Source organism: Vigna umbellata, chromosome 9 (assembly GCF_029865625.1).
Source record: "Vigna umbellata cultivar VRB3 chromosome 9, Vumbellata_1.0, whole genome shotgun sequence".
In the NCBI taxonomy this organism is placed as follows: domain Eukaryota; kingdom Viridiplantae; phylum Streptophyta; class Magnoliopsida; order Fabales; family Fabaceae; genus Vigna; species Vigna umbellata.
Genome location: NC_142173.1, coordinates 5459872 through 5604050, shown reverse-complemented (window position 1 = coordinate 5604050; position 144179 = coordinate 5459872). Strand labels below are relative to the sequence as shown.

The 144179-nt window shown below is 35.8% G+C and overlaps 4 protein-coding genes and 1 pseudogene across 7 annotated transcripts; 2 read left to right on the top strand and 3 right to left on the bottom strand.

The window, feature by feature from the left end:
* The first annotated feature begins 38138 nt into the window (after nt 1-38138).
* LOC148192397 (uncharacterized) lies at nt 38139-41705 on the top strand. Of its 4 annotated transcripts, XR_015781853.1 has the most exons (6): nt 38139-38429; nt 38495-38798; nt 38934-39024; nt 39262-39348; nt 39947-40028; nt 41472-41705. XR_015781853.1 is itself a non-coding variant. In XM_088098053.1 (4 exons), exons 2-4 carry the CDS (start codon nt 38601-38603, stop codon nt 39288-39290), a joined length of 318 nt encoding a protein of 105 aa, XP_087954179.1. In that variant the 5' UTR covers nt 38140-38429; nt 38495-38600; the 3' UTR covers nt 39291-39648. The 4 variants fall into 4 exon arrangements, 1 of the variants encoding a protein (XP_087954179.1); XR_015781854.1 differs by lacking the exon at nt 39947-40028; XR_015781852.1 differs by lacking the exon at nt 41472-41705 and having other exon boundaries at nt 39947-40257.
* A 13657-nt stretch (nt 41706-55362) lies between these two features.
* Nucleotides 55363-67141, bottom strand: NOL (NYC1-like protein). Its single transcript, XM_047322208.2, has 13 exons — nt 66792-67141; nt 65891-65959; nt 65105-65166; nt 64923-65009; nt 64085-64152; nt 63963-64011; nt 63791-63876; nt 63193-63250; nt 62212-62262; nt 56711-56761; nt 56598-56639; nt 55750-55860; nt 55363-55605 (listed from the first exon to the last, which is right to left on the bottom strand). The coding sequence occupies exons 1-13, from the start codon at nt 67051-67053 to the stop codon at nt 55558-55560; spliced, it is 1044 nt and encodes a 347-aa protein (XP_047178164.1). The 5' UTR covers nt 67054-67141; the 3' UTR covers nt 55363-55557.
* On the bottom strand, nt 60506-61185 carry LOC148192396 (uncharacterized; annotated as a pseudogene).
* A 956-nt stretch (nt 67142-68097) lies between the features above and the next one.
* On the bottom strand, nt 68098-98332 carry ABO6 (DEA(D/H)-box RNA helicase family protein). Its single transcript, XM_088098458.1, has 19 exons — nt 97909-98332; nt 97306-97460; nt 97071-97158; nt 96737-96973; nt 95605-95700; nt 94614-94802; nt 94267-94426; nt 94035-94165; nt 93293-93463; nt 91967-92239; nt 90065-90259; nt 80719-80922; nt 72263-72332; nt 72012-72160; nt 70269-70577; nt 70093-70152; nt 69479-69631; nt 69265-69375; nt 68098-69085 (listed from the first exon to the last, which is right to left on the bottom strand). Exons 1-19 carry the CDS (start codon nt 98146-98148, stop codon nt 68615-68617), a joined length of 3462 nt encoding a protein of 1153 aa, XP_087954584.1. The 5' UTR covers nt 98149-98332; the 3' UTR covers nt 68098-68614.
* Nucleotides 98333-125911: 27579 nt separating this feature from the next.
* On the top strand, nt 125912-126478 carry LOC148192395 (uncharacterized). The gene has a single exon (XM_088099187.1). It carries the CDS (start codon nt 125912-125914, stop codon nt 126476-126478), a length of 567 nt encoding a protein of 188 aa, XP_087955313.1.
* The last annotated feature ends 17701 nt before the right edge of the window (nt 126479-144179 follow it).

The window sequence follows — 144179 nt, the reverse complement described above, 5'->3', positions numbered from 1 at the left end:
AAGATATTTTGAATTAATACTCTTTAACTATTTAAATTGACAATGTGCCTATCATTAGGAAAAAAAAAAGAATGCTCTACTATCTCTCATATAATGTTCTTGTTTCACAATTTACAGTTCTAAGAATATTTTTTGTGCCTGCAAAAGAAATGAACCATATATATATATATATATATATATATATATATATATATATATATATATATATATATATATATATCAAAAATACATATATGTCAATTTTAATCAATTAGATTATTTTCTTAATCAATTAAAACAGAGAACAATCTTCCTGCATCAAACCATTTTAATTAATTAGATTATTTTCTTAATCAATTAAAATTTACATGTAGATTTAATCGATTGACTTATTTTCTTAATCCATTAAAACAAAGAATAAGGTTTCAACTTTTGACAATTTTAGCATTTAGTACAAATCATTATATAATCAATCATAGATTTATAAAACATGGAATCTAACATAGTTTCACAATCTATTTATTCAAGCAAGGAACATTAATCAACATAATAAAAAACACTTATACATTTACTATTAAACCATTTTGAGTTACATGGTTTGAAGTGCTTCTCCTTTCAACAATTACTTTCGTTCTAGGAACATAAAACTTTCATCCATCATGTGCAATAAGCATTCATTATCCCAGTACCATGAAAAATTTATTCTTTCTCATATTAAGCACATATGCCACAAGAATTGTGTCTTTCTTATTAGTTATGAAATGCTTAGATGAATTTTGTGAAATGCTTAGAAGCATTATGTGAGTTGCACTTGCAAATTGCAAGTGGCTTAGATTTTTTTCCCTCAAATCCTAATCCTTTTTTGTTTGAGGTTTTATAGAAAATCCTTTCACTAGGTTCAATCTTTTATTGTCCTCCTAACTTATGACTTCCTTCATTGTCTCATTCATCAAGGGTAGGTCATCTATGCTCTAAGATTGGTCATCTTCAAACAATCTCTTTTCTAAAACGTTTATCTTGGATTAAAGATAGATATTTTTCATTTTGTTTTAAAATCAAGTATTGACTAAGAATTTTAATATTTCTATCTCAAGCTATGAAACTTTTAGTTTAATTTTTCATTTTCATTAGTAAGGTTAGATTTCAAAGAAAAGTCTTTTAAAACACGTAGGCTTAATTTTCAAGATATCAACATGCTTTGTCAATTTTTTTATTTCTCTCTTTGATTTGTATTAAGCATGAGTTAAGAGAAATGAAGAAGAAACAAACTCATCAAGTGATTCTATTACTAAGTGGAGATCAGAAGAAAAAAAATATATCTTATTCATCATCTAGTGAGATGTCATACAAGGTTTTTAGTAGCTTCCTCTACATAATGTTTATTGTTTTCTGATTTGTCGAAGTCTTCCCCTTGTTGACATTAGAACCTTCTTCACATCTCTTTTTTTATTACACTTCATTGTTCCTTTCAACTTTTACTAGCGTATAGACATTTTTATGTGAGGATCTTAGGATTCTTGCGCTCATAGTAGACAACTTGGGTTTTCTTATCTCTAGATCCATATTTGTTGCAATTAAACAATTTTCCCTTTAAAGTCTTCCTTCTTCCACATTTGGAATCTTTCAAGAGATGAAGGAGATTCTATCATCTACTTTAGAGTTTGTTCCACTTGAAGATTCTTCTCAAGATCTTCCACCTTGAGCATCTTGACAGGTATGAACTTGGAGTGGCAAACTTTCTGAGTGATGTTGATTTCTTTCTTAATCATTTTATCTTAATCCAATTTCAATTCATGTACCTCCAATATTCTAATAAGTTTTTTTTATAGACATTATATCCAAACTCTTTGATGTCTTTGAGAGTTGTTACATAGAGTCTTTACAATGTTAACACAAGATCGTGTAGAGAATAGATCGTCTAAGCAACCCAAGTTTTGAGGTTTAACAAAATGCATTAAATGAAATATTGATGTGTATGAAAAGATTTTTAAAGTAATAAGTGTCTAAAGAAGAAATACTTTATAACGTTTATAACCAACATAATATATAACATTTTCTAAACTAGGCTATCTAAATAAATTAGAAAATCATAAACAACGTCTGAAAGAAAGTATCTCTCATTGAATTCATAATAGAAGTCTATCTCTTGTTTAACACTAATGTCAAAAGAAATATTTACTCAATATAGTGTTATATCAAGCAAAACATTCTAAACAAAACATCATCTGATGAATTACCGCTAAACGCTTTAACATTTGAAAAAACATCGTATGTTTATACCATCTAATGATTATACATGTTGTATATCTAACCAAACAATGAATTTATTAATGAAATGACTAATGATAAAATTTCTTAAACATGCTACATTGTCTAATGTTTATCAACATTAAAAACATTTAATGCATGTACGAAAAATTACTTTAGTGCTTGTATACTTTGCTTCTTGATATTTGTGCACATCAATAAAGCATAAGGATATTATCAAAATCACTACACTCAAGAAAAGGACGTTGTGAGAGAAGAAAAACATTATGGAAATGTTTCCCTTGAAGCCATCTACTTTGTCTTATCGTACAAGCTAAAGTTTCGCTTAAGGTTATAAGAAAACGTTTTGAACCCTACAAAGTAAACTAAAGTCTGACTTCACATTTAAAGCCTATAAGTTGTCCAAAAGTCAACTTTTTGTTCAATAGTCATCTTTCAAGAAAAGCTATATACAAAAGAAAGCTTAACGAGAAGAATTTATTGATGACACAAGAAAGATAACATAAGAAGAATAACAATGTGAAAAGAGAATAGCAAGAAAAACTTGTTATGCTCATATATTGTCTGATGCTCAATATCTTTTGGGAGAAAAATGTTAGCAAACACAGAACACTTCATATTGTGTATATCATCTCCTTGAGAGTTATCATTTGTACTTTTGTCCTTAATATTGTTTGTGTTGTAATTTCTGAATAGAATTAAAACACTTGTCTAAATGTGTTGTCTAGCGTTAGATCCAATAGTGACTAAACTCGGTCTTGTCATGTTGAATAGGGAAACCATGAGTGATTATAATACTTGTTGTAAATTAAGAGTGGTGAAAATACTTGTGAAATCTTGGAGAGGAAAAACTTGTGTAATTTTGGAAAAGATTAGTGAAATCTCTTAAGAGTTCTTAACCAAGAACTGAACCTAACTCAAGTTGAGTGAACCAGTATAAATATCTGTGGTTTATTGCTTTACTATTCAAAACATTTTCTATTTACTCATCTTATAAAAATAGTGTCTAACCATCTTATAATATTTATATATTCTCTTTAGAAGTCATTAGATGCTTCTTTGCAAAAGAATTTCAAAAACATTTTTCACCGCCACCCTATTATTTTTCTCGTGTTTCTAATTGGCATTAGAGCTTACCTTAGGGGTGAGTTCCTAACAAAACTTGAGAAAACGATCCTAACGGGCAATGGAAAACAAAGGATATGTTGTCAACATGTCTCCTTTATTCAAAGGGGAAAAGTTTGACTAATGAAAACAAAGAATGATTGTATTATTTGAATCCTACCACATCAACACGTGGGATGTGGTTGAGAATAGTATTTATATACCTCTTGATAATAAGGGAGAGCCCTTGCAAAAAAGATTGTGGTTTTATGAGCAAAAACACAGGTATCTCCTTAACTCTAAAACTCAAAATTCACTAATGTGTGTTTTGTTTAAAGAGGAATAAAGGAAAGTACATGCGTTCGAGGGAACAAAGGAAATGTACCTTAGTTGTCATATATGAAGGCTGAAATGAAGTCAAAGGAAACAAGTTATCTGCTAACATGTGAGTATGAGTTATTCACCATACTAGAAAATGATAACATATAAGCCATATTCAATCGGTTTCAAATGATCTTAATGAGTTAAGATCACTGGGTAAGACCTATGAAAATTTTGATAATATTAACAAAATTCTTTGTAGTCTTTCAAGGAAATGGAGAACACAAGTCATCGCTCTAAGAACCTTAAAGAATCTTGATTGGATAAGCTAAGAAGTGCTTGATGGAATCCTAAAAGTACATGAGCAAGAGCTTCAACAAGATGGAATCATAAAAAGGAAAAGAACATAGCATTGAAAGCTCAGAAGCCTGTCGGAAGGACTCTCAAAAAAGCCGTAAAAGTAGAAGAACCTTCAATAGAGTCAACTAGTGAAGAAGACTCCATGGATGAAGAAGAAGAAGAAGAAGAATTACCATTCATCTCCAGGAAGATCTGATCAATGTGGAAAAGAAAGAAAGACAAACACCCTAGATCAACTTCTAGAAATGATCAGCAAAAAGAAAATCCCTTCATATGTTATTAATGTAAGAAACTAGATCACTTCAAATCTGAGTGTCCTAACCTTAAGAAGACAAAGAGAAAACATAGCTTGTCCGCACAAGGAAAGAGAAAAGCATTGATGAGTACTTGGGAGGATCTAGACTTCTCAGAATCTAATGAAGATGAGGAAGACAATCTTTGTCTCATGGAAGATAATGACAAATACTCGTCAGATGACTCTAACGATGTGGTAGATTTTACTAACCTACACTCTGTTCTTGAAGGTTATCACATGTTATCGTCAAATTCTTCCAAATTGTCATAAGCTTTTAAACTTAGAAGAAAACAAAATAAAACAATTTCAAAAGAAAATGAAGTTTCAAAAGGTAAACTAACATCGTCTGATGATGTTAAGAATTTACAAAAGGAAATTAGCAACCTAAAAGGGCAGCTAAATGTTTTGAAAAGATTAAATGAAAACCTTATTTTGAAAAATGAAAAGCTAGTGGAGAATGCAACCATTGCTAGAGATGCTAGACATATCGAGCTCCTTAAACATGAAAATGATACACATCATAAGGTGTTAAATAAAATGATTGAAGGAAATGAACGTCTAAGGCTTATAGTCAAAGGATGTAGACATCCATTTGAGAAACACGACTTAGGGTTTAATCGTAACAACACCCATAGTGCCTTTAAGGTTAATGTTAGGACAAGACAAGCTCGTATATAACACTCTTGGTTTTGATGTTTAAACAAACAACATGAAACAAAGCAGTCTCAAATATGCTCCCAAAAGGCAAGTAATCAAAACATCAAATGGTGAAACGAAGCAGTCTCATATATGCTCGCAGAAGACAAGCGATCACAACATCAAATGCTATGTTAAAAACCCTAAGTATAAAAGAACATGTATCCATACACAACAAGTTTGTAGAAGACTTCCCAAGATAAAAGTCTAAACCAGATATATATCCAACTAGGATACAACACTAGTAAAATAGAACAGGTAGAAACATAAACACTAGAAACAATACTCCAAAATCATCCATCAACATAGAAAAGACTTAAGAAAACACATAGAAAAATAAGTAGGATAAAATCTTCCAGACGCAATGTTAAACGACCCTTAAGTCAAAGCATTGAAAGAGAGTTAGGCTAAACGTGTAAGCTATCTGTACCCAAGGTATTCAGTTAAACTCTCAAGAAGCAAAAAGGTGTCAAGACAATGTCTCTGACCAAACCCCTTATCAGCGTTAAAAAGATTAAGAAAGAAAACACAAATGTTAAACGCTCAAGCCCTTAAAAGCAACATTCCAAAAAATGTTTACATCAGTCTAGACGATATCGTAAGTTAAAATCTTTACTTCATCAAATGATGAAGTTCCAACTCAATGCTTGGTATCTTAGAAAAAAAACTCTATTAATAAACGATACCTCAATGGTAGAAATTTGAAAAAGCACTTTGTTGTTCTAAATAAGCATTAAATGTCATTGAATGCTCAACGTTCAGAAACAACAAAAGTAATAAGAGATAAGACATATTTGTTGCATGCATAATCTACTCTATTCTATGTAGATAGCCTACAACAGGCATCCACAACTCCATCAGAAATATATCAGAAGTAGATGATAGATACAAAGTGACAGTCATATATTGTTCTTGTCTCTAGAAAACATGACTAAAAAATAGTACAACACACCTCTAGCAAAGACTGGAAATACCAAATAAAATACTAACTAAAAACCCTCTACAAGTTAAACGATAACAAACACTCTTATAGTTAAACAACTGAAAACATAAAATGTTAAGTCTTCTAAACAAATATTGAATAGCATTGAAATGCAACTATTGAAAATGTCAAGGTAAATAGAAAATAGGACACACTTACTATATAAACATCTGCTCTACCTTGTGCAGGACAACTACTACAAGCATTCATCTATCCTACCTTATAAAGATCAAAAGTGAATCTTAGAAACAAGAAGATATAAGAAGGATGATCCTTTCATCAACAACTATGTCAAATGAAAAGTCAAATTTGTTTTTGATAAAACTCTGAAAAAGTGTGTCTACTCTTACAAAAAGACTCCACCCTATGAAAAACACCTACACTGATAGCCATAAGATATAAAATTCTAAGACAAGCTTTGTCAAACGATCATATTATCAAATATCAAAACTAGCATCGACTAAAAGGCTACTTTCATCAAAGGTTTTTAAATAAAAGATCAACCGAAAAAGATGATGATGAAAAAAGAAGAATATAAAGATATAACATCATCAGCGTTGAGCAAGGAAAATTCTTTGAACTATAAATGTCAAAACTCCTTGATTAAGGATGTAGAGAAAGAGAAGAGCTCAAGAAAAAGAATACTCTCAAGCTTCAACAAAATATACTTTTACCTTTGTAAGAAGAGAGAAGAGATAAAAAAGAGTGATCAGGGATACCAAGAGTGGTGTGAATACTCAACTGATCTAGGGTAACTTGGAGGTTATTCATTGATCAGGGATACCAGGAGTGGTGCGAATACTCAACTAGTCTAGGGTAATGGAAGGTATTCCCTGACCATGGAAACTAGGAGTGATGAATAATACTGCATAACCAGAAGTAGATGAAACTCAGTCGAAGTCATAGTAACAAGTGACTACTATTGGACAAGGACAACTAGGAGTCAGTTAAACTCAACTAGACGGTGTATTAGAGGGATACCAGAAGCATTTAGGGATACCAAGAGGATGAATAATATTGTAGTAATCAACTAAGGTCATCATACAACTTATGATTTTGAACTGTGGCAAAACAACTAGTTTGAATCGATTACATTAGTTGTTGAATCGATTAAAACTCGTGTGTTTGCATATATAATTTTCAAATATGTTGTGATGAGTCTTTGGAAAGAAAAGTTTTCAAAATTCTGTTAAGTGTTAAAGCTTAATCGATTAAATGGTTTGCGTATTCAATTAAGTATGTTATGTTTGAAAACTGATTTCTTCCTAGTCATAACTACTATAATGGTGATATTTTTAAATGTGTTTGACCAACATTTAATGAGAATCGATTACATTAATTGTGTATTCAATTAAGAGCTAAGTTTATTGTAATTATGTTACATCTATTTAATGTAACCGATTACATAAGTTTAGTAATCGATTGCTTTGCGTCAGGACTGATATAAACTATATATTGACGCATTGTTTGAAAATCTGTAACGATTGATCATACTTACATTTTTGTATCTGATTGATTTCATTTGAGAGGTTTTACAGATTACTCAAAAGCTTCAAGAATCAAGAATGAGAAGAATTGAATTATCTTGAAGTATTCTTGAGAAGCAATTGACTAGACTACATTGACTGATCACTTTAGCACATCTGAAGGTGCATCTTGATTGATTAGGAGAGAAGACTTGTTTAACTCATTTATGACATGATCATTGGTTTTCGTGATATGGACACATACGGAAAACCTAGATTTGGAGAATTGCTCCCAAAAGCAGTATTACCTAAACATAGGGATATGAGTTTTGGTTATCTTAAGCTTCTAATCGTAATGCATAATTAATTACTAGGGATACAAGACATTGTGATCTAGTAATTAAGGATATGCTTTCTTCGCTGAGACATCGAGTTTTAAGTAATTTAGAAAGTAATATTAACATTAATGAAGAAGATGAATTCATATATGGATGAGAGTAAACTAGGTGAAATCTAAACCCCAACAACATATTCATCTCATATTTTCAATATCATCCATTCATCTTTGTGTTTTTCTTCAATTGATCAAAAGTGCATTCATATTTACTTTCTTGTTTTTGCATTCAAAACCCTAAAATTGTTCTTAAAAGTCTTAATTAGTTAAGTAATTACATGACTGTTTAGTGCTGTGAGTCTCTTGGGAAACGATACTTGGTCTTACCAATTATTATTACTTGATACTATTGGGTACACTTGCCAACATCTTAACAGTGCTCAAGGATGAAATGCAAAAGGAATATATCAAAAATTCTTGAGTAAAATTGTGTGATACTATCTTATATTGTTTCATGCATTCATGCATCACTATATTTGTTTATGAATGTATGTTGTATATATGAATGATGTGTGCTTTTCTATGTGATGAATTTGATTGAAAAACTGGTTTCATGAATTTTAACCGATTACTTTATTAGTGACATCGATTAGACTTTGTGTGTTTCTCTGTTTTCTGTGAAACTATGTTAAAAATGGAATCAATTTCAAGAGGAATAAAATCGATTAAAATTTTTTATCTGGGTCTTCTAGTTTTGAAAACTCAATTGGGCCTGATGCTAAATTGATTTGTCATGCGATGTTATAAATACTAGATTTGGAAATCTATATTGCGCTGATTTTTTTTAGTAACTAAAAAGTTAAAACCCTAGATTGAGTAAGATTCTCTATTGAATACTTCACAAAACAGGCTTCATCCTCATCTTCCAAACGTTGTCAGATTCTCTATTGAATACTTCACAAAAGAAACGCAAGTCCAACTGGATGGATAAGCGACGATGCTACTCGAAATAGGTTTATGTGCTGGAGAAAAATCAAGGAAGTTGTTCCGCATAAGTCACTTGATTTGTCCCTTTTCAGGGGTGAATGGTTCTTATTTCCTGAATGGATTACTCATCAGGGACTTGCAGAATTTGTTAAGATGAAAGGAGACTGCTATCTTGAGTTAGTCAAAGTGTTCTATAATAATCTCAAGGTCATCAATGGTGATATTCATTTGCGGGTAAAGGGTGTAGACATCATAGTTAATGATGATGTCTGGCTACTTGTTGCTGGAATTAAAGCTGAAAGTTACATGTCGCATATGAAAGATTCATTGCATAACAAGTTGATTACAAAGAAGCAGATATACAGGGATTGCCTTAGATATCCTGGTAGGTACATGGGAGGAAAGATGTATATGCACAAAGGATTGGATAAGAAAGAAAAGATGTGTCCATATATCCTTGCATGGCTACTGCTACCCGGGAGATATTTGCGTGATAGGTTGACAACGGAAGACTTGTTCCTACTGAATGCAATGCAATCAAGAATACCAACTAACTGGGTTGTTGTTTTCAAGAAACATATGATTGACACTAGAATCAATGATGAGCATAATTTACTATATGGGGTGTTCATCAGCTAAATCTTAACACTTCATTAAGTCGTTCTTATTGGGAAAGCCAAAGTCGTCTGCAACAGAACAAATGAAATTGGAAAAGCTATACTGACATGTGTTAGCATGAAGAAAACTACTGATGCATGAATGTTCAGAGATGTTCAGAATCAACCTAGAAATGAAGCTGAATCATCTGACTTAGATGATAACTTTTTTTCATTTACACCCATATCTGAATTTGAAAGATTTGTCATGAACAAATTCAAAAGATCTTCTGAAAAGACTAGAAACATAAAGAAATATGTATTCAGAATAGAGAAGAAAATGGGTGAGCTCATTAAGAATTATGTGGACAATTCATCTTCAATAGAAGAGTCAGATGAAGATGATGAGTCAAGTGAAGAGGATTAAATGGTTAAATCTGAATCAGAATAAGAATTTTTTAAGTATCTTGGAGTCCTTTTTTTTAATGTGTTCTTGTTTTTTTATTATTAGTTTTTTTATATCTTATTGCTCTAGTTGTAATCATCCCCTAATATCAAATGAAATGAAATTATGCTTTTGGTAATCAATCAGTGAATTGTGAATGGTGATTGTTTTGGTTGTATATAATTTTATCACTTGTATGATAGCAATTGAACTGTTCATGGTTACATCATTACAATTGCATATTCATACTTAATTTGTGTTAATGATTATTTCTCAGTTATACTGCATAATGATCTAACGCTTTATCTAGATGAGATGAAAGGATTATGCAGATGATATTAGTCGATTGATTTTACACTGAGTTGAAAAGAAAATGCAACAATACTCTACTCCATTAAATCAGTTACAGGAGGGATAAAATCGATTGTGTTTCACAATGTTTGGTTTGAAGTTTCTAACCATTAAATTACTTACTGTGAATCATTGTTTTATGATCATATTGGTGAGAATTAATCATAAATGTCATTGGTTTTTATCCTTTGTGTATCAAATTGAGATTATGAATGGTTAACATTGTCTATGATAGCTTCAAGTTGTATCTGCATTACTCTGATATCTATCATATTCCATGATACATTGCTTGAAACTGTATTTGATAATACATACTCTGAAATATCTCTATCATACAACTCTGATATTGAAATAGGATATGCATAATGATAGGGGGAGTTTTGTATTCTGTTATATAATCTGTTCACATGTTAAAGTAGAAAGAATTTTCAATCATGTGAAGTGAATATTGCTGGTAGGGGGAACATCGTTTTTTCTATTTATATATATTGATGCATCTCTATAATGTCTCAATATCTTTGAGTTTTAAATTATTTTGTGCAATGAATCCTTTTTTGCTAATGCCCAAAGGGGGAGAAATAATTGAACTTGTATGAGATAGTTGAATGTAATGACATATATATGTCTATATGTTTCTTTTTGGAACTGTGTGAAACAATTTTCTATTTGTGTATTGTGTTCATCATGGTTGGTTTATTAATCATGGTTGTGCATCATCAAAAAGGGGGAGAATGTTGATAGGGGGAGCACATGTGATAGCTAAACCCAATCCGTGTTATGTTGGTTTTTGATGATGACAACACACTGGTAATAATATCACACGAATGTTGTCAAGTCACAACAGAAAGGAGTTTCTGTGTGTTATATCAATGCATATGTTGATTTGAAATTGCATAAAATGTGTAATAAATGCATATGTTGAACATACTAATGTGACTGCATATTATCGTGTTTATGATGTGATTATATCTGTGTATGCACAATGTATGATTCTGTGTTATGAATACCACATGCACAAAAAGCATATCTGAATGACAAAATCGATTATAGTGTTCTAGTAATTGTTGACAATATTTTTGATCTCTAGAAATGAAATAAAAAACTTGTTGATGGATCGACAGCACTAGTGCATAATTGGCCTTTAACGTCACCAATGTAAATAATTAACCGGTGGCATATCCGTAAATAAGTGGGACTGTAGACGTCCGTTGTGGGGGGGGGGGGGGGGGGGGGGGGGGGGCGGACGTCTATAATATTTTACACGTCGGGGCCCCTCCAACGACGTTTAAGAGGCTGAAGCAATTTACTCTTCAACTACCCTGTCAGCAACTTAAACGTCCGTTGTGCGGGGGGGATATCTATAATATTATACACGTTGGGCCCCCTCCAACGGACGTTTAAGAGGCTGAAAAAGTTAACTCTTCAACATGTGGTTTATCCCGTTTTGTACATAAAGGAGTTTGCTTCGCTAAAGTATTGTCCAACATGTGGTTTACCCCGTTTTAAAAAGAAATATGACAGAAACACTGCTGATGAAGGTAATGATGGTGCACCTGCTAAGGTGATGTGGTATTTGCCTATAATACCTAGGTTCAAACGTATGTTTTCTGTTAAAGAAGATGCAAAGAACCTTAAATGACACTTTGACGAAAGAAAGTGCGATAATCTTCTTCGACACCCTGTTGATTCACCCCAATGGAAAAAGATTGATGAAAAATTTCCAGAGTTTGGTGCAGATCCTCGAGGTTTGTATGAATTGGAAAATGAAGGAATAAGACTACTATGTCAATTGGAGATGTATTTTCCACCTTCTTTTTTTGATATCGTGGTACATTTGATTGTTCATCTAGTCAGAGAAATTCGAATATGTGGGCCAGTCTTCTTAAGGTGGATGTACCCAGTTGAGAGATACATGAAGATCTTAAAGGAATATGTCAAGAATCAGTATAGACCAGAAGCTTTAATCATAGAGCGATACATTGCAAAGGAAGCCATTGAATTTTGTTCAAGTTATATGCCATCTTGTGAACCAGTGGGTCTTCCCAAGAGCAGACTTGAAGGAAAATGTGAAGGTAAGGGTGTTCGAGGTGTGAGAATTCAAAGTGTTAGCAGAAAAGAAGTTGACCAAGCTCATTTGTACATCTTAAACAACATTGTTGATGTGATTCCTTACATTTCTGATCACGTTAATGAAATAAAGGCAGCAAACCCAAGAATGAGTGAAAAATGGCATCTTAGTGAACATGTGAAAACCTTCTTACAATGGTTTAAGAAAAAGATTTATGCGACTCCACATGTTTCTGAAAGTTTATTGAGGTTATCTCGTGGACCGAACGCAGATGTCATTACATATGGTAGGTACTATATAAACAACCCGTTCAGGTATATAGACGTTCGGGGTGTGATAACAGTTGAAAAATTGTTATTTTCATGCTTAAATTGATACTAAAAGCAACCTTTAACACTTAGAAACTAGCTTGAAATCATGCTTTTATTCATATCTTCAGAAATAAGAGAGCTGGACAGGTTTATGCTTGATTTCAGTGTTTTTGTGCAGGTTTTAAGGTGAATTTGGTGAAAGAAGTTAAGAAGGAGAGAGATGGAATCAGAAAAGACATCAAAAAGTGCAAAAGGAGAAGCCGCAACTGCCGCTCAGCGGCAGTTTACCGCTGAGCGGCACTCAGGAGTTCACGTTGGAACCGCTGAGGGGCAAAATGGCCGCTGAGGGGAAGAAACTACTCACGCACTTACCGCTGAGCGGCACTTTACCGCTGAGCGGCACACTTATGGGCTTGGGCCTAGATTTTCTGTAATTTTAGAATAGTATATAAGCTTTAGGACGTCCTAGGGTTTGTATCTTTGGCAGAAAAGAAGCAAACACTCTCTCTTCCACCCCTTTGAAAGAGGATCTTGGATGCTCAGGCTACCTCTTCACCTTTCTAGGGTTTTATCCTTCATTCTTTCATTATTGTTCATCTAGGTTCACCATGAATATGGTGAACTAAACCTTGTATGTTTGTTGGGGAATCAATGTAATCTTTTGAAGCTCTCATATATGGAATTTGTGCTTGCATCTTAATCTAAGACTTATGCTTTCTTTCATCATTAGTTAGGGTTTTTCCTCTTTGCTCAATGCTTGCTTTGTTTAACTCATTCAATGCATGATTATTGATTTTGTCGATACGGGAACGTACGGGGAAGTCTAGATCCGGGGAATTTCTCCCAATAGTATATTGGTTGCCTTAAGCTCCTGTGCTAAAAAAACTAATTATTAGGAATGCTAGGAATTGTATGAACTCGTAATTAGGGAGAAGCCTTCTTGAAAGGTAATTTAGAGAGTGGCATTAACAATGATGAATTGAATGTTGAATTCCTAAAATATAAGAGAGTGGATAAGATGAAATTGACCCCCAACAACATATTCATCAATATATTTCATTGAAAGTGCTTGTCTTTTGTTTTAGCCATTGATCAACCTCATGCATACATGTTTATTTTCGTCTTTTGCATATTAAACTCCACTTATTTTGTTCTTAAGTCTTAGCTAATCAACAAATCACATAACTAAACTAGGCCGTGAGTCCTTTGGGAGAATGATACTTGGTCTTACCGAGTTTATTACTTGAAACGATTCGGTCATACTTGCCGATTGTTAAACAAGTTTGTGACATCATATTTTGGTGATCATAAATTTGTGCATCAAGTTTTTGGCGTCATTGCCGGGGACTCGTGGTTTAACTGGTTAATTTGTGTGATTATTGATTATCTTTGACTTTAATTTTGAATTTTTGTTTTTATTTTTCTATTTTTTTATTTTTTCTGTTTTTATTTTTTCTCTTTATATTTTATTTTATTTTATTTTCTGTTTTTATTTTTACTTTTCTGTTTTCTGTTTTTATCTTCTCATCTCAAATCTTATATCTTCTCCTATATCTTTTTGTGCTAACCAAATATTCTAGGGTTTTGTGTTCTTGTGTATGCAGGAGGCAATTCGAACTAGGAGCAAGATAATTGCAGAACCTCTTCTTGAAGGTTTAGACGAGAGTAGACGGAGGAGAAGAATCCGAACATCTAGAGAACTTTTCCCTCCTCCGGAAACTCTGTTGCAACCATCACCACAAGGTTCTGACTATAGCACAGAAAATATGGAGAACAACAATGTCAGAAGAACTCTTGCTGATTACACCAATATAGCTGGACCTCAGCACTTTAACAGTATAGCTAGACCTAGAGTCAATGCAGCTAATATGGAGGTCAAATCAGCACTGATCCAACTGGTTAAAAGCAACCAATTCAATGGGTTATCTCATGAAAGCCCATATGAGCACCTCACTACGTTCAATGAGATTTGCAATACAGTGAAGATTAATGGGGTGCCAAATGAAGCGATCAAACTTAGCTTGTTTCCTTTCTCATTGGGAGGCAATGCTAAACTTTGGTTAAATTCTTTCCCAGAAGGAAGTTTCACAGAGTGGGAAGAAGTGGTAACAAAGTTTTTAAACAAGTACTTCCCACAATCAAAGGTGACAAAAGGCAAACAAGAGATTTCTACATTTAGGTAAGGCATGGAAGAATCACTGGGCATGCATGGGATAGATACAAAAGTTTGCTAAGAAAAACACCCACGCATGGCTTTGAAGAACAGGAAGTAGTCTTAACTTTCCTTGGAGGGCTTGGTTCACAAACCAAGATGATGCTTGATGCCTCAGCAGGAGGCAATATTAAATGGAAAACTCCAGAGGAAGCCCCAGAAATTATAGAAAACATGGCTACTAGTGATAATGAGCTGCACAGTGAGAGAGGAGCTTCTATGCAACAAAAAGGAGTTCTCTAATTATAGACACATGATGCCTTGCTAGCTCAAAACAAAATTCTAACTCAACAGCTGGAGACTCTTACTAAAACTCTTGCACAATTACCCAAAGAGTTGAAGACTGCTGCACAGGTACAATCCCAGTTGTGCGAATTGTGTGGAGGCGACCATATTAATGGTCAATGTGCCTTTCCAGTAGAAGCCGTAGAGGATGTAAACTACATGACCAATCAATACCGTCAAGGGAACTATAATCAAGGGTGGAAACCACACCCAAGCATTGGTCAAGGGAAAACTGGGCAAGCTGGTCAATTTAATAAGCAGTAGCAGCAACCCACCTTATGGTAGCAGATATCTATGCTTAATGAAAGGTCCATGAGGATGGAGGAAACTCTTAACAATTTCATACAGAAAATTGAGTCTACCCAAAAGAGCACTGAAGCTGCTATCAAAAATTTGGAAACTCAGATGGGGCAGATCACCAAGCAGGTGGAAGTAAGGCCAAATAGAAATTTTGGGGCTAATACTGAAGTTAACCCCAGAGAAGAGTGCAAGGTGGTAGAGAGTGTTGATGATGAGAAAGTTGAGTTAGATACAGAAGAGTGAAGAGAAATAGAGAGCAAAAGCACTTTTCCTTTTCCAATACATCAAGGGAAATAACTGGATTTCACTGAATTATTCAAAATGGTGGATAATGATGCACCTTGGGAACAGATTCTACAACAAATCACAGTTTACATGAAATCTGATGAAAACATCTCTACAAAGAAAAGACGTAGAGATGATGAGGTAAAGGAGTGTATAACTGTCAAAAAAGAGCCATTCCCTCCTAAAGCAACAGATCCAGGAAGTTTTTCTATCCCTTGTATCATAGGGAAGAAAAGGGTTAAGAAAGCTCTTCTTGATTTAGGTTCAAGTTTTAACTTGATACCTTACTCTTTACTGGAGCAAATTGGCAATGTTAATGTGAAACCTGTAAAGGTTAATCTAGTAATGGCAAATGGATCTTCAAAGGAGCCATGTGGGATTGCAGAGGACATTATAGTTTGTGTTGGCAAAGTTCAGTTATTGGCAGACTTTGTGGTGATGAAGATGGAGACAGAGAAGATACCTATCATACTTGGAAGACCGTTTATGAAAACGGCCAGAGCTATCATTGATGTAAATGAAGGTATAGTGGTGCTCCAGGACCGAGAGGAGAGAGTGGTTGTAGACGTCTTTAAAGATGAGACGCAAACACAGGAGGAAGAAGCTAGTTATAAAGCTGCATTTCAAGATGCACACATGACTAGCCATAAACATGAAAATCCCAAGGTTGCAGGTAACCATTGTTTGTTGTTTCAGGTGAAAAAGGAAGAAAAGATTGGAAGAGGAGGAGAAATTCCTGATGACTGGGAGAAAAGAAGACCCCAACTTGGTGCACCTGTGAGAATCAAAAACAAGTTGTGGGTTGTGAAAGGCTTTAAAGAGAAGGAGATGATAGAGATAGAATCTCCACATCTTAGAAGAATCAAAACAGTTCACAGGAAACAGCTGAGGAGTTGGTGGGATAACAACATCAACTATGAAGAAGGAACTTGAGCTTTACTGGGTCAAGCTAATGACGTTAAAAGAGCACTTGCTGGGAGGCAACCCAGTTGAATTTAGAACTTTTAAATTTTATTTTGGTTTGTAATTTTTAAATCTGTTGAACATTATTGTGTAAACATTTTGCTGGATATAGCATCTACTGAAGGATGCTAAGTTGTAACACCTACTGATGGGTGTTAATGAGAAAATTTTGCAAGAACCTGAATTGTAAGGAACCTCCCGACACTCATGCAATTCATAAATCATGGTACTAAATGAGTTAAATAGAGCAAGCAATGAAACAGATGAATTCCCTAACAATTAATGAAAAAACATATAAATTAAGAATTTATTCAAATACATGAGAGTTCACAAGCTTACATCATTCCCCAACAACAAATAGAGTTTAGTTCCCCATAGACATGGAGAAACTATATGAATAATGGAAAAGCATGAGATAGTGAAACCCTAAAAGTAGAAGAGGAAGCTCCCACCTCCAAATCCGCCTTCAGAGAGTAGAAGAGTGTGTTATTGTGTTGCTCCAGCCAGAGATACAAAACCTAGAGCGCCTAGGTCCTTTAAATAAAGTTGGAAAAGAGTAGAAACAGGATCCGGTCCAAAAGAGTAGAAACAGGATCCGGTCCAAAAGAGTAGAAACAAAGCAAAAACTGGGCTAGATAAAGTTTCTTCATTGCGCACATATTTGCGTACTGCACAAGAAAGATTTCAAGAACCTTATAGTTTGCGAAAAACATTTAAAAAGTGCAAGTTTTATAAAAAACCAATTCACCCTCCTCTTGGTGTTTTGAAACAAAGTCCATCAATTCTAACAATGAGTTTGAAGTTGGTCTTATAAAAAATATCAACAGAATAACGTTTATAAATGAAGCATATCTAGCTTACAAGGTCGTCATACATCACGGTTAGTCTTATAGTCGCAAAAAGGAGTTATGAAAACACTATTTAACCCCCCTTCTACTATTTTCCCGCAATTTCAGTTAAGATTGATTATGTTAGTAAAACTAAAGAGGAAACCTATAAAAATGCTCTAACCTTTGAGAAAAGGAAAATGATTAAGACTAAACAAGTAGGACCCAAAGAAATTATGGTACTTGGATAATGGGTGCTTGCGACATATGACGTGTCAAAGGTTTATGTTCCAAGATCTTAAGAGCAAGAAGGGAGGAACAATCACATTCGGCGGATATCAACAAGGAAAAATAATAGGCATTAGAAAGATAGGTATAAACACATCCCTTTTTATTGATAATGTTTTATTAATTTTAGCTTAAAATATAATCTATTAAGCATAAGTCAATTGTGTGATAGCAGATACAATGTTACCTTTGAAAAATGTCAATGTAAAGGCCTAAACAACCAAGGTTTATAAGTATTTACTACAAATAGACAAGGAAACTTGTACAAGATAGATCTAAATGAACTACATGCTTAAACCATCTCATGCCTGATGGCAATAAAAGATAATGCAATCTTTTGGCTTCGCAAATATGGATATGCATGTATGTGATTAATCTCAAAATTGCAATGTCATGACCTCGTGAGAGGATTATCCAAACTATCATTTAGAGATATAACCTTTTGTAGCACTTGTATGAGAGGTAAATAGGTCAAATAGCCTTTTAAAAGTAAAAATATTATTTCTACAGAAAGACCTCTTGAACTGTTGCATATAGATCTATTTGGACCTACAAGGACATCTTCTATGAGTGGTAAATGCTATGGACTAGTAGTAATAGATGACTTTTCTAGGTGGACATGGGTTTTATTCTTAGTCCATAAGGATGAAGCATTTAAGGCTTTTTATAAACTTTGTAAAAGGATTGAAAATGAAAAGTATTGTCAGATTATATCAATCAGAAGTGACATGAAGGATAATTTGAAATTGAGCTATTTCAAAACACTTGTGAAAACTCTGACATTATACATAACTTTTCAACCTCAAAGACACTGCAACAAAACGAAGTTGTTGAGAAAAAGAATAAATCTTTACAGGAAGTGGCCATATCTTTGTTAAATAGTTTTAACTCTCCTAAGTATTTATGGTCTGAAGAAATCAATACAGGCTGTTACATTCAAAATAGAGCTTATATTATACTCATCTTATGCAAGACGCCATATGAATTATGGAAAAATAAAAAACCCAACATATCTTCTTTCCATCCTTTTGGCTGTCAATCTTGGAGCCAAAGATAATTTAGCGAAATTTGATTCCAAAAGTGATGAAGGGATTATGCTTGGATATTATGAAACTTCTAAAGTTTTTAGAGCCTATAACGCTAGATCATCTAAAGTGGAAGAAGTCATCCATATAAAATTCAATGACCTTGACCTTGACTATAAAACGTTAGAGCTAGATGCTGAATTTTCAAAATTGCATATAGATGAAATAACATCCAAAGATGTCAACACATCGTTTGAACCTAAAGTGTCTAAGGATCAAAGTGAGACCAAAGCATTTGAACATAAAGACGAGGAAACTGAAGAGAAAATAGAGCCTAGAGGAGTACATCGTTTGATGGAGAAGAATCATCTAAAGGATAATGTGATTAGTGACATCAAAGAAAATGCCAAGAACGGGTCTTTTTACAAACAAAGCCAAATTGCTTTCATCTCCCAAGTGGAACCGTCTACTATGATTGAAGCTCTAGAAGATGACTTTTGGGTAGAATCCATGCAAGAAGAGTTTGATCAGTTTCATAAGAATGAAGTGTGGACACTCATGGAGCCACCACAAGGAAGAATATGGTTGGAGCAAAATGGGTGTTTCGAAACAAGCTAGACGAAGATAGAAAAGTAATAAGAAACAAGGCAAGGCTTGTAGCAAAAGGCGACTCTTAATAGGAAGATATTGATTACACTGAAACTTATGCACCTGTTTCAAGGTTAGAAGCAATTAGAATTTTATTATCCTTTGTAGTATTTACTAAAATCTAACTTTATCAAATGGATGTAAAGAGTGTGTTTTTAAATGGTGAAATCAAAGAAGAAGTGCATGTGAAACAACCTCCTGATTTTAAATGTCCAATCAATCCCAAACATGTTTTCAAACTCAACAAAGCTTTGTATGGATTGAAACAAGCTCATAGAGCTCGGTATGAACACTTGTGTTTCATTCTCATATAAAACAATTTTACAAGAGGAAAGGTAGGCACCATGTTGCTCCATAAACATTTCAACTATGATTTCATTATGGTTCAAATTTATGTTGATGATATCATTTTTGGTGCTACTAAAAAAGATCTTTGCAAGAAATCTTCTAAGAGGTTGTAGGATGAGTTTTAAATGAGCATGATGAGTGAACTAAAGTTTTTCCTAGGATTGCAAATCAAGCAAGAAGCATATGCTATCTACATTTACCACATGAAGTATGTTAAAAAAGATGCTTAAAAGGTTCAGGTTGAAGAAGCAAAGGACATAAAGACTCCAATGTGTTAGAAAAGTAATGCCAAATATCTAATGCTTAAAAGGTTCAAGTTGAAGAAGCAAAGGACATAAAGACTCCAATGTGTTAGAAAAGTAATGCCAAATATCTAAAGCCAAAAGGGGGTGAATTGGATTTTGCTTTAAAGATTTGTTCTTTTAATAAGTTTTGCAAAATCTTTGAGTTTTCTTGAAATCAATAAAACAAGTATATGAATCAACAATAAAAGAGACACTAGTACAGTCAAGGGATACGACAGCGATTATTTTCGCCTATAGGCAATGGTTTTGGAACCGAAGCATATACAGGCGAAGCAAAAAGTCTACCCTTTTTATCTCAGTTGTAGACCGAGGAAAAAGGAGTAGGATTTTACCTCGGTTCAAAAGTAATCGAGGCCGTAAGATTTTGCCCCCTTTTTTCTTTTAAGGACTTTTCGCCTCGGTTCTCTTTTGAACCGAAGCAGTATCTTGAAAAATTCAATAAAAAAAACTAGCCAATAAAACAAAATTTAATACTCAAACTCATTTTCAAATTTACTACCTTTATACTGTATTGCCTTCGTATTGCTTGCAAGAAAAGATTCCTAAAACAAAGAATATTATATAATCAAATACACTACTTACAGTAAGTTTCATTTACCTATATTATCTAATTCTCTAACTTTCAATCCTGGAATCCCACATTTAACTGTTGATAACAGTTGAAAAACTGTTACTTTCATACTTAAAATTGATACTAAAAGCAACCTTTATACTTAGAAACTAGCTTGAAATCATGCTTTTATTGATATTTTCATAAATAAGAGAGCTGGACAGGTTTATGCTTGATTTCAGTGTTTTTGTGCAGGTTTTAAGGTGAATTTGGTGAAAGAAGTGAAGAAGGAGAGAGATGAAATTAGAAAAGACATCAAAAAGTGCAAAAGGAGAAGCTGAAGTCACCGCTCAGCGGCAGTTTACCGCTGAGCGGCACTCAGGAAGTCACGGGAGGTCCGCTGAGGGGAAAAAACGAGACACGCACTTACCGCTGAGCGGCACTTTTATGGGCTTGGACCTAATTTTCTGTAATTTACGAAAAATATATAAGCTTTAGGGTTTCCTAGGGTTAGGTATCCTTGGTAGAAACGAAGCAAACAGTCTCTCTTCCACCCCTTTGAAGGAGGATCTTGGATGCTCAGGCTTCCTCTTCACCTTTCTAGGGTTTTATCTTTCATTCTTTCATTGTTATTCATCTAGGTTCACCATGAATATGGTGAACTAAACTCTGTATGTTTGTTGGGAATCAATGTAATCTTTTGAAGCTCTCATGTATGGAATTTGTTTTTACATCTTTTAATTAAGACTTATGCTTTCTTTCATCATTAGTTAGGGTTTTTCCTCTTTGCTTAATGCTTGCGTTGTTTAACTCATTCTATGCATGATTATTGGTTTTGTCGATACGGGCACGTATGGGGAAGTCTAGATTCGGGAAATCTCTCCCAATATTATATTGGTTGTCGTTAAGCTCCTGCACTTATGAACTAATTATTAGGAAGGCTAGGAATTGTATGAACTCGTAATTAGGGAGAAGCCTTCTTGAAAGGTACTTTAGAGAGTGTCATTAACAATGATGATTTGAATGTTGAATTCCTAAAATATATGAGAGTGGATAAGATGAAATTGACCCCAACAACATATTCATACATATTTCATTGAAAGTGTTTATCTTTTGTCTTTGCCATTGATCAAAACTTCATGCATACATATTTAATTTTCATCTTTTGCATATAAAAATCCAAATATTTCGTCTTTAAGTCTTAGCTAATCAATAAACCACACAACTAAACTAGGCCGTGAGTCCTTTGGGAAGAACGATACTTGGTCTTACCAAGTTTACTACTTGAACGATTCGGTCATACTTGCCGATTGAAAAACAAGTTTGTGACATCATATTTTGCCGATTGAAAAACAAGTTTGTGACATCATATTTTGGTGATCATAAATTTTCCCATCTGTTTAGGACTCTAAGTTACACGTGCAAGTAACTTCCAAACTTAAAGAATAAACTATATATTATGCAAAATCGAACTCAACAATGGTGATGATTGTGTACAAGTCAGGTTCTGCCGTTAAGGAGTAGTTGAATTGAACATATCTACTCCCATGGCCTTGTAATATGCATCTTCTGCATTTGCCAACCGACTCTGGAACATTGTCCATTCCTTTTTACACTTCTCCCTCACCTGCCACCAACACCATGGACATGATTCATCAACATGCATATTACTATTTAGTAATCGAAGTATTTGAATAATATAACAAGTATAATGTTCAACAACTATGCAAGCAAAACATTATATAGATGTGAGAAAGAGAGATAAAATTGTATGAAACGGGTATAATATAACATACCCCTTGCCATGGTGCCTTCCCAGATTCTGATTCTCCCTAAAAAAACACAGAAAAACATGCATATCATACACCGGCAATAAGAGTGCAACTAATGAGAATAACATCAATAACCATAGAAACATACATATGTTAAATCTTGCCTGATTAAGATGCAACCTAGAGCTCAAAAGCTCATCTGGAAGAGAACAGTCAATTTATACATCAAGAAAATGTTTACACAGAAACCAGTTTTCTATTGTCACTTCAAAAGTAGCTATAGCATGCGCCTGAATGAAAAATAACAGATAATTCAGGATCTCTGTTACAGAAGTTCAGTCAAAAAACTTAAAATAACAGACCTCTTGTTAACGAACATAAGCTGTTAAATTTGCGTCTTGCTTGTGAAGACTACTTTGAAGATCATTTAGTAATGAATCAGCTTCTAAGGAAATTCCTTTATAAAGATGAACCACATAAATTAATTTAAAAAGGGCCAGAAATCTTAATTAATCAACTTTAAGGTCAAAGACAACTTACATCCTCCAAGGCAGATGAATGCTTGGCTACTTCATATTTCAAGTCATCCTAAGTTAGTAGGTTATTTACTTTAAGCTCCTCAACTAAATCATCCAGATCTCTGATACCAGAACCATACATGTTTTTCAAATTTCCTACTCGTTCTCTAAGATCTTTAGTAGCCTTCAAAATTATACCAAAATGAAATTCATAAATCTAAGAACTGAATTTTAGCAAATGAATAGAATTTTGCATCCTTTCTTAATCTCACCTTTGCTTTCATTGACACAAAAGACTGCATATCTTCATCCATGTCCTTCAGTTGTTGTTCTTGATGCATTACTGAAGCTGAAACTGTCTTGTGCAAAACTTCAAGTTGTTGAGCTAACTAAGACTGGAATTTCTGGATAAGTATTCTATTTCCCTCTTCAATTTTATCCTACCGCTCTGAAGATTGGAAAAGGAAATTTCATCTCTGAGTCAGAACTACGTGCTTCTCCAATTTTAGAAAACCACCAGAGAATCGTACTGACCAATTTTAGAAAACAGGTTTGACACATCTGATGCAACATTCTCAAGCTCTGCTTAGTTCAATAGCATGCTCCACAAGTTCTTTCTCTGGAAAAAGCATGAAAAGTTGTAAAAATAAAAAAGATTGGAAGTATGCTCTACACGTGTTGCAATATTCAACCAATGCTCTACACGTGTATTAAAAGATTGGAACTATGACCTAAGGCATGAAACAAGTAGCATTGGAACCGACCCATAAAACGTATTTAATAAAGAGCACACAAACAACACAATTACTAACCAGATTTTAGGAGATTTGATGTCAAAAATTCCTTTTCCTTAATTGTTGCATTTGCTTGTTTGTGCCTCTCCTCAAGATCAAACAGCGACTACTCAGTTTCTTCTAGACTTTTATGAAAATAAAGATGTCAGAAGTAAGTTGAAGTCTTTAATAAATAAAAAGTCCAGAACTAAAGAAAAATAATTCCATGGATTACAACATCTTTCTTCTCCAGATGCTTCTTTACACCACGTGATGGAGTGAGGCAGATCTTTGTGGAGCATGGGGAAGTAGAAGTGCGTGCAGAGAGTGGTTACAGAGAACCCAAAAATCCCCAAACGAAAACCACCACCGTGACGGAGACGGGAGGCAAGCGAAGAGCAGGCACTCGAGGGCAAGGCGATGGAAGGGTTTTCGAGCAGGAGCCACTTGAACTAGAGAGAGGACCAGATGCCGAGGAGAAAGTTGGTGTGGGCGTAGAGGAAAGAGGCGATGGCAGCCACGACGATGGAGGAGTTGAAGGCGGCGAGGAGGGAGAAGGAGGCGGAGAGGAAGAAGGCGAGTTGGGCAAAGGTAAAGGAGAACCACATGGCAAAGAAGGCAGCGGACTTGAGCCTGAGGGCATCAAGGATGTAGGAGATCATTAAGCCAATGACGAGGGTGGCGACGACGGGGGGTGCCACCGAGGTCGAGGAGGAATAAGACGGATGAAATTAGGGCGATGGCGATCCGATAATTCTGGGCGAATGATGAGTCGGGTTTGAGGGATCTGAAGGAGGCAGAGGAAGCAGAGGTGGAGGAGACGCCATTGCCATGGACGTGATGCGACGACGAAAGGTGGGAGTCGTTAGGGTTTGGGAAGGAGGAGAAAGGGGGGCGATGTTGGATGAGGACAGGGTTATGTGAGGGTGAAATGCGCGGGTTATGGAAAGATAGGGTATATTGCCTCGGGTCCCAGTGGACTGAGGCATTCTTAGTGTGTTAGGAATTGGGTGGGGTTTGAATTGGGGTCATATTATCTATATGCCTCGGTTTCCCTTAAACCGGGTCAAAAAAGTTAACCTAAACTACGAAAATGCCACCGCTTTCTTATAGATTTCGGTTCCGCCTCAACCGAAGCCTATTGTGCGATTTCAAATCCACTTTTTTTACTAGTGAGAAAGGAGAGAAAGATCAACACAATGATATATACTGGTTCGGCCAAGCCTACATCCAGTCTTCCTTCAACAACCTTAGTTTAAGGGATTCCACTATAATCATTAAGTTACACGAATACAGAGATATACCCTCTCAATGTACTTCTCCCCTACTCAAAATCACTTATAGTACAAGATGTGAACAACCTCACAATCTTACCAAAACAGAGAGCAATCCCAACTCTATAAACACCTTGAGAGAAATCTCAACTCTCATTATAGAACACCACGATTCTATCCTCCTGGCTAACTTGCACAAGAACACAATTCTCTGGTTGCAAATGATGAATATGATCTTCACAATAGTACACCAGTAGTGAAGAATTGATCAGAACTCTTTCAGCTTAGTTTTCTTGCAAGAATCTTAATGGTTAACCCAAATGTGATATCTGATTCTCCAAGATTTGTTATTAGATGCTCCTACAATCAATAATAAATCAAAAAGTTAGTTATGAAATTGATAGTTCATTAGATCGTTTTGAAATAGTGTGCAAGACAGTTATTTCTAGGATTTTTGAATCCTGACGCAATTTAATCGATTACCCAATTAACGTAATCTGTTAAGTTTTTCCTTCTGATTTAATAGTTTGACATATGTTTCAGATTTAACAAATTATGTAATTCATACAAGCCAACAACCAATTCATATGACCGCTATAAATAGTTAAGGCTTTAAATGAAATTGATTTGCATAAGATAAACATTTTAACCAATTAGGAAACTTATGTAATCGGTTATGTTCAACATTTAAGCAAATATTTAAATCAATTTTCTTTCCAAAAATATCAATGCACTTATCAAACACATGTTGGAATAACAACATGTTTTAATCGATTACACAACTAATGTGATCGATTACTATACAACTATTTGCCCCTGTTAAGCATATATTGATATCTAGAGAAATCTAACGGATTGTATACAATGTCTAATCAATTATTTCTACTAGAAATGTAATGTGCAATATGTTTAAACTCATGATTCATTTAAAAATAATAAATATATATATATATATATATATATATATATATATATATATATATATATATATATATATATATATAAAGCATGTCAAGCACAAACCTAGTAATGATAAAAGAATTAGTATGCAATTTGTTGTGCAAGAAACCATAAAACATTTCTTTTGTTCATCATAAAAAAGATATATATTAGATGGGTATAGCTAGATATAGCTCTCCCTATCAACAATCTCCCCCTTTTTTGATGATGCACAATAAGAAACATCTTTTCTAGTTACTCTCCCCCTTTGGGCATTAGCAAAAAAAATGGCAGAACAAGTAACATGGAATAAGTGCTAAAAGTGTAAGACCTAAAATAAATACGATAAGATGTTTCAAATTTTATGTTGCTTCGCAAGTAATGTAAATTTCAATTAGTAAAATATCCTTGTTGTAATTGTAGTGCTTCAATTCATAGAAAGGAGCGTGGTATAATAATATATTTTTTTTCAGATAAACAAAATTCTGGTGTTGATTACTACTTATTGAAGATAAAATGTTTGAATGGAGTAGTATAGTAAGGTGAAATTGTGAGAGGAAAAATTAGTGTGTAGGAGTTTAATTACCGATTCTTTGGTGGTTGTTTTTGTTGAACAAATCCATAATCATTTCTATTGATAAAGGGAGCACTATGATAGCTGAACCCAATCCCTGTGATAGTGGTTTTTGATGATGACAACACATTGATAATAAAAACACATGAATATGTACTGCGATATATCTCATATGTTGTATGTGTTTATGATCATTGTGAAATATGCACATATTGTGATTGTTACATGTGTTGAACATATAATATGTTGATTGTTGCATACTGTGTTAATAAAGTGATCATATCTGTGTATGCATACTGTATGTTTTGGTGATACGGGCATAATGTGCACAAAAGCATATCTGAATGACTAAATCGATTACAGAGGTGTGATAATCAATTAAGGTCATCAGACAACTTGTGGTTTTAAACTAAGGCAAAAAACTTGTTTTGAATCGATTACATTAATTGGTGAATCGATTAAAACACGTCTGTTTGCACATATCTATTTCAAATCTGCTAAGTGTTGAAGCTTAATCGATTACACAGATTATGTATTCAATTAAGTCTGTTATTGATTTGAATATTTTTTTCATGCTTGTCAGAATTGTTTCAACGGTCATATTTTTAAATGTGTTGACTAAGCATTAATTGCGTAATCAGTTAAGGACATTAATTAGTTATAAATTTGTTATAAGTATTTAATGTAACCGATTAGATTAAGAGAGTAATTGATTAAATTGTGTTTGAATTGACTAAAACTATATGTAGACACTTTGATTGGATATATGTAAGACGATTGAGATTTACATTTTCATATCTGATTTAGATTGGGCTAAAAAGTTTTTTAGAGGTGATCAAACGCTCCAAGAAACAAGAAATTGAAGTGGTGGACTATTCTTGAAGATTTTTTGAGAGACAAGTGCGACTGATTTGAAGAATCTGATCTTTCTACACAATTGAGGTGCTTGCTGTGTGAACAGGAGAAGTTTCACAATCTGTGTGATGTTGTTTCCCTGTACGTGTTGCCAGGAAGAAGAACGAGGAGTTCTTGTACTTTGAGAGGGATCTCAAAGGGGTGATTGTAGGAGAGAATTATTATTGTTGTATAGTTTTTGTATTTGGCAATATAAGATCAGTGAGTTAGAGAGGTGATTTACATTTTGACAGTGTGGTCGCTGTAAAGCCCTTGTTGTAAAAACTCATATCTCTATAGTGCAAATTGGCTTCAATCTTAGATTGATTGAAAGGACACTGGATGAAGACATTGAGGCCGAACCAGTATAAAACTCAGAGTTTGATTTTTCTTCTCCCTAACATTAATCAATTACATACTGTCATCATTTGAATACGTATACTGTTATATTGCATACACATTGCTTGTTGTTCAAGAAAGGTTTAAAGATTAATCTTATTTGCAAAAAAAATTTGAAAAGCGAGTATTTTTATAAAACACCCTCACCCCCCTCTCTTGGTGTTGAGAAACAAAGCCCATCATTTCTAACAATTTCATTGAATGTTGACACCTTAATAAGTTTTACGAATAATGAAGTCCAAGAGAGTTCATATTTACAAACTAAAAATAAATAAATAAACGTTCTAGGGAAATAAGAAGTTGAATCTGGAAAAGCCGGTTAGACATCTTCTTATCCTTCCAAAAAGATGCAAAAGAAAAAGGATATACAAAATAGTTAAGCCTTTAAATGATTATCGCATATGTAATCAGCACATAGACATACATAATAATTCAAGACATGAATAGTAATACAATAGTATTAGATAATTAACGTAAAAGCTTAGGAAAGTTAGCTACCCTTACCTCTTTTCTATACTTAGTTTCTTGCATAGAAGTAATTTCCCCGAAAATCTTCCAAAATCTCTATCCTATTTGAAACCAAAACTTCCTAATTTTCTCTCTCCTTATTTCTCCTTCTTGGTGCAGAATTTCCCTTCCCCCTCTCCTTGGCTATTTATAGCCAAAAAAATTTTACTATTCATTTTTTTTTACTATTCAAAACGCCCCTTATTTAAGAGTTACGGAAAATTGTTCATAATAATTATTCACATTTAAAACCACAACATTTATAATTATTACACAATAATAATGTCACACTTTTCATTAGTAATACTTAAAATTAAAGACCAAATCTTAAAGAGTTGTTTAGAATTGCAAAACAAAATATTTCACAACTTAAAATACATTTTTTTTATAATCCTATAGAGTTTTCCCACACTAGTACAAAAACATCATATAACATTGGTGTTTTTCGGCCTTTCACTACGAATTCGAGGTCGACGTCATATCGAGAAATGTTAAATTGACGTCGAACATAGAACAATTCGACGTAAAGCAAATTAACGTCGAATTTTGTCAATATTCGACGTTAATCAATTTTTGTTTTTGTGTTTTTTTTTTAATTAATTGTGATCCTTTTTTATAACTCTACAAGATATGAAAAGTAGAAAAAGAACAAATATCAGTGTTTTGTATTTTATAAAGCATGAACTATGAACGTGTAGTGTAGTATCAACAACAAAAACAAATAACAAACAACAAACACGTTCAATCAAACAACAACAACAAATAGGTTCAACCAAACAACAACAACAAAAGAGTTCAACAAAAAAAACAACAAACAAGTTCAACAAATAAGTTCTTCAAAACGAAAACGAAAACTAACCTTCAAAAGGTGGGTTCGTCTGAATAAAGTGTTGCCACCAGTGAAAAAAGAAGCAGAATGCGCTTATGAAGGACAATAACACGAAAATAGTCGGTCAAAACAAATGAAATCATACCTAAAAAGTAGTTAATTAACATGCATTTGTAATAAATGAAAGAAAGATTACATGTGATGGTTGTCAAACTTCGTTCCAGAAAAGCTTGAGTAGAGAAGACGGTATCACGCGCTAAGATAAAGTGAATGAATTTTCAATCTCCCGCTCAATTTTTTATTGAATTCACTAAAATTTTAGCGTCTAACACTGGAGCATTCAACATTTTATATCCTTTTGACATCTAATTTTAGGGAATTCGACGTCATATGAAAATACATTTTCACCTTCACGCCAAGCATTTTCGCAAAATTTACACAATATAAAAGATTGACTTTGAATTACAATTCTAAACGACATTTAATAATTGCATTTATTTACAAAAATGCCACTGATAACGGTTGAAAAACCGTTATTTTTATGCTTAAAATTGATACCAAAAGCAACCTTTAAGACTTAGAAATTAGCTTGAACTCATATTTTTGCTTTAGTTTTGTGAATAAGAGAGTTGAAGGTGAATTTAATGGTTTTGTGCAAGATTCCCTTGATTTTGTAGGCTAATTGAATGATTTGAAAGAAGAATTGAAGTACCGAATGATTGGAATGCTGAAAAAGTCAACCAGTCAACCAAAATACAGAAAAGTCAACCAGAATGTAGAAAAGTCAACCAGTCAACCAGAATACGAAAAAAGTCAACTAGACGAGTTTTGGGCCAGTTTTCTGCGATTTTATGATCTGTTTGGGACTGGACCCGTTTTCTATTATTTTTACGTCCTATTTAAAGACCTAGATGTCTTAGGGTTTGTATCTTTGGCTAGGAGGAAGCAGAAACACATTTTTCATCCCTTGGGGGTAGATTGGGAAATGGTGACGGCTCTCCTCTTCTCTTTCTAGGGTTTTTCTATCTTTCATTCTTTCATTATTGTTCATCTAGTTTCACCATGAATATGGTGAACTAAACTTTGTATTGTTGTTGGGGAATCAATGTAGTCTTGTGAACCAAGTGCACAATTAAACATTATAATAGCTTAGTCTCCACTTCTTAGTGTGAAAGTGTGTCAAGGGGCTCAAAGTGTCACTTGCACTTTCACTTAAGACCGCTTAGCATTTTCCATATGCATTCCTTTACTTTACTTTGCTTGCTTGACTTTTATGTTTTAAGTCTTCATGATACATAGGAGCGCGTTTCATTTAGCAAAACCTTCATTTGGTTTCTAGGTGCATTTCATCTTGCATTCAAAAGCTTTTGAAATATTTCTATCTAGAAACTAAGGTAAGAAACAACCAAAGACACTCTGGCTGGGAAGGACAAGGTTCTTAAGCTTGTCCATTTGTGACTCACCTTTCCTTCTTGGGAGCTATTTGGTTCATTTTACCTCTAGAATCTTTCTAGAAATCCTTCACCAAAAATCTAAAAAGTTTGTGAAAAGCTTTTAGAAATAAAATGTCTTGTTATTCATATATGTCGTATAGTTCATATAGGTCATCTAGGATTGATAATGCATACTATAATTCATATATTAAGGATGATTTGTATACTCAAGCTAGTAAACTTCCATTCTTTGGTAAAGACATATATGCCTTAACATACCTAGTTTGGGAAAAAGAAATTGATAAAATGCACTCATTCCTTGTTAGACAAAGTGAAATTGAATCTTATAGTCCCATTGTTCTTTCTAGAGAGTGTGAATCTCATGTTCTTATTTTATATCTCTCTAGGATAGAAAAGCATGCACGTGAGTGGTGGGAAGAAAGGCAATGTTGGGTTCATAAAGGTAGGAAATCCACCATTGATAATTGGTATGAATTACGATCGTGCATGAGAAGAAATTTTGTGCCTCCTTCGATTAAAAGAAACCTAGAACTCATGAGAGATAGTATTCAAGAGGGAAAAACATTTGTTGAAATTTAAAAGACCATGGTTTCATTATTCAAGAGTTAGAATTTAGAAACAGACTTAAGAAGCTGCAGGTTAAGCAAATAGAAAGAGAGATTGAGAGAAAAGAAACAAGAGAGGTAGAAAGAAAAGAAGAAGAAAGGAAAAGAGAAGAAGAGAAGAGAGAACAAGAAAAGAGAGAGAGAGAAGTGAAAGAAAGAAGAGAAGAAGTAGTAAGAAAAGAAGATGAAAGAAGAGAGAAAGAAAAGAGAGGGGGAGAAGAAGAAGAGAGAAAGGAAAAAGATAGACGAGAAAGAGAGAGAAGAGAAGAGGAAAAGCGAAGAGAAGAAGAAGAAAGAAGAGGAAAATAAAGAGATGGAGCAATTGCTACTGAAGGCAACTCCTACTCTTACCATTACCACGGAACCTAAAAGGGAAGGTTTATCATTCTTTACTCCTTTTCCAATTATTGTGCACTCTTCAACTATTAATTTTTCTTTTAAATCAATTTTCATTCCATATTTTGTGCAATCCTTTTCAAAATATGGCAATTCGAATCTTGAGTTAATGTTACCCTTGTCGAAACAGGTAACTCAAGATAAAGTAAAAAAACTTGTGAATTTGGACTTCTCAATTTTTCCAAAACTACTTCTGAGAAAATTCTTGTCAACAAAAGGCCTTCATTTTGTTTCCTTGTGATAGGCTGTCGTTGAAGCTATCAAATTAATACTACTTTTCAAGGCAACTTCAGTATTGCCAAGTAGTATTCAAGAAAGTAGATAGGGTTGAAGTAACCCTGAGTCGTCTCCCAACGAACACGGAATTGCTTTTGAATATCTGTGACTCTTACGAATGCTATGCAATGCTTATGAATTAAAGTAATGGTTGAAGAGTGTTTAAAGAATAAATAAGAAATTTAAAAATAGTTACGATGAAATAGGCTAATTCCACTGCTTTTCCAAGATAGATTCATCATCGGTTATTCACGGATAATTGTTCAATTGATTATTGTTTAAGTTTCAAATTAATTAAAGTACATTCTTAATTAATTTGAGGGCGATCATGCATTTAACCAAAGTAAATTCTCAATCAAATGCAAAACCTTTCTAGATTATTCACAATAAATTCAACCAAAGTACATTCTCAATCAAATTCTACTATGTTTAATCATGTCTATTCTTAAATCTCCTAACCAAATTAAAAGCTAACCAATCAAAGTAAATTCTCAATTGATTATAGTTGAAATTATTACTAATCAATCAAACTACATTCTCAATTGATAGTAAAAACCATTTAATCATATGAAAGTTCCTAAATTAAATCAAAGTAAATTCTCAATTAAACCCAGAAACCCTAGAACTCATATAATCAATATGCATGTAGATTCAAACACATTATGATGCAAAAATCTTTGCTTTTAACAAGATAGAGAGATGAAAGACATAGAGAGAACAACTTAAATCAATAACCAAAGTAAACAATTGCATTAACTGAACGTAACCTCAGAATCCGTCATGGAATTACAGCAGAATAGCCCTAGATGCTTAGCTCTCCATGAATGGAGTTGAATACAAGATGAAAGAAAAGTGAGAGGAGTATGAGAGAATGAATCCCTGAAGTGAAGTCCTCTGGGTCTCTTTAAATAGGACTTGATTGGGCTTGGACTCTGAGTATTCAGTTGATAGAATCTTTTATCTTATATCTTCCAAATAACTAAAAGATTTAGATAATTATAACATTATTTGGAAGATATTTTCTAGTGATATTCCCAAATTAAATTAATTCAACAACTGAATTTTATTTTTTTATCTTTTTTTTTACTTCCCAAAATTGCACAAATGCCCTGAAACTTTCTCTATCTGCGCTTTAGCCCCAACTGAATTCTCCAAAATTGCACCAGAACCCCTGTTGACCAGCTTTGACCAGACTTAAGCAGTATTGACCAGCTTTGACTGAGGAAGGGCGCGACCAATGAGAGCTTGCCACGTGTCATTCCCCTTTCTCCCAAATTAGGGTTCAGATTTGGGCAAAGGCTTGCCGCTGCCGCTTGCTGTTGGAGAAGAATGGTGTTTCTCTTCTCCGTTTCGAATTTGTTCGAGCTTGCCCTGTGCGTGGTGATGGAGGAAAGGTTCACAGCGTGGTGGTGGCACGATAGTGACGACAACTGTTGATGGTTGCGTCAATGGTGGGCGAGAAGCGTGGCGTTGCGGCGGCCATGGATGTCGCGCTTTGGTGCTGGCGACGCGACGAGGAAGATGGTGGTTTAAAGATTGTCCGGTCATGGCAGCGGCGTGATGGTGAGAATTTCAGAGGAGGAGAGGCGCTGTGATGGCAGGAGTGGTGGTCGCGGCAACGGCGCGGCGGCTTCGAACCCTTGCGCGAAGGAGAAGGAAGGTGGCGGCGGTCTTGCGGCGTGGTGGCGGCGCGGATGGAGAGGCACCGTGGTGGTCTGTTGATGCGCCGGCGAGAAAGGAAGGAGATGATGTTCTGGCCGTGGCGGCGACTTGCGGCATTGGCGGGAGCGGCGGAAGCGGAACGGCGGCTGACGGCACTGGCGGCTAGGGTTTCTGTGGAGAAGGTGGAAGATGATGCTCATGGGTTAGGGCTGACGTGGCATGATCTGGTGGACTCTAGCTTAGGAGGGGTATGGGTAGGGAAATTTAGGAGGTGTATTTAGAATAGAGTTACTGTTTGGCTTAGTATTGGGCCTGTTTAAGAGAAGAGGGGTGTATGTAAGGAAATTGGGAGGTGCAAGGGTAAAAGTTGCCTGTTTGGCCCATCTGTACATTATTTTCCAAATAAAATCTGATTTTGGGCCTTGAATTGCCATTTGGACCAATAAAACTTATATTCTCAGCTGCACAAATAAACATTAGAACATCCAAGAATAATTTATGCGCTAAAACTTTACTTTTTACCTCTCTTTATTTCCCAAACCCAATAATTTCAATCATCACAAATTCACTTAAAATCAACCATTTAAACACAATTATCCCATCAAAATTTTAATTTTCAAACATAAATGTGGGCATAAATATGCACTCATCACCTTGTTTTTTATTACATCCTTTTAATCATATTAATTTTTGCTATCTTTTGTAGATATATTTTTTATCCAGGAGGAAAATAACAACCAAATTTGTGCTTCTTTATTTCTTCTCGATTTAAGGACAAATCATTTTTAAAGAGGGAGGGAATGATGGCAACTCCTTTAGGGATTTCTCATCCAAAGAAGTATCAACTTATACTAAGACTAAGAAAGGGAAGTGAATAAAGACTTTCAACAAAAGCCCTTTCCTTATCTAAGTCTTAGATGGATTATCTTTGCTAAATAACATTTGCATTATTTTGTAGGTCTTAAATAAAGGTTGAAGACATGGACAATCACCTAAAGAAGCTTGGTGAGCCAAAGGAAGCAAGGGAAGCAAAAGAAGTGAAGAAAAGGGTGTTTTTCGGATTGGAGCAAGTACCGTTCGGATTAGGATTACAAAGAGAATTGGCTTCTAGATTTGCTAAGCCACCTGCTGCTTACGCTCAGCCAATTTGCACCAGATTTTTCAGCATTTAAAACACGTTTTTAATGTGTTTCATGTGAGACTTGAGAGCCGAGCTTGGATTGCATCTTCAACACACTTCTTTTGTCATTCTTTATAGCTTGATAGATCAGCTTTAGAGCTCTCTCTTCACCTATAAAAGAGAGGTGCATCTCCATGCAAAAAGCAACTTTAATGAGATAATGAAATGTTGTTGAGATTGGGTCAGTCATATCCTCATAGTTCAAACCCTCTAGTGCTAATTGCACCTCTTCCTCTAGCTTCCTTCCCCTTTGGAAGGCCTTCTGAGCTTGAGAAACCTCACATACTCACCAAACCTCCACTGAACCATTCATCAAACACTTGGCGTGCACCAGAAACATCATTTACTCCTCCATTTCGTTGCATCCATTCTGAGTTTGGGAGAGTTCTCACTTGAAGTGTGGAGTTGCTTCCATTAAGTCTTCTTAAAATGAACCATATATGTTGTTTTATCTCTTGCCAATTAACACAAGTTCATTTGAAGAAGCATGCCAAAGTAAACAGTGATTTGGTTCAAAAGTAACTTTTAATCTCTTATCACATAGTTGGCTAATGCTAAGCAAGTTATGGTTCAGCCCACAACAAGTATGACATTTTTAATGATATATGAGGATGGTGTTTGTATTTTACCGATGCCACCAATTTTACCCTTATTGTCGCCTCCATATGTGACATGACCACTTGTTTTGTAGGATAGGTTGTTGAACCTTGTAGGATCTCCACTCATGTGTCTAGAACATCCTTTTTCAAGATACCACATAATCTCTTTTTCACTTTTTTCTTCACTGTTTCCAGCCTGTGCAAATGTGGCCATCATGCTTAATTTTGTTTGTTGTTCAGGGTGTTGCTTACATCTTTCATGCCTTCACTTTCTTGTTGCAGATCTTGCTCTGTAGAATGTTTTTTATCTTCTTCAAGATTGAAGTCAGTTTTCCTTTTGCATGTCAAAACCTTTGAGAACCTTTCTCTCATCATATATGTTTCTTCATTCTCAGGACTTTTTGCAGGTTTCAGGATGTTGATGAATCATTTCTCCATTTGATTTGATCTCCTTAATATTCTTGTCTTGATAGGCTCATGAGAACTCTTAATCACAAAATCCCATATATCTTGGCCTATTGAATTCAAGAAAAAATTATTCTCATCATCAATTACACTTAGTCATACTTCGAGATATACTGGCCATCAACAATTTTTAATCGATTATACGAAAAACCTAACCGATTAAAATTTGAGAAATTTTCGAATTCCTAGCTCTAGTGCCAATTGTTAGAAAAATGATGCCTTATATCTCAAGCCAAGAGGGGGGAGGGGGTGAATTGGATTTTTCTTTAAAGACTTGTTTTTTTAAAAAGCTTTGCAAAATCTTTCAGTTTTCTTAAAATCAATAAAATAAGTATATGAATCAACAATAAAAGAGAAAAGAGAGAAAGATCAACACAATAATATATACTAGTTCGACCAAACCTACATCCAGTCTTCCTTCAACAACCTTAGTTGAAGGGATTCCACTATAATGATTGAGTTACAAGAATATAGAGATATACCTTTCAATGTACTTCTCCCCCACTCAAAAACACTTTTTAATAAAAGATGTAAACAACCTCACAATCTTACCAAATCAGAGAGCAATCCCAACTCTCTAAACACCTTGAGAGAAATCTCAACTCTCATTATAGAACACCACGGTTCTCTCCTCCTGGCTAACCTGCACAGGAAAACACAATCCTTTGGTTGCAAATGATGAATCTGATCTTCACAATAGTACACCAGCAGTGCAAAATTTATCAGAACTCTTTCAACTCAATTTTCTTGCTAGAATCTTGATGATTAACCCAAATGTGATCTTTGGGTTTCCAAGACTTGTTCTTAGACACTCTTGCAATTAATACTCAATTAAAAAGTTAGTTATGAAATTTATAGTTCATTATATTGTTTTGAAACAGCGCGCAAGACAATTATTTATAGGATTTTTGAATCTTGACGTAATTTAATCGATTACCCAATTAATGTAATTTGTTAAGTTTTTCCTTCTACTATAACAGTTTTACATCTGGTTCAGATTTAACAGATTATACAGCGCATGCAATCGCTTATGTAATTCATAAAAGCCAAAATCCAATTCCTATGACCATTATAAACAGTTAAGGCTTTAAATGAAATTGATTTTCACAAGATAAACATTTTAACCGATTAGGAAACTTATGTAATCGGTTATGTTCAACACTTAAGCAAATATTCAAATCAATTTCCTCTCCAAACATATCAATACACTTATCAAACACATGTTGGCATAACAACATGTTTTAATCGATTATACAACTAATGTAATCAATTATTACACAACTATTTACCCCTGTTAAGCATATATTGATATTTAAAGAAATCTAACAGATTATATACAATGTCTAATCGATTATTTCTACCATAAATGTAATGTGTAATATGTTAAAACTCATGATTCATTTACAAACAAAAAACATATATATATATATATATATATATATATATATATACATATATATATATACATGTATATATATATATATAAGAAACCATAAAACATTTTTTTTGTTCATCATGAAAAACATATATATGAGATGGGTATAGCTAGATATAGCTCCCCCTATCAACACAATGCATCCAATAACTAGTTTGGGACTAGAAGAAAGCTCTGCAAAAGTAGACAACACCATTTATCGACAGATGATAAGTTCACTTCTATATATTACAACTTCTAGGCCCGAAATTATGTTTAGCGTGTGTTTGTGTGCTAGATTTCAATCAAATCTTAGAAAAAAAATCACTTAATTGTTGTTAAACACATCTTTCACTATCTCATTGGAACATTTAATCGTGGTCTATGCTTTGAAAGAAGATAATTTTATAGATTGTAGGGATATTGCAATGTAGATTACACAAAAGAAAAAATTGAAAGAAAAAGTACAATTGGAGGATGTTACTTCATAGGAGGAAATCTCGTCTCCTAGAGAAGTAAGAAACAAGGAAAATTGATCTTTCCACAGTTGAAGTAGAATACATATTAGTAGCTAGCTTTTGCTCTCAACTTCTTTTGATTAGAAATCAACTTGAAGACTATGGCATACACTAGAGTAAAATTCCTATCTTTTTTTATAATAATTTCGCTATCTACCTGTCTAAAAATCCTGTTCTGCATTCAAGAGTTAAACATATTGAAATAAAACATCCACTAGTGCAAAATGTTTTTTATACCCATTTTTTAAATCTGTTAGAAATTTACTAGGTATAAAAATTAATACGATGACAGTATTGTAAATAAAAGAAATTTTTTTTATACCTATTTTACTAAGAACAGGAATAAAAAATAATAAATAAGTATTTTGTACCGGTTATCCTCGAGATAGGTGTAAAAAATTACTTTTTCCATACCTATTAATCTTATATTAGGTATAAACGTTGTTAATTTCTACACCGGTCAGATAATATAATCGGTATAAAAATTTTGACATTCTATCCTAAATCATTTTTCTCGATTCACTTTTCTCTTCTCCATCTTTCTCTCTACGATTCCTTTCTCTCTCTTCTATAGCAATTGTGGCTATGCTCATGGATGCATCAGGTTATGTTCGCGTTTGTTGCTTCGGTGGGTTGTGGTTGCTCTCGTAGTGGAGATGGAAGCAGTTCTAAGAAGGTGTAACTGACGTCGTGGAGAGGTTTACGGAGTCGATCTCCTTCGACAAACAACTCTACAAGCAAGGCATAAAATGGAAGAAGAGCGCATGCGTCGATTGCTCACGGTCAGTCACAATCTTTCACTCTTCTAATTCAAGGCTCAGCTAAACACTCACTGTTCTTTGTTTAGGGTTTGATAAAGTGCGAGCGACAAAAACTCCATTCTCGAAGGTTTGGAGGAAATAGAGAGGCGCATTGAGAATGGAGAGTTCAATTGGAGAGCTAACAAAAAGGACATGCACATGAACATCGGTGAGCCTACGAAGAAGCTTCACACCGCTCGAAGTAGGAACAATCAGTTTTTGTCTGACTTTCGCCTCTGGTGCCGCGACGCTATCGATGGGATCCTCGTGAGCATGAAGCAGCTTCAGGATGATGTTACTCTCCTCCGATCGCTGCCCGCTAAATTCATCTGTCACGCTGACGCTGAACCTGTATTGATCAACCCTTCATCTCTCTCGCCCCTTGATTTGCCATTCATTATTTAACTTCGAATTTTGATAAGTTTTCTCTGCCTACTTTGATGCAATTTTGTTATGTTTGGTTGATTTATTTTGGATAAATCTCAGGTATATGAAGGAGTGTGCCAAAGGGGTTTTAGGACATTGAGTTTGGGACGTTGTAATTTATCCAGAGTTATTGGGAACTTATTTCCAAAAGGTATGTGTTGAAGATAATAATACAATTTTCAATTTTTGCTTTAAATTTTTAATTTTGTTGTGTGCGATTATACAAAGGAATAAGACTCTGATTGAGTCAATTATTTTTGGATTAGTTTGACAATTGTTGGTCCTAATATTGTTTTCATTATGTTGTATTGAACATCTTATTAAAAAAGTGAACTCTATGATATTCTGTGTTCTTTTGCTTATCCTTTTCTTACCTGTCTAATTGCAGTTGGAAATGGTTTTACTTTGAAGAACTGATTGTTGTATGGAGCAGCTAATACATATTGGGGTACATCCAGGTCCATTCATGTGTCGGGTATAAGATGTTGGATTAGCTTTGTGTGCTTGCCTTAGTTTTCATTCTTGCTGATGTCACACCGAAATGCATTGGGAAATCTTGTTTGGTTATTCATGGCTTGTATTTTGTCTTTTTCTTTGGTGATGATGTCTAAATGGCCTAAAGTTAATGCTACTTTTGTTTAATTAGCTCTGTAATTTTTGTTTTGGTCATTCCCTTGGATGGATATATTTGTTTATTGTCCCTTGAATTTGAATGATTGATTTTTTTTCTCCTCAATTTCTTTTCAGCATATATTTGATGTAATTACTTGACTTAGTTTTTTGTGTGTGCTATTTTCATGTGCTTATGAAGACTTTCGGTAGAAATTGGAGATTTTATAATGAATTTGTGTAATTCTGTGACTCTCCGTGCAATATCAAGTAGCCAATGGTTGTGGAAGATGTAGACTTTATTTTGATATCTACTTAGCTATAAGCTACGAAATGACTAGAATTTTTTTTACTGTAATCCCTGAGTGAATGGTTTTAGGTCAGTGATTGTGTTGTGAGGGATTCAGTTGGTATATGAAGCAATGATCTTAATAACATTTTTTGTGAAATATGGTTTCGTAAAGCTTGAAGAGCAGGTAATATGTTGCTAGCAGAAGGAATTAAAGCCGCTGGTTTTTGCCGTGAAATGTTGGTTGGAATGTTAAGGTGAATGAAATTCATTGTGATGCTATGGTGATAGTAACATTACTGATTTTTGTTGCCTAGATGTTATTATTTTCCTTTTAATTTGAAAATTGTGGCTATTAAAATTCTTTGATGTTTAGTGATAGTGGAAAAAATTATGTAAAACAACAGCTGAAGCAGGGGCCTTTTTCCTCTGCTTTCCATAGTTTTTCCTCTGATTAATTTGGTATAGAATTGTTATTTAGTTACATTGTATTATTATTGTCTGTATCTTTTTACAAATCATGCTTGTGTATGATTCATAGTTCATTCTTTGCTTGAATATGTGAAGGATATTGAGTACTTGAAATCTTTACTTCAATTGTTGAATCTTACTAAAAAGCAATTAGTTTAAGCTTGAATATTCTGATTTCAGCAGTCTTGTTACTTGTATTTTCACTTTTGAAGATGTTATTTCTCTTTAAAAATAAATGCTGGTTGAACCTAGATGTAATAAGTAATGTATGGTTTTCATCTAGTTTATTTGCCTATAGAAGATGTATTGACTACGTTTTTATTTCAGAATTTTTGATAGTTGCAGAAGAGTGAATATGGTTTCTTAATTACTTTTAGAAAAGGCAAAGAAAGAGATAAAGTTCAGTGGTATAGAATTAGAGTAAAATAGTGGGGATGTAGTTAGATGCTACTGAAAAATTTCAATAGGTACAGAAATAAGAAGTTAGTGGTAGACCACCTTATATTTTTGTTTATAGAATCAATATAAATTGGTGGTTTTAAAGAATTGGATAAGTTATAAAAAGGAGGGCATGGGAGGGCCGTCGGGGTATTTGTTTTTAATAATAATTTGTTAAATATCTAATTTAGTTACTTTAATATGTTAGTCTTCTTTGTTGGTAATTGTTTATGTAAACTTAAATCATAAAAGTTTAATTAACGTATTTTATTTAAGCCATGATGGTTTAAGAAAATATGTTTTTGGTACAATAATTGGTGGAGTATTATTCCTTCTATTCCAAACATACAACTTTAGTCATTTTGTTGTTAGAAGTTTTGTTTGATAAGTGTATATGTTGTTTATCTAGGCTAGCAAAAGATGTCTTTTCATTCCATCTTATGATGCATTTGAATGGTTTCTGCCATGTGGTATATGCTGAAGAGTTTTTTTTTTTAACAAGGCTAGCTATCGTTCATGGTCCAGATAAAATGAGTGTTCTTCTGAAACTTTTAAATAATTTAAAGATGCTATTACGGTCTTGGCATGTAGGTGCTAATTTGTATAAAAAAAATATAATTAAGTTGGTAGCATGGGTTTTCCTTTCATTGTCCACCGTATGGGCTAAAGTTGGCCTTCCTCTTTTCTATTCTTGTTTTAATCTTTAAATAAAACATAATAGATATTTCACATGAAATTGGACAATTAATTAGTCTCATTTTTATAATTTTATTTCTACCTCCAATTTAAAGGTCTAATGGAAGTGGAAAAGTGGGTAATAAGAGCCTGGTTCGAGCTATTGACATGACTGCATTTGAGTTTGATCTACTAGAAGAATATGATTCACACTTTAAGAAGCTGAGTCTAGGTGATAAATTGCTTATCGAATTCTTCAAGTGATTAATTGTTAGAAAGACAAGTTATTGAATTATAGACAATGTAATTGTTAATTTTTTAAGTTGGATTACAAATAATGTAATTTTCCATTTCTATGTGTAACCGTTTCAAGTTATTAATTATTTAGAATTATGAAATTGAATTTTATACGATAGTAGCACATACAAATCAAATATTCAAAAACAAAATGTTATTTTTATACCTGTTATAATAGCTACAGATATAAAAGTAAGATTCTTTTATACCTGTTGTGCAATCAGCAGGTGTAAAAATGGTTTTTTTCATTATGACTTTTTATACCTGCTCCCAGAATGACAGGTATGAATATCAACTTTTATACCGAAGCAAGAACCGGTGCAAAAAGGTGAAAACTTTCTATACCCCTATTTCTATACCTACTCGAAAATAGATATAAAAAACCTTTTTTAATAGGTATGAAAAGCTTTTTTTTGTACTAGTGATCACTTCATTCGTGATTATGTTCAAAAAAACAATTATTGATTTACAATATATATAAACTGAAAAGTAGCTTGCTGATAGTTTTGCAAAACCCTTAATTGAAGAAATATTTGAATATTTGAAAAATCTTAGGCATGAACCATATTGTGTGAATGTTATACTTCAATACGTCTAGTACTCATACATTGAATTTAGTGAAAAACATCAAAGGACATATCATCTACAGATGAAACAGATGCATAACTAGTTTACTTCTGAGAACAACTAGATGATCCTTTTGAGGACCGTTAAGGTTGAAGAAAGATCTTGAATCTTTGTCACCTTATCTAAATTTAGCAAATTCATTAATTGCGATTTGATGGCATTTATAACCCTCGAGCATTGTTTCCAAAAAACCATTACTACACTCAATTACAACCGCCTCAAATCTTTCATGTTTTTTTCCCTAAAAACTCTTATATTTCCCATAATCTCTCAAGTCTTATTATTTTCCTCTCCCTCTTTCTCCTTGAAAGCACTTCCTTTTAGAAATCCTAAATTTCTAAACAGTCTCAAAAAACCTTTCTATCTTTCCCTCGCCAAACCCTCCAGCCTTCCATCAAAATATTCCCTTCTTTCATCCTCCTCGAAACCCTTTCTCTTTTAGCCTTCCATTTACCCCTTCCCACCAATTCCATCCTTTAAGTTTTCCTTTTCTCTTATCCTCCTTTTCCCAACCACGACCTCCACCACCCTATCTTTCTTCAGTCGTTCCTTGATGCTTTTCTTCTTATCCCTTTTCGATGTTTATCCAATAGGGGAGAAAATTCTAAACCGGATAAATATTACATTCAGGGGAGAAATGTAATAATATGATATTGCGTCGTAATGCTTATTTGTTGAAATATAATTTTTTTGTATTGATCGTCTGTATGCTTTAATTCTTATATTTGTACCCCGATACATGTGTGAATATCTATGTTTATACTTATGCTCTAGTATACAAAAAAGTGTTTATGCTCTGACATTACAATTGTTTTTGTTGTTCCATATCATATAATGCATAAACATGGCTTAAGGAAGTCATATTCTTTACAAAGTGATAATTGTCTGATGATAAAAATCTCATATATGTTCCATTACAATCTAATAATATTTTACTCTAAAAATGATTAGACGATATCCTCTTATACGTGAAAAACTAATTATATGTTTGCTCAGATGAATAACTAATAATCATATTCCGCTCCGATACTTCCTTACTAAAATACATTCGTACTTCGATACAATGGTTTAATATGTACACCTTAAAGCTTTGATAATAATTTTGACATAAACATTTCATATTTGCTCTGATATTTTTTTCAAGAATATTCATTCTGTGATACAAAGGTCTAAACATTTTTTTAAAGTTATTTTGTTTAGCATGAGTATTTATTAAAAGTAAAAAAGGGAGAGATTGTTAAGACAAGATCATTTAGAGAATACACCGTCTAAGCAACCCAAGTTTTTTAGGTTTAACAAAATGTGTTCAACAAAATATTGTTTTGTATGAAAAGATGTTTAAAGTAATAAGTTTCTAAAGAATAAATACTTTATAAAGTTTGGAACCAAGATAATATATAATGTTTTCTAGACTAGATTGTTTAAATAAATTAGAGAATCATAAACAACATTTGAAAGAAAGTATCTTTCATTGCATTCATCTAATAGATTATATGAGCAAAACAAGTTAGCGTCTTATGAAAACTAAAGTCTATCTCTTGTATAACACTAATGTCAAAAGGAATCTTTGCTCAATACAGTTTTATGTCAAGCAAAGCTTTCTAGAAAATACATTGTTTGATGAATGACCGCTAAATGCTTTAGCCTTTGAAAAATCATCTCATGTTTATACCATCGGATGATTATATGTTGTATGTCTTATCAAATGATGTATTTATTAGTGAAAAGACAAGTGATAAAATGTCTTGAACACGCTACACTGTCCAATGCTTCTCAACGCTCAAAACATTTAATGCATGTACGAAAAAGTACTTTGATGGTTGTATATTCTGTTTATTAATATTCATATAGATGAATAAAGTAGAAAGATATTATCAAAATCACTACACCCAAAAAGAAGATGTGAGAGAAGAAGAACATATTTGGAATGTTTCCCTTGAAACCATCTACTTTGTAACATTGTACAAGCTCAAGTTTTGCTTAAGTCTATGAGAAAAAGCTCTGAACCCCATAAAGTAGACTAAAGTCTAACTTTACATCTAAAGGTTACCAACTCTTTAGAAGTCAACTTTCTGTTGAACGGTCATCTTTCAAGAGAAGTTATATATAAATAAAGCTTGAAGAAAAGAATTTGTTGATGATAACGCAAGAAAGATAACATACAAAGAATAACAACGTGAAAAGATAATAGAAAGAAAAGCTTGTTGCGCTCATATTGTTTAGTCAAGATCGTCTAGAGAATCTAGACCGTCTAGCAACCCTAGTTTTGATGTTTAACAATAAGTACTAAACGAAATATCCTTTCAAGACGAGAATTCTACTTAACATATAATGTCTAAGAACTTACTTGAGTCAAATGAAAACCTAAGGGTCTATACGAGAAGCCACACAAATCGCTCAAATACTAATACAAAGTCTTCTCAAAATAAGAATGTACACAACAATGTTTCTCTAATGTTTATATTTCCTACCACATCATCTACAAGAAGTGTTTGATCATTTAGGAAAGTCTACATGAAAGCCTTAGAGATAATATACTTAAGGAGTTATACTAATGTAGAGACAAAGAGAACAATATGTCATAACTATTCTAGGAATATGCACAAAATAGTAGGATATGCTCTCTGGCTATCAAAATTAAATATTTTTTTCTTGAGAATTGTAATAACACTGAAGCTTAAATAAACCATGTCAAAAGTAGTTTTATAAATGAAAATATTTATAAAGAACATCGTCTAATGAAAAGCGCACTAAAATATAAATATAAAACAACTTTTCATAAGAATCTAATGACTTATGTTGTCTACTGTCAAAAGCGTTATACATCGTCCAACCTTCATTGAAAAATATACTTGAATGACACATTAATTACTGACAAGACGAATGACAAGATGTTCTAACCAAACAGTATAAGTTAACGGCTATAAACAATCAAAACATTTAATGCATGTATTGTAAAGTATTATTTTACATGTATACCTTGCCTTTGTTATCTGTGCAGAATAGCAATACACAATGGATTCATCGGAACATCAGCACATGCTGGATAAAGACGTTGGGAGGAGCAAAGATCATTCTAGAGCTAATTTTCTAAAGACCTCTACTATGACTGTTAAAAAAGATGTGCTTCATTTCTCACACCAAGAGGGGGTGAATTGGTGATGTATAAAAATAATCCCTTTTGAAATCTTTTTTCACGAAACTGTAAGTCTTTAAACTTTACTTGAATCGCAAGTAAAAATGTATGCAATGTAACAATATGCATATTCGAGTACAGATAATATGCAATCAATTAAATGCAGAGAGATAGGGAGAAGAGAATTCAAACTCTGATTTTTATACTGGTTCGGCCACTGCCTACATCCAGTGTCCTTCCACTCAACCCGAGATTGAAAGCCAATGCACTATAGAGATCTGAGTTTCCACAACAAGGGATTTACAGCGACCACAATGTCAAAATGTAAATGACCTCTCTAACTGACTAATCTAATATAGGAAAATACAAACAGACTAGCAGCAAGAACAATCATCTCCTACAGTCAACCCTTTGAGATCCCCCTCAAAGTCAAGAACCACGTTCTTCTTCCTGTATACACTACAGCGAAACAACAACACTAAGCGTTTTCAAGAGCTCCTGATCCAGTAGTATGCACCTCTATTGTGGAAAATGATCAGACTTTACAAATCAATCAATCTTGCTCCTCAAGAAATCTTCAAGACTTGTACACCACGACAATTCTTGTTTCTTGGAGCGTTTCTCTCTTTTGTAAAACTTCAAAGCTTTAATCTGAAACTTATATGAAAGTGTTAATCACAATTGTCTTACAGAATTTAAAATCATGCATCTATATATAGAGTAAATCAAATCAGACGCGTTTTAATCGATTATGCTATTAATCTAATCGAATTCATTTCACAGATATAACAGATTAACAACAGTCAAAGTCATTAATTGAATGCTCATTTAATGTAATCGATTTGCAATAAATGTTTGGTCAACATATTCAAAAATATGACCATTGTGTCAAGCAATGAAACAGTTTTTCAAATCTTTAACAAACTTAATTGAATACAAGATCCATGTTATCGATTAAGTCACTTAGAATATTTTTGAAAAAATTTCTTCTCAAAATCCATCACAGCACACTTGAAAAAGATTTGTGCAAACACACGAGTTTTAATCGATTTAACCACTAACCTAATCGATTTAAAACTTGTTGTTTTGTCACAGTTTAAAGCTTAAGCTATTTGATGACCTTAATTGATTAACCCACCATTGTAATCGATTAAGTCATGCATATATGCTTGGTGCATGTGGTTTTTCCCTTTTAAAACTCATATTATGCATACACAGATATAATCACATTTCAAACACAATAGTATGCAATAATCAACATAATATATTCACAGTTATGCTTGTACAAATCTCACAATAATCATATAAGCATATAACACATTACATATACATGTGTTTTTATTAACTATGTGTTGTCATCATCAAAAACTAATATCACAGAGATTATGGGTTCAACTAATCATGTGCTCCCCCTATCAACAATCTCAACGACAGAGTCATACAAACTACTTCTAAATGAAAACTTTGAATAAAGCAATGTACCTCTGATGAATCTCACCTAAAAGGTTGTCTACTCTCTTGTAAATCAACTTAGCATCCAACGATCATATTTCATAGGGACCTATAGAAAGAAGACTAACTGAAGATAATGTTTTGATAATAGAAAAAGATGTAGAGAAGGTGAGAATATGGAAGAGAGAAAAGGTGAAAAAAGAGGGAAAATGAAGAAATACATTCACAAATGATTTACTCTACTTCACCTCAGCGCATATACAAAATGATGCTCTTCAAATCAAAAACATGATGAAGACATGGAGAGATGAAGAAAAGAAAAAGAGAGTGATAAGGTATTATGCCTAAGATGGGATGAAGTAAAGAAAAAGATAAAAGAAATGAGGTTGAAATAATTGAGGTTGAAATAATATGAAGAATAAAAATGAAGTTGAGAGCATAATGAAAAAAGAGAAGAAAAGAAAGAGAGCATCATTGAGAATTCACTTTGTTGCTCACCAAGATTATACACATCGTCTAAAGCTCTTTCATCTAGAAGGAATAAAGAAGAGAAGGAGCGTCCAAATCACATTAGTTGAATGATCAACAATGTTGTTTCTTAGAGTTTACATCACATATAACTCTTCACTAAAAGGAATTACCTTCATTGAAGAACAAAAGAGAAGAGAAACAGAGCAAGTATTTGCCTTACTACTTTTCATGCTTACATCATCTGATACTTCTCAAATCTAAGGAACAACCTCACTGAAGAGAAGAGAAAAAGAGAAAGGCCAAGCATCAAGATTGAAGATCAATATTGTTGCTCATCAAGCTTACATCGTCTGATGTTCTTCAGCAAAGGAAGCAACCTACAAGTTGCAATACTAAACATCATCATACTTATCCTCTCTTAGAGAATTACTCAAGTTTGTAGCTAGACAAGTGTCAAATTGTAAATGTACACATATCCTCTCTATGAGAGTTAAACATTTGTACCTTGTATTACCCCGTAGTGCATTTGTTGTATGTTCTGGAGAGAATAAAACACTTACAACCATGAGTGGGTAAACTTATTCTAGACAATTTTCTAGGAATAAATCTTGAAGGCTAAACTCGTTCTAGACAATTATCTAGGGATGAAGAGGATAAACTCAAACTAGACATGTTGTCTAGAGGTGTCAGGAATGGCTAGAATACTCAATTAAGATTGGGTTATACTTGATGCTAAGAGTGACTAGAGTACTCAATTAGGAGTGGGTTATACTCAGTGTCAGGAGTGGCTAGAATACTCAACCAAGAGTAGCTAGAATACTCAACTAGAAGTGAGTTATACTTAGTGCTAGGAGTGGTTAGAATAATCAACTAGGAGTGGGTTATACTTAGTTTCATAAGTAGTGAGAATACTCAGTGAGATTTTGGAGAGAAAAAACTCGTGTAATCTTAAAAAAGATTAGTAGAACCCTTTAAGAGTTCTTAAGGGAGAACTATACGTAGCTTAGGTTGAGTGAACCAGTATAAAAATATATGGTTTATTGGTTTGCTATTCAAAATGTTTTCCATTTACTCATCTTATAAAAACCAACGTCTAAACATCTTACAATATTTATATATTCTCCTTATAAGTCATTAGATGCTGGTTTGCAAAGAATTTCAAAATCATTATTCACCCTCCTAATGAAAGAAGATCCATAAATTTATTGCTTTAAGAGTTTTTTTATTGAAAATGATATTAATCCCTTATGATGGTTGGACTTAGATCACACTTATATAATCTCTTCCTAATAAATTCTCCTTCGAAAAAATATTATGTTTTCATTTGATTTCATACTAAAGAGATCATATTGGTGGATAAGACTTTCCATGTTTCCCTTTACTCTTGTGAAACCTTCATAAACTCATTGACTTATGTGTTTTGGTTGAACATAGTATCATTGTCTTAAGTGTTTTGGTGAATAAGTCTTAACTTATTTTTTGTTACCATTTTGGAACTACCGTATTATATTATTTATATTTTAAAAAAACTAAATATTATTATAATGTTTTATACTCTTTAATACAGTAATATGAAATTAAGCTTCCTAAATACACACGTAACATATCTAATATATACTATATTATTTTCACAACTTTATTCATCCTTTTATGTAGCATTATCCTTCTAGTAGTGTTAGTTTACACTACATCTTTCTTCTTATTACAAAACTTTCCGTACACAAATTATTGGAACCTTAATATTTTTTTTCTATTTTTTAACTTAGTAAGATTTCAACAAGTCTTTACTATTTTATTAAATAATTCATTATTTAAAGACTAATTAGTGTATTTATGGTTATAATCTTATTGAAGAGTCTATCTCTTTTAAATATTCTTAGTCCATACATGTTGTTATTTATTATTACATTAGGTTTAATTATCATCATGAGCTACCTCTAAACACTTCCACTTCTATCACACAACACAAATACACATACACATATACATACATATACATATCCATATATATATATATATATATATATATATATATATATATATATATAAATAAAAAGGATGTATGCAATATTTTTCAAACGTATATGAGGGTGTTAATGTATAGTTTTTATGTCAATTTCTGAAAGGGAAGGGTGTCGAACCAAATCTAGTAAAAAAAAGGACAAATGTATATTACTAAAAAAGTTATCACAATTAAAAAATTCACAAGATAAACATGTTTTTGTTGTGAATTTTAAATTAATACTAAACACATGAAAATTATTTGGCCTTAGTTCAAAGTTTATGTTACAAAAATTGATTTTGTATTTTAAATTAATACACAACAAAAATGTACTTGAATGACAAAATATTTTGTTTCTAAGTGGTTAATGTGAGCATTATAATATTTTTAAAATTGAAAATAAATTAATAGTATAATGTTAATATTACAATGCTTTTTAATTCATTAAAAAAATTAACATTAAAAATATTATAATATTTTTTAAATTAAATTCACCTATTTAACCCACAACTCATAAATAAATTGACCCATAACATATCCAGATGACCAACCAGTTTTGACAAGCCTAACCTCAATCAACATTAAATGTATATTTCACTTAAAATATGATTAAAAGATATGTTGAAATATGTTGTATTGTACAATTGGACTTTTAGGTTTGGGCTTTTAGGTGCTGGTTCATTGTTCCTTATATAGGACATCCTTGTGTAATAGAAACTAGACACAATGAAATAATATTTTCATCATTAGATTGTCTCTCGTAAACTTTAACATGGTATCCAGAGCAGGTTAGGGTTTGTCGTCAGCACCGTTGCTTCCGCCGTCGTCGCCGTCGCAGCCTTTTCTCCGGCGAAGTTAAGGGTTCGGTGCGCCTCGACGAGCGTGACCCATCCCTGGTGGTCGCCGCCTCATCCCTCTCTCGACGCACCGTCACGCGTCGTTTCTTTCCGACCTCTCTCGGGCGCGTGGGCTTCACGCGCCGCCTCTTCCGTGACGGATCTTCACCGCCCCACTGTCGGTCGTTTCGCCTCCGTCTCCTGAGTGTATTGTGGTCTCTGATTTGTTGTTCCGTTGAGGGTTGCTCCGTTTAGGGTTTCTTCCCACAATCATTTTTCCCCTCTTTTCTTGTTTGGCTTTATAATGGCTAGTCTTGGAACACCGTCTCTCTCTGCTACTCCAACCATTACTTCTGCAAAACTCAATTGGAAAAACTATCTATCTTGGTCTTCTTCCGTGGAGTTATGGTTTCTTTGTCAAGGATACCATGATCATCTTGAACAAGATGTTTCCATCGTTCCTGAAGAAGAGAAATCTCAATGGCAGAAGCTTGATTTTCAACTATGTGTTGTCCTATGGTAATCTGTTGAATAAGAAGTCTTAGAAATTTTGAGACCTTAATAAACGTGCTCCTCTTTTTGGAGAAAGGCTTAGGATATCTTTGCTAACGATGTGCAACGCCTCTTTGATGCAACTCAAAGAGTGACTTCCCTAAAAAAAAACAATCATGATATGGTTACTTACATAGGAACGGCCCGTGCTGCTGTAGAAGAATTGAAGAATTTCTTTGTGGTTGATTCTTTAGAAGGCCTAAACAAGAAGCTTGATAAGTTTTACATGGTCTAAATTTTAAGAGGTCTACATTCAGATTTTGGTCATGTTCGTGATCAAATGTTAGCTGGTGATCAAGTTCCATCAATGGACAGCTTAGTTACTCGACTTCTTCGGGTACCTTCATTAGTTAAAGACGAAAGTTCAATTGGTGGTATTGAAACATCAGCTATGGTAGCACCACAAGGAAGAGGAGGAGGCAGAGGCAACCGAGGAGGACGTGGTGGCCATGGTATGCCTCCTCAGTGCACATATTATAAGAGAATAGGCCATACTCGAGAGAAATGTTATGCCTTACATGGATATCCAGACAAAGCCGCTCATGTTTCGAAATCTGATGATCTTGGACCCAAAATTTCAAATGAAGAATACCAAGAATTTTTGAAGTATAAGTCTGGAAAATCTTCTAATCATGACCAATCATCTTCCATGTCCAATGTGTCAACTGCCTGTATATCTCAATCTGTGGAAGGTCACAATCCATGGATCCTTGACTCAGGTGCCTCAAACCATATCTCTGGTACTATTTCTTCATTTTCTTCCATGTCCTTTCAGAAAATCCCTCATTTCATTACTATTGCCAATGGATCCAAAGTTGCATCTCAGGGAATTGGCAGAGTTTCCTTATCCCCTTCACTAAATTTAAATTATGTTTTGTATATTCCTCATTGTCCTTACAATTTAATCTCCTTGAGCCAATTGACTCGTTCCTTAAATTGTTCTGTAACCTTTACTGCTAATTCCTTTGTTATACAAGAACATGGTACGGGTCGCCTAATTGGAGAAGGACATGAGTCTCGAGGACTTTATATTTTGAAGCATAGCTCATCAGTTTCCTGTTTTACCACTTCATCCCCAAAACTTTTGCATGATCAGTTGGGCCATCCCAGTTTATCCAAATTGAAGATGATGGTTCCAAGTCTCAAGAACATTCAAGTCTTAGATTGTGAGTCTTGTCAATTAGGAAACCATGTTAGATCTTCTCATCCTAAAAAGTCTGAGACACTATGTAATTCTCCTTTCTCAACTATTCACTCTGATATTTGGGGACCAAGTCGTGTCACTTCTTTTGGTTTTAACTATTTTGTAACCTTCATTGATGAATTCTCTCGATGTACTTGGGTTTATTTAATGAAAGAGAGATCTGAACTTTTGTCCATATTTGTGTCCTTTATTAATGAAATTAAGAACCAATTTGGGAAGACAATTAAAATCCTTCGTAGTGATAATGCTAAAGAATATTTTTCTTCAGCGTGTTCTTCATTCTTATCTTCCCAAGGAATTTTACATCAGTCAACATGTCCTCACACTCCACAACAAAATGGTATTGTAGAGAGAAAGAATAGACATCTCATTGAAACTGCACGCTCCTTGATGTTGAATACTAATATTCTTGTACATCACTGGGGCGATGCAGTCCTCACTGCCTGTTTTCTAATCAATAGGATGCCTTCTTCCTCTCTTGAGAATAAAATTCCTCATTCTATCATTTTTCCAAATGACACTCTATATCATATCTCCCCATGTGTATTTGGGTGTACATGTTTTGTCCATAATGTTTCTCCAAGTCTTGATAAGCTATCCGCAAAGGCTATTAAGTGTGTCTTCTTGGGATATTCTCGTCTTCAGAAAGGGTATAAATGTTATTCTCCCTCCACCAAGAGATATTATATGTCTGTTGATGTCACATTCTTTGAGGATACACCGTTTTTCTCATCCTCTGTGGAGGATCGTTCATCTGTTCAACAAATGTTTCCTCTACCATCGTGTGATCCCTTGGTTATTCCTGCTTCTATACCTCAAACTCAAAATGTGAATGACATTGTTCCTCCACCTCTTCTCACATATCAGCGTAGAAGACAATCTCAAGCTCATAACAATGAAGATCATCTAGACTCATCTCCTCCTCCATCAGCTCACCAGACCATGGATCCTTCATCCTTCTCGTCTTCTAATGACTCAGATGATAATTTGCCCATTGCCCTTCGAAAAGGTATTCGTTCTACTCGTAATCCATATCCTATTTATAATTTTTTGAGTTATCATCGTTTGTCTTCTACCTATTTCTCTTTTGTTTCCTCCTTATCCTCTCTTAAGACTCCTAATAATATTTATGAGGCACTTGATCATCTTGGATGGCGTCAAGCCATGGTTATGAAATACAGGCACTTGACCGCAATGAAACTTGGGACCTTGTTCCTCTTCCTCATGGTAAGAACCCTGTTGGCTGCCGATGGGTTTATGCTATTAAGGTTGGTCCTACTGGTGAAATTGATCGTCTAAAAGCTCGTCTGGTAGCTAAGGGATATACTCAAGTTTATGGCATTGATTATTGTGATACCTTTTCTCCTGTGGCTAAAACCAGTACAGTTCGTATTTTACTTGCTATGGCTGCCATTCGTTATTGGCCACTTTACCAGTTTGACATTAAAAATGCCTTTCTTCATGGTGATCTGGAAGAGGAGATATACATGGAGCAACCTCCTGGGTTTGTTGCTCAGGAGGATTCTGGGTTAGTTTGTAAATTACATCGTTCCCTCTATGGCTTGAAACAATCACCTCGTGCTTGGTTTGGTAAATTTAGTCGAGTTGTGCAAAATTTTGGATTGAAACGATGTGAGGCGGATCACTCAGTGTTTTATGGTCATTTTTCTCCTGACAAATGTGTTTATCTCATGGTGTATGTTGATGATATTGTTATTACAGGGAATGACAACACTACAATTACTCAATTAAAGAATCATTTGTTCAACCACTTTCAGACTAAAGATCTGGGTCGTCTAAAATACTTCCTTGGTATTGAAGTGGCACAGTCAAAAGAAGGTGTCATCATTTCACAAAGGAAATATGCTCTTGATATTTTAGAGGAAACAAGCTTGACAAATTGCAAGCCTATTGATAGTCCTATGGACTCAAATCAAAAGCTAATGAGAGATCAAGGTGAACCTTTCTCAGATCCAGAGAGATATAGAAGGCTGGTTGGAAAACTCATATATCTTACAATAACAAGACATGATCTTTCTTATCCAGTGGGAGTTGTGAGTCAATTTATGCAGAATCCACATGTTGACCACTGGAATGCAGTGATTCGAATTCTCAGATACATAAAAGGAAATCCAGGACAGGGATTGTTGTATGAGGACAAGGGAAGCACTCAGATTGAAGGATATTGTGATACAAATTGGACTAGTTCTCCAATTGATCGAAGATCTACTACAGGATATTGTGTTCTACTTGGAGGGAACCTTATATCTTGGAAAAGTAAGAAACAAAGTGTTGTTGCTAGATCTAGTGCTGAAGCTGAATACCGATCTATGGCTTTGACTATATGCGAACTTGTGTGGATCAAGCAACTTCTCCAAGAGTTGAAATTTTGTGGAAATGAGTCGTTGAAACTGTACTGTGACAACGAAGCAGCCTTCATATTGCCTCCAATCCAGTGTTTCATGAGAGAACAAAACATATAGAAATTGATTGTCATTTTGTTAGAGAAAAGTTGTTGACTAAGGAACTAGTTACTGAGTTTCTCAATTCTAATGAACAACTCGGAGACATTATGACCAAATCTCTAAGGGGGCCTAGGATTCAATTTATATGTTCCAAGCTTGGTATATATGATCTATATGCTCCAGCTTGAGGAGGAGTGTTGAAATATGTTATATTGTACAATTGAACTTTTAGGTTTGAACTTTTAGGTGCTGGTCGATTGTTCCTTATATAGAACATCCTTGTGTAATAGAAACTAGACACAATGAAATAATATTTTATCATTAGATTGTCTCTCCTAAACTTTGACAAGATAGGTATAACTTAGCGAATAACCAGACCGGAAGGAAGTAAATAAATACATTCTCACGTTGCAAACTTCAATAACTATCATAAAAAGTTTACCTTCCATTGTTCTCACTTATTCGATTAACTCACTTTATAAATACTTTACAGATAGATTTTCACAACTTACTGGAGTGAATTTAGGCTTTCAAGATTTTACAATTATTCAAACATCATCATCGTTACTAGTAAATTTAAATTAAAACATAATTTAGTCCAAAGTATATTATTTTAAATTATTTTCCAATTTAAATAAATTAAATGTCATATTATATTCTATATTGATAAAATTCACCAAAAAATAGACTAAATGTCTTAATGTATTTAATTAAATAATTTGTACGTAAAAAGCTCTGCACCATATATTTACAAGAATTAAAATCATAATATACACGTATGAGTGCATAAGTTTTTCAAATCAACACTCTTTTGTCTCGGCAAATAGTAATTCCCATAATAATTCTATATGGTAATAACAATATCATTATTGAGTTTCACATTAAGAAAAAAATAAATAAAAAGTTCTTAATGAAAATCATTACATTAAATTATTTCCGTGTTAAAATAATATATGCTTTGACGATTCATTTAATACTTCTTTCTCATTGCCAAAAGGTAGTTTATCACCTATATGTACCCTTAAAACATGTAAATTTTAGTTAGTAAGAATAATAATAGAAAAGAATGGCTTAAAATTTTAAAAAAAAAATGGAGGTGGGGATGAATTGACATCTAAAATAGAAATGAAAGTAGCAAATTGCACAAACTTTCATGAAGTTCAATCTTCAAGAATGTATCGGTTCCTTCTTGCTCCGAATGCCAATCTCTGTAAAGTTACAGAAAAGGATGCACGAAGTTATAAACAAGTTTGAAATGCTAGATTTTGCTCGGAATGGAAATGTGCATAGGTGAAACTAACGATAATGCATGCAATGAAAGTTTACTACTATAGATTAGGCTTTATCTTAACTGAAAATATCTGGGAATAGGCTTTCAAACCGGTGAGGAATCGAATGTATGTTGGTTTCTTTGATCCGTTTGCAGGGATGGATCTAATGTTTGGAACTAAGTATTCTGCAACCTGTCAACGCCACATTATTTCACAAATCATCCAACACATAAAATAGAAATCACATCATATACCGTACGGTTCCAGTAATCCAGTGACCAACAGCTGTAAACTAGGGTTATTAAATGATTCCATCAGAAATTACCAAGTTTAGGCAATTTTACAGTCTAGAGTGACTAGCACTGTCATGGGGAGAATATTTCTTCTATTTTTGCACCTAATTCCCTGCACATAGCTTATTATTTATCTGCCAATCTGGATTCTGAATACAATCATAAAGCATTTTCCTCAAACCATAACGGAGTCTATATTTCAGGCTGTCTAGAGTTTGTCCTTACCGACCCATTAATTCAAATAAGATAGAATTTTAGATGGGGTTTGGGCTTTGTCCAGGCTTCAAACCCAAAGTCCTCAGGAATTGTGAGGTACATGTTAGAAATTTAATGTAAGAACGTTGACAGTCCTTAATCTAATTGGTTAATCTTTTGGGTTTATGAAAGTAATCATGAAGGATTTTTCACTTGCAATATTTAATAGATTCTTATCACTCTTACTTGAGTTTGTTTGCACAAAGTTCGTCAGATAGACTTGGCTAGTACGAGATGTTTAAATCTCAAATCAAGTAGAATAAAATGTTGGATAAAGTATTCGAGAGTTTAGTTCTCTTATATTAACGGCTAGCTTATAAGAGTAGGTTTTCCAAGTGTTTGGTGCTTATGTATCACCATTCCCTGCTGTGAAAATCTTACCACTTCAGCCGGTTCTGCCAAGACATTAATGAAAAACTTTGCCTGCACATAACAAAGAAGTCAGTACAAAACACAATGAAAAATATAATAATATAACTTGGTTGCAAATCTACCTGCTTTGTATTAACACCGGACATGAGAAGATCCGTTGTAACCATTCCTGGCTGCAACATTGAAAAAGGAAGGAAAACCAACAACTGCTATAAACATTGATGTGAAAACCAAACATTAAAACTTTACAGGTAGCCCAGCATAATATGTTTCATGTCTTTATGGTGAAAGAAAGAGAAATTAACACCAATTTTGCTTAGTTTTTAGAGGACTTAATTGGCATACAAAAATCTTGGGAGAAAAAATTGCACATGGTCCAAACTAGACAGTCCATATTGAAACTATAAAAAAGTTCATTAGTACCTGTTAGGAATCTGAGAATAAAATCCTAACTGTCTCCCTCACTCACTAATACACACTCACCTCAGACCAAAAGAATCAAACAATGGGTATATCATTCACAGTAACGAACAATAAAAATAACGTGTAAGTCGAGGGCCTAACCCCCCTCACCGAGTTCGAAAACCGGTCTATACAAAGTATATAATTCTCTGACTTATCACAGTATAATGCGTTATTCCTTTTATACCCATACTTCCCGCCTTTTCCTAACTGCCTTAGCAGTTAGGAATTCCTCTACTCTCTTTTCTTCCTTCTCTCATAAACTTTCCAACCCCTAACATTACCCCATCCTGAAGATCAATCTTGTACCCAAGGTTGAATTTCGGAAACTGCTCTTGGATAGTAATTTTGTCTTCCCATGTCGCTCCATCCACCCCTCCTTCATTCCATTCTATCAGCACTTGCTCTCTTATCTCCTCTTCTAGTTGTTGTTGTCTTCTATTCAAAATACGTATTGGCCATCAAGTCGGTCCCTCCATATGCAGCTCAGCTGGTAGCTCCCTCTCAACACTCTTCGCTCCAATTACCAGCTTCAGCTATGACACGTGGAATACAGGATGAATTATAGCGGTATCCGAAAGCAGTAATCTGAAGGCCACCTTCCCCACCTGTTGCACCACTCTAAAAGGTCCATAATATCTAGCCGCCAGTTTTGGGTGTATCCTGGTTGGCATGGAAGACTGTTTGTGAGGCCTAATCTTCAGATAGACCCAGTCTTCGTCCACCTTGATCGTCACTAGTTTCCTGCTACGATTCGCCTTCTTTACCATTACCTCTTAGGCTCTGGTAAGATGGAACTTCAGCTGCTGGAGTTCCTCATCCCTAGTCTACAAATCCTGTGCCACCGCCTCCACCAAAATCTCCCCCGAAACAAATTTGGTCAAAGCTGGAGGTGCTCGCCCATAAACTATTTCAAACGGCGTGTATTTTGCTGCTCCTTGATAGCTGATGTTGTACCAGTCTTCGGCCCAAGGCAGTATAGCGCTCTAGCCCTTGGGCTGCTCCGAACAAAAACATCTTAAGTAACCTTCTAGAACCCGATTTAATACCTTCATTTGTCCATCCGACTCCGGGTGGTAAGCAGTGCTTATTTGGAGGTTTTTCCCCTACAGCTTAAACAACTATTTCCAGAACAAGCTCAAAAATAAGGGGTCCCTATCACTTACTATCGACCTGGGCACCCCGTGCAACTTCACCACTTCTCTCACAAATGCCTCTGTCACCGCGCAAGCCATATAAGGGTGCTTCAAAGGAATGAAATGGCCATACTTACTGAGACAGTCTACCATTACCAAAACAGCATCATATCCCTTGGATTTTGGGAGTCTAACAATGAAATCCATACTGATTTCTTCCCATATTGCTTGGCGAATGGGTAAGGGTTGTAGCAGCCCTTGTGGTGAAGCAGCCAGATACTTGTGCTGTTGACACACCACACAATGAGCCACATACTCTGTCACATCTTTCTTCATCCCTATCCAATACAAGGATTGGGCTACCCTCCTGTATGTGCGGTATACCCTTGAATGCCCCCCGTAGTTGATGCATGCAGCTCATCTAAAACCCGCAAGATCCATTTCGACTTAGCAGACAATATTAGCCTGCCCTTGTAGTGTAACCTCCCATTTTCCAAAGTAAACATTGAATGCATATCAGGATTCTTGGTAATGTTTGCCACAATTTTCTGGAGCTCTCCGTCTTCCTCCACTTCCTCCAGCACCTCCTAGAAGTCTCTCCAATAGGGTCTAACTATTATGCTCAGCTCTTTCTCCCCCTCCTCTAAACTCCTGGACCCCCCATCTTTCTCCTCCATTGCCTCCATTCCCTTCCTGGATAATGCGTCCGCTACCTTATTCATAGCTCCCGACTTGTATATTATATCAAAATCATAGCCCAAGAGTTTAGCAATCTAGTTTTGTTGATTCTGGTTATTCTCTGTTCTAACAAGTATCCCAAGCTTCTTTGGTCAGTATGGACCACGAATTTCTAGCCTAAAAGGTAAGGTCGCTAGTGCTGTAATGCGATCACGAGGGCCATGAGCTCCTTCTCATAAACTAATTTGCTCAAAGACCCTTCAGACAAAGCTTTATTGAAGAAAGCAATTGGCGGCCTGTTCTATGTTAAAATTGCTCCAACTCCCACCCCAGACGCGTCACACTCCACATGGAAGGCCTGAGTGAAATCAGGCAACGCCAAAACAGGTACAGTGGTCATAGTTGTTTTCAGTTTCCCCATTGCTTCCCTGGCCACGTTTGTCCAAATAAAACTGCCCTTCTTCAGCATATCAGTTAGGGGGCAGGCAATCTTTCCATAGTCTCGAACTAATCTCCTATAATATCCAGTCAAGCCCAAGAATCCTCTCAGAGTTGTGATGGTTTTGGGCTCCTCCCACCCCAGAATAGCTTCCACTTTTTTCCTATCCATTTCCACCTCTCTTTTAGATATCAAGTGACCCAAATATCTGATATGCATTCTTCCAAACTCACACTTCTTGCGATTTGCCACCCATTGATGCTGCATCAATATGTTCAACACACATCCCACATGCTCCAGATGTTCTCTCCAAGTCCTACTATAGACCAAAATGTCATCAAAGAATATCAAAACAAATTGCCTCAAATGTTGTTTCAACAAGGCATTCATGGCACTCTGAAATGTGGTGGGGGCATTGGTAAGCCCGAAGGGCATCACCAAGAATTCGTAATGCCCTTGGTGTGTCCTAAAGGCGGTTTTGTGGACATCCTCCTTTCCCATCCTTGTCAAGGTTAAGTTGCCCCAGTTAGTCACTACTTCCCCCAACTTAGCCAACCATTCCACCCCCAAGATCAAGTCTACACCTCCTAAATCGAAGACATAATATTCCTCTGTAACTTCGATTGCTCCCATCAGTAATACTACCCTTCTACAACAGCCTTGGGTCTGTTTCCTCTGTCCATCCCCCAAACAGACCAGATGAGTCTAGCCTTTATCCACCTCCAGTTGAAGCTCTTCAACCAACACTTTGGATATAAAGTTGTGGCTAGCACCACTGTCAACCATGATCAACACCACCCTGTCTCCCACACTCCCTTGAAGTTTCATGGTTCTCGGTTGGGTCAAGCCTCCTGCAAAAAAGAAAGATAACTCTAGCCACTCATGCTCCACCTCTACCTCGTGATAGGTAAGGTTCGCACCCCTCTTCCCATGGTGTTGTTCCTCGTAGCACTTGCACCCGTCCTCGCAACATTCCCTGAGTTGCCTTCTCTTCCCCCAAAACCTACGCTCTTCGTGCTAGCTGTCCGCCCCTCCTGATTGCACATCGGTTCCACTCGGGTTATCGTCCCCGACGTTCGTCCCCTTGATACCTGTGGTCGATTCGCGCCTCCACCCCAGGTCTTCGTCCCTCCCGGTAGGACCTCCACATCTCTCGCGATTTGCATCGCCGTCAATAATCCTTGCGGATCATGCGGTTGCACTCAACTCCTCACGTCATCCTGTAAACCCCCGAGGAAATAGCCTATAAGTTGTTCGTCCGTCACCCCGCTCGTTTGCCCTACCAAAATTTCAAAGTCTCAGATGTACTCCTCAACCGTTCCAGTCTGACGGTTCGTCACTAGCCTTTCAAAGACTGAGCCCCAAATCCTTTCCCCAAATCTTCCGATCATCACACATTTCATCCCTTCCCAAGTGCGGTTTGTCGCCTTTTCCCGCCAGAACCGATACCAATAGCCAGTGCTCCCTTCCATGCTGACATATGCGATTCTGACCTTCTCTTCCTCCGTCCTCCCTGTAATTCGAAGAAACGCTCCGCCCGGTTGATCCAGTTCAGAGGATCCACTCCTTCAAATACGGGAAGTTCCACCTTCTTTCTTCAATTGAATTGTCCCTCCGTTCGATCCGTCTCGCGTCCTCCATTCTCACCCTCTTGCCTCGTCCTCTAGTTTTCGTTCACGGATGCTTGACTCCCATCCGATCCACCTTCGTGGTCACGATTGCGATTCCCCAACATCCGCATGATTTCCTGAAGATCTTGGCAAATGGTTGCTGAATCTTGTCTTATCACCACGTTTTCAGCCTTCAATCCATCTACTGCAATCTCTATCGCTTCGAGCTGGTTCTCCACCACGTTTAGGCGTCCTTCATTTCTTCCCTCCATTTCTCCGATCTCTCTCCACAAGGATCCGGCAGGTCGGACCACTCTGTTAGGAATCTGAGAATAAAATCCTAACCGTCTCCCTCACTTACTAATACACAGTCACCCCAAACCAAAAGAATCAAACAATGGGTATATTATTCATAGTAACGAACAATGAAAATAACGTGTAAGTCGAGGGCCTAACCCCCCTCACCGGGTTCGAAAACCAGTCTATACAAAGTATATAATTCTCTAACTAAACACAATATAATGCGTTATTCCTTTTATACTGATACTTCCCGCCTTTTAATTCTTCTACTCTCTTTTCTTCCTTCTCTCGTAAACTTTCCAACCCCTAACAATACCATAATTTTGTCTGATAGGTAATAGAATAGGTAAATTAATTTTTTTGTGACTAAGGCTAACATCATTATTTAACCTAGTGGATAAGCAAGGGAGTTATTGTTCTGTTTTGTAAGACTAACACAACTTTGCTACAAGTTCCTTGACCACCAAGTTCCATCACAGTGTACAAGGTAATAAATATTTGTATGCTCTTGAGCACATTCAAGCCTTCTCTAGTAACACAAAGGGAACTAAAATGACTTTGCAAGTGAAAAGACATGTCAAATTATTAATATTTTTTTCTGGAAGAGTTGCTAAATTTCTTATATGAAAAAAAAAATGTGTTTTTAATCTCTATACTCTATTAAATGTGGCCAAGGTCCTTGCATATATTATTAAATTTTTAGTCCTTAAAATATAAAAAACATGTGACTTGGTTCCTTCCTAATATCTTAAAACATGATGAATTCTCAGGAGAAAAAACTAAATCCATATGTTTTTAGGGTTTGGAGATCAAATTAATGAATATGAAAATACTGTAAGCTTTCACAACCTTTGATCAAAAGTATACAAAAAAAAAACAAAGTTTTTCCTTTATTATAAATTAACAACAATGGCAACACTTAAATTGGAGAAACATGCAAGCTTTTGTATCCATGGCCATGATATATTATCATAGGATGTAAAAACGAAAAAACCTACCGAAAGATTATGCACCAGGACATTTTTAACATCTTGCATCTTCAATTCTGCCTGTGAAATGTCAAGAATACGTATTATATACGTAGACATGTATATCCGTAGTCATACTTATAATTCTTATTCAAAGAAATCTATTAGAACAATGAAGGAAGAAGACCAAGGAGAAAATTTGTATCCAATATGTCTCATGGAAGAATAGGGAAAAACTTTACCAGCTTAAAACGTGAAAAAAAAAAAATAGCTACAAATGTCAAAACACCATGTTGTAAGCAGCTAAAGCATTTTGGCTGTATGTGATATCTCATTTAGTTTTTAACACCAATAATTACATTAAGAGAATGACAATAAAATCTACCACTTATCAAGGAAGTGCGTTTCATATAGATGAACTAACTTGTATCATAACATTATATTCTAAAATCAAGTATATAGACAAATCCTTCTTGATGGTTTCATCTATAGTTTTTTAGTTGCAATCTTGACTAGGGCCTCCACAAGCTCAAACCACCTAAGCCAAGATTTCTACAAAAACTGCTCCAAACTTTCTCTGCAATGCATTTCTAATTCCATCTTGCCCAGCATGTCTATTCATTCCCGCAACATTCTTACCCTTTCTAGCAATCCTATCTTGTCAAAATATTTAGAGAATGACAATACAAAATATGTTTTAGTATGCTTTTTATGGGTCTGGTTCATCTTTTCTTTTGAAGATAGTAAATAACAACCATAGTTTTTTAAAAACAAAATAAAGCTAGTAATTTTGTAATACACGTCTCTTATTTGTTAGAAGAAGAGCTAGGAGTCAAAGAAAGGACGAATCAATAAAAACCACAAATTAGTAACCTGACTTGATACCATTAAGACTGGAATACTCTATAAAAACTTTTAACTAACAAACACAAATGGACTGGAAATATATAGAATCAAAGATAATCAAGGTATATGAAGAGAAATAACATTTTTAAAATGCAAAACATTAACCTGTAATGACTTCGTTAAGTGCACCACACTTCTCTTTGTTGCTCCATATGCAGCAAACCTAAGAAATAGCGGAAGAATTAGTGAATTTTCACCAGAACATATAGGACTGGTGATAATTTTGTAAGTTGACTAGGATTATGATTTCTAGTGGAATCTACAGTTCTTTCTTGGATTTCATTCAAAAACTAAATTCAACAGACACCACGCAAACCCTAGGCTTTGCTGCCTATGCAAGTATTGCAGATTATAAGACTTACTAAAGTGAAGAAACTATAATAAACTTAAAAAGTACTCATAATCCATCACTTTCATCAAAATGTGATCAAGTGAGACTGCTGTATGATTACCAAATTGTTAACAATAACTGATTTGGTATGTTAAATAGCAACTGATTAATGATTATTGACCATCATAAATTACTTTTGTTGTGTTGCAAACCAAATCATACAAGACTTTTGCCCAGGGGATCGCTATAGAAGACAAGCTCTCTAGATTTATAAAACACAGGAAGCAGTATGCATCAATAAGCAACCGTGCCTAATAAGCAGTTCTGCACCAAAACCATGAATGAAATACTCCGGTAAATCCAAAAAGGTACCTAGGAGTTGGCCTCCCATCCGAACCTGCTCCATCAATATTGAAAATATGACCTCCTCGAGGTTGGTCCACCATCATCTTGATTGCCTAAATGGAAACTAAATATCTATGCATAATTGTGCGCCTACTTTGTTCATATTTCATAGTGCCTCTTAGATACGAATATATTTTACCTCTCGACAACATATCATCAAGCCAAGTGTATTTGTTGTCACCACCTCACTGCAAGCAAAGAATAAAAAATGCTATAATTTAAAAATTTGACATTTAGGGTAGAAGGTGGATCGAAGCTCACATAAGATCTTCATCTGAAGCCTCAACAAGTGGCTTATAGCTATATGCATTTGATCCAGCATTGTTGATCTGCATAATTCTCAAAATAAAGGGATAAAATTAGAATTACTGTACTTAGAAACATATTGAATGAAGGGATGGAACTAATAATAAAATTGGTAAAAAAATAGTCAGTATTACTCTAAGGAGGAGAGTGGTAGGGAAATGCTTGTTGCTAGCTGTAAAAGACAGCTGACAGTGAATTATACATAGGTTATTTAAGTGCTATATAAAGTGTTGACTCCAAAGAGTCTAACAAGAGCAAACTGACACAAGAAGTAATTAAGAAAACACAAGTTTCCAGGTACTAATGGCAAACATTTCCTAGAGTCAGGTCTCTGGTTCAAGTTCCACAACAAGGAAGTACCAAGTAAATAACGATGTGGCTAGTAATATAAACTATCCAACTTCCAAATAGGTCATTTGCAAAAATCCAGCGTATATACAGTAGTAGATAATAGGCACGCCACTGCTAATTCTTTAACTTGTAGATATAACTGCACTTAGAATTGTTTATTTGCAAGAAAAGAAAACACATGCCACTTCACAATAAAAAAGGATCCGAGTAGAACATGCTATTATGCGATTGAACTCATCATATGAAATCTGGTACTATAAAAAACAGTTTAAAAAATCATTTCTTAAGTCACATTTATAATTAGGCTAAGAACAGCAGCTTATATTGTTGTTCAGACCATGACTTCAACAATAAGAACTGATTAAAATAAAATCTTAGCAATATTTTCCCACCAATATATGCAAAATAAATCACAACAGGAAAAGAAATCAGACACTAATACCCATATATCAATATATTTCAGTTTTTCTTGAGCAAATGAAACTAAATTCTTCACATCCTCTGCATTTCTCACATCACATTTAGTTCCCTGCATGAAAGAAAAGCATATATGTAAGAACACACGCAAACCAACTATTTATCATAATCGGATTACTATTAACAAAGAAGTTTAAGAGGAGGTACCCACACATACTGCTCCCCAAATTCTACTCTCAGGCTCTGGACAGCAGCCTCTACCCTTTCATCTATTAAATGAAAATAAAATATACAGAAAGACAAAAAAATTCAGATAAGTAAGACTGTAAAATCCCAGGCATTCAGAAATAATTCGTAACATGAATTAAAATTTCAAGAGAAGCACAGATAACAAGGACTGGGACTGATAGAAAGGAAACAGATGTCCATAAATGATTATCTGATACAACAAATATCTTAAAAGCAATGTAATAGAATAACTGATTTACTGTAATGTTCAATCTCCAAGAGCTAAAAAAATGTAAAATTATGATTGGAGGTGAAAAAAGTATTACTTGCATATAGTGGAACTTTAACCTAAGACCTTACTGTGTCATGGGTTCACAAGTTTACTTTCCAAGAGCAATAACAAAACACAAGTTTCCAGGTACTGAAGGCAAACATTTATAACAGTTATAATTTTGTGATTGAAGAAACTTTTCGACAACAAAATCAAGACATAGAAAAACAAAAAAAAATAGCATGTAAATAAGTTTTTTGTAGCAAAAGTAGATTAAGTTTTGCAGAGACTTCAAACGCTTTTTTTTCAACCTCTACTAACATAATTAAAGGGAGCTAAGTGGGAAAAAAAAAAGCGTGATCACCATTGAATCAACATTTTATAAAATTTCTTCGAAAATAAAACTGAAAAAACTTAGAAAGACATCGAATAAGTATATAATATGACAAAAGTAAACAGAGTACATGTATGAAACACCAATCATTTTTGCGCACCTGATCTTGAGCAAATCAGGACGTTGTCACCAGCTTTTAAAAACTCTTTCGCCAATGCATACCCTATTCCTGAATCATATCATATCATATAAAAAGTATAAATGGAAAATAAATTAGAATATATAAAAAAACAAAAATTGTGATGTGGTGGTGCCCTTGTGGATGCATTTACAAATTCCAATGCATTTGAATCTCTTGAATTCATTCGATACTCACAATTAAAGTCCAAGAAAATTATATTTTCAGCTAAATTCTAAAATGGAAGAAAGTATGCTCCAAGTAGAAACAAAAAATTAATTAGTATTTCGTCATCGGATAAATACTTTCAAATTCATAATAAATAAATACTTAAAATACATAAATTATACTTAAAATTTATAATGTATGCTTTATTTAATATGAGATCAGATTATTTTAAACTGAAAAAAAGTGTTCAATTAAAAAAATTTATTATACACAAGTAAGATATTTTGGCTAATATTACATATAGTGCCTGAAATACATCTTAAAAAAAACAAGAAAGAATTCAGAATATTTAGAGATAATTTATTTTTAAAATTTAAAACATTTTATGGTAAAATAAGAAAGCAAAATTAAATATCCCAAAAATTGACAAAGATGTTTTTTATTATACGAAAATATAAAATTTCAAGTTTCTAAAATAAAATGAGAATCTACGAAGTTTGATATTCGTTTCTTTCTCTTCTTTCCTTTTTTTTCAGTAAAACTTAAATTAAGTCATTCAGACTTCAAATTTATTTATAAAAAAAAATATTTTAAGACGTAGGAAACGAAATGAAATAGTTTAAAATTCCCGAAATTTAAGAGTCATTTTTCAAACAGTAGCTATGTTTTTTTTTTTTATTGTAATTCAGAGTGAAAGAGTGTATATTGTGTTAACCTTTGGTTGAGCCAGTAATCAAAACGTTGAAAGGAGGGAGCATGGGCTGAGTGTTCCGAGAAGCCTTTGCGAGAAACGTCGGAGAGTTTGGGCTTCGGAAAGCCAACAGAGAGAGGGTGGCGGTGGTGGAGATGCAGAGATTGTAGCTGGAAGCAACAGTGTAGGATTTCAAGCGGGAAGAAGGTGAAGAGAGGGAAAATTGAGAGCGCGAAGAGAGCTTTCGATATGGAAAGTGGAAGGAGAGAGTGGTGGTTGCAGCCATTGATTTGATGCGAGATGGGAATGAGAAAGAAAGGGAAAAGAGATCTTAAGCGCAATAGATAGATAGTTCACGTGGCACACCACCACGCGTCTTCTTGTGCCATTTTCATTTGATCACTTCGTGGCAATTTAAATCAATTTCAGTCTAATTACAAATTAAAGAGTTAAATTTAATTTAATACTAAATTGAATTAAATTATTGAGTTAGAAATTTAATTTTATAAAGAATTTAAAATATTTTATGATAATGTCTAATCTAAAACAATCAAAATTTTATAATTTTATGAAATATCTGAATTATTTTGGAAAACTTAAATTCCATTTAAGTATGAATCTAATTTTTTTTATGTTCTCAAACTTATATTTTATCGTTTTGTATTTTTTCAATAACTCAATTTTTATGTTTTGATTGAGATGATTAAAATTGATAACTTTTTGAGCAAAGTACATGACGACAAAAATACGTTTTAGACAAGTACCAACGTGTACGCAATAAATGCTGATACCAGGACTGATTCTTCCTGCATCCCAATAATTTAATCCTGCATTTTCATATACTTGAAAAACTTTACCTTCTATTTTAATTTTCTTTTTTAAATTTTAAATCACACAATCCAAAAGTATTTTGAAATATATAATCTAAAGTATAAATTTTATATTTCAGATTTTTATACATTCTCTAATAAAAAAACTATTTCAAATTATATAATTTAAAATATAAAATTTATACTTCAAATGATATATTTTGCATTCTGGTCCAAAATACAAATTTTGTATTCCAAATTAAACATTCTTAAATACAAAAAAAAGAAATCATTTTAAATTGTACCATCTTAGATATATTTTTAGAAAGAAGTTAAACAGTGGGCGAAGAGAGGTGCGGTGCGGTTGAGGAAGAAGGGGCGCGCGCAGGTAGAAGAAAGGAAAGGAAGGTGTAGAGGAAAAAAATAAGGACTAATGAGTCATTTCATAACTTAATAGGAATAAAGGTTAAAATGTATGAAGGTGCCAGAAGAAGCTGTCTGATACCAGACACACCCTCAAAGTCAAAAAGAGTAAAACCATTAGTATTTTTAAATGTGTACTAGTACATCACAGCTTTTACCGGGAAGACCAAGCACCAAAATATATTTGATTCTATTGAATGTTGCTATAAGAAATTGCAGGGCATGTCATTCCTAACTACAACTTTATATATCTCGGTCTTGGACACAAGATATATTTAAATATTGGTGTACAGAATGATACCAAAATTTGGTGGGCTAAATATACAATGAACCTCTAAGCGCCAGAAGACGGCCATGACCGACCATCTTATATTAACTATTTTATCCTAAATCAATATCAAGCCCTCCAAAAGGGGGAGAAATGAGAAAGCAAAGAGCCTAATATCACAAATTATATTCCACTAAAAAAGAAAATGCTTGGCAGGACCTCATACTAGGTCTCTCTCCTAAATCCCTTCCATTCACAATCATGCAACAAGTTGCATGGTGCTAGGCTACTGATCAAAGTTGAAAAGGATAGGATCAACTAACCCAAAACCATCTATGGATGACTTGTCAATCATGGCGTCGCTTTGATTTTCTACGCTTCCCTAGGAGTTTTAGCATGTTGTCAGTGACGTCCGGAGGAGAGTTATCATCTTCGGGCTGATTATTGTCAGAAGTATGAGTCAACCAAGCCAATGCCTCTATAGCAGCATCCCTTTCTGCAAGCTGCTTGTTTCTCTTCGGTTTGCCAACAAATTGCATTCCCTTGAACTCCACCAGTGCCCTAAACTCATTCGTCTTGAGATGTTTGGTTTTGTATTTTGGTGGGGAGTGTCCTGCTCGCATCAACAGTGTTTGCAGCAAGCTCTTGGGATTTGTCCCATCTTTTGTGAATTTATTTTCATCATTAGAGGCCCTTGACTTCCGGCTTTCACGGCCAAACACAAATCTTCCTTCACATTGATCCCCTGAAACTAGCTCCTGAACAGCAAGCATCAAGTACTTCCCTTCCTTGTGAATGTCAATGCTAGGATCTTCAAGCTGCATTAGTACAAACCCATCATCAATTTATTTATCTTCAACTATCATAACAGATTAACATTATATTAATTCAACTAAAAGTAACATTATTATTAAAAGTTAAAGCTCACGTCATGCACCAACCTTTCATTTGGTGAGTAAACAAAGAATGTTATTGCAGGGAAACGATATCTACTAACCTTCTTCTGGATAAGCTTATTGAGCTCTTCCTTAAGCTTCAAATAGCAATCAGCTAAATTAGGATCCATGAAGAAGTCAACATATCCATCTAACATTTTTAGATGCCCAGCCTAAACCCATGAGAGGGGAGAAGAAAGAAAGGATGATATTACTGTATTGAAATCCATAGAGATGGTCAACTGGAAGAAGCATGTGAATCAAATAACTAATCACCTGTATCCCATTACTTAGAGCACCACCAAAAAGGATAAGTATTGAATCAGATACAGCAGTGGAATCACGGATGAAAACAGCATTGACCTTAACTTTCTCACCAAAAACCAGCCATGGGTATGGGATGGTCTGGTAACGTGCATTCACAGAATTCTGGTCAAAATGATAAAACTAACCATCAGGAGAAAAAGAATACTATAGGGGCAGGGAAGGGTTTATCTCAAACCACATTCAAGAAGGAGACGTACTTGTTATTGTATGTAAAAACTGAAAACAAGACAATGTTTTCTTAAAAGCAACACTCAACAACAATTTAGATCGAGAATGGGCAAAACTTAGATATAACACCATAGGTAATATTCGTATTATTTTCCAATTAAATCTCCTTTTCATCTCAGTAATTATTACTGCCGATTTAAATATCTGAGATGAAGGCCTCAGTTACCAAGATGAAACTTTAATTTTAATTGGAGTCCAATATAGTACTCGTAACATAATATATCTAAGTTTCGTCAATTGCTAAAAGGATATTCAATTGAATATCAACCATTATACACAACATGAATTTAGTCATTTAAGATGAAAGGAAAAATTTAAATTGGTCTGTCACTTACAGCATATAATAAAACCTGGCCATCATCCATTGTTTTAAATGACATGGATGTCTCCCTGTGCTGCACCGAGGAAGAATTAACTAAGTAAATAAACCAATAAAAGCTCAACTAGTAAGCCAGGTGAGGAATTTACTGTGGAGAAAAAAAAAAGAAATTATAAGAAACAAATAACTCACCACCACTGATGCTATGCCAGGAAAGAGTCCAGAACAAATGACAGCACGGACAAGAGACTGATTGTGACTCAATTTGTTAATCATGCTTGCATCAGCATCTACCAAGCCAGCATCTTTCAAGATGAAGCTAAACTGCTTCCGAAGTGAATGAATAGCCTGAAGAGTTTGGGCAGAGAGAAAATTTCTCCAGCAGTATTCATAAGACGATCCTTCTCTTTCTGCATCTTTCCATCCTTCATATGCTCGAACAAGAGCCATATGATCACTGTAATCTTTGGCAGAAAACCTAGACTTTGCTGTCCCTGCTAACTGAAAACAAAGGCAAAAGCTATACTTAGTTATTTTAAGTGTAAACGCAACCTTTCTGGTCAAAATAATAATGTGTGACAATAAGAAAAGCAATTGCCATATTACAGAAAAAAATGAAATGGTTCAAAGACTAGCTAATATGGCCCACCTTATATCAAATTATTACTATTGTAGAACATGGGAATCACAACATTAGATACCAAGATGAAGGGGATATTAAATGTAGGGTGAGGTGATAACTAATGCAAATTAGATTATGCACAACCAACCAAAGAAAGAAATGTGCAAGTTCTAAGCTGAAAGTCCAAATTTAGTCCAACAACAGTAGTGAGCACCTTCTAATGCATCCCATAGTTAATTGTCACTATGTGAAGCAGACAACGCTCACTATGGTGTGGAGAAAAAAGAAGGGAAAGAGTAGAAGGAACTGAAGGTTCCTGTGAAGAATGAAGGGAATGTGATTGGTAATCAACCCAGGAAATGGCATTGTAACGACCTGCACAAGAAGCAGGTGGGCGGAAGGAAGTAGATTGCAAGAGAGCATGGAAGAAGGTTTGAGTACAAATTGGAAGGGAGGTAACTGAGTATTCAAAGAGCCTGTTACGTCTCTGTCTCCGACATTTATCTTTACCTCAGTGAATTTTTTTGTAGTATTTATTTTGCACAAATCATTATTTATAAAGATATTATATGAATATCAATTCAGCAATAGGAAACCAGTGCAGGATGAGAATACGATTTACAGTAATGATTCGCAGTATTGGTTTCCAATTAAACAGCATTCTTGTACCAGTTTCTGATCACTATGAAAGGAAAAATTTTATTCAGAAGGACAAGATTAATAAAAAGGTCTTTTCCCACTTGGTGAAGTCAGCTACATGAAGTGCATGCACCATTAGACTCGGTTAAAAGTAGGATGAGAAGACATTTTAGTAATCTATGTTGTTAGAACAAACAAAAGAGACAGATACTTTGACACTATGTCTGAATACAGCACGGGTAAAGGTTTATGTAGATCTGTCGAATAAATACACATGAAGGGAGGGTAGACGATTTCCTCTAAATTACAGATAATATGCCTATAAACTATATTTATTACAATAATATATTGTATTTGCAGATTTTCAACATATTCATTTACAAATCTCAATGTCTTCACCATCATATTCGCACTGTTCACAAATCTAACACTATTGCTGTCAAATTAAATGCCTAAATATGAGATTATCCGTTTCCATTAAATGTTTGCTTAATCACATTCAGGGATATAGCATAAACATCATGTGTAGACCTAACAGCTTAAGCTTTTGGTATTTTGGTTCACGAAATATTGAAGCAAAAGTTTGTATTCATCGTTTAGCTACATAGCCAAAGTCATATAAATGAAAAGGTTATTAGAATCAATTCTGCACAAAAGGTAATCAGCTGACTTACATCCCTCTTGTCTTGGGGCAAAAGGAAAGGATCCCTGACACTAAGGCCAGCTACAATTGTAAGAACAGGATCAAAGCATCGAAATATAGCTCCCATTATTAACATTTTGCCCAGCTTGGGATCTACAGGAAGTATAGAGAGAAAACTCCCTGATTGAAAGAAAATGGAAACAAAAGAATTACTTATAACAATCAAACATATTCATAGGCACATGAGAAACCAAGAAAATAGGATAGAAAAAATAGACTCACCGAGATTTGTAAGATTTTCTTTTTCATCCAGTGCTCCAATCATCTTCAGAAAGTCAATAGCATTTTGAACCTGTTCCATTAAATGGTAAAACATGGTATCTTTACTTACAGACTAATCAATCACAAGGCCTCAAATATGTACGCACATGTGTATGTACGCAAACTGCAGGAAATTACAGAATGGGTTGATGCGCTCTTTGCTTTTGCCCAAGTTCAAAAACAGTCAGAAAATGTAATTTGACTAAGTTAACAAATAGAACACATAATTCGACATTTTAATATGCAATTTCTCAACACCATTCGTGTTACATATCCGAGTAGGAGACGTAACTATCCACGATCACAATAGATAAAAAGAACAATGAACAAGTAACTATCCACGATCACAATAGATAAAAAGAACAATGAACAAATGATAATGAACGAATGAATTTCTTTTATTAATGGTAATATCTGAATAAACAAAAGTAAACAATGGTAATTGGGAGCATAACCTCCCTCACAGGAGCATAGTCGCCTGTCACAGTAATCAAAAGTATGCCCTAAACAATAGCATCTAGCTTTATTTATATTAAATATTTTCCTAGAATATAATTCTATTTACTATAATTAACTTATACTGAATATTTCCCTAGGATATAATTCTATTCACTATAATTAACTTATACTGAATAAGTTCCTAGGATATAGCTCTATTTACTATAATTAACTTATACTGAATATTTCCCTAGGATATGGCCCTATTTACTATAATTATTTCCCGTCCATCCTAACTGTTTACCGAGTTAGGACAGTCACTCTTCACCGCCTTTCGTTCGGCTTGCTTCCCCCTGTATCCTACCGTTCGGCTCCAACTCTTCACCGATCAATAATTCAAATTTTCAATTTGGGTAAGGTAATTTAATTTCTACTATATATATATATATATATATATATATATATATATATATATATATATATATATATATATATATATATGTAAGAACCTAACAAATAGTCGGTTAAGAGTAGATAGATGTATTAAAGTAATAAGACCAAGCATTTGTGTTAAAATAAGCCAACCGTATAAATAGAAATTTAAAACACTCGATTCATTATCTAAATACTTTCTATCTCTCTAAAAACACTATTCTCTACTCTTCCTCTCCCTTCTCTCTAGATTTTCTCACTGGAGATTCATCTGATCAACCATCAGAAGCTTCCTAGACGATCCAGACGTCAAGAGCTTCCTATCCCACCGATCAATTTCGTGCTTAGAGTTGGTAAGTTTCGTTTCCCTTGAGTCTTGTGAAATTCTGAAACTTTTAGCACATGCAAGCAACATTTCGGTTTGCATGTGTTCATCAGCTTTCTCTCCTCAATTCTGACTACGTTCTTAGTCCTTTGGTTGGTCTCTTCTCAAAAATCTGTGAGCTATAGGTGTTCTTATGATTTTCTGGTGTTGTGAGCAAATTTTCTAGAAGGATAGAAGTTGTTCGGTTCAGCTAAGAGGTAAGGGAAGCTAGTTAATTTAATTAAGATTTTCTATATATGAAATTTACTGTTTGGATGGTTGCATGTGTGTAATTTGAATGTTTGATTGAAATTGTGAATGCGGGAACCTGTGAACGGTTTGGAGTTCTCTGCATAGTGTTCGGTTTGTTCTGGTTTTGAGGAAGTGAGTAAGTGAAAATGAGAGTTTGGGGTTAAGAGTGAATTTGGTCAATTGGAAGAGTCTGAGCAAGTATAACTCAACCTATTAGAACCCTTAAGTCTCTATAAAATGTGTAAAAAGTAGGAAAATGGATTTTGGGTCATTGAGTTGTTGATTATGCAGAATTTGGAGTGAAATTTGGTATGAGACTCTTTGGAATGATGTTAGGAAGATTTAGGTCGTACTCAGGGGTTGTGTTGTTGCTCGTTCGGTCTTCTACTACGAAATGTTATTCGGTCTTTAAATGTTGATTTCAATTTTTGGCTTTCATTGCTTATTATAGTTGCCTTGATCTACTATGTATGAGAAATTGTATTAATATTCAAATAAGGTATGATGTTCCAACTGGTATGAAAGAGAATTCGAAGGAGGAATGTGTCAGTGATTGGTTATCAAGGTGGTGGTAAAGTATAAATATGGACAGCGAAATCCACGGCGTTCATCCTAACATTCTAATGATTAACATCGGGAGCATAGTAGGAGGCCCTAGCCTAACGGGGGTCCTACGGTGAGTGATAACGGGCTAACCTCGTGTGACAGCTCATGGGTTTCCAGTTACTACACCCACGGGTGCACGAACGGCCTCAAGCTACATATTCATAATAGTCTGGATAGTCAAGTTAAAATGGTCGGTCAATATATGTTTATATGTTTTACACATGTTGTATGAGTATCCTAGTTGCTTGTTTGAATTGTATTTCCACATGAATATTAAATTATACTAGCTTACCCTTGTTTTTCTGTGGTATGTCTTTGTATGTTGCTTTCTCTTTTGCAATGATCACTTAAATGGTGTGAGCTTATCGATGCAATCTTTAAATTGTCGTAGCGGGAGTTTGGAAGTGAAGCTTACAATTTAGGTTGAACTTTTATTCTTCAGGTGAAGAATTTTTGTTCATAGTAAATCTGTAGTTTTTGTTATATCATTATCCATGTAATGATCATTTTAGTAGTTTTATAGTACTAAATTGTGATGTTACATTATATATATATATATATATATATATATATATATATATATATATATGAGTGTGTGTGTGTGTGTATACATATACTAATACATATACATATATATATATATATATATATATATATATACATACATACATACATATATATATATATGGAGAGAGAGATGTATGTGTATGTGTTAGGGGTTGGAAGGTATATGAGAGAAAAATGTATAGGAAAGAAGGAGAAGACCGAACAGTGGAAGGAGGAAGACCAAGCCGAACGATGGAAGGAGGAAGACCAAAGTCGATCGGTTGACGAGTGACTATCCTAACTGGGACAGCAGTTAGGATAGGCGGGAAATATATAGTAATTATAGTAAATAAAGCTATATACTAGGAAAATATTGTTAATTACGGTAATCCTAACGAAATATTGTTAATTACAGTAATTAGAGCAGTATCTCAGGGAAATATTGTTAATTACGATAATTAGAGCATTATACTTGAGAAATATTGTTAATTACAAAATTTAAAGCAGTATCCTAGGGAAATATTCAGTATAAGTTAATTATAGCAATTAGAAATATATCCTAGGAAAATAATAATTATAAATAAAGTCGTAACGCTATGGTTGAGGGCAAGCTTTTGATCATTGAGTTTTGCAAAAGAAGTTATGCTCCCAAGTGACTGAAGGAGGTTATGCTCCTAGTTATTGTTTGTTTTCTTTCAGTAAAGGAGATTCGTTTTATTGCTCATTGTTCTATGCTTGTGAGAGTGTGTGAGGGTTCGTTTTGGTTACGTTTCCCACTTCGATACGTAACAATTGGTCCGACCTGCAAGATCGATAGAGAGGAGTGAGAGGCTAGTCGGTTTGACAGATAGAAGTGAAAGACATCATGGAGGGAAGATTGAATACGGTGGAAGTGAAACTGGAGCACGTGGGGCTGAGACAGGAGAGCATGCAACTGTCCATAGCAGGGGTGGAGATGGAGGTAGCGGCAATCCGCAAGGATTTGCAAGAGCTAATGAGGATGATGGGAGGACGAGCCCCCGTCATCTAGATGGGAATTCGGAAGGAAGCCAGGGGTCTGTTGACAGAAAGATGAATGAAGAGGAGGGTGAGAGAGATGGGGGACCGAACGGTGGACACCAGGAGGAATCGCTGAATTGGAGAAAAAGGATTGAGTTACCCATTTTTAAAGGAATTGATTCGTTGAATTAGATCACTAGAGCGGATAAATTCTGAGTTACAAGGGGTGTCCGTGGAAGAAAAGTTGCGCCTAGCCTACATTAGTGTGAAGGGTAGTGTCGGGTACTGGTTCAGATTTTGGAGGGAGCAGGCGGGGAACCAAACGTGGACGGGACTGAAGGAGGCAATGGTGGTACGGTTCGGAGGTACAAATCGGGGATCAATCTTCGAAAGACTAGCGGCTATTAAGCAATCGGGTGCAATGGAAGGATACATCCAAGAGTTCGAAATCCTGGTGGGCCAGACACAGGGAGTGGCCAAAGAACAGCTGATGGGATACTTCATGGCGAGGTTACAGGAGGGAGTTCAGAATCAAGTACGACTGCTTGATCCGCAGGAGTTGATGATAGCAATGAGAATGGCAAAAGACGTGGAGGAGATCCAAGGGGGTGCGAAGGTCGGGAGCAAAAGTATGAGAAGGAATCAACCTTGGGGGAGACCGAAAGGTTCGAGAACGCGACTGGAGCCCAGTCAACCTAACCAGAACCGAACGGGCTTTTCTGTAGGAAGCCGAGCGGGATCCACAAAGAACAGCAGTTCAAGAGGACGAGAAGGAACACACAGAAGTGGGATAGGATGATCGACCGCCAACGAACAGGGAAAGAAACATGAGGAATCTACCTTATGCGGAATATCTGAAACAGAGGGAAGAAGGAAGGTGCTACAGGTGTGGGGGACTTTTCGGTCCAGGCCACCAATGTCTGGAAAGGAGCCTTCGGATGGTTATATTGGCAGAAGATGACGAAGAAAACGAAGAAGAAGCGGAGACCGAACTTGATGAAATGCAGATGGAGCTGTCAGCCTTCTCTGTTGGAGGCCTTACCCAACCAGAGGGATGAAATTGCAGGGACAGATAGGAGAAAAATTGGTGTTGATTCTAGTGGAAAATAAGACTAATTTATTATTCTCAATCATAAAAAGTACATTCTGATACTCTCTATTTGTAATAATCTAATTCTCCTAAAAAGGTAAATAGGGAAACTAGGAAAGTAAAATAAATTAAAATGTTATATATTTGTTTCCTCTAATTAGGAAGATTCTAAAGATATTATCTCAAATTACAACACTCCCTCTCAAGCTGGATCATACAAGATTGTATGAACCAAGCTTGGAATAGTCAAACTCAATTGTAGAGAACGTCAATAAACCAAACTGGACAACAATGGACAAAAGCGAACTAGCACAATACTTCAACTTAGACAGTAATGGACGAGGGTGAACTAGCACCATGAAACTTCAACTTGGACAGCAATGGACGAGGGCAAATTTCCATCAAAAATGGATGATGACATGTAGTCACAAACGAACTACAAGAACAAATGAAGGGCCTCCAGCGGCGAACAACAACAAATTGTTGGGACTGGATTGCCATCAATAGTGGCGAACAACAACAAAACTTCAAGAACATGATTTCTATGAGTAACATATGGGAGGCCTTCAAAGGCTAATAGCCACAAACTTGTAGGGACTTAACCACCCTAAACAACAATGAACCTTTAGGGACTTAATTGCCCTAACAACAACGAACCTTTAGAGACTTAACTGCCCTAACAACAACGAACCTGCAAGGACTTCACTGTCCTAACCTTTAGGGACTTAATTGCCCTGACAACAACGAATCATCAAGGACTTCACTGTCCTAACCTTTAGGGACTTAACTGCCCTAACAACAATGAGCCTTCAAGGACTTTACTGTCTTGAATAGCAACAAACCTGCAGGAACTGAACTGCCCTGCAGTGGCTAATAACAACAAACCTGTAGGGACTTAACCACCCTACAGCAGCTGAAACTTTTCTTCCCCTCACAACTGAACGGCATATGCACGTCAATGACAGAACGTGAAGGTGGAAGAACTTGTGAGAACCGATCCGTATTTGGGGACAAATCTAAAACCCCTAACATCGAACGAGCCAAATCAGCGGGTGGTCTCATAGAACAACTTTCAGTGAGCTGTTACAACAAGGCATTAGAACAACTCTCAGTGAGCTATTACAACAAGGCATTGGCAGAAACCAAAAACACCAAAGATTGGGGGACTTATGATGGCATCAAAAGGCCAAAGACAGGTTGGAGGTCCAAAGTTCTCTGTTGGACTACTCTTAAATGGTGATACTTAACACTGTATTACAAGAACTACGGGCTAAACTCTAGCCCAAGAAGGAAGTTCTCTATAGGGGCTGAAAAATATTTCCCCTCACGACAAACAGAGGAAACGACGGCTAATGCACTTCATGAGGCACTCTTAATCTTGACCAAAGAAAATGTGGCAGCTTATTGAGGCGGCAGTGACAAATTGCAGAGGTTACAACAACTGACTGCGCCGGCGCTGACTATGGTAGCAGCGGAACAAAGCATTGTTGCTTGAGAAACAGAAATGAAGTGAGAACCCATTGGTGATAACGAAACCCATTGGTGGTGACAGAAAACCAGAACACAGAAACGAGACCGGCGATGCGAAAGCGTGTGGCGAGAAGACAGAGATATTGTTAAGACAACGAAGATGATAGCAATGGCTGCTATGGAGGGTCAGAACAGAGAGAGGAAGCTCCGTCGAAGACCGAATGGTGGAAGGAGGAAGACCAAGCCGAACGGTGGAAGGAGGAAGACCAGAGCCGATCAGTTGAAGAGTGAATATCCTAACTGGGACAGCAGTTAGGATAGGCGGGAAATATATAGTAATTATAGTAAATAAAGCTATATCCTAGGAAAATATTGTTAATTATGGTAATCCTAAGGAAATATTGTTAATTACGGTACTTAGAGCAGTATCCCAGGGAAATATTGTTAATTACGGTAATTAGAGCAGTATCCAGGGAAATATTGTTAATTACAGTAATTAGAGCAGTATCCTAGGAAAATATTCAGTATAAGTTAATTACAGTAATTAGAAATATATCCTAGGAAAATAATAATTATAAATAAAGCCCTAACGCTATGGTTGAGGGTAGGCTTTTGATCATTGAGTTTTATAAAGGAGGATATGCTCCCAAGTGATTGAAGGAGGTTATGCTACCAGTTATTGTTTGTTTTCTTTTAGTTATTTCTTTCAATAAAGGAGATTGGTTCATCTATTATCTATTGCTCATTGTACTATGCTTGTGAGAGTGTGTGAGGGTTCGTTTTGGTTACGTTTCCCACTTCGATACGCAATAGTATGTATGTAAATAATACATGACAGATCAAATAATACCAGCTATAAAAAGTATTTTTTTTTCTTTTATAATTTGTCCTTGAATCATAATTACATATTACCTTGATTGTGTGTGCTATACTTCAGAAAAAAAAGAACACTAAAATGGTAATCAATAAGTTCATATTTGGATATGTGCTAAGAATTATATATTATAAACTATACCAATTTTGACAGATATAAATAAAGTATCAAATATATTTAGACTAATACATTTTTTTTTTGTAGATATGATCTAACTATAAGTAACTTTCAACCCAAAACTAAGTTTTGAAATTAATTATCTAACATGTTATTAAAAAGGTCAGTAGTGTAACTTAAACTGGTCTCATTTTATCCCTCCTCTATATTTTATATATGCGTACGTATATGGGTTAAGATCCCTTTACACCATGTGTAAAAGTTAGTTAAATTACACCTTTAAAAACCTTTTTATGGAAAGCAAATTTAATTAATCCAACAATTGAATTTCATATTATAATTAATTATAGCATGCATAGACAATTTCAAATTATTTACCAATTTATCACGTCACTTAATTTTAACATATAATATGATACTGAAATATATAAATACTCATTATTGGTTAACATATCTAATTAAAATTGTTGAGTATGATTTTAATTCTTGAACTTTGATGCAAAATTGGAATTTGTTCATGTCTGAAATTTTTATACATTTTAGTTCTTAAATGTGTTTCCCATCTAACATTGAAGCGAGATCATGTCAAAAGGTGTAACTAACTTAAATGCTATCATAAAACATGTTTGATATGTCAAAAAAATTTAACATAATTGGGTTAAAAAAAGGACTATATTCATTCATTTTTAAAATTTGAGAACCAAAATATATCAAAGTTTTGAACAGGGACAACTTCCAATTTCATGTCAAAAACCAGAAACTAAAAACATACTTAACCAAAATTAAAATTGTGTGAAAACTTTTAAACATGATCTTTAAGATAATATCATGAAATTCCACGATTAGATTGGTTAAATTTGCATTGTATAAAAACTTAGTGAAGGTGTAATTTAACTAACTTTTACACATGATTTAGACAACCTCAAAGGAGTTGACATATGAGAGGGTATTAAGAAAAAGTAATAAATGTAAGAGAAAAAAGAATACAGATACTTTCAAATGATACTTTTTAGGTAGAATTTGAAATTGTATAATTTTATGTAATCAAATTACTCTTTTAAACTTCTAGAATTTTAATTTCTCTTAAAATTTCCTGTCCCAACAATATATTTAGACGTTAAGCATTTTAAATTATCTATAAAAATGGATTATCCTCTACAAATTTATAAGATTTACTTTGATTTATTTAATACAAATATACATTATAACTAAAGAGCATTGGCACTTACAGTTCGTGGCTCCGGTGCCTGTAAAGCTGCTGATAAGAACTCTCCAATGCTCTCAACCTGCAAACTTTTTATTTGCAAGCAAAGAGAGTTCAAAGGTGTTCTCAGTAGTTCAGGAAGTTGATATTCAGAAAAGGCTTCATAAACACATTTGGGGTAAAGGTGGTAGCATTCTCCTGGCTGCACACGACCAGCCCTACCCCTTCTCTGCAACCAAAGAGGAAAACAAAAAATAGCACAATTAGTTGCATGTTTGACTGTTAGCAAAAACAATAATGATTATGAACATGCAGCTTAAAAAGCATTCCCAACTTTCAGAATTTAAAAAGACAAATGACAAGAAAAAGGATGAATCTTGCAACCAGCAAAAATATAGTAAAGCAAAAATATAAAGACCTAAAGAGACATGAGAATAAGAGCTTAATTTAATTTCGCTTTATTTCCTCCTCAAGACAATCCCATGTGTTAATGGCTGAACTTCCATTCAGAACCCCTGCCCTCTCTCAACAATCAACTCATGATAGCAAAGACAATTCACCTCAAAGCTCTTACATCAAGGTTCAAGGAAAAAGTGGTCAGCGAAGGAGGGAATTCATATTTAAAGGAATCCTTTGGCTAAAAGGCATGTGGGTTGACTATTACACACAACTAAGAAGCAAGATTGAGGAACATAAAACTAATGAGATTCTCTCTAATGAGATTCTCTCTAGTCTAAACAACAACAGAATACTTGACAACTAGCTTGAAGCCTTGCCTGCTGACTTTCGAAAAATCCAAAAAACCATTGAGTCAGAATTGATACATAGATCCTAGTCCACACCTCAGCGGTAATAGAAATAAGGCTTACATCATACAGTCTAGGCCATTACATAATGTGAAAACAGATCGATAGTAAGACAGGAAAAGAAATCCTTCACAAAAACTACAAGACTATGAGGAAGAAAAAGCAAAACCTAAAAAGACAACTAAAAAGCAAGCCACTACAAATGTCTCAATACTAACCAGAAGACTTTTAAAAGATAAATTTCACACAATGGCAAAAACAAATAAACTTTCAGACTTTTGTTAAGATTTTCACATTAGATAGGAATATGGCTGTTAAGAATCAGAATAATAATTTTGTTCATTGTAATCATATAATCTTAATTCTAGAGGAAACAAAATATCCTCCATTCATGCATAATAAATGTAATGATCCTACTATATAACCTCATCCGTTGTGTATTCTGACACACGGTATTCAGTACAATGTCGTTGTGATCTATATTTCAGCAATGGCCATACGCTAATACTCCTTAAAAGACTTAGCCAATCTTTCTATCTTGAGCTAGCTTTCAAGAGCAAGTTAGGCTTGGTTCATTTCTAGTGGCTTCAATAAGACTTCTTCTTGAAGGCTCATATTTCCCTTACAAAATGAGATTTACACTCATTTATATATTATAATCAATCAGGTTATATCTTTAGTCAATATGGAATCTCCAACATACTGACTAGACATCTTGACCATGGAACAAAATATTTGTGGGTGATTTAATTGTAGCCAGATAGCAAGTAGCATGATAAGTCCAACAAACTTTACTAGGACAAGCTTTGATACCATCTAAGAAATAGACTTTAAGGGTAATTCAACCTCACAAATCCAGCTTGCAAAGTGAGGTTTTCACCCACTTATATAAACTATAGTTTGATTAGATTTGTAGTCAATGTGGGATCTTCAACACACCCTCTCACACCAAGTCCTAGACATCACAAACATGAAAATAAATAGTTATGGGTAGATTGATAGCAGCCTAATAGTAAGTGACATGATAAGTCCAATAAACTTTGCTAGGAAAGGTATTCGTACCATCTTAAAAAGTATATTTTAAACCTAACTCAACCACAAAATTTCAAAGTGAAGCATACACTCACTTATATATTATAATTTGGTCATATCTCTAGTTGATGCGTAATCTCCAACACTTTCCTCTATCTGTTTTAACTAAATTTCCTCTAAAGAGTGTTTGTGAATCTCATTATTCACCCTCATTGTCCAAGATGGCCCATAATTTCACTAATAAATGTGTCTTAAATTGTTGGTTAATCTGAAATTTGATCTTTACCAAAAAATATGCTTTTACAAACGAATTTTTCCTAGCTGGAATCTGATTTTCTGAATCACATCACGAAAAATTCTTCTTCTGGAGTTAATTGCACATACAGGAGTACTGACAGCTGTGTTAAGAAACCTCACTTGACATTTCTTCTTTTCTATGTTTTTCAGCAAACAATTTCTGATAGTATACATACAGCTTTTATTAGTTCACTTGAGATTGAAACTGGAAAATATATTTCTAGAGGGCTTAATTGATCCCTCTCACTATCTTCTATTTATAATAAAGAACTCATACAAAAGTACATGGAAGATTAAGGGACTTCCCTAGACACCTAGGTGTAGAACTAGGTACTACTATAGATACAACTCATAAAGACTAGCACACTACACCTTAAGCAGGCTTAATGATGATACATAGATGTAATTATTCTAACAAGTTCATTATATAAAATGTATTTGAACTCTTGGTAATTCGTCAGCTTAGCAGAGTTAGTTTGTTAGGAATCTAGGTAAGAATCCTAACTTTCTAACTCACTCACACACCTGAGTAAAACTCACAACAAGAAATGATAATGAATTGAACTGTATTCACATCAAAGAATCAAGAATAGAACTAGGAAAATCTAAGAGCTTAACCTCCTCCACCAGGTCTGAACAGGTCTACAAACTCAAAGGTAAAAACTGTCTACTTGTAACTACAAAAGAGGTCCTTTTTATAGACCTTTTCCCGCCCCCTTAACTGCTCAACAGTTAAGTACTCATCTTTATTTCTCTACTATCTTTCTCCTTTCATAAACCCTCCAGGTCCTAACATAGTTACTACCAGCCGTTGTTTTTTGGTAATAACAGTATCAATTCTCTATGTACTATAAACCCGCTCTTATAGTTTAGATTCAAAACTTCACTAGCAAACTTTTCAGTTTACTAAATTTCTCTCAACCTCTGTAAATCTCTGAATTTTAATGTAATCCAGTCCTGACACCATTTCCATGGATTTTGATCACCCCTTCACATCCTCAAATTAGACCTCTTAGGTCAGATCTATTGGCCTTGTGACATCTTTGATGTCTTCATCCAAGCATATTGATTGCTAACACTCATGGCAGTTTCAAGATAAGATCATTTTCAATCTAAAAGTGTAGTGTAAGTTCATCACTTATACTCTAAGTGTCACAACCCAAAAAGGCTTCTACTTTAGAGTCTAAATATAGCAAGGATTTTCTGCAGAGAGAAGATATATGGCCTGTGCGAAGAACATATCTAATCCCCTCCCAGCAACTGGAAGTTGTTGTCATATGTGGTTCAGATTATCTTGATGATCCTGTCACCTACGAGTCCATTGCAGGTGCTGCTGATTGCATGGCTATCACTCAGCAACAGCTAGGCTATGTAGTAAATAAGATCTACCAATTGATAGCACAGCCCTTAAACTCTTCGTCAAATGGATTCTTAGATATCTTCCTGGTATTACGCTTGCCCTCAGTCTTGCCTTGCAGCCTGCTTTAACTAGTCTTCCTCTCACTCTGCAAACATTTTGCCATGCTGATTGGGCCTCCCATGTTGATGACATAAGGTCCATTGGGTCTAGTCGCTTCTGCAAGGACCCCAAATTCAGCTTCCTACTCCGGCCATCTACCCATGACAATTGAAGCATTGTTGCTTTAAGCCATAATTCAGTTCTTCATTATCGGACCAAAAGCATGGAATTAGCCTTTTGTTTTTGTCTGATTAAAGGTTCTTAACAAGCCACTCATTCTTTCCTAAGTTCTTGCTCAGGAACAGACTGCTGCCATTCATACCGAGCCTTTGGCAAGCCTCAGTTTACTCCACTTTAAGACAAACTCGGGGTACTTAGATCTTCTCAGCTACCACCGAGTTTGAGGGGGAAAGAACATTTTAGGTAGAGCTTTCTATTAGTTCATTATGTACAATGTCCATGTCTCCTAGGTAGCTCAGCAGGGTTAGTTACTGCAAGGGTAGATGGGTCTAATGAAAATACAACTCAGCAGGAAGTAAGAAGGGACACAAGAAACAGAATAACTAACTTCAGGCTGGATGATTTTTATTGATCTTCAAATTTACAGTTAGGTTTATTAACCCCATTTCTTCACCCTCTCCTAACATCACTCTGCACTTTATTAACTTCCTCCACCAAAGGCTGTATTATTTTCACATAAGCAACATATAAACATTTACCAAGAAAAATATTAGATAACCAGGCTCCTAAAGGTAAATACAAAAGGGATGGAGCATCAGTAGCAGCACGAATACTACAAAAGTTAAAACAAAAGACTTAAGAGTGAAAAGAAATAATTCTTGAGGGCTTAATTGATCCCTCTCACAATCTTCTATTTATAAGAATAAATTGATACACAAATACATGATAAATAAGGTAACTCTAGACACAATATAATCATGATAAATAGGGTAATCCTAGACACAATATAATCATGATAAATAGGGTAATCCTAGACACAATATAATCATGATAAATAGGGTAATCCTAGACACAATATAATCATGATAAATAGGGTAACTCTTGACACACTATAATGATGATAAAATAGGATAAATATCCTAACACTCCCCCTCAAGCTGGAGCATACAAATTGTATACACCAAGCTTGGAACAAATAAACTCAATCCGAGGCCCCCTTAATGACTTAGTCAATACATCTGCGAGTTGATCGTTTGACCCAATAAACTCAGTACATATTTCTTTGGTCAACAACTTTTCACGAACAAAATGACAATCAATTTCTATATGTTTAGTCCTCTCGTGAAACACTGGATTTGATGCAATGTGGAGAGCAGCTTGATTGTCGCAATACATCTTCATAGTATGGATGTCACAAAATTTAAGCTCTTGAAGGAATTGTTTCACCCATATAAGTTCACATGTTAATGATGCCATTGCCCTATACTCGGCTTCCGCGGTTGATCGAGCTACTACATTCTGTTTCTTACTTTTCCATGAAATAATGTTTCCTCCCAGAAAAACACAATATCCTGTTGTAGACCGTCTATCAATAGGTGAACCTGCCCAATCTGCATCACAATACCCAGAGACATGAATGCTTCCTTTATCTTCATATAACAATCCTTGCCCGGGAGCCTTCTTTACATACCTTAGAATGCGAATGAGAGCATTCCAATGGTCAACACATGGAGCCTGCATGAACTGACTAACCACTCCAACTGCAAAGGATAGATCTGGCCTTGTAATAGTGAGATAAATCAGTTTGCCAACCAGCCTCCTATACCTCTCTGGATCGGAGAATAATTCACCTTCTTTTGTCCTTAATTTCTGGTTTGGGTCCATGGGACTGTCTACCGGTCTACAATCAATCATGCCTGTTTCTTGTAATATATCAAGAGCATACTTCCTTTGGGAGATTACAACTCCATCTTTTGATTGCGCTACTTCAATGCCTAAGAAGTATTTGAGACTTCCAAGATCCTTGGTTTGAAAATGTCTACACAAGTACTCTTTTAGTTGAGATATTCCAACAGCATCATTTCCTGTAATGACAATATCATCAACATATACTATTAAGTAAACACATTTCCCGAAAGAAGAATGACAATAAAAAACTGAATGGTCTGCTTCACTGCGTTTTAGCCCAAATTTTTGAACAATGGAGCTAAACTTTCCAAACCAAGCACGTGGGGATTGCTTGAGGCCATATAGAGATCGATGCAATTTGCATACCATACCAGACTCCCCCTGAGCAACAAACCCAGGAGGTTGCTCCATATAAACTTCTTCCTCAAGATCACCATGTAGGAAGGCATTCTTGATATCCAATTGATGAAGTGGCCAGTGACGAATGGCTGCCATGGCAAAGAAGAGACGAATAGTAGTCATCTTGGCAACAGGAGAGAAAGTGTCACAATAATCAAGACCATAAACCTGAGTGTAACCTTTTGCAACAAGCCGAGCTTTGAGCCGATCAATTTCACCATCAGGGCCAACTTTAACTGCATACACCCATCGACAACCAACCGCCTTTTTTCCTGGGGGAAGGGGCACCAGCTCCCAAGTATTACTGTGGTCAAGAGCCTGCATTTCTGCAATCATAGCTTGTCGCCATCCAGGATGATCAAGTGCTTCTTTCACATTCTTGGGTATAACAACAGAGGACACTGAGGATAAAAGAGAAAAATAGGAGGGCGACAATCGATGATAGCTTAGAAAATTATAAATGGGATGAGGGTTCCGAGTGGAACGAGTACCTTTTCTGAGGGCAATAGGCCATGCTGAATCATTTGCACCAGGAGGCGTGGGAGGAGGTGACGAGGGAGAAGAATCTGAAGTAGGAGATTCACCATTGTCTTGGGGAGGTGGACTATCCATTGAGGCCCTGTGTGGGATGATCTCAGTATGTGGAGAAACAGGTGTAGAAGGATTGTGATCAAGACTTGGAATGACAGAGACAGTGGAGCTATTCGACTCAGCCATTGGAATAGGAAGGACTTGCTGGAGGATAGAAACATCCTGAACAGATGGAGAGAAGTAAGGAGTCTGTTCAAAGAATGTGACATTGGCAGACATGTAATACTTCTTAGTTTCAGGAGAGTAACACCGATATCCTTTTTGAAGTCGAGAATAGCCTAAGAAGACACATTTGAGAGCGCGAGCGGAGAGTTTGTCTAGACCTGGAGACATGTCATGAACAAAACATACACAGCCAAACACTCGGGGAGATGTATGAAAGAGAGGATCATTAGGAAACAAAATGGAGAAAGGGACTTTATTATCAAGAGAGGAGGAGGGCATCCTATTAATAAGATAACATGCAGTTAAGATGGCATCCCCCAGTGATGGACAGGAATATGGGCACCAAGCAAAAGGGTACGAGCAGTTTCAACCAAGTGTCTATTTTTTCGTTCTGCTATACCATTTTGTTGTGGTGTATGAGGACAAGTAGACTGATGTAAGATACCATGGGAACTCAAGATGGCAGAAAAGGAGGATGAGAAATACTCTTTTGCATTATCAGTTCTTAATATTTTGATTACTTGACCAAATTGATTCTTGATTTCATTCAAAAAGGAGGTAAAGATAGCTAACAATTCAGAACGATTTTTCATAAGATAAACCCAAGTACATCTTGAATATTCATCAATAAAGGTAACAAAATATCTAAAACCAAAGGAGGAGATACGACTAGGTCCCCATATATCAGAATGGATGATGGAAAAACTAGAATTACATATTGATTGAGACCTTTTAGGAAAGGAAGATCTAACATGTTTTCCTAATTGACATGACTCACATTCTAAGGTTTGGAGACCACTAAGTTCAGGACACATCTTTTTTAATTTGGACAAATGAGGATGGCCAAGTCGATCATGTAGCACTTTAGGATTAGGAGCAGCAACACAAGACACCCTTGGACGAGATCCAAAATGGTATAATCCGCCAGCTTCATATCCTTCTCCAATCTGTCTCCCCGAACCACGCTCCTGTATAACAAAAGATTTATGATCAAAGGTTATTGAACAATTTAACATTTTAGTCAACTGGCTTAAGGAAATTAAATTAAAAGGACAATTAGGGACAAAAAGGACTGAGTTGAGATTGAGGGAGGGAGACAAAGAAACATGACCGACTCCTTTGGAAGAAGTTTTAGATCCATTTGCAAGGGTTATGAAATGAGGTTTTTCTCGAAAGGAAATAGATGAGAACAAAGAGGTATTACCAGAAATGTGATCAGAAGCACCTGAGTCAATTACCCATGAATTTTGACATTCCATAGATTGAGAAACGCAGGCTGTTGATGTATTGGGAGATTGAGATGGTTGTGCCAAGCTGTTAGACTTTAACCTTAAATACTCTTGATATTCATCCTCAGAAAACATAGAAGTGGAGGTTTCAGTTTTCGAAGTGGAAGTTTCAGTCTTCGAAATATTGGCGGTTTTGGAAGGGAAACCATGTAAGGAGTAGCAATTCTCTTGACTATGACCCATCCTTTTACAATATGTGCATTGAGTACGTCCCTGACCTCCTCCTCCTCCTCCTCTAGTGTCACGTCTTCCTCTTCCTCGTGTGGCAACCATGACAGATGGTTCCACTAGTTCATGCGTTTCTTGAGTTTGAGATACCGGGACACGCAGAAGGCGAGTGGTCAATGTTTCCATAGAGGGGACCTCATGACTAGTTAGAAGTTGATCTCTGAGATGATCAAAATCGGGATGTAGGGCACGAAGGATCAACACCATGTAAAATTTGTCTAGTTTCTTTTTTGATATCCTCTAATGGATCTACTTCCAAAAACATCCTAAGTTCTTCGACAGCAGATTGGGCTTCAGCCATGAACGACACCATATCATGGTCAGCCATTTTAAGAGATGCAAGCTTGTTCGTAGTGTCATAGAGACGTTGAATATCGTTGGCATAAATGCTTTGGGCTTTCTTCCAAAAGGAGTGACAAGTTTTGAAAGCCCTCAAAGATACAAGAAGTTTCGGTTCCACTGATTGCCATAACAGGGTACACAACTGGAAATCTGCTTGTTTCCACTGATCAGCTTTTTCAGTAGGCACATGGCTTCCATCTCGCTCAAGGTGGTCATAATGCCCTTGGCCAAGGAACCACATTGATAATTTTTTCCATTTAGCTTCTCGGAGGTAATTGATGGACTTCCAGAGAAGGAAAGAGTACTGCCAGACGCCATCTCTGAAGAAGACAAATAGTACTAGCGAGGAACAAGAAAACCCTAAGGGTTTAGACGAAGGAAACTGTGACAGTGATGGACGACGGTGGTCGGCAACGGCGACGGTGGCCGGCGGCGGCGACGGTGGCCGGCGGTTGACGGTGGCCGACGGCGGGCAGCGGCGGGCGACGAAGAACTGTGGCGCCGGACAGATATATATTACGAGACAGAAACCAGAGCGGGATCGACCCGCTCTGATACCAACTTAAGAGTGAAAAGAAATAATTCTTGAGGGCTTAATTGATCCCTCTCACAATCTTCTATTTATAAGAATAAATTGATACACAAATACATGATAAATAAGGTAACTCTAGACACAATATAATCATGATAAATAGGGTAATCCTAGACACAATATAATCATGATAAATAGGGTAATCCTAGACACAATATAATCATGATAAATAGGATAATCCTAGACACAATATAATCATGATAAATAGGGTAACTCTTGACACACTATAATGATGATAAAATAGGATAAATATCCTAACAAAAAGCAACAACAGTGAATACTCAAGAGATGTAGATACTTGCCTGACGTGCAGATGCTTGTGATATCCAAGAAGGTAGAAGACAAGGTGTGTTATTCAAAGCATCATATGTGGTCTCTTTTGCTTTTCCACAATCGACCACAAAAACTATGTCATTGATTGTTATACTTGCCTCAGCCATATTTGTAGCAAGTATTACTTTCCTTATATTTGGAGGTGGTTTCTCAAATATGAGTTTCTACAAAGAATACATAATGCAGGATTTTAAATAATTTAACTCTAGACGTGACAGAATGAAATCAACAGGGAAAAAGGATACTCAATTATCAGTAAAATGCACTTACAAACAGAACATGAGATAAATATTCTATTATCATCATAAACCTCAGTACTATCTACCATCAATTAATTTATCATCAATTTGATTGATTCTATATTTATGTTAATGGTATAAAATAGAGTAACTGAATATTCCGTCATTATATTCTCTTCCCAATAAATTGAATGCTTCAGTTGTAATTTAAACACACAGAATTCATCATATAACTTTTCAGTTTCTCTCTTCCAACAATAAGAAAAAAGTACATGAAAACAGATAACTTTATAAATAAGAGAGCAAGAAAAATGAATTGCAAATTAATGACAGGGTCTAAGAAGGCATTCCCAGAAACATACATTACAAGACTTGTTTTTGAACCCAGAAATTCTAATAATGTGATATGCCTATCATATAACAAGATACAAAATGATAAGTGGATCCCTATTCATTTATGTTTGCTGTTTTCTTCCTGTCAAGCCTCCTCCTAATCTACTTTCTCTTTTTTCCTTAATACAATTTATTATCTATCCAAAAACTGTTAGAATAATGAGAGCTGAATAAGGGCAGTTGACAGTCAATTAGTCCATAGTGTTAGAATGGTTATAGAAAACGGGACACTAGATTAGAGTGGGTTTGATACTTATGCATGAAGAGAGAAATCATTTCTGAAGGGCAAATGAGAAATGCCTGGAGAAGAGATTAATATTGTTTGCTGTATACATTTTTCGTTCAATCAATGATATCATTCTTCCCTAACAACATGGTAGTCAAAATCACAATCCAGAATGTAAGATCGTAAGAGTCTATGATATTCTACTCCGTCTCCTATCTCGCTTCAGTTAAAACTCGAGATCTTCACAAATTGTAGTGGATTGCCGTTGTAAATCGCAACTTGTGTAGGACTGGCAATTCTCACAATGCACTCCCTCCCAGTGGCGAGGGAGAAGCTGACAGAGCTCACGGCAGTGCTTCTCTTGACAACAGTGCTTCTATCGGCAACGCGCCTCTCTTGACAATAGCGCCTCTATTGGCGGCACCTCGCAGCAGTGACTCTCATGGCATCAACTTGCCTGTCAATGGCAGCCTTGACACTGGCCTTGCTGTGAAACTCTTCGTGAGGGATGGTGGGAAACAGCTCTAGGGTTTTTCTTAATGGGTTGAAATTGTTTTCTAACCTAAAAAGTGCCCATTTAAGCCCAATTACTTAAAACTGTTACTGCACCCAAAGAATAACACAAAAAAAGGTGCCTCTAGAAACAGCCCTTGTTGCACTGGGAAAAAAATGACTCTGTTAAAACTGGCGTGCACTGATAAAATAAAAGAGTGACTCCCTCCCTTTTATAACTGGGAAAAACTTCCTCAACGTGACTCCCTCTCTTCCCTCAAGTGAAACGCCTGCTCTCCCTTCATTAAAATGTGTTTAGACTACCGCTCTTCCATCTTCAAATTACACAAATTTTCACTTTTTTTTCAGCTATTTAATGTTGATGTAATATTTTATTTTCTATATTATAAAATTCAGTTATAAATTGAGTGGCATAAAATGATTTTTTGTGTGAATATAAATCATGAGTAAATGGAGATGTAATAGCAAACCCAAAGGATCCAACAAAGGAAATAATCAACCTGTTCTGAAGTTGCCATTGAACCATGACATGTTAGAAGTAGAATCCTATTGGGATCTCCTAAAAGAGGATGTGCTTTAAGTTGATCTCTTAGAGAACTTATATCCTCCCATCCGGTCATAAACACTAAGACAGCACCTGGACGTTCCTTACGACATATATGGCATAGAACAGCCTCAATGAGATTGAACCCTATGCAGTCAGGTGCCCAAGATGCCACTGAATCACGTGCCCTGGAGCTGTAGTTCTCAAAGCTTGATTTTGAAAGAGCATCCTGTTCAACAGTATGAAAATCAAAAGTTAATTTTTTCAACATAATTCAGTTTCAGTTTCTAAGACAAACAAAGAACGTCTTGCATAAAAGTCACCACTTAGTGTTGGAAATAGGACAATCAATGTTTGTTATTTTCCTGGTAGTTAACCACGTTCAATGTATCTTATAAAGTTGTGATAATTTAATTGTTCTCTTGAAAATAGCTGAAGCTATTTATCACCTATGTAACCCTTTTGATTATAAATAGATCAATATACTGCGTGGAAAGTCAATCTCAGGCCAATAAAAAAGAACATCTACATTATTTTGGGCAACACAGAAGTTAAACATAGATGCAATTGAAAATATAAACACTCTATGTCATCACTGTTGTGATAAAAAATATTGGTGGGAAGATTGAGAATAAAATTTTGTTTCGGCAGCAAAATAAGCAATAATTGGGAATCTTGTTAATAGGATATTAAGTGTATTACTAGAAAATGTAAGAAGTTGAAGTTATTAGAAGGTTCAAGAGATCTCTTTGTAATTATTACTTTAGGGTTAGAATTGGCTAGGTATAGAGGCTAATGTACTATTTAAAATAAACCAACTGAATAAAAATCCTCTTTCTTTCAGATTAATCCTTTCAAGTGGGAGGATATACAATATCTTTCTATCTTCCTTAATCTTTATTCGATTTTTCCATCTCCTTCCCAGCCGCCCAATGCATTGAAATATAGATGAGGAAACGAAACCAGAATGAAGAGAATGGTAACTTTGCTATCACATTAATAAGTTAAGAAGAGAATGGTGACTATTATATCACATCAATAAGTTAAATGTACAAGAGAATGAAAACATCCCAACCCAAACCACTCATTTGTTGTTGACCGACATGGTAATAGGATCTAATATCAATTGAATGTCTACTAAACATTTTCCAGTACATTTTCAGACTAAACATTTCTATCTTCCAAGATTGCACAAACGCACAGAAAAATCATGAAGAGAGTTTCTTAAGCATCAATTGAACTTATACATATTAAAGGCCAAATGTTTAAGGTTGCAGCACACCTCAACAAGAGAAGTGATCTGATTTTTCCTCTTCCGTGGTGCCAATTGCTTTTGTGTTTTCCACAGTTTCTCTTGACCATAATCATCAATTTGGTTGAAGGAAGTCAACTTGTATCCAGTCATTTCCAACACATCTTCTAAAAAGTGAGCTCTAACAGGATAGGTGAAACCCTGGGCAATGAAAACAAAACAATTGAAACGACCTCGTTCTATGAACAAATATTACAAAAAACAGAAAAAAAAAAAAAAACTCACAATAAAAGAGCATCATGTATTGCATGAAATGGTTGACTCATTGCAAGTATATTATTTAGTATCTAATAAACTTAACAAATACATTTTCAGCAATTTGTTTCTTTTTTTCCTTTTCTTTCATCAATTATCATCAGAGAAACTGGAGTCATAGAAGCTAGAAAACATTGTTAAAAGGAAAAGGAACTACAGAAACCTTACTGAATGCAACCTATTTGATTATTCTAGTGATTTACTTCATTCTTCTTATATAGCAGCTTAAAAAATGTCTTAAATGCATTAAAGATCAAGCACAAATTTGAACATACAAACTGCATGTGCACACTCATCCACCCAATCACTACCGTACCATGCCTAGCATACAACAATGTGAATGTCAACATTACTAAACATTTAATTGCCTATACACGAGCTTCTATCATTTGGAGTAATTGAAGTTCAACTGCCAACACAAATAAAAGCTCAACTACAAACTAGTGGATCATCTTACCGGAATCCGAAATGTAGGAGCACCTCCAAAATAATTTGAAAACAGCTCAGCATTCAAGGTGGCACTCATTAAAACCAACCTTAAATCCCTACGCCGTGGAAGCAGATCCTTTAGCACAATCAATAAGAAGTCTGAGACAAACACAAACCAACCACCAAAAGCATAAGTCTTCTTAAATACTTCTTTGGCATTATATCATTAACTGATATTAGATTGTCAGTCAGGAAACTACCTTCATTCATGCCTCTTTCATGAATTTCATCGACAAAAACATGGGTTATACCATTCAGATTACGATCACTCAGCAACCTTCTAAGTAATATACCACTGGTGCAAAATAGAAGATGGGTGTTTTTCCCTTTCATTCCTTCTAATCGAACTTTGAAGCCCACCTATCAAAAAACCTCTGTTGTGGTATAGCAGCAAGAACAAAGATATTCCCAATTTTAAAATCCCATTCAAAAGCAAAAAGAGTAGTTTATGAATCTTATATTTTCTTCATAATAAATGTGCATCTAAGTTTTCTTTACAATTACATGTATCTGAGTTTTGGTTCATTTCCAGAAAAGCAGAGCTTACTGTTTCACCAAGAGGCTCTCCACGCTCGGCTGACACTCTCTCCGACACTGCCATGGCTGATATCCTTCGAGGCTGGGTGCAAATAATGTTACAAAATGCTCCACGGCCAGACTCTATCTGTGATTCTAATACATATTGAGGAATTTGAGTGGTTTTACCACAGCCAGTCTCTCCAGATATAACTATCACCTAGATTATTATTCATCAAATAAGGTATCAATTATGAATACGTAACCTCAACTGAATTCATACATTCAGTTCATTCATAGTTAAAACCATAGACAGTGATAACATGTTTGATCTGAAAATTACTAGATCGGATTGAATAAGGACAGGTTGAATTTCACTGAGTAAAATTCAATAAAATGGCATAATTATAAGGTTGTAGAGCTGTTAAAACCAACCTACTGCTCATCTCAAGCCTTCCCATCATTTTGAAAAATTATATTGAGTGCATAGCATCTATTAATTTTAAGTCAGATAAAAATACCAACCTAATCATTCAAGCAAAAGGACAAAGGAAAGATTATAAATCAATTTAAAAAAATGTTCTATAAAGGGCATGAAAAGACCAATAAAACAAATTTAAATACCAAAAAAGAAAAATGTGATCTAATTTTGATATGCCTTTCATTGCAAATTTTTCCACAGGGTGTAGTGCTGATTTCAAGGACCTATTAGTGTATTTTAAGTGTTGGTTCAGTCCAATTCAGCTTAAGTTTACCTACTTTTCAGCTGCAGGTAATGCCTGTATGGTAGACAAAGATCTAATTGATCTAGATTTTAGATCATTAAAATCTAACTAAAATACTAAGTGTCAAAGTCCAGTTTCAATCTTCAGTTCTTATCTGTTTATTTTTTATAATGATGTCCTAAAAACCTTGTGGGATTATGGATAGTCCATACAGTGTTTGGTTTTCAAAGTTCAGAGTACTAAAGATGTGATAGCTAACCTGGCACATATATAATGAAACACAATTAGCAAGCATACCTGATTGTGTGCTATAGCTTGAAGTAAACCTTGCTTTTCCATAAATGATGGTAGAGACTTCCGGAACTCCAACATTTTCCTGCCTTCAGGTGATTCCTGTACTCAAAAAAGTACAATATATATAGTTTAAAGCTAAAAGTAGGCAAATTATTTCAAGAACCTTCTGCTTCATTAAAAAGAATAAAAAGAAAAAACCATAAGTAAAATAAATTGAAGTTTTGAGAATCTCAATTCACTAAAAAATGTTTGTTGGCTTAAAATATAGGGATAATGTAAGAAGCCCATTATGCAGACTAGATAAAACTTACAGAAACCACATGCCATACTCCTATACCAAGAGTCAGCATAGCTCTATGCAACACTACAAGCTTGTATCTTGACTCTGTGTGTGCATCTATACACAACCATTTTAACTATCTGGCTCTAGAGTGCTTAATGGCATGAAAATATCTTATGTTCATAGAAGTAGTGCATTTTAAAAACAACAAAAATATGATTATTTGTTTGTAAAATAGCTAAAGTAAAACTTGCGTATCAGCAACCAACTCCAAACTTCATTTGCAAGCTTTTATTACGAACATGCAAATATCTGATTGGTCAGCCTTCAGATAAATCATGAATATTCAAATTTGTATAGCAATTAATACTAAGTTCTTCCATTTGTCAACACACAAGCTTGCAAGCCAGGAAGACAGCAGCAATAGTATCATTTATGACCAAGTAACCAATTTTATTATCAGAAAAATAAAAGGAAAGTTGTTCCGTTTTCCAATACAACAAAACAAAGGAAGACAAATAACTTGCTACAGAAAGGACTGTACAACAAAAAACATAACAGTGGTTGTTGGCCAAGCTAAAAAATTAGAACCTAGTCTCGTGGTACCATTTAATCTTCAGTGTGAGTAATTGTGTATAAGATATAATCTATGCAAGGACAAACACATATTTTCATTATAAGTTAGAAAAACCACACAAACAAACTAATAATTTCGGTATGAAATTAGAGCAGAAAAGAAAATTAACAAATTACAAAAGTAAACCCAACAGACACAGACTCTTAATTTGTGACTAATTCATGCATGTGTGATACCAAACAAAATCTAACAGGAAAATTCAAGAAATCAAACAAAACCTGCCAAGCTCTTTGCATATTGCGCATCCTCAAACTCCTCTTTTGGAGAACCTTTTCCATGACAGATTCATCCACCAAAGAATCATCATTTTCGTCAATGTCTATTTCTTTAACTTGATTGGTGGAGTTCCCATCATCCAGGCTGTCAGTTGTCTTTGCAGAATTTAACTGAAGTCTATCAAGGTACTCCTGCAGCAAACCCTCAACCCTCCTTTGCAAGCTTAGTGGAATCACCACCTGTGACAACGGAATGTAGGAGATTATTTTTCTAGGATACAACCAATCCTAGTACAAATTGAAGTTTTCTACCCACCAGTTGTGGCAAAGTTATTACCTCTCTTTGTGGACGTTTGTCATCCAAATCTGGACGGTAGTTGGGAAGAGGTACCTTGCTTGCAACGACCACTTTTCCAAACAACTCACTGTGCATTATGATAACCAACACGAATAAATGATTGAAAACAGAAAGACGCAGATTCTTTAAAAAGTCTGAATATCTCTTAAAGTCAGTGAGTCTTTATTTTTTTTCTCTCATTTCACAAAGCATGAATTAATGTGTATTATTTTACCTGTATAGCCCCATTCTTTTGGCAAGGTTAGCTATCTGTTCATAGTCCCTCCTATCTTTTTTATCTCTTGATACAATCTCCTGGTCCTTTTCGCTGCGTAACAGCATGCTGAGTTTCCATTTCCACTCGTCTACATTGGCCACCGTAGACGATACCTACAATAACCATTACATTTTCTCAGAAATAGTAGCCCTGTACCAAAGCAGACCATGATTTTCAGAACCTACTGAGTACAAAAAAGTAGATTCCATTTTGTCCAAATTGAACCTTAATCAAATTCCATCTTCGATTGAAAAACCTCAGCATTTGTAACAAAAGTATTTGTTTTTACAGAACTGCAATTGTAGAAAACATATTCATAACCAGTTCATAGGTATTAAAATATATTTAACTTCATCTGTATTATTTTTCAATTTAATCATTGCAATCAAAACATACTAACATAACCAGACAAAGAGAACTTCAAATACCTAAACAAAAATAAAATCACTTTCACCAAAACGACACGTGAAACATCTAAGCATATGAGATAAACAATAAAATTTGAAAGAAAAAACAGAGAGAGAGAGAGAGAGAGAGAGAGAGAAGAAGAAGAAGAAGAACCTGCTGGTTCTCAAAGTCACCGTCGTATTCATCATCGGAAAACTGTTCGAGGGAATAGTAGCTGGAGAAGAGGCGCGTGGTGGCGACGGCATTCGCATTTCGTATGGAAGAAGGGAAAACCTTGAAGAGTGGCGTTGAAGTTGGAGAAGAAGAAGCGACGCAGTGACACGTGAGGTGATGAAGTTGAAGGGACTTGGCACGTGCTATAAGCAGAGACACTGCAAACTTTGAACTGCGCATCGTTGCAGAGGCATTGCGGTGTTGCTTTGATGGTGTCGCAATGGAGTTTGAAATGCGAAGAGATTCGTCCGGTAGGTCTCTATCAACCCGACCCGTTTTAAGTTTTGGGTTGTTTTAGGGTTGGGTCGGACTACCCGAGCGTGAATATATAGAATGAAAAAGGGGTATGCATAGGTTTTTTTTAATAATTTTCGAGGTATAATTGTCTTAAATAAATTTGGTATTATTTTTTGTCTCAATTATGTCTATGTTTATATAAAATTCAATCAATTGGAACCTTGTCGTTAATTGGGATAGACGACGTTAAAATTTCTATCTTGTAACATGTTGTCTACGTAAATGTTAAGCATGTGACAGAGAAAGCTCGTATAACGTGGTTGTGTAATTTAGGAATGAAAAAGAATTGGGATTTCATAAAATCCCTAAAGTCAAAGATGAAAATCCTTAAATGAAAAGGGTGTGTAAGGTCATCGAGCTTGTATTTTTGCGACGCGGGGGGTGAACGTACTTGTTCTTCTTTAAAGAGGATGTCGAAAGATCATTCTTATTGTTCGTTGAAGGACCATTCTTATGTGTTTATGACTGAGTAATTGAATTTTGGTTATGGAATCAGAACACGTTCTTGGGTTGATTTCGAGCATGAAGTTCTATTGTGATCTAGTTCCTTAGAAAGGCCACATCTTTTAAGTAACACACCCTTCCTCATTCTTGTATCGTCCTTCATTAACTCTCATTGATGCAACCTTCTTTTCTTCATTCATCTCCCTGGTAATATTTTTTTGGTGGAGGGAAGACATTAGCATATGTGGTAATCTCCCACATGTTGTTACCATTTATTGGATACACAATTGAGGAGTATATTTCTTCATATATTGACTTCCTAAACCAACAAGGTATGAAGTCCTATGCATCTAAATTGAGAAATTTCATAGCCAAGGAATGACAACATGGAATGCTAGTGATAGTCCATTTCCTGCATGTACACAAAAATTGGTCTATATTGACTACAAACTTGTTCCCAGCTTGGGACACATGATGAACTTTAAAGAGCTTGTTTGCTTACCAATTGTAAAGACAAAAGACCTGATAATTAATAATGAAAAACTTGACATTTTAACACAAATCATAAATAATAATAAATTAAGGTTACCTAGGAATCAATATTTAGTTAATTGGGACTCCTTATTAAGTCTAGTCTTGATTTTAGGACAAATGACCCCAGAAAATGATTGTATTTTCGTCATGTTTGTTGCCCATCTCTTCATCGGGTAAAGCCGAATCTCCTCTAACATGATTATGATTAGCTTAGACCTTATATGCACCATTACACTGTTGAATGTCTTTGACATGTTCTTTACCAAAGTATCACATTGAGATATGGTGGTAAACCTTGGTCGTGACCAATATCTACATTGGAATAGGTTAAGAAATATTAAGCAGGTACAAGTACAGGTTAACAAACATCCAAGTTTTCCACTCTCTAGCCAACTGAACTAAGCATGTACAACTAAATCATTATAGCATTAATCTTGGGAAACCATTAAACAATAAAACTAAATCATTACAGCAGACACAACATTTTGAAAAGGTATTAAAGAAAACCAAACCTAGGAGGAATTTTGATCAAGTATTTAAAAGTGTCATCGTTGAGCTCTTTTATCTTTCTCATTTCTATTTCCCATGTTTGTGGGTGGGTTGTTGTAGTTGCTCTCCACATCAAACGCTTTAGATGCTTTCCAAAGAACTTTTTTCTGAAATTTGCATAGGTGCCTAACATAGTATCGTTCATCAACTATAGGAACCACTTCTTGTATAGCTTGAAGTAGTCCATGTTATTTTAAACTATAATAGTGTGGTTAGAGGTTTGATTTCGATATTAATGTAAATGAACATAATGGGGTGAAAAGTCATTGGAATTGCCTTTTGTTGGTCTAAGATGAATTTAAATGATGAACATACTCGTGCCCCACCGAGGTCTTCAACCAGAAGTTCCAAAATCCATCTTCATGTATCCTTGTTCTCTACTTCCACCACGACATATGCAACATGCATTTGGTCGTTCACGTCTCTACCAACAGAACTTAACAATTCACCACCATATTTTCCTTTCAAGAAAGCACCATCCAGCCTAATAATTGGCTTGCATGAGACAAAACTAACCTTGCATGCCTTGAGACATGCATAAAACCTCTTTGAAATTGGTCTACTATCACCTTGTTGTTGACATTCACCACCAACTATACCCACAGTCTGACCATTAGGCATCATAGCTTCAACTTCTACTTCCGGTGTATTATGAGGAACATATTCTAACAATTGTATCACCTCAATTTAGTGACGTTAAAAGAGCGCTTGCTGGGAGGCAATCCAGTGATTTAAGAACTTTTACTTTTGGTTTGGTGATGTAATTATGAACTTTTGGTATCTTTTGTTTTGGTTATAAACTTGTTATAAGGTTTACCTCTACTGATGGATGCTAGGTGGTTGAGTATCTACTGAAGGATACCAGGTTTGTTTACACCTACTGATGGGTGTTGGTAAGAAAGATTTGCACTTACTGAAGAATGCTGGAGGATTTTGGGTCAGGCTCATGACGTTAAACAAGCGCTACCTAAGAGGCAACCCAGTTGATTTACTTTATTTGTGTTTGATTCTACTTTAGATGCATGATAGGGATGGAATGTATGAGTGATGTGAAAACATAAATGCATGAGGTGAGTGAGAGGCATGAGTATAAGACACCTAGGGCAAGCTAGGAAGAAGGAGAAGAGGTGCCGCAAATGCCGCTCAGTGGAAATTTCCGCTGAGTGCCAACACTACATAGTTGGGTGGATTGGTTTGGTTCAAATGGGCTCAGCGGGATTAGGCCCATTTGGGTATTTTTATACCCTAGGGCACAACTTTGCTTTTATTTTCAGATCTCTCTCTTCCCACACACTCTCAAGCACTTTCGAAAGAGTTTTCCTCACTTTTTCCTTCTTCCCCAAGGCACTAGTGCAAAATTTGCCTTTCAAGTCACCCAATAGACGTCCGTCCACGAAAACACCAACGTAAATAATTGATCGATTGAATTTTCGTAAATAAGTTTGACTTTAGACGTCCGTTGTGGAGGGGACCCGACGTGTATAATATTATAGACTTCGGGGCCCCTCCACAATGGACGTTTAAGCGGTTGATAGGGTAGTTGAAGAGTTAACTTTTTCAGCCACTTAAACGTCCTTTGGAGGGGCCCTGACGTGTATAATATTCTAGACGTCGGGGCCCCTCAACAACGGACGTTTAAGTGGCTAACAGGTAGTTGAATAGCTAACTTTTTCAGCCACTTAAACGTCCATTGGAGGGGCCCCGACGTCTAGAATATTATAGACGTCGGGGCCCCTCCACAACGGACGTTTAAGCGGCTGACAGGGTAGTTGAAGAGTTAACTTTTTCAGCCACTTAAACGTCCATTGGAGGGGCCCCGACGTGTATAATATTATAGACGTCGGGTCCCCTCCACAACGGACGTTTAAGCGGTTGACAGGGTAGTCGAAGAGTTAATTGTTTCAGCCCCTTAAACGTCCGTTGTGGAGGAGCCCCGACATCTATAATATTATACACGCCGAGGCCCCTCCAACGGAGGTCTAAAACCCCCCGCGAATATCAATATTTAAATCCAAAACACGTCATATTAGTTATGGCCCTGACGTCTATAATATTATAAACGTCGGGGCCCCCAGTACTAGACGTCTTGTGACATTTATACTAAAATGGTGAACCCGCGAGGAATTACGCTTACTGTTCATCGTCTTCCCCGCGATTTCACCATGCGACATTGCATTTCCAGGTGCGTTTTCTCTCTTTTGGACCGTTTAAATTTACTTTTAATCCGATTAAATTGTTCTGTGATGAAATATCTTTGATTTGAACCGATTAAAAATCGTTTTCAATGCATTTTGGTGCAGTTTTTTACGTGTTCTTGGGCAGCGTTTTTGATTGTTTTTGGCCTACGTTTTAGGTCGTGCACTCCTCGATTTTCCTCCATTTCATTTGGAATCTGCTTTTCAGGTTAGCTTCTTCGTTGATAATTTTTTTGTATGCATGTTATTGGGTTTTTTGTATGCATGTTTTTGACTTTAAGGTCTGCATGTGTTATTGGCTTTTGAATATGCATGTATTAGTTGTGTTATTATAATTGTCATGTTAGATTATAAGTATCAAATCATTGGGAGACACTTAGTTCACGTTTGAAATTTAACACAAACGATTAATCTTTTAATCGTTTGTGTTAAATTTTGAATTGTTCGATTGAACAGTTTGAGAAAATTAATTTTCATAATTTGCAATAACATGTAAGCTAGAGTTTATAGATAAGATTGATAAAATTTTGGTTCAGTATTTGTGCTGTTCTCCGAATGCATATTTGATTGTGGTCATCGTTGACTACTCTCATTTCGTGTATTTTAGATACCAATGCGAAATGCTGCTGAAATCTTATCAAATTTATGATGTAGACTTCTTTGCATGTGTCTTAGCAAATTATGAAAAATAATTTTTTTGAATGGGTAGGACGAGAGTTAAAAACTTAAACTGATGATTTTACGAACATAGAATGGATCGTAGCTGGATGAATGAACGTCGCATCAGTGAAGAATATGATAAGGGTTTTTCGGAGTTCTTGCAATACGTTGAACAAAATGCTAAGTCTGTGAACGGGACATATTTTTGTCCTTGTGTGCGTTGTCTTAATCAAATACGGTAAGACTTAGGCAATGTGTGTGACCATCTATTCATGTTCGGCATAATGAGGACTTACACCGTTTGGACTTGGCATGGAGAAGTATTAAACCAGCCTACCACATCACGAGGAACGGATTATGTGGAAGAATGGATGAGTGATCGTTTAGAGGACATGATACGTGATGTCGGTGAAGATAATTTTGGAAGAGCTAATTTGTATGATTCTCTTATAAATGATTCAGAGCAACTGTTGTTCCCCGGATGCTCGAACTTTACACGTCTGTTTGAAACTTTGAAGTTGTTTAGTTTAAAAGCAAGGAATGGATGGACCAATAGAAGTTTCATCGAGTTGTTGGAGTTGTTGAAGGAGATGCTTCCAGAAAATAATACTCTACCTATTCGTAATTACGAGGCAAAAGAAATTTTATGTCAATAGGTCTTGAATATCAAAAGATACATGCTTGTCCTAATGATTGTGTTTTGTACACAAAGGAGTTTACTTCGCTAAAGTATTGTCCAACATGTGGTTTATCCCGTTTTAAAAAAAAATCTGACAGAAACACTACAGATGAAGGTAATGATGGTGCACTTGCTAAGGTGATGTGGTATTTGCCTATAAGACCTAGGTTCAAACGTATATTTTTTGTTAAAGAAGATGCATCACTTTGACGAAAGAAAGTGCGATAATCTTCTTCGACACCCTGCTGATTCACCACAATGGAAAAAGATTGATGAAAAATTTCCAGAATTTGGTGCAGATCCAAGAAACTTAAGACTTGCACTTGCAACTGATGGTATGAATCCTTGTGGAAACTTAAGTAGCAAACACAGTTTATGGCCAGTTATGTTGATGATTTACAATCTTTCTCCTTTGTTGTGCATGAAGAGAAAATATGTGATGTTGTCCATGATGATATCGGGTCCTAGACAACCTGGAAATGACATTGATGTTTACTTAAAACCTTTAATTGATGATTTGAAATTGTTGTGGGAAGAAGGGGTCGACGTGTTTGATTCACATGTTCAGGAACAGTTCCGTTTACGTGCAATGTTGTTTTGCACTATAAATGATTTCCCAGCGTATGGAAACTTGAGCGGTTATAGTGTTAAAGGTAATTTTGCATGTCCCATATGTGAAGAAAACACTAGTTACCTTCAATTGAAGCATGGACAGAAGACAGTATTTACAAGACATCGAAAATTCCTTCCTCGTAATCACCCTTATCGTAGATTGAAAAAACATTTAATGGAAGTGCTGAGAATGAGGTTGTGTGCAGACCCCGAAATGGTGAAAAGGTGTACAACGAAGTCAAAAACATTGACATTGTGTTTGGAAAACATCATAAAAGTACCTTTGTAAAAAACATTTGGAAGAAACGATCAATATTTCTTAAGCTTCCATATTGGTGTCAACTTGATGTTAAACATTGTATTGATGTGATGCACGTTGAAAAAAATGTTTGTGACAGTGTCATCGGAACTTTATTAAACGTCAAAGGGAAGAGCAAAGACAGAATAAAAGCACGACAAGATTTGGCTGACATGGGAATCCGATCTGAGTTACATCCACAGATAATAAGAAGATGCACCTATCTGCCCCCAGCCTGTCACGGACTTTCTAAAAAAGAAAAACAAAGCTTTTGTAACTGTTTAAGAAGTGTGAAGGTTCCACAAGGTTATTCTTCAAATATTAGTAACCTTGTTTCTATGCAAGAGTTAAAGTTAGTTGGTTTAAAGTTTCATGATTGTCATGTATTGATGCAACAATTGTTACCTGTTGTTATTCGAGGCATATTACCTCCTTCTGTTAGGGGTATTCTGACACGTCTGAGTTTGTTCTTTAATGCCATTTGCAAGAAAGTTGTTGACCCTCGAGGTTGTTCTGAAAGTTTATTGAGGTTATCTCATGGGCCGAACACAAATGTCATTACATATGGTAGGCACTATATAAACAATATTTCTTTTCAGACAAAGGTAGAAGATGACAAAAGTAGAGTTCAAAATAGTGGCGTCACACTACAAGCTGAGGCTGTAAACTTTGCTAGTTCTAAAGACAGAAATCCAATCACAGCATCCATGAGTTATTTTGGAATAATACAAGAAATATGGGAAGTTGATTATTTCACTTTTAGAGGCCCAGTTTTCAAGTGTAAATGGGTTGATATAAATTTTGGTGTCATGACAGATGACTTTGGTTTCACATTAGTAGACTTGAACAAGATGAATTACACTGATCAACCATTTATCATGGCTAGTCAAGCAAGACAAATATTTTACGTAAATGATCCAGCGAATAAAAAATGGTCAGTGGTTTTAGAAGGAAAAAACATGCATGGACATGACGATGACGATTCTCTTGATATATTTGACACAACATCTGTTGCATCTAGACCCACTAAAGACCAGTTGATGACGTTGCCGATGTCATCCATGCAATTCGTAGTGATCACAATGAAAGGATTTGGGAGAAAACAATATCTTAATAGGTTGTGATATTTTCTGTATTGACTTTATATTTATGTTCATCATAATTGAATTATTACTAACCTTGTATAATTTTTCAGGTATGTCGGCCTCAGACTCAGGATCGGGACAGACCAGACGTGGTTGAGGTGTCACACGATTGACAGATGTGACATCCGGACGCATTGATGGGTAGAGGACACATGTTGACATTGACCCCAGATCTGATCAGGCATCAAGGCCAAATGTTGATAGGTTTAGGAGTTATCACTAGTAAAAAAATGTTTTTTTAACTCGTCGTATATGCCGCGGTTTCGTAAAAATCGAAGCATTTAAGACGCAGTGGCAATTTTGAAATTAAGATAAAATTATATGCTTCGGGTGTACAAAGAACCGAGACATAAAAAATAAAAATTTAATACTGCTTCGGTTGATACAGGACCGAGGCATAAGGACCTGCACCTTTTCCACTCCACGAGGCACCTTTTCCAGTGCACGAGGCACTTTTAAGCTAGGGACTCGGTTAATAGCAGAACTGAGGCATAAAGACCTGCACCTTTTCCACTCCACGAGACACCTTGTCCAGTGCACGAGGCACCTTTTAAGCTAAGGACTCGGTTAATAGCAGAACCGAGGCATAAGGGGCCTCTACTGCTACCACCAAACCCTTCCATTATTACTACTGTTCTCCTGCTATCACCAAACCAAAACTCTTTCTCTTCTTCCTCCCTTCATTCTTTAAACAACCCTTCACCATCCGTGCTGCCGCTCCCCGTGCTTTTCCCGTGCTGCTACTCCCCGTCCTGGACCCTAGCAACGCGGCGCCAGCACCGACCGTGGTGTCTCCGCCAGTCGTGTGCGACGGCTTCGAGTGCGGCTTCCAGATCCAGATCCAGATCCAGATCCAGATCCAGATCCCCTTTCTCTCCCTTTTCTTTTTGTTTCTCCGATGGTGCTGTTCGTGGACCGCTTGGTGGAGTCGCTAGCCTAGCACCCGCTTGCCGCTTGGTGGAGTCGCTGGCCTAGCACCCGCTTGCCGTCGGGAACCGCTTGCCGTCGGGAGCCGCTTGCTGTCAGGAGCCGCTTCCCTCTTCCCGCTTGCCGTCGGGTGCCAGTGGTTTCTTTGATTTTTTTTCCAGCTCTTTAATGTATCTGAAGTATGATTTTCTGATGTTTTGATTTGAACTTTGATACTCTGTAATCGGATTCTATTTTCTGATTTTTTTTTTCATTTGTCATATGCTCTGTAATGAAGAACATTGATTCTATCATCCTACTGACTTTTGTTATATGCTTTGTAATGTATGTATCTGAACTTTGATGTTCTGTTTTGATGTTCTGTATTGAATCCTGGAGTGATTTTCTGAACTTTGATGTTAAAGGTTTGAGGAAAAGCACCAGATTCAGCAGTTTTTTGATTTTTTTTATTAAAATTTTCTAAGATACGGTCTCGGTTCAAAAGAGAACCGAGGCAACAACCGATCTCTTTTTGACTCGGTCCACAACCGAGGCATTAAACTTATCCTTTTTACCTCGTCTCTATATGCCTCGGTTGCAGAACCGGTGCCTATAAACGAATTTAACCGGTGCCATTTCCCTTTATTGTACTAGTGTATCTGGGTAAGTTAGCAAAAAGCCATGTCTTTATCCTTCATGCAACTTGGGATGACGTTCCAGAGGTCGACAAGAACCTCTTATGGCAATATATTCAGGTATGTTTACTTAAAAGAATTTTGATATACTTATTTCTTTCATCTTTTCAAATCAATAACATGTTTTTTGTTTTAAACAGCAACATTATGATATTCCAAAAACAATACAAATTAGAAAGAAAGTGTTATCGCATATAGCGATAAGATGGAGGGATTTCAAGACAAGGCTGACACGACTATATGTCTTTGGAGACAGACAACATGAAAATCCATGTCAGCAGTATACCTTCGCAGAGGAGGAGTGGATACAATTTCATGCATCTAGAGAGTCTGAGGAATGAAAGGTTTGTTTCTTAACATCTGAAAAGTCTTTCATTGAGTTCCTATGATTTTACACTTATTTATATACATGGTTTCACAGGGTAAAAGGTTAGCCGCCCAAGAAAGACAAAGGCTAAACGATGCACCACACTTGTTATCACGAGGTGGTTATGCAAAACTGGAAAAAAAATTAGAAAGTCTAGAGCGGATGCCTTGGGACTTGAGTTGCCGGACCTAGCACCTGCACCTGCTAGGTACGAGCTGTGGAAGGCTGCTCGGACTAAATCTGATGGAAACATGGCATCTTCCTCAGCTGCCTTAATCTCATAAAGAATTGTAAGTTCAAATTCTAAACATTGTTTGATTGTGTATCTATCACAACATGTCTTCTAAGTAACTTGGTTTTTTGTATGTGCAGGATGAGTTGGTTGAGCAGCAGACTCAGGGAACATTTGTTGGCCAAGGTAGGGACGACATTCTAACAACGACCATTGGAAAGCTCGAGCACCTAGGACGTGTACGTGGAGTTCCTAGGGCGATTGGTCTTTGTGACTACTTTGGCCCTACACAGAAAACCACTCAATGAATGAGTCATGAGGCACTGAGGCAGATGGATCTTCAGTGGGAGAAAAGACTTCAACCAAAGCATGAGATCAATGGAGCAACGATTCATGGAGCAGCTACAAGAACAAAAAGCAATACAAAGAGCGCTTGAAGAAAAGTTGCATTCCATGACGCAGGGCAACACGGGGCCCGCTGAAACTCCCACACCACCTCGTGTCAGCACTAGAGGATCATGCTCTGCTGTAGAACCTACTCAGTATAGTGGTCAATATGAGTTGTTGGTTGATGGGGATCCCCCACGCATTGTGGCTGTCGGACAAGTGCTTGAGGGAGGGCAGACTATTCATGGTGTTCCCATATTACCCCACCACGTGCGTGTGACGATTGACGAGATTCGGAATCCCCAGGCTCAGGTGCCTGTACCCACTCCAGAAATTAATTTTGTGGGGGAGGCCATAGGATCATTTATAGCCTAGCCTAGAGCATTGATCATGTCACACATCGCTACTCCACAGGTATAATGTCTTTGTTATTAGTATTTCTATGTTAACTTTAAAAATATTTGTTGATAACTCTTTGATGAAATTCTTATCTTCAGTTCACACGTCCTCAGAAGCAGCCGATTCATGATAAAGTCATACATGAAGATGATGACATGGCTGAAGCGGAGGATGATCCTCTATCAAAGCTAATGACAAGATTACCTAGGTTGAAGAGAGCACCATTAGAACTATACTGGATTTGAGAGTATTTGGTCTACCCCCCCATGTGCCAGTATATATCACATTGCTTGATGCATTGGAGGTGATTGGGGGAGACAGGATGTTGAATATTTCCATCATTCAACTATGGTGCATGTAAGATAGTTAATTTTGTCTTCCATATTTCTTTTTGTTTGATCCCTATAGTTTCTAACAACTTAACTTTGTTGTTTTAGGTACATGGACACAATCGTTGTAGACCAAGGTCAGTCTTCCATGTACGAATTTGTTGAACCTCAAACAATTCAACCTTTTGGTAACACACTTGAAAACAGACAACATTATTTGCAAACATGGATGGATGACTCGAAAAGAGACGTATACCTTGTGCCATACATTGATGGGTAGGTGTTGTTATATGTAAAAGTTTATTATTAAAGTTTCCTTAATTACTTAGTTAAATAACTATTTGTCCTTCGTGATAGGTCGCACTAGCAACTGATCGTCATCATTCCCACACAATGTAAAATTATATGGTTTTGTTCGTTGCACAGGAAGATGAAAAATGACTTGAGAACCATGCTTCAAGGGTAAGTGTTTCTCCAAAAATGACTTTGAATTTGATGTTCACCTTAAACTTTTATGATAAATATAGTTATGATAATTTTACTTTTTGTTTTCAATCTGTACAGAGTTATTGGTAAATCTCGAGGTCAACTAGTTCAAATTTTATATCCAAAGGTTGTAAGTCATTTATAGTTCTAATTCATTTTCTATGTTATTGAATGATCTAAATTCTTGACTATTTAGTTTGTCATTTTAGTGTAACCAGCAGCAAGATTCATGGAAATATGGCTTCTATGTCATGTGTTGGATTAAGACCATCATTCGAGCTGTCATTACAGATGACTGGAATTAGGTAATGATGCATACCTTGAATACAATACAAATCAAATTCATAACATATATGAAACCATAATGAATCTTTCTTCAATTTTGCAGCGCTTCAAGAGTACATCTACTATACCAGAGGACACAATTAGGCAGATAAGGCACGAGTGGACATCTTATCTTCTACAAAGATGGAGTTACGAAAAATTTTATTTGTTGTTGAACATTGCTTAGTTTTAGTTTAAGTTTATATCTTGATAGTTTTGGTATTGGATTATTTTGTACATTAAGTAGAACTTTCTTTATATGAAACGCATATATATTATACTATAGTGTTTAGGGACAATTTTCTACTTTTCAGGTGTGGTTTTAATGCAAAAATAAATTAATTTAAAAACAAAAACACCAGTAGATGTCGGTTAGTGCACTGATGGACGTCTATAGATGTCTAGCAGTGCACAAACAGATGTCCAAACCCCTAGTCCCTAAACAACCCATTTCAGGCATACAGACGTCGGGGGTTGTGCCTCGGACATCTATTCAGACGTCGGAGGTATGCCTCGGACGTCTATATAGACGTCGGGCCTGACCACAACGAACGTCTATATAGACGTCTGAGGCACACCCCCGACATCTGACTAACGTCACCCACAAAGACGTCGGGTATAGGTCGGACGTCAAGAAGCCAAAAGAACAGACGTCTAAAGCCCTTTCTGCACTAGTTCCCTTTCACAAAATCTCTCTTCCACTCACTTTTTGCACCAAGTTTTAATTCAAGTTTGGGGTTTGGTGAGAGAGCATTGTTGTTGGGGGCTGACTTCTTCACATTCATAGAGCATTTTTCATTCATTTAGCACCTCCACCCAAGTAAGTACAAGTATTTTTCATTCTAGGTTTTTGAAAGCATGAATTGGTATGAACATGGTTCTCTAAGCATGATTCTTGAGGGATTATGATTTTTATGCATGATTACAAGAATTAACTACTGCTTGGACCGATTAAACTGCTGAATTTGGGTCTAGAACAAGGAAGAACACATGTGGGTGGAGATTAAGAGCATTTAAATAAGATTTTGAAAAATCTACAGAATCGCTACTCAATAGAAATTTCCCCTGAGCGCGATTCTGACAGAATGATTTTTCTTGCTTCTTTTTGCTGCTGGCTTGCTGTATAAGTTGTGCTGAGGGGTTTTGATTGCCTCAGCGGTGATAGGACTGATCTTAGGGTGTTATTTGTGGTTTTCTAATGCTTAACAATATGTCTTGTGATTTTGTGAATTGTGTTTGATGCAGGGATAACCTCCTCATCAGGCAAGAGAATCAAGACTATACGATCTAAGAGGAAGGACAAGGAGCCAAAACGATCCTATGCCAACAAGTTCCTATCCCGCAAGCATGAGCGCCACTTTATAGTTGTCCAAGATAGGAGGCTACTGATGGAAAGGAAGACTGGATTGATACCTGACTTTGCTCCACAGTTTGGGGAGCAAATGAAGAACAAGAACTAGGGAAGGCTAGCCACTTACCCTACACCAGCTAACATAACAATGGTGAAAGAATTTTACACCAACGCAAGAAGGTTGGGTGATCATCCTGCTGAAGACTATCTGAGTTATGTTAGAGGACACGCCATTCGGTATGACCCTAATTCCATTAATAGATTCTTAAATACTGAATGGGCAGGTGAGCAGTGTCAGTTTGCTCTCATAATGGAAGAACGAGCAGGCTTTGGTGATGTGGAAAGTGTGCTATGTGTGCTTGGTGGACACTTTTAGAGAAATAGGAATGGTGCTGTAGTGAACTTCAAAAGAGTTCATCTGACTCCTCTAGCAAAGTATTGGATGACATTTTCTCATGCCAACATTCAACCATGCTCACACATCTCAGACATAACTGTCAGCAGGGCGCTTCTCTTGTACTGTGTGCTCAGAGGGATGAGCATTAATATTGGCCAGGTCATAGCTAATGAGATACAAGTGTGTGCCAACACTATGAATAACAAAGCACCTTTGGGGCATCCCTCTTTGATTACACATTTATTTGAGCTAGTTGGGGTGAATATCTCTGCTCTGCCATTTGAGAGGCCTAGGAAAGCTATTGATGAGGCCTATGAAAGCTATTGATGAGGCCTATTATAGAAAGTATTGTGGAGGTGATGAGGCAGCTCAACTAGTACCAGCACGCCGTCCTCATAGAGGAAGAAGACCACCACATGGTCAGGCATTTGCAAAGACTCAAGAAGCAGAGTCATTTCAGATGAGGGACATGTATATGTCTCTTATAGATGCTAGGATGCATTCCATCCACAAAGGGCAGGGGGCCACATCAGAGATGATCATTGGGATGTATGATACACCCCCAACACATAGGTGGACCATGGATGAGTTTCATAATGTGGTGGCATGGCCAGAGGAGCAAGCTCAGGACAGCAGAGCTGGAGCAGCTGAAGCTTCAGCTATGGATGATGAGGATGATGAAGATGCTTTTGAAGATGCTGAGGAAGATGAAGAGGAGGAAGATACAGACGACAACATGGGTTGATGAGGAGCTGAGATAACATCTACTGATGGATGTTATCACCTCTAAAGCAGGATTTGTTATCTTTTGTTTTGTACTATTGAACTTATTTGCTTCTGTTTTTATAATAGGGTTTGATGTACTCAATTTGAAACTTTATCTGCTATGATGGTTTACTTGTGATTTATGCATGATGAGTATTGCTTGATGATGCTTGGATAATGATTGATGTTGAGATTGTGAACTATATGCTGATATACAGGTGGTTGTTCACGACCTATGTGAACAAATACATGATGTTGTGATTGTGATTATGATGCTAAGCAGAATGTGTGTGTGGAATGATTGGACGAGCCTATATGTGAGGTTTTGAACTACAGAGTTTGTGTGAATGAATGATATTACCTTGAAAGCATGAATGACTTTGCCCAGGTTTTTGTGATTGAATCACTTGCTTGTATGTGTCATATGATCAAGGCCATCTATTGTTACCCATTATTAGCCAAATGTATGATTTTACCTCAATAAAAGAGAGCACAATGTGTTCTATCCTTTGAACCCTTAGCTTTGAATATGATAGAAAACCCTTTTTGAAAAGCTTTACCTTGAGTTGAGTTGAAGATATCTTGTGGTATTGATAAATATTCAAGTTTGGGGTTGTTGGGTGATTTAAAAAGGGGAATATGAAAAGCATTGAGCTAAGCATGTGAAAAGTAAAAGAAAAAGGAAAAGAGAAGAAAGAAAAAGAAAGGCTCAATGCAAAAGAAAGTTGGGAAGAAGGAAGAATGATTGTGTTTAGATGATTCACTTAACTCAAGGATTTTGTGATCTAGAAAAACCAATTTTCTTGTTAGCCCAGCCACATTATAAGCCATAGAAAAGTCCTTGTGATGATACTTTGATGCAGCTATCGCGGCCCATAAAATTGGTGTGCAATTAAGAATGCAGTATAAACTAGGAAGTGAGTCCTAGGTCATCTCTCTAGGACCAATTGTGGTTCAGGTAATAGGTCGAACGCATAAGAGGGGGGAGGAGGGTTTGTGAAAGGTTTGTGAATGCAATTGAACTAAAAAAATGAAAATTAAACACAACTGAATATAATTGAAAGCATTAAAATAAATGAAAACATTATATTGGAAACTACAACCGATAAATATCCAAATACAATTCGAGCTGTAAAAATGCAACGCTTGAGCTAAAACATTAAATGCACAATGTTGTCATCTATCCCATACATTCACCACCAAAAAGAAGAAAAGCATTTCAACATATAATATAAAATATTCTAAGGCAAAAGAAATAAAAGAAAATAAAACTTTTCTACCATTAACCGTGACCCGTGTGCATCTACCAAAAGAATTTGAAATTGCAAATGCTTCTAAAAGTCCTCTTTAGCCGTGACATGTTGAGCTTCCATGTGTTTCATTCAAAGAAAATTAAAATAATTGAAATGTTTCCCCCTTCTAGCATCGTGCGCTTCCAACATCCATCATATTTTAATCATCACGTGTTGCACCCATTTCTCAAAGGCAATTGAATTGATACCTTCTCTCAAATTACCATCGTACAACTACTACTCCCATCTAATCAATTTGTCCATACTCAAAGAAATAAAAGAAATGCATTACTACACCTTCTACTGCCTTTCCTTCCAGTTGTGACCCCCTTTTCTCCATCATCAATCACCGTGCCATTCTCCACCAAAAATCATTTCTCCACTTCACAAACGTAACAACCCTTTTACTCAATATAATAAAGTAAATTCTTCTCATCCTCTCCGTGTGCTTACTTCCAACAAAGTAAATCAGTGTGTGTGGTGCCCTTTCCATCCAGCAAAGATAAATCAGCACCTCCAACGTTGCACGTGCTTCTCTTCTTCTCTGTGACCGAGAGCTCCTTTTTCCAAATGAACAATTTTTGTTCCTTTTTAGGTGACGGCAGCCTCCTTAAATGAAGGATGAATCACCTCTTCACGTGTTACACTATTTCTAAAATGAAATAATTGAATGTGCTCCGTGGTTCTACACAAGACCGTGTGCCTCTTTCCTCAAAATCATAGAATGCTTCCACTTCTCTTCCAGCTCAACAACGTGCTCTGCTACCAGCTTCTTCCGTGATGCTCTTTTCTACAAAGCAAAATGAATGTTGTGTGCGTCTAATACATCCACGTAGCAGCTGCTGCCCCCTGGACGTAAGACCTTACTGCTACCATACTCTTATGACGTACACTTTTCATAATGAAAATTAAACAAGCATTGCTCATGAATCCAGCGCTTGCAAAAACGAAATAGATAAAAAAATGAAAGTGTGTTCTTCATTCATCATTCAAAACAACGTTCCCCAAAAAACAAGAGCCGAATGAGAGAAAAAGAAAAGCTAGTAACGGGGTGGCAACTGCCCTAAAGGCCGTGTGTCACCTTTTAATAAGGGTGGGGTCCACACAAAAACCCTAAGGTGCTAAGTCATTCACCTCCACTTTTGGGTCTAGTCTACTTTACCAAAAATTGACCCAAAATGTGAGAGTTGATTCAAAAATTCTAAACTACTGAATTACAATTTAATTAATTCTAAAATGTCTATGTGGAGAGTCTTGAATTTATTTGCATTCTTCCTGATAATGTATCTCCAAAAGTTTCCCTGCAATCAATATTGAACATAATAAGCTCAAATAATTCAAATTAATTAAAATAAGAATTTCTGGTCAAATTAAGCATAGTTAGCAAAAAAGGAAAAATACCGGACATTTAAGCATAATTCCCTGATTAATTCTAGCACAATAAACTAGGTGAAGTCAAGAAAATATTGACTAATCATACTTCCTTGTGAATGTGTTTGATTATGGTTAAATGAAAGGCAAAGTTAATTCATGTGACATTGTGATAGTAGAGTGAAGGAGTGACCTCTTATACACTTGTGTGTTTGAGTGAAACACTTTATCTAGTGAGGAAAGATTCCATGAGCACATGTTTACATCTATGCTTAGTTGATTGATCATTCATGACAATAACATTTGTTGAATATTATTTGATTATGTGAACACTAAAGCATGTGTGCATCTTGACTAAATTCTTTGTGTTGAGTTGATTTGAGTAATTACTTATCTTGGAAGAAGGAGTTTTGAATGTGGTGAACCATTGTATGGATTGCTGGAAGATTGAGTTACAATTTGTTTGCTTGAGGACAAGTAAAGTTCTAAGTTTGGGGTTGTGATAACAATTGAAAAACTGTTATTTTTAGACTTAATTTTGACCTTAAAGACAACCTTTATGACTTAGAAACTAGCTTGTAATCATGCTTTTGCTTAGGTTTTGGAAATAAGAGAGTTGGATGGGTTTTATGCTTGGTTTTCCTTATTTTTGCAGGTTTTAAGATGAATTGAATGGAAGAAGTGAAGTAGCCATAAGTTGAAGTCAGAAAAGGAAGAAAAAGTGCATAAAAGAAGAGCCGCAAGTACCGCTCAGTGGAAATTACCGCTGAGCATCACTTTGAAGTCTCGTAGTCACCGTTGAGGGGCAAAACTGCAACTGAGCGTCAAATAAAAGAACCACACTTATCGCTGAGCGCCATTTTAATGGGCCTTGGGCCACTTTTCTATAATCTTTAGGAGTCTATATAAGGTTTTAGTCAACTTAGGGTTAGATCTTTTGGCAGAACGAAGCAAAATCACACTTTCTTCACTCCTTGGAGGAGGATTTTGGATGGTCAAGCTCCACTCTTCAAATTCTAGGGTTCTATCTTTCATTCTTTCATTATTTTTCATCTAGTTTCACCATGATTATGGTGAACTAAACCTTCATTGTTGTTGGGGAATCAATGTAATCCTTTGAAACTCTCATGTGTTGAATTGGTTATTTAATCCATATGCTTTCTTTCATTAATTGTTAGGATTTTTCTTTTATACTCTTTGCATGGTTTGTTTAATTCATTCAATTGCATGATGATTGATGTTATTTGTATGAACACATATAAATAAATCTAGACATGAAGAAATTCTCCCAATAGTAATATTGCCTAGACATAAGGATAGGAGGATTGGTTGCCTTTAAGCTTTTGTGCGAATGTAATGCATGAATAATTGCTAGGGAGACAAGACATTGTAAACTAGTGATTAAGTGTAGGCTTTCTTCACCAAGACATTGGGTTTAAGGTAAATTAGAAAGTGACATTAACATTAATGAAGAAGATGAATTCTTGAATATATGAGACGTGATAGGATGAATCAAAAACCCCAACAACATCATCATTCCATATATTTCAATCACACTTTGATTCTTTTGTTCAATTGATCAATACATGCATTCATATTTACTTTTTAGTATTTGCATTTAAATCTATAAGAATTCGTTCACAACTCTAATTTAATCAACAAATCACATAACTGTTTAAGCCGTGAGTCCTTTGGGAAACGATACTTGGTCTTACCATTTATTATTAGTTGATACGATTTGGTTACACTTGCCGAAGGTTAACAAGGACCATGTACCGTACGGTCCTCCAATGGTCGTTCTCCCATGGTCATCCTCCCATGGTCGTCCTCACATGACCGTCCTCCCAGGCCAACCTTCTAGGTCGTCTACGGTCCTCCCATGACCGTTCTCCCGTGGTCGTCCTCCCATGGCCGTCCTCCTAGGCCGACCCTCCAGGTCATCCACCATCCTCCCAGGTCATCCTCTCAAGACGTCCTTCCATGGTCATCCACCGAGGTCGTGCCAAGTGGTAATGGCTCATTAAGCCCTTAATACATATTAAGGTGTGATTCAATCGTCATTAAGCCAGTGAAAGGTAAAGGCTTATCACAACTAGTATAAATAAAGGTCCCAAGTATGACTTTAGAATCACGATGCACAATATATGCATTACTTCTTGTGCCAACCGTTCGGTTATATTACTAACTTGAGCGCCGGAGTGCCTTTGACAGGTACCCATCCACAAGACTTGAACAAGGAGGAGGGAGAATGAACAACGTCACTTGGAAGATGGAGGACAACTAGTGAGCTCGTCCGGTCTTCAAGACAACTTGTATTGCTTTGAGTACCCACCCACACGACTTGAACAAGGAGGAGGGAGAACGAACAACGTCACTTGGAAGATGGAGGACAACTAGGTAGCCCGTCTAGTCTTCAAGACAACTTGTATGACTTTGAGTAAGGGACTTCAACCCTATACCCGAAATAGTTCTTATTCATTTTCTATGTTATTTTATGATCTACATGTGTGACTATTTAGTTTGTCATTTTAGTGTAACAAGCAACTAGATACATGGAAATATGACTACTATGTCATGTCTTGGATTAAATCCATCATTTGAGCAAGAATTACAGATGAATGGATTAAGGTAATGATACTTACCTTTCATAATTAAAAATCCAATTCAGCTTTGAACATTTGTATGCAAACATAATGAATTTGACTTAATTTTGTAGCGCTTCAAGAATACATTGTTAAATACAAAATCGTCTATGCGCCTAAATGCTCTCATGTTTTGAAGTTTAATAAAAAAACATTAAAATGTCATAATAATAAGAAAATAACTTCGGGTGAAAACACAAGACTTAGAGCCTAAACCCCAAAGACCCAAAACCTAGAACCAAAATCCCCAACATAGAAAAACATAGGAAAACATAGGAAAACACTGAGATTCTTAGGTAATAGGAAAACATCTAGGTCAAAACACTCAAACGCGTGGCTAAACATTGTTGTGCCTAAACTGTCTAAGAGAGTTAAAGTTAAACGCTTGCTACTTATCATACCTGAAAAAGGTATTCATCGTATCTCTCAAAAATCAAAAATAAGTCGAGACGATGTCTTCGACAAAACTTTTTAAAAGACATAAAAATCAAAATATAAAAGAAAGCTTAAATAAGCTAAACATTATCTATCTAAAAAGAGAAAATTACGAAAGAGTCATTTACTTGACTAAACGATACCATGAGCCTAACAAGTACTTCGTCTAACGATGAAGTATCTATCTACACTTGGTATCTATAGAGAAAATAGTTTAATTGTAAAATGCTACATAATGGTAGAAAATCAAAAAGAACTTTGTTGTTTTAAGCAAGCATTAAATGACAATGTTCAAAAATAACAAAAATGATAAGAAAAGACATATATGTTGCATGCACAATTTACTCTACTCTTGCAGATAAGTTATTATACACACATCCATAGTGCTACAAAAACAAATGTAAAAAAAATGAACGTTAGAGACAAAGAAGATATTCACATAATGTTCATCACTTGAAGCAAAGACTAAAAAGATCGTACAACCTACTTCAAGCATAGTATTGAAAAAGCATGTTTGCTTTGACCAATTGACTTACCCAACGACTTATGTATAAAGAAGAAAGAAAAAACACGAATATCAAGGCTAAAGCTCAGTCTAACAGACAAATATCCATGAAGCCTTTAAATGGAAAATCTCTTGAAAGGAAAATTAAGAGGATAGTGAAGCAAAGCTTACAACGAAGTATTCATCCTAAGAAGCAAAAGAGAAAGAGATGAAGAAAACGAATACATTTGAGTTGAAGAAAAGAGAAGAGAAGAAAAGGAGAAAAGAAATACTCTCACACTTCATTATTATAGTGCTTATTGTTGTAAGAGAAAAGAGAGAAACACCTACGAGTGTTTAGACCGCTTTGTATTGTGTTTACAATCTCTCTACGAGAGTTAGAGTCTGAACAACTTGTAAGTAATCGTTGATTGTAATTTTGAAAAGAATTAAAATACTTACAACTGAACTATGGTTGTGTTGAGGAATCTTGGCAAGGTTGCTAACTACCAAGAGTGGTTCAAATACTCAAAGGAAATCTCGCCTAAAGTTGTTGAGTACTAGGAGTGGTGCAAATACTCAAAGAAAATCTTGGCAGGGTTGTTGAGTACCAAGAGTGGTGCGAATACTCAAAGAAAATCTCGGTGGGGTTGTTGAGTACCCACAGTGGTGCTAATACTCATTTGTAATCATGTGAAGATTGTAGTGGAACCATCTACATAGGAGACTAGACATAATTCAGTTGGAGCAAACCAATATAAAATCTCTTGTGCAATTATCTATTCTCTTGTCTAAACAATCTCTCTTACAAAAACCTATAGTTGCACTTTAATTTCTAAACATAACAATCTTCCAAGTTAAACGATTATTTTTCATAAAGGAAGTTCTTACAAAACACTACAGTACATAGTCTGAATAGCACATTAAATCATTCGTACATATTTATCAAGTCGAGCTTTTAAGCATTTAAAAAGAAAATTTCAAGAGCTTGATAACGTGCTATATCAGAAGAGTTGCGAAAAGTTTTCCATTAACAATATTCAACCCCCTTCTAGTGTTTTTCAGGTACTTCACGCATCACCTATATCAGATAACATAATTAAGAAGATACGACAAGAGTAGGCAACTTATCTTTGGTAGAAATGGACTTAAGACATATGGCCATCCCTTTAGGAACAATTTTGTTGTTGTTGAATACATTAATTAGCTTACATTTGATATTTTAAGTTTTGGAATTATTTTTAGATTGTTTAGTATTATAATGACTTGAAACGCGTAGTATATATAATTTTGTGATGTGCTGGGAATATTTTATGTAGTTAGGTATGGTTTTATTGTAAAAACAAATTTAATTTAAAAAAAAAACAATTGGGACGTCGATTAGTGTTAAAACCAACGTCGATTTGTGTCAAAATCGAAGTCTAATGACATCTATTAAGGCACATCTGAAACCTGAATGGTTCTAGGTACTCACCCAGGATTTTCTCGTTCAGTCAGGTAGGGACGTGCTTAGCATAACTCAACATCGATTTATAAAGGTTCCGATGTCAAAATTTATGTCTGTCTACGTGTAATCCGACGTTAATTGATGTTCCATGTGGAATCCAATGTCAAATTGACATCTCCCTATAAGACGTCCGGGCTAGGTTGGACGTTGAATGTCCAAAATATCAGACCTCAAAGGTCTTTTTTGCATTGATGATTTGCTCCATGATTATCTCCTCCATAGTTGGAAGCAATAATCAAAAGATGACAAGTTATCCTTGTGTAAAATGAACCAAGACATGAAGAGGGCAACGTTTCATCCTTTGAATATTTAGCATGTCCCAAGTCTAATATAGGAATATTATAAATGAAACTTCTCTAACTTTAGCTTATAATATTATAGAAACATTAAATAAATTAAGAGGAAATGGATAACTTGACAACAAGGATGCATAAAGGAGAAATCAAATTTAGTCCATGCTTTCAATGAATAATAAAAGGAAAAGACAGCAAGGGGAATGTCCAACTTTGGTTTCATTCGGTGTTATGAAAGAGTAATTCAATTATTTTATATTACACAAAAATTTTCATATAACACAAAAACTATGTAGTCCCTAAATTTTTTATTTGGCATCCATTCGGTTGTGCACTCAAAGGCAAAGTAAGATCAAGTTCCATTGTTTGAATTAAACCTTCATGGCATGTGAAAACTGGACAAATGCATTGTTCTTAACAATAAAGCCAGCCTTAGTCAGCTTTAATTTAGACAACACATGGTCCAAACACATGTATTGGACATAGCATGGTAGAAACCAAAATAAAACGATGGGCTTCATAACGATTGACTTCACCATTATTTTGGATTGAATTTTGATAATAAATGAATCCTTTTTGACTTAAAAACTTGCTTGTTCTCTTGGTTTTAGCTTATTGTGGTGATTAAGAGAGTTGAGGTTATACTTGAAGATTTTATCACTAAATTCCCTTAATTTTGTAGGAAATTGGGATGAATTGGAAGAGGAGTTAAATTGTCAAGAAGTTAGAACTCAGAAAGGACAGAAAGAGCACCAGAAGAGAATGCTACAGAAGGTCATGCTCACGCTTGGGCGCCTTTTTCTAGACCCTCAGCGTTTGAGCCTCCAAACCATGCATGGGCGTTCTTTTTGGGGCGCTGAACGCCAATCTTCATGTAACGTTTCACGCCTGGGCGCCCTCCCTGGGACACTGAGCGCCACTCCTCTCGCAAGCTCACTTGGGCGCCCTAAGTAGGGGCACTGAGCAGTGTCAGCGCTGGCCCATGATCCAATTCAGTTGTCTATAAGGACTTGGACGTCCTAGAGGGAGTATCTTTTGATAGAATTGACACAAATTCAGATTTTTCCAACTCTCTGGAGGCAGAAGTGGATGCATAAGCTCTCTTCTTTAGTTTTTAGGGTTTATCTTTCATTCTCATTCCATTGTTCATCTAGTTTCTCCATGACAAGGGGGAACTAAATTCAATTTGTTGTTGGTGGATGATGTAACCTTGTGAACTCTCATGTATTTGAATTGGTTTTAATTGATATATGCTTCTTTCATTAATTGTTTGGGTTATTCTTCTTTGCTCTATACTTGTTATGTTTAACTTATTCATGACATGATTATTGGTTTTCGTAATATGGACACATATGGGGAAATCTAGATCTAGGGAATTTCTCCCAAGGGAACTATTGCCTGGACATAGGGATAAAACGCTTGGTTATCTTAAGCTTCTAATTGATTTAGGGGCTAGCATCAATTTGATGCCTTTATCTGTGCTAAAGAAGATTGGTGCTCTTGAGGTTAAGCCTACTAAGATGGTGTTGCAAATGACGGATATGTCTACCAAGAATCCCTATGGTGTAGTGGAAAATGTTGTGGTCCAAGTTGACAAACTTAAATTCCCAATGGATTTTGTAGTGATGGAGATGGGGGAAGATTTGAAGATTCCTATCATTTTTGGAAGGTCATTCATGAAGACAACTAAGGTTGTCATCAATGTAGATGATGGAGTTCTAATGCTTAAAGACCAAGATGAAGAGGTGACTTTCAATGTCTTTAATGATGAGCAGGCGATTCAAGTGAAGAAGACTAGTGCAAAAGTTATAGATAAAATTTGTCAAAGAATAGTGTATCTAAGGAAGCTGCTGACTCACTCAAGGGAGGTAAGAATTGTTTCTTGTCACAAGTAAAGGAAGAGGAGAAAGAGATTAAAGATAAGATAGTTCACCAAGACTCAGAGTATGATGATGAAGAATTCAAACTTGGCAAACCAGTCAAGTATAGGAACAGGTTATGGGTTGTGAAGGAGATTAAAGTAAATGCAGTTATTGAGATAGAAACTCCATATTCTAGAAGAGTCAAGAAGGTGGACCAGAAGTTGTTGAAGATAAGTTGGTGTGATGAAAGCAAGAGAAACACCAACATGAAAGCTTCAAACTGAGCATTATGGCTTCAGGCTCGTGACATTAAACAAGCGCTTGCTGAGAGGCAACCTAGTGTTTAGAAAACTTTTAATTTTGTTTTATTTGGTGTGTTTGTTATTTTGTGATATGTTTTAGTTTGCAATAGGGATGTTTTTGTGGATGTATGGTTATGATGTGCATCGAGAGTTTAATTATTTTGAGTGTGAAATGTTAAGCTTGGGTTGGAAAGTGGAATGTTTTGAAAGAGCAAAAATCTAAAAAAATTAAGGGTTGATTGAAACTGAGGGCTCATACCTAAAAACACTTAGGGCAAGCAAGAAAAGAGGGGAGAAAAACCACCGCACCGCGCTCAGCGCCTTCCTAAGGGGCGTGATAACACTCTAGATTTACATATTTTTCTTTGTTAAAAATCATTTCTTAGATTTCTTTAGTTTTTAATTTCTTAGAATTAGGCTAGTTTTATGTTTTTCTCTTAATTCTTTAGTTTTATAAAATTCTAGTTAAAAATAGGTTTTTAGATGTAATTTTTAGTATGTGTAAATAATTAGGATATTAATGTTTTTTTTAAAGAAAATCTTTTAATAAAAATCTTTTTCTTTACTTTTCTTTTAATTTTTGAATTGCTGAAATATTTCTTTTATTTTTCTTTTGGGCATTAATTCATTTTCTTACTGCAGAAAGGCCCTAAAAATTGGGTTACAAATGCAAAGCAATTGGGCCGTTGGTGCAATGTACAATGAAAAGCATTTGGGTTGGATTGGGCGCTCAAATTGCTGGAAGCTACTGCTAGAACGCTGCTATTGCAAGCATTGGAATGGGCTGGCTGCACATTTTAATTGGAGTGTTGATTTCACAATGGATTGGCTGCTGATTGGAAGCCCACTTAATCAAAACGCTACAGCTAAACTTGAGTGAAACGACTGCGCTTTGGGAGTACTTCATTTAGAGAAAGAAAAAAAAAGCACTTCCCTTCAGGCTAAGCTAGGGCTTCTGTGAGTGAAGAGAGCTGAAGAGAAGAGCACATCACCTGCTCGGAGAAGATGACCGGAGCTGACCGGTGAGAAAGAAGAGCTGACCGGAGCTGCCACGTGGAGGGCGAAGATTACAGCGTGTCAAGCAAGGTTCCCCTCTCCTATTTTTTTCCCCTTTCTCTTTTCGATCTCTGACCCTATATAAAGGGGTTTTTCTGCATGTAAATAGAGATATAGAGAACACTTCTTCACACACTTTTTACCCTTTCAGTTTACAGTTCTCCGTTCTAGGGTTTAGGGTTTTATTTGCTTTTCTTAGAGTAGGATACTGTTCTTGATTCTGGATTTCGCTGATGAGATTCATAGAACCGTGACAATCCGTGAGCTCCTCATTCGGTGATTTCTGGTAAAGTGTTTTTAATTTTCTTTTTTCATATTAATAACGTTCAAATTCGTATTCTCGTTTGTGTTGATTTTGTTATGTGATTTTGATTTCTGCCATTGTTATGTTTTGAGAAAATGAATTGGATTATGTATCTCTGCATTCTATAATTCCTTTTGGAATTAAATGACTCTGTATTGAGCAATTTTTACCGAGAAGTCTGCTCGAGTTAGAGTTGAATCCAATGCATAAAGATTCATTCGGTTTTGTGTTTCTATTCTGTTTCTTTCTATTTTCCAGTATGTGTGATTTCAATTTCAGTGTTGTATTCCTGTTCTTGTGAAAGTGTGCATTGATTGAATAATTGAGTGAGAATTTCCATTTTAAGTTCTGAAATATGAACTCAAAAGACCCCAAGGAGGGCTTACGTTTCTCGGAATGTCTTTCTGAAGAGGAATTGAGACTCTTTCATTCAATTTAATGTCCACTCTTTCGGTTTTGATACATGTATATACCACTTCTTTTATGCATCTTTAGTTTTATTATTCATTTTTACTTTTAGTTTCTTGCTTCATTAAATCATAGCATGTATAAATTAGTTTTAGTTACTGTATGATTAGTTAGATTTTATCTTTTCCATACCTTAGGTTCTATTTTTTTTATTTCTTCCTTGCATTTTATTTTTTTCTTTTATACAGATTTGATTGCTTTATTCTTTTCTTTTTAAATTTCATTGTTTCAATTTAATTTCTTTCCCCACCTTGCATTAGTAGTTAATAATTAGGTAGTAAATATACAAGACTAAACTCTACATTCTGAAGCTTAATCATAGTTGAGTCCTTAGATTGATCCTTGGTTATTCCTTTACTACATTAGTGGGGAAATTGAGTTTGTTGGCTTTGATGCGACTAAAAGCGAGTTTCAACAAATGACGCCGTTGCCGGGGACTCGGCGAATTAAGTCTTAGAGTGTTGGGTTAGTCTTGTGTAGGTTTAATTGTTTCTTTGCAATTCTTTCTTGTGTTCATATTTGTCCTTTCTAGCTTAAGATCTATTTCATTTTTTTTACAAATTCTTTTTAGTATGTTTAGGATTTGTTTTTAAAGCTGTAGTAGTGTGAATTTTGATTCTTTTTGCTGTTTTGGTCTTTGATTTTGATAGCTGTCTTGGTGATTATTTTTGATTGTTTATGTGTGCTTGATTGGCACCTCTGTTGAGAAGGTTTAGGCTGAGAGTGTTCTGCCAAACTTTGGGGAATTAGTGAGATTAGCTTGTGGTAGTTTTAGTAGCCTGAGAGTGTTGTAACGGAGCTGTTTAGTATGGCTTTTCCTCTGGAGAAGTCCATGAGAGAACTGGCCAACCAAGAAGTGGGTCACTAGCTGGTGCGCACCCATTTACCCCTGGAGCAGAATGCATCTGGAATTGAACTTAAACCTGGGTTCATAAGGTTGCTGCCTACCTTCCATGGATGGGAGCATGAGGACCCTCATCAACATATTAGAGAATTTATTGGTGTGTGTTCTTCTATGAAGCCTTCGGGAGCTGCTGAAGAACTGGTTATGATGAAGGCTTTTGCCTTATCCCTGCAAGACACTGCTAGGTATTGGATAATTTACCAGTAGCAGCCTTTTGGAAGTTGGCAAGAGATGCAGTGTAGATTCTTGAATAGATTTTTTCCAGCATCAAGAGCATCATACTTTAGGAGGCAGATCTGCACCATTGAGCAAGGGCAGAATGAAAGTTTGGCTGATTTTTGGGACAGATTCAATAAATTATGCCTCATGTGCCCAAATCATCAGTTGTAGGATTCTCTACTCCTAACATACTTCTATGAAGGTCTGCTGCCAAGAGAGAGAATGTTTGTTGATGTGGCAGCTAGAGGTTCCTTAATGAATTAAACTCCAGCTGAAGCAAGACAGCTGTTGAGTAAAATGGCTGAGTGCTCTTATCAAGAATATTTGTACAATAAAGTTGCTGTTACTGTACCAGTAATTAGGGAAGAATCCAAAGACTTAAGGGAATTGACTCAAGTAATGTCCCAACTGGTGGAAAAAGTGAAGTTGCTGAATCAGAAACCTTCAGAGAATAAGATGACAACATCAAGGTTGTTAGGCTGGTCTAAAAACACTTTAAATGCAACCTATGACTCAACAGCCAATAATTTGAAAGAGAACTGGGGCACAATGACTCTGAAGGGATCTCAACAAAATTATTGGGAGAATGAAAAGATAGCTGGTTGTATGGAAGATGTTGAAGAGAGCAGTGTATCAGTGGAAATTACACTTGCAGAGGAAAAAGAGACCACCAAGTATATTCCTCCCTATTTGAGAGGAACATCTGAACTTGGGAAGATGTAGCCAGCTCATCAACCAAAGGTGCAAGTAAACATGACTGCCAGTACCAATGCAGTCATGTTAAGAAGTGGAAAGGAGTTGCATGCTTCAGTGGAGAAACAAAAAAAAAATGTTGAGAATGAGCAACAACCAGAAATCATAATTGAACCACCTTTCCCTGTCAAATCTGCACCTGCAGAAAAGAAATTGGAAACTGATGCTGAGTTATTGAAGATTTTTCAGAAGATAGAAATTAATATGCCTCTGTTGGAAGCAATTAAACAGGTGCCTAAATATGCCAAGTTCCTTAAAGAGGTGTGCACCTATAAAAGAGGATTGAAGAGGCCACAAATCAAAAATATTTCTACTGTTTCCAAATTGGAGGTGCCTCCTAAACATAGTGATCCAGGGCATTTTACCATCCCATGCACCATTGGAGAAATTTCCATTGCAAATGCTTTAGTGGACTTGGGAGCATCCATAAATGTCATGCCCAGTTCTGTGTACAAGGCTCTACAGTTAATAAACTTAAAGCCTACAACTGTTATTATCCAACTAGCCAATAGAAGCACTGCAAAACCTTTGGGCATTGTGGAAGATGTTCTAGTGAGGGTAAACTAGTTAATGTTCCCAGCAAATTTCTATGTTTTAGAAATGGAGGGTGAGAATTCAAGGCAGAGTCCTACATTGATTTTGGGAAGACCATTTTTGATGACAGCAAAAACCATTATCAATGTGCATGAAGGAAATTTAACCATGGAGTTTGGAGACACCCAGGTCAGATTCAACATTTTTGAAGCCATGAGTCATCCCCTGGAAAACCATTCAGATGTGTTCAGTTATTCAGAAATTTTTTGCAATAATTTGGAGCTTCAGGTGCAATCTGATTTGAACATGGCAGAAGGAGAATTACATTTTGAATTCTGCATCGGGTGTGAAGATAAATTCTTTGAAAATATGGACTTGCAAGCACTAGAAGAGGACGTTTTTGAACTTGGTGAAGAATCTACGCAAGAAACTTCAGAGCAGCAGCAAAAATCTGAATTAAAGCTGCTGCCTCTGCACTTAAAATATGCTTATCTTGAAGCTGGAAATAAATTTCAAATGATCATTTCAGCAAGTTTGCAACCGGAACAGGAAAAGCAACTACTACAAGTCTTGAAACAGCACAAGAAGGCTCTTGGGTGGACTTTGGAAGATATACCAAGGATTAGTCCTGCCCTCTGCATGCATAGAATATTGCTGGACAGTGATGCAGTTCCTGTTAGGTAGCCTCAAAGGAGGTTGAATCCAACTATTCAAGATGTGGTGAAGGAGGAAGTGAGTAAGCTCTTAAAAGCAGGGATGATTCCCCATTTTAGACAGTACTTGGATATCACCAGTTCAAGTGGTGCCAAATAAATCTAGAATGACAATTGTAAAGAATCAAGAGGGAGAATTTGTGCCTACCAGAGTTGCAAATAAGTGGAGGGTTTGCATTGATTACAGAAAGATGAATCAAGCCACAAGGAAAGATCACTTCCCTCTCCCCTTCATAGACCAAGTCATTGAGAGGTTGACAGGTAAAACTTTTTACTGTTTTCTAGATGGCTTTTTTGGGTACATGCAGATTCATATACACCCTGAAGATCAACATAAAACCATATTTACATGTCCATTTGGCACTTATGATTACATTAGGATGCCATTTGGACTATGTAATGCTCCTACAACTTTCCAAAGATGCATGTTGAGTATTTTTTCTGAATTAATAGAAAGTTGCATGGAGGTTTTTATGGATGACTTCACGGTGTTTGGAGCTTCATTTGAGGAATGCCTAGGCAATTTAGAAAAAGTTTTGAAAAAGTGCATTGAAACTGATCTGGTCTTAAACTTTGAAAAATGCCACTTTATGGTCAATGAAGGGGTAGTGCTAGGACATGTTATTTTTGAAAAAGGCTTCCAAGTAGATAATTCTAAGATAGATGTGATTTCTGCCCTACCTTATCCCTCACTGTGAGGGAAGTGCGTTCTTTCCTAGGACATGCAGGCTTTAATAGGCGATTCATTCAGAATTTTAGCAACATAGCCTTGCCACTGTCTAGACTACTTCAAAAGGATGCAATCTTTGAATTTGATGATGCTTGCAAGGGAGCCTTTGATGAGCTGAAAAGGAAACTCACCGTTACACCAATTCTTCAACCTCCAAATTAGGAATTGCCTTTTGAATTGATGTGCGATGCTTCAGACTTTGCATTAGGAGCTATGCTGTCCCAGAAAAAAGAAAAGATCCCTCATGTCATTGCATATGCGTCTAGGACCCTTGATGCTGCTCAGAAAAATTATACCACCACAGAAAAAGAATTGTTGGCCGTCATTTTTGCTTTGGAGAAGTATAGGCCATACTTGCTGGGATCAAGAACTGTGGTTCACACAGACCACTCAGCCTTGAGATTTTTAATGAAGAAAGCTGATTCAAAACCTAGGCTTATGAGGTGGCTGCTTCTGATGTAGGAATTTGATATAGAAATTAAAGACAGAAGTGGAGCCTTAAATCAAGTGGCTTATCATTTGAGCATAATAGCAGGGAAGGAGGAAGAAATTCCACTGAATGAAAAGTTTCCAGATGAGTTTGTATTTTCTGCTCTGACTCAACCTCCTTGGTATGCTGAATTAGTTAATTATTTAGCTGCTGCTGTTTTACCTGTTCATGCATTTAGGCATTATATAGATAAATTGAAATCTGATGCAAAGTATTATGTGTGGGATGACCCTTATTTATGGAGGTTTTGTAGTGATAAAATCATTAGGAAGTGTGTGCCTGATAGTGAAATAAATGCAGTCCTGCATGGCTGTCATGATACATTGGTAGGAGGTCATTCTGGCCCAACCAGGACAGCTAGAAGAGTGTTAGACAGTGGTTTCGTTTGGCCCACTCTTTTCAAAGATGTCTATAATTTTGTGAAGAGTTGTGAGGTTTGTCAAAAGGCTGGGGGGAATATAACTATGAGAAATGAGATGCCTCTACAGAATATATTATTTTGTGAAATCTTTGATGTTTGGGGCATTGATTTTGGGTATCTTTACATTCTGTTGCCTATGGATTATGTGTCTAGGTGGGTAGAGGCAAAAGCAACCAAGTTTAATGACGCTAGAACAGTCTCAAAATTCTTGAAGACTAACATTTTTTGCAGGTTTAGGGTTCCAAAGGCACTAATTAGTGATCAAGGCACACACTTCTGCAATCAGCTCATAGCAACACTTCTGAGCAGATATGGAGTCAAACATAAGGTGTCTACACCTTACCACCCACAAACAAATGGGCAGGCAGATGTGTTTAACAGAGAAGTGAAGAAGCTGCTCCAAAAGCTAGTCCAGCCAAATAGGAAGAATTGGAGTGAGTTGCTAGATGAAGCACTATGGGCACAAAGGACAGCATACCGTACACCTCTTGGGATGTCACCTTTCAGGATAGTATTTGGCAAATCATGCCATTTACCAGTACAGATTGAACACAAGGCATTCTGGGCTATTAAGAGGTGCAATTTTGAGTATAATGAAGCTGGGAAGCAGAGGAAATTGCAGCTACAAGAGCTGGATGAAATCAGGCTGGAGGCTTATGAGAACTCAAGGTTTTATAAAGAGAAAGTGAAGAGGTTTCATGATATGAATATATCAAGGAAAGAGTTCAACATTGGGCAAAAAGTGCTCTTGTACAACTCCAAGATGAAGTTGATAGCTGGCAAGCTTAGATCAAAATGGGAAGGTCCATATGTAATAGTCAAAGTATTCCCAAATGGGGCAGTGGAGATTAGGAAACCAGAGACTGATAAGTAATTCACGGTCAATGGTCATCAATTAAAAATCTTTCAGGAGAAGCAGGCTTTAGAAAATGAGAAAAGTACACTGCAATTCAATGATCCAGTTCTAGAAAATCTACCTTGAATAAACTTTATCTCCTCCTTTTCTGCTCTTGTTTTTTATTTTAGTTAAGTATTGTGTTGATTTTCCTACTATAGATTTTATATTATGTTTTCGTAATGATTTTCAATTTTTTTTTTACTTTTTGTGCTCTTTAGTAATTTTGACTTGTATATATTCATGTGCTATCTGTTTTGTACATTTGTCCTTATTCTATGATGTTTTGGTCTTTTATTTGAAAAGTTGCTGGTGATTACTGTGTTTTTGTTGCTGGATGCTTAGTCAATACATCTGTTGAGGAGGTTTAGCTTGAATTAGAAGTGCGTGTAATGAAAAATATTTTATTTTCTCTAAATCTGCAAACTAACAGGTGTTCATCTAGCTGTGAGAGTTGAAAGTGTATGACCAGGGCTAATCACAACCCTTTGCTTACCCTGGATCCCGAAATTGGTAGGAATAGAAAAGGAATAAAAAAGGAGAGGAACCAGTGTGAATCTGAGGCTACTGGATCATTTCTGACTTCATTTGAGTGTTTATCAGATATATCTGAGAATGAAGACATGATTGTTGAGCAAGGAGAGAGAACATTAAAGGAGCTGGCTAATCAGGAAATTGGATTCCATCCCCTGTGCATCCCAGTGCCGTATGTGTAGGGGGCTCCTAACTTTGATCTTAGGTCTGGGTTCATTCAGCTTCTGCCAAGGTTCCATGGGTCAGCAGGGGAGGACCCTCACAAGCATATTATGGAGTTCACAGTGGTCTGTTCAACTATGAAACCACTCGATGTGCTTGAGGAGATTGTCAAAATGAAAGCCTTTCCCTTTTCGCTGCAAGATGCTGCCAAGGAGTTGCTGTTTTCTCAAAATGTACCCATAGTTAGGTGGGGAGAAATGAAGAGAAAATTTCTAGAAAGGTTCTTCCCTGCCTCCAGGACAGCAGCTGTGAGAAAAGAAATAAGTGGGATTAGACAATTGCTTGGGGAGAATATGTTTAAATATTGGGAACGCTTCAAGAGGTTATGCTCCACCTGTCCCAACCATTAGATCAATGAGCAGTTGCTGCTGCAATACTTTTATGAAGGGTTCCTGCCTCAAGAAAGGAACATGATAAATGCAGCAAGTGGAGGCACTCTCATGGATAAAACACCATCTGCAGCAAGAAACCTCATTGCAAACATGGCTGAGAATTACCAACAGACCTACACCAGAGGTGGCAGTAGTAAAGGAGTTCATGAGATGCAACTGAATGCAATCTCAGATTCAGTGAGGACCAACATGTTTACTAAGAACACCTGCTGCTGGGGAACAAAATTTTGGAGCTAATTGAGCTGATGAGGCAGATGTCTTTAGGAGGCCAAGTGAATGCAGTGAGAAAACACTGGGGTCTGTGTGCATCAGATCAACACTTCACAGACCAGTGTTATCAACTTCAAGGCACTCCTGGAGCTGAATCAGTGGCAGCTGCATTCCAATATCAATAAGGAAACTTCAGGCAGAATCAACAGTTATGGCAAACCCAGAATCAACCACAACATTACAGCCAAGCTTCTAACTCACAGAATTCAAGATGGAGGAACATGAAGAACCCAAGATACAAAGCTCCTCCATACTATCAACAGAGTGGACAATAGTCAAATGGGCTGATGCAAAGCATGAATCAGTATGCACAGCAGAATAGGCAGAATGCATCATCTTATGGAGGGCAAAACCAGCAGTATAGGCAAAACCAACCACAAATGCAGCCTAGGATGGACCCCACTCTGGAAGCAACCATTCAGGATATGAAGATGCAGATTGGGCAACTGGCTCATGCTGTAAATGAACTGGTGAATCAGAACGCTGGAGGCATTCCTGCTCAGCCAGTGGTGAACCCAAAGGAAGCACAAAGCAACACATAGAGCTTCAGCGAATAAGCTTTCTTTTCTTGTTTTTCATTTTCAGTTTCTATTGTTGTCACATACATTTAATAATATGTTTCTTTTGGTTATGCTATACACATTCTTGTTTCTAGTTGTGCCTTTAATTTTTGTATATATCCGTTAGTAATATGTGTTGTGCATATCTGTTCTGTTTCTGCTGTTTTAGAACCTTACTCACTCACACATTGAGGGCAATGTGCCTCTTAAGTGTGGGGGTGGGAAGGTATAGTCCTTAGGTTCGTTTACTGTTTTGAATCTGTTTTAACTATTTTTAAATCTGTTTTAGAACTTCTTTTAGGTCCCTTTTCTTTGCTTATTTCTGTTATTTTGTCTTCCTTATGCTAGTTTCTTGCTCTGTTTTAGTTTTTCATTAGTTTCTATTCTTCATTTTATTTTCATGCTTTGCTTCAAGTTTTTAATTAGGATTCTTTTCATAATTAGGTTCTATTTTCTTTCTGCTACTGTTTTTAAAATTTTTCTAAATCTGTTTAGTTTTTTTTTTCTTTTTCAATTCTTTAGTTAATTTGTCATTGTTTAGATAGCTTAGAGGAATAGTTTAGTTTATATTTTGTCAATATATTAGGTAGTTAGGACTGATTTGAGGTTCCTTTCATCTTTTTGACTTTGATTGTCCTGTTTTTAATTCTTTCTACATCTCTGTTGCAGCTTGTAAATTAGGATTTGCTGTTTTAAGATTTCTTTTCATTGCATAGGTTTTGTTTTTAGTCTTTAGCTAGAATTCCTTTTAGGTTCTTTTTATTTTAAGCATTGTTTTTAGTTTCTTCTTCTTTCTACATCTCTGTTTCAATTGGTTTAGATTTTGTTAAGTTCATTGTTTTAGGTATCTTTTTTTTCTTTGGTTTAGAGTCTTTTCTTTCTTCTTTTGCTGTTTTACTTTGTAGAGCTTTAGTTTAGATTCTTTTTGGTTACATTCTGTTCTGTGTTGGTTTGTTTAGATTGTTTATAGCTTAGGTAATATTGTTTAGGTAGTTTTAGGTTCTTTCTTGACTTCGTTTCACATTTCATTCAATTCTTTGCTAATTTACTTAACTTCTTAGCTTTATTTCTTTAAGATAGATTGCCAATAGTGTCTTTAGCTCTAGATTTAAGTAGACGTAGCTCTAGCAGTAGTTTTGTAGTTAGTTTAGTCTAAATAAGCAGTTTTTGCATGGTAGAGAGTAGCAAGTCCATTTTTGACAAATCTTTAACCTTGGAGAGTTTTGGGCCAATTTTTTTTTTTAGTGTGATTGCATGCATGTATAGCCATAATTTTGATTTTGTATTAATTCTCTTTGATGTGCTTGATCTTGGTAAAACTTTAGAGATGATCTAGGCCTTCTTTCTTCGTCCCATTCACATTTCTTTCCATTGTACCCTCATTTGAGCCTTAGCCTTTTCTTTGCTTTCCATCCATTACAAACCCTTTCCCCAATCATACACATAAAACCTTAGAGTCTTGTGAGAAGTAGGGAGAATTTAGAACTCAAAAAGCAGAAAAGAGTAAGGCCAGAGGTGAAATATAAGGGCTCTAAAAAAAAAGAAGAAAAATCTGATCTGAAAAAAAGAGAAGAAGAAGTTTGGAAAAGAGAAAATTGATTGAGAAAAAAAAAAGACCTGGGAAAAAGAAAATATCAGAAAGAGAAAGAAAAAAAATGGATTCTGGCCAAGCTAAAAGAAAATACCTGCAGTGAGTTTCAGATTTTCCCTTCTTTCTTTCACATTTTTCTAATCCATTCCAACTTCTATTTCTCATCCATTTAGCCTTTTCCATTCTCCATTACATTACAAGCCATGAAAGTCCTAGTGATCTAGAGTTATCTTGATTTAAGCAGTGTGTTAATTAGAATTTTTCCAAAGTTATGAATTGTGGTCTATCATGTTATGTGGAGTGAAACACATGCTGACCTAAACACTTGAGTGCTTTGAGAGAAACACTTTATCCTGTGAGGTTGAAATTGGGCTGCTACTTCTCTTAATTGTAATTTTCTGCTTGGTTTGGTTGAATTTAATTGTTATTTACTTGCTAGAGTTACTGAAACATACATTTAGAGTTGATGATTCTGTTTGTGCAATTTTTATTAGAGAAAATAGCTAGTTATTGTCTAGATTGGTAGAGTTGAGTTAAATGTGATAAGAGTCTAGTGTTCCTTGTTGTGTGTCTTTAGTCTTTTCTTTTTAGATGGAGTCTTTTGCTTTTGCTTTTTCTTTTTAGTTGTCCCTGCCCAGGAGGGCAGTTGTCTAAGTGTGGGGTGTGATAACACTCTAGATTTACATATTTTTCTTTGTTAAAAATAATTTCTTAGATTTCTTTAGTTTTTAATTTCTTAGAATTAGGCTAGTTTTATGTTTTTCTCTTAATTCTTTAGTTTTATAAAATTCTAGTTAAAAATAGGTTTTTAAAGGTAATTTTTAGTTTTGTTAATAATCAGAAAATTAGTGTTTTAGAAAATCTATGGGCAGAAGAAATTCTTTTCTTTATTTTTGATTAATTAGATTTTTAATTTTTGTAATTGCTTAAATATCTTAGTTTTGTTGCTTAGCCTTTTAGTCTTAATTGAATTTTTTGTATTGCATAAAGTAATTGGACCACTGAATTGGGCCTCAACCTTGAATAAATGGAATTGGAACTTATGTACACATCTTGAGCGCTGCATTGGGCTAATTGCCTTTGATAGGCTACACAAGTGTTGATTTGAATAAGAGCACTGGACATTGGGTGCTGCTGTTATGCTAGAACTGGGCCGCTGCTGGTTTAGTGAAAATGCATGGATGTGGGCTGACTCAAATTAAGTGGAACGATGTCGTTTTGCTGCAGCTGATTGGGGGTCTGAGATTCGTGATTCATTTTGGAAAAAACAAAGGAAGCCCTCGAGCATTTGGAGAAAGGAAAAGCAAAACCCAAAGCTAGGGCAGAGTGAGAGCTGAAGAGAGGAGCACATCACTTACCTTAGGCTCGTGCCACTCCACCGAAGTTGCACACGTGCTGAAGAAGATGATTGGTGAGGAAGAAGCTGACCGGAGCTGCCCGTTATAGAGGATCGAATGGCTGGAAACGCAAGCTCGAAGCAAATGAATAGTGACCGCTGGATCAAGAGCATGAAGCGTCAAAATCAAGTTTCTTTCTTTACTTTTCCTCTCTCTTTTCTCTTTTCGTTTTCGACCCTATATAAAGGGCTTTCACCATGTAAATAGAATATATAGAACACTTCTTCACACACTTTTTACCCTTTTAGTTTACAGTTCTCCGTTCTAGAGTTTAGGGTTTTATTCGCTTTTCTTATAGTAGGATACTGTTCTTGATTCTGGATTTTGCTGATGAGATTCATGGAACCGTGACAATTCGTGAGTTCCTCATTCGGTGATTTCTGGTAAAGTGTTTGTAATTTTCCTTTTTCATATTAATAAAGTTCAAATTCGTATCCTCGTTTGTGTTGAGATTGTTCTGTGTTTTTTATTTCTGCCATTGTTATGTTTTGAGAAAAGGATTTTGTAACTCTGCAATTCTATGGTTCCTTTTGGAATTGAATGACTCGACAGTGAGCACAAATTTTCGGGATGTCTTCTCGAGTCAGAGATGATTCAAATCGGTTTTGTGTTTCTATTCTTTTTTATTAATTCTGATTTGTGTGATTTTAATTCCGCAATCTCAGAGTTGTAATCTTGGTCTTGTGGAAGTGCGTATTGAGTGAATAATTGAGTGAGAATTTCCATTTTAAGTTCTGAAATACGAACTCAAAAGACCCCAAGGAGGGCTTAAATTTCTCGGAATGTCTTTCTGAAGAGGAATTGAGACTCTTTCATTCAGTTTATTGCCCATTTGCCTCTGTTGTTTGTTTTCTATGCAATATCTTTAGTTCGCTTCTTCATTTTCAGTATTTCTGTTGACTTGATATTAGAATGGTCTTAGTTTTGATTATGAATTTTATTTTCCTTCCATTTAAGTTTTGTTATATGTTCCACTATTCTTAGCATTCTTAGTTAGGTTATTTTCTTGTTTTCTTGCATCATTTACCTATTGCAGTGATGATCTTTAGATTTTGTTATTAGTCAGTAATAATGCTCATTAGTTCAGGATCATTTTAGTTGCATTTAAGTTCTCATAGTAGTTTCATTTCTGTTTCTGTTTAGGTAGTTTAGAGTTCTATTCTCATTTCTTTTCTTTTATTTCAAATTACATTCTATTTCTTCATTTTTTTCTTTTATACAGATTTGATTCCTTCATTCTTTTCTCTTTAATTTCATTGTTCATATTTCATTTCCCCACCTTACATTAGTAGTTAATTAGGTGTTAAATAAATACAAGATTTAATTCTACACTTTAAACTTAATTCTAGCCGAGTCTTTGTATTGATTCCCTGTTTGTCCTATACTACATTAGTGGGGACTAGGGTTTGTTGACTTTTAGTGCGACCTAAAAGCCTTTCAACAGGGCGCCCAGCGCCAGCATTGTTATTTGGATTCTTTGGGCCTTTTAAAGCTCAGCGTCATTAGGTTCATTTCATTCTTTTAACCCAAAAGGGCACGATTTTTCCCTCATTTCTCACTCCCTCACTTTCTAGCTACATAAGATCTTTGCCTAGGGTTCTCTACCACTTTCCCCTTTCATCCCATCACTAAAAATCACCATTTCCACTCTTTTTGCTTCACTCAATCCATCAAGTTTGGAGATTTTGGTGTGTTGTAGCTAGTGTCCATAGAAGCCCTAAGTTTTCACAAGCTCTTTATGCACATTTTGAAAGCTTTGATTTCTACTCAAGTAAGCATCTTGCATTTTCAATTTTTACTCTTGATAGCTTTGATTTTTTATGTTTATGCATGATATGTTGTTGGATCTGCTGAATAAACTATGTTTGGATGGATTGTTGATGATTATTGCACTGTGGAAAGCATTTGTATGGGGTATTTGGCCAGCTAGGGTTGTGATGTACATTCTAGTGTGGAGTTAAGGGTCACTGACTAGCGCTCAGCGCGAGTGTGGCTGGTGCATGGTGTTTGTTTTGTGTTCTGGTGGTTTTGGTTGTGTGCAGGTACCGTTGAGGGCCCCCTGATTGGCCTTCAGTGTTGGAGAAAAGATCTTGATGTTGATTGGTGCTTTAAATTTAAGATACTTATGTTTGAGGTGTTGAGAGTATGATAGAAAGCATGTATGTAAGCACTAGTGAGTATATGTTGAATGAATTGATATTATAGATGACTCATTAGTGGAATGTATTGTGTTTGATTGTGGTGCAGATATGGCTTCATCATCTGGCAAGCATATTAAGACCATTGCCTCCAAGACAGATAGAGGACATAAGAGGAAAAAGCAAATATATTCTAACAAGTTCCTCTCGCACATGCATGAGAGACACTTTCAGACGGTGCAAAATAGGAGGTTGTTGATGGAGAGAAAGGTGGGATTAATACCTACCATGGCACCTGAATTTGAGAGGGAGTTGGAAAGAAGGCAGTGGGAGAACTTAGCTTCTTATCCATCACCTGCCAACATAGTGGTGGTGAAGGAGTTTTATACTAATGCGAGGTCATTCGGTGTTAGTCATGAGGCATATACAAGCTATGTGAGAGGAAGAAGAATACCTTATGATGCTGTCACAATTAATAGGTTTCTTGGTGCTGAATGGACAATAGAGCATTGTAAGTTTGCTCTAGCCATGGAACAGGATATTAATTATGCTGATGTGGAGGGAACTTTGTCCATGCCAGGTGCCCAGTTCCAAAGGAACAAGAATGACACGTCAGTTCATATTAGGAGGTCCTACTTGACCCCTTTGACAAAATATTGGATGACATTCACTCATGCCAATATCCAACTCTGCTCACATGTGTCAGACATCACAACAAATAGAGCAGTCTTCCTCTACTGTGTCCTCAAAGGTTTGAATATTAATGTAGAGCAGGTGATAGAATATGAGATCAAGCATTGTGCCCATGCTGTCAGCAACAAATCACCTCTAGGGCATCCCTCTCTCATTACTCACTTGTGTGAGCTAGTAGGGGTGAATACCTCCACACCTCCATTTGAGCATCCAAGGAAGGAGATTGATGCCTCCTATTACACCAAGTACTGCATGTTGGATGAGGCAGGAATCCTTATGCCAGCACCACAACCTCCTAAGCCTCATAGGAGAGCACCACAATAGGCTCAGCAGGATCAGGCCCATGATGCTGCTCCTTTCCAATGAGAGACACGTATATGTCTCTAATGGAGTCTAGGATGGAGGCTTTGTACAAAGGAGAACATGCATTACTGATGACCCTGACTTTTGCCTTTCTTGAGAGACAATTCATGTCTCAAGAGGACTTCATGGCCCATGTTGCATGGCCTACAGATCCAGCTTAGGCTAGTGGAGTAGCCGGAGGAAGATGAAGATGAAGAGGAGGAGGAAGATGAAGATGAAGAGGAGGAGGATGCTGAAGATGAAGAGGAGGAGGAAGATGAAGATGAAGATGAAGAGGAAAAAGAAGAAGAGAAAGATGATGATGATGATTCTGATGATAGGAGAGGTTGAGTTGATGGAGAGCATCTACTGATGGATGCTGGATATGAAGAGGAGCATCTACTAATGGATGCTAGATAGCCTCTACTGATGGATGCTATTCTAACATGATTTTTTTTTCTTTTGCTTTATTGTTATGCATTTGTGAACTTTGAAAGTGTTTAATATGTATTGTACTTGGCCTAATGAACTATGTTGAATGGTTTAGCTAATGTGTTTGTGATGAGTAATGCTATCTTGTGCTGCTTTATTGTGTTGATTGATGTTGAGATGATGCATGGTCTAGTCTTATAGATAGGTGGTGGCTCATGATTGTTAGAAATTGATGCATGATGTCAATTGTGATTAAATTGTTGGGCATGATGTTATTAAATTGTGGAACTTGAGTTAACATGTGAGAGATTGAGCTCTAGAGTTTTTGATTGGTTGAATGCTATTACTTCGGAAGCATGATTGATTTTGCCTAATTTTCTATGATTGAACCACTTGTTTGCTTGTTACATATGATCAAGGTCATGTTTTCTTCTCCCTTAGAGCCAATGCCAATAGGTGAACCCAACGAAGAACATTATTTCTTTTTATCCTTTGAACCTAAAGCTTAAATTTGAAAGTTGAAAAACCCTTTTTGAAATCCTTACCTTGAGTTAAGTAGAGTATGTTTATGTGGTAATGGAGAATAGTTCAAGTTTGGGGTTGTGAGACATCAGAAAGAACCTTGTGAAATTCATGAAAAAGCATTGAGCAGAATCAAAATTAAAAGAAGAAAGAAAAGGTTTTGCTCAATGAAAGAGAAGTTGGGAATAAATTGAAGATTTGGTTTCTCACATAAAAGTAAAAGAGAGATTAATTATTAATGTGAATGAATGAATTATGCACTCTCTTAACTCAAGGAATTTTGTGTTCTCGAAAAACCAATTTTCTTTTTAGCCCAGCCTCAATACAAGCCTCAAAAAGTCCTTGTGATGATAACTTGCTTGCGAGTGTGTTTGATATGTGGTTATATATTGTGAATATGTAAGCACCATAGTTGAGCTTGATTGGCCAATGCATCAATACATCTTGACTGAGATTTGTATGATAAGCAGATATGAGTGATTACTTTTCTTAGAAGAAAGTGCTTTGTGATATTTTGAACCATTGAAGTGTTGTTTAGGCTGAGTTACATGATGTGTTCCTTGAGGACAAGCAAAGTTTCAAGTTTGGGGTTGTGATAACGGTTGAATTCATCGTTATTTGGGATTGAATTTTGATAATAAATGAATCCTTTTTGACTTAGAAACTTGCTTGTTCTCTTGGTTTTAGCTTATTGTGGTGAATAAGAGAGTTGAGGTTATACTTGAAGATTTTATCACTAAATTCACTTGATTTTGTAGGAAATTGGGATGAATTGGAAGAGGAGTTAAATTGTCAAGAAGTTGGAACTCAGAAAGGATAGAAAGAGCACCAAAAGAGAAGGTTGTAGAAGGTCGCACTCACGCTTGGGCGCTCTTTTCTGGATCCTCAGCACTGGAACCTCGAAACCACGCCTGGGCACCCTTTTTAGGGCGCTAAGCGCCAATCTTCATGTAACGTTTCACTCTTGGGCTCCCTCCCTGGGGCATTGAGCGCCACTCCTCTCGCAAGCTCGCTTGGGCGTCCTAAGTAGGGGCGCTGAGCGGTGTCAACGTTGGCCCATGATCCAATTCAGCTGTATATAAGGACTTGGATGTCCTAAAGGGAGTATCTTTTGATAGAATTGAACAAAATTCAGATTTTCCAACTCTCTGGAGGCAGAAGTGGATGCGGAAGCTCTCCTCTTCGGTTTTTAGGGTTTATCTTTCATTCTCATTCCATTGTTCATCTAGTTTATCCATGAAAAGGGGGAACTTAATTCAATTTGTTGTTGAGGGATGATGTAACCATGTGAACTCTCAAAATTGGTTTTAATTGATATATGCTTCTTTTATTAATTGTTAGGGTTATTCTTCTTTGCTCTATGCTTGTTATGTTTAACCCATTCATGACATGTTTATTGGTTTTCGTGATATGGACACATACGGGGAAATCTATATCTATGGAATTTCTCCCAAGGGAACTATTGCCTAGACATAGGGATAGAACGCTTGGTTATCTTAAGCTTCTAATCGTAATGCAGAATTAATTATTAGGGATACAAGACATTGTGATCTAGTAATTACGGATAGGCTTTCTTCGCCGAGACATTGGGTTTTAAGTAATTTAGAAAGTGATATTAACATTAATGAAGAAGATGAATTCATATATGCATGAGAGTAAACTAGGTGAAATCTAAATCCCAACAACATATTCATCTCATAATTTCAATATCATTCATTCACCTTTGTGTTTTTCTTCAATTGATCAAAAGTGCATTCATATTTATTTTCTTGTTTTTGCATTCAAAATCCTAAACTTTTCTTCAAAAGTCTTAATTAGTTAAGTAATTACATGACTGTTTAGTGTCGTGAGTCTCTTTGAAAATGATACTTGGTCTTACTATTTATTATTACTTGATACGATTCGGTATACTTGTCGAGTTCTTAATAGGGCTGCAACGTATTTTGTTGAGGAAAAGGTTTAAATGAAGCAATGATAAGTGAAACAAAAGAGTTTGAGTGCATCAGGTTATGGCCATGGTTTTGTTAATTGATATTACATTGTTTACTAAAGAAAACATGGCTCAAGATTATTTTAAAACAATACACATAAGCTCGACATACTACTTATGTGTCATAAGATAAATGTGACCAGACCTATACAACCAAATTTTTTCGTGCACTATCACATTTTGGTGCAGTCATGAATTGTTAAATTCTGACATCCATTCGGTGTTGCCACTAAATACAAGTAAAATTGGCTTGAAAGCATTAAAGAATAAGGACAAGAGGTTGAGAGGTATGGTCCACCTAGCACAAAGTGCACAACCTATGACATGGTTCAGTAAAAGCGTGCAATATAATACTTATTTTAATCCTCATTCAGCACTAGGATGAGATGTCTCGGTGCAACAAAGCCAAACATGATGTACCAAGTTTTAAAGAAAGGTAGTATAACATGGTAGATCAGCTTTAGTATAGCATGGTCAAAGGAATAAAATGATGTGTACCAAGTGGACAACCAGTCATATAAGAAACAAATAAGTGTATAGCCCTTTACGACAGAATAACACACGACCTTATGGAGCACTTGCAAGGAAAAAAGTCTCATACTAGCATCTTCATAGAGAAGACGGAGAGCTTTACCAATCACCCATAAACATGAAAGAGTATTGAAGGAAACGTGTGGTCATAACATGTTTTGACAATCAAGCTCTTCTTTCTTTCTAAACGTAGATTTCCAAGGAATTTAGGAGTTATACTATTCGGTTAATCATCATTCTAGTTTATTTATTTCAAAGTCAGGACATGCATTTAAGCCAAATTAATGAGGTAAAACATAAACACAAGTCAAGCAATTATGCTATCTTTCATCAAACATGTCATCAAAACACATTTCACAGATCAACCAATTTCAAGTATTCAGACAATTCAACCATAGGTTAGCTCTCCTACTACTATTTCAGCAAGGAACCTTAGTCTTACACTTCAAGTTCCTCCCTCTACAGCTAACCAAGACAGTTCCAGCCCCCTCATCACTCCAAAATTTTATTCTAACCTGAGTAAAAGTAAAAGTTTGAAAAATTCAAACTTTCCCTCCTCCATGTGACCTTTCACCATCACTCTCACTAACCTAAACCTAAAGTGTAGAATGGACACCCTCTCCCTCTGATACAAGAAGGCCTAGCACCATAGGACCCATCGCAAGAAGGATGGCCAAAAAGATCCAAGATGAGTATTCTCCCCAAGGTCAAATACTATTTGCTATTTTTGGATGGAAAATTGGAGAACAAGAAGATGTTACAAATTTGCCAAAACATGGAGAAGGGTAAAATGGACATTTCTACACAAGAAGGGGTGTGCTTATCCTTCTATGGGGCGGCATTTGTAATTGTTTTTCCTCCACATGTAAAACTCATTTGTCACGTGCTTCATAAATCTTTCTAGAAACCACACATTTAGCACATGGGTAGTTAGTAGCATTTCAGATCTGAAACGTGTAATATGCTTGCTTAGGCCTTGAGATTGATCTATAAAATCTCATAGGCAAAGCTTGTAGCTCACTTTTGGATTGTAGTAAAGAATTTCTGCTGAAATGTATAGCAAATTCCTTCTCCAAGAGTCACTTCTTAGCTTGATTTTCATTGCAACTTTCTTCCACTCTAGGAAGCCTTCTGAGTTGTGAATCACCTCTCCAAGCTAGCCTCCACCTCCACTCACCATAAACACCAACAATCCACTGCCACACCTCCAAAGATCCCAGCCAATCTGATCCAGAAATTCCTCCAGAATCTGTAGTTGTTGCCGCCACTGTTTCCTTGGTTTCAGCTGCCTTCCAAGCCTCCATTCACCTCCAATCTCACGGCACATCTTCAATACATCCCCCTAGATGTATCAAGTGGTATTCAGAGCTTAGGTTCTAACTTGAACCGTGAGATAAGTGGTTTCATCTTTCATTTCCAAACTGTCATTCAAATCCTGCTATGTCTTGTTGTTTTTCTGAATTCTGTTTCTGTTTCAGCATCTATGATGTGTTTAGGCTTCTATGTTTTGAGTTTTATTGATACCAACTCTATTTGCTTGAGTCTCTCATCATTTTATTCGGTTATCTCTTGCTACTTTGAGTCATTTTAATCATTTGAGCATCATTTCCAGTTTTGTCTTAGTCATGTTTGGTTAATTTGCTGTTTTTGTCATCAAATCTGGTTTTAAACCAAGTTTTACGGTTCTGAAAGTGTTTGGATGTGGCTGCACCAATTAAGAGCAATGAACAATCAAGAGATGAGCTCAGGTGTTTAAATTTGCCAACCAAACTCAGATCTGCATTGTTTTTCAGTTTCTGTTCTATTTCTTCCAGAAAGTGTTTCTGCTGCAACAAAATTCCAATGTTCATTTGGCATTGTGCACTGTTCTATTGGACAACAATTGAATGAGTTAATGTCTGAATCATTTGGAACATGAAATGATTTGATTCCAAGTGTTTTGTAAGGTTGTAAGCATAAAAAATGCAGTAGCCGATCTGCAAAGTGTATTTGAGTTAAAAAATTCTGCATAATTTGAGTTGGATTGGTACTAGATCATTGCCAATCATTCTTAAGTTGATTCTGCTGATTTGAGCAACTTTCAAATACCATTTTCAAACTCTTTTTGCTGTTTTTAATCCAGAATCAAAGCCAATCTACATTTTGACCCTTGTGGTTGTGAATTTGAGCTGAAAATGACCATTGCAGTATTCCAACTCTGTTAAACCGTGATTTAGCTCATTATAGCTGTTTCTGCAAGTCCTAACTCATCATTGAAACATGTTTGAGTCATTGGAACGAGCATATAAACTGTACTGTGCATTTGGTCATTTTTCTGGGTAGATTTTGCTGGCTGCCGAGAGCTATGCAGCAAATTTTTGAGTCCAAAGTTTCAAAGCTTTGCTGTTGATTCAATAAGAGTGGATGTAGCAAAAGCCATTGGTCCATAAAATATCAAAAGTTCAAGTTAAAAAGAGTGATTAAAACATTAAAAGGCAGAATAGGACCAATACATCTTGATTTCGAAATTCTGGTTGCACCTTTGAACATTGCTGTCAAAATTTAATGCAAGTTCATTGAGACATTTCAACAAACAGTTTGGTCCACTTTCATTGCATAGCTATTTCGTGCTTGATTCTAGTTTCTGGTCTTTTATTGCGTTTTAAATCTGTTCTAGAGCCATTCCTAAGATCATTTTGAAGTGCCACCGTGATTGATAGCCATATAATTGCTTGCTTTCTGAATTTTGAACACTCTGCACACCATATGTTTGACAAAAGTCTTGGTGTTGCTGTCACTTGGATGTGATTTTGTTGGCAATTGTGGTGGTAGTTTCTGTGATTAACTAGTTTGTTGGATAGGTGAACTATAATTCAAATGGCTCATTACAAG

Excerpts from the sequence above, each read along its gene's own strand:
- LOC148192397 (XM_088098053.1), top strand. The coding sequence starts at position 38,601 with ATGCACATGAACATCGGTGAGCCTACGAAGAAGCTTCACACCGCTCGA. Across the intron at positions 38,799-38,933 it reads GTCACGCTGACGCTGAACCT|GTATATGAAGGAGTGTGCCA; the intron begins GTATTGATCAAC and ends GATAAATCTCAG. Across the intron at positions 39,025-39,261 it reads TGGGAACTTATTTCCAAAAG|TTGGAAATGGTTTTACTTTG; the intron begins GTATGTGTTGAA and ends GTCTAATTGCAG.
- NOL (XM_047322208.2), bottom strand. The coding sequence starts at position 67,053 with ATGGCTGCAACCACCACTCTCTCCTTCCACTTTCCATATCGAAAGCTC. Across the intron at positions 65,167-65,890 it reads CCTGATTTGCTCAAGATCAG|ATGAAAGGGTAGAGGCTGCT; the intron begins GTGCGCAAAAAT and ends TTCATTTAATAG. Across the intron at positions 65,010-65,104 it reads TTGGGGAGCAGTATGTGTGG|GGAACTAAATGTGATGTGAG; the intron begins GTACCTCCTCTT and ends TCTTTCATGCAG.
- ABO6 (XM_088098458.1), bottom strand. The coding sequence starts at position 98,148 with ATGCGCAGTTCAAAGTTTGCAGTGTCTCTGCTTATAGCACGTGCCAAG. Across the intron at positions 72,333-80,718 it reads AGGCACCGGAGCCACGAACT|GTTCAAAATGCTATTGACTT; the intron begins GTAAGTGCCAAT and ends TTAATGGAACAG. Across the intron at positions 70,578-72,011 it reads TGCCCCAAGACAAGAGGGAT|TTAGCAGGGACAGCAAAGTC; the intron begins GTAAGTCAGCTG and ends CTTTGTTTTCAG.
- LOC148192395 (XM_088099187.1), top strand. The coding sequence starts at position 125,912 with ATGACTGCCAGTACCAATGCAGTCATGTTAAGAAGTGGAAAGGAGTTG.